We start from the raw sequence: 141,607 nt of genomic DNA, 5'->3' as shown, positions 1-141,607 counted from the left end.
AACGCGGAAGTCTTCAATTGTGGGCCGGACTGACACACACGATTCGCGCCAGGGCTGTCAAACTGGCGTGGCAACTTTCTGATCGCGGCGTTAACACGCCACAGTGGTTCGAACACTTGCCCAGTATGAAGGTAGCTATTTCTGTCGTCGTTGGTTTGTCGCATAATGCATGCTTTACTGATGTTTAAGTGCAAGACCTGGCAAGCTTCTCTAGCTCGCCCAGAATTTCTCGATACGCAACTCTGAGCTGACGTGTGAGCACGTCTGTTTGTCGTGTGGTTCCTTGTTAATGAGCCAGACCATGCAACTGAACGGTGCGAATGCAGATTTGATGCTTTCAGCGCACTTCACTCCTTTCTTCGATCAACATGAGAGAAACTGTCAGTAATGCTCGTAGAAAGACGGGGCGAGTCAGAAATGCTGCTTGGACACTTCCTAGTACCATATAAATAGTGTACTTAATCTTACCGAGAGCCAAAGCATCATTTTAGGCTGTAGTGAAGCAGACCAGAAAACACCCCTGCCCTTTTTCTTGTCCTTTCTCTTTGAAGCACTCCTTTGTTTATGTATTGAAAACCAATTTGTGCAGCGGCACACTTCATTAGTTATTTGTGTATATGGCTAATTTTTTACATTTTAACATTTATATGTTCTCATTGTAGTATGATACTAATCTTGATCAGTGCATTTTTGAAGCAGAGGTGGTTTTCTTCAGGTGGCAGTTCCTTTTCTCTACAAAAAAGGGCTTGCTGTAAACAGGATCAAACAACAAAAAAGGAAATCTGTTTTAAGTAAGGAGGAAAAAGGTTCACGTCAATTTATAAGGCTGAGACAAAGATTATGGCAGTCACTACACGTGCTGCGGTTCCCGTAGGGCTAACAAGCGATTTGCAAAAAACTGGACAACACTTCCCATGGTGCGGAAACCGAAGATGTACTCCTGCAATTAAAACACGGAATTATCGCTGCCCCTTCAAAGGTAGATAATTGAGCCATTTTGGCACTTGATCTTTAGAAAGGTTTGATCGTGTATCACACCAGGCTATTTTGTGTAACGTTGCCACTTTCACTCCGTGTCGCCGCACATACAACTATATCTATAACTTCCTTTCGAACCACACGGCTGTTATTCAGCTCGGTGACCTACAATCCGACACTATCCATTTCCCAACCATTGGGACGCCTCAAGGTGCAGTATTATCCCCACTCCTATTTAACATTGCCCTAATCCACCTTCCCAGTAAGCTCGCCGCGATCCCTCGCTTACTCCACAGCATATACGCCGATAATATTACGCTGTGGACCACCAGAGGCAGCGACTTTCAAATCGAGGAGGTTCTCTAACAGGGAGCTGACTTAGTTACCGCCGCCGCGCAAGTTGGGCTTGGATGCTCACCTGAAAAATCTGAGCTTTTAATCCACCCCGCCAAATCAACCGGCAACCCGGCCCAGACACCCACCATTGAGGTCCGCATTGATGGTAGGGATGTTCGCCAAGTGGAAGTCCTGAAAATACTTGGGCTCTGCATACAGCGCAATTTCACAAACATTAAGTACCTAGCACAGCTGAATTCTCAGGTGAAACAGACGATCGCCCTCATCCGCGGGATTGCTGCCCGCAACAAGGGGCTCAAAGAAACGGAGCGTATCCGGCTGATACAGGCATTTGGGCTCTGCCTTCTCACTTACTCCCTCCCGTATCTCTTGCCCTCGCGTACCGAACTCTCTAAAGTCAACTGCCGCATTCGAAAGACCTAAAAAACGGCGCTACAAATCCCTCAGAGCACTACCACTGCCAGGCTCGAGAAACTCGGCATTTACAATACTGCGGAGGAACTCATTGAAGCCCACCTTATCGGTCAGCTAAATAGGCTCTCATCCACCCCCACCGGTCACACTCTCCTTGTTACTCTTAACCTTAAAGCCCCTATCCTCTGTGATGACAGGCCCCCGGTACCAGCCGACATTCATGGCTCCCTCACTATCCACCCTTTACCGCGCAATATCACCCTGTTTTCAACAAGCAGCCTAGGGAACTACGAGCACAAGCACTTACAGAGAAATACCCCATCCACCCCACTACGGTTTACGTGGACGCAGCTTGCTATCGATGGCAGGATGCATACGATGTCGCAGTAGTAATCAACCATCCCAACACTCCTCCTCTTAAATCCCTAACAGACCGCACCAACTGACCGCTGAGGCGGAAGAGGCGGCAATAGATGATCGGTAAAAAGTGCAAATGCTCATGGGTGCATTGTCAGCTCCCGCGGAGTTCTGTTACTTCCGGTTCGAGAGCTCTCCTGGCCTCCCATATGCCGACGGCTTTCACGCGCGCTTGTGCTTGTTGTTTATCTGTTTCCATTGAAAAAAAAAAAAAAAAAAACGCTCATGCATCGCACATTCAATGTGTAACAACAATGAATTCTACTAGGGGCTTCTCTGAAAGGTTAGCACTCTGTGACAAATAAACAACACGCACACACGCGCGTGAAAGCCGCCGGCGTACGGGAGGCCAGGCGAGATCTCGAACCGAAAGTGGCTGGAGCAGACAACGTACCCATGAGCCTTTGCACTTTTTACCGGTCACCTATCGTGCTAGCCCTTACACATAGGCCGCCCCCTATCACTATCATCTCGGATTCGAAAACGGCCATTCGAAATTACGCCAGAGGCATGATCTCGCCCCTGGCACTCAAAATTCTCCTCAAAAATCCTCCTACCATACAAATAAAGCTGATCTGGAGACTCCGGCCCACATGGGCGTGGGGGGAAATGAGGCAGCACATAGGGCCGCTCGAGAGCATACCGTCCAAGCAGGCCCTAGCCTCGAACCCTTTCACGGAGCCCTATCAGCTTGGGACAGTCTCTTGACCTTCCAAGACATTACGGCACATTACCGCCTCTCACGCCGCCAGCTCCCCCCCGCACACCCGGATTTATCCAACAGGGAAGAACGGCTGCAAGAACTGGTGCAAACCCATATCCTCCCGTGTCGCTACCACCTGCACCGTATTTATCCTTCCGTCTACCCCTCCACCAACTGCACGGCCTGTGGAGCAGTGGAAACACTGGACCATCTTCTTTGGAACTGTCCCCACAACCCCTATCCCCTTTTAGCAGACGGTGGGCACTGGGCTGAGGCACTGGGCAGCTTCGACCTGTCTACCCAGCGGGTGGTGACGGCGAGGGCTGCTGCGGACACCGGTACGCCGGTCACCACGTCCCCTAAGGGGCCTTTAAAGGCTCAATAAAATGTTTGTCCTCCTCCTCCCATGGTGCGGTCACATGCGGTTTTGCACAGATGGCATCTGGCCCCATTTTGTCTGACTGGCAATGAAAACTGCCTGCTTCAAAATAACTAAGACATTTTTTAGCCACATTTATATTCAGGCAGAAAGTGCTGTGCAGCCATTGCATGTAATGTTGCCTAGTATGAAAAATTGTGCTCAATAGGTTTCTGAGGAAAGCTGGTTTCGAGAATTGCATTGTGCCATAGGACAAAACAAAATTAACTATAAATGAAAAACAACACAACAAAAGTCCTGAGTTTTGCCATGCATATTTTTGTGCTCCTTTTCTATCATGTTTACAACCAACATGACCATACTGTTAATTACATTGCACCTTTGGTCTCATAGGTCACCCAGAAAGGAAAACAACTGAAGTCGATTAAGTAGTGTAAGGAAAATTCACTTTATATTGTAAAACAACAACAGTATTAATGTATTCTTGAAAGCGTAAGAAACAACAGCCTCGCCTGGACCTTTTGCAAATGTAAAATAGTTTCTTCTTGTCTTCTTTTTATTTTATGGTGAAGGAATGGGGCTGCTTCTTTTCCTGCAGCTTGTTAAGTTGGCCAATTTTTATGTGATCAGGTATCTAAGCATTCAGGAGTAGACGTGTCCTGATCAGGTATATCTTGAGTCCAACTGAGTAAAGCGTATTCTGATTTTTATCATGCTAAGGGTCATATTCCGAATGCTCCCCATGAGCACAAACGAGTTGCAGTGAATGAATGAAGATAGCACGGAATTCTTTTATCAACACGTAAATGCCTAAGACTAGTTCACATACTTGAGCAAATCACAAGCACCGCATAAACTTAATGCGGTTGCCCAGCAGTTGGGCAACACGCCACTATTTAAACTAAATGCATATGCTACTCGATAGTTTCCCTCCAGCTTAGAGACTGCCTTTTCCATGTATTTTCTAGTTCATAAATATACCATAGAATGCTTGGCTGCAGCAGCTCTCATAAATTACAAAAGGACAAGAATAAGATGGGCATTGCTTCCACAGATGATCCCTTTGTATCATTCCTGACATGAAATAGCCAAGTGAATCTTTGGACCTTGGTAACAAACTGTTTCAAAGCACAGTGCAAACCGTGTTGAACAAACAGCATTGCGTCAGGTGCATAGCCTGCGACACTGTGCAGCTGAAAAAAATATCTATGTCTTTCTGCTTCATTTTCCTGTGTCTACATATGCAAAGTGCCTTTATTAACAATAAAAGCAGGGCGGTAGGAGGGGTGTAAACGTTTAAAGAGCTTACGGCAAAATAATGTGACACGCTTTTTTTAAACATTATGTATGAGCTGCCTCACGTAAGAGGCATTTCTTACAACATTCTTAGCCCTTTATGGCTTTCTCACACAGCTTAGATGTCGTGCGAAAAAGGCAACTTAGTCTAACAGCTCAAGGCGAGGTAGGTGCACCTTCTCCCGTTTGCACTCAAGAGTTTACATGAGAAGGCATTAAGTAATTGCATCATAATCGAGTAAACTGAGGTCACTTCGCACTATGAGGCACAGGGCAGTGTGGTAGACCTCTCAATCAAGGATCTTTAGCGTAAACCAAGACATTGTGTACAGAAGGTTGTTTTTTTTGGCTTTATAAATTCAATGCAGCCCCGGCAGCCAAGAATCGAACCCAAGACATTGTACATCCCTGCAGCCATAGGAAACCATGTGAGATCTGAGCAATCTGGCACTTGAGAAATCTCATTACGATGAATAAAGCTACCGTGCGATATTACTTAGTGTTTACAAAAACCAAGGATAGACAGCATAGGGGCACTAGATACATCCTTGCTTACACAAAACTCAAAAGTAAAATTAAAAAATATATATATATATGACGCGGCCATCCGAGGCACGGTATATCTATGGTGTTGACTAACACCATGTACTGTGCCCTGGCCGACGACGTAATTTATGTTCCTGCCTCCACTGGAAGCTGGAAAGCACTGTAAACAGCCCTGCGGTCAGCCATAACCCATTACACGCCCAAGACTACAGTGCAAACTTTGTCGTGACGGAAACCACGTACGGTGCTGTTTGCACGAAGGTCACGCCAGCCCACCTCATAGATTGTGCTATATCGGTAGTGCATATAACAATTTCTGGTGGGACTTCACTAGGTGGTACATATAGCATCATCCATAAATTTTCAACAGTAAAAAAATGAAGGTAGTAATTAAGCAGTGCATGAGCTATCCCTGCCTCTTCATTGTTTCACTAGCTACTGAAAGACTTGTATTTGAAAATGTCAGGCTGGAATGGATGCATAGACCAGGTTGGTTTTTTGACATTGGCATAAATAACTAAACTTGATTTTTAGTACACACGCTGCTGTCTTTATGGCTATCAACTACCATGTTACTGTAAACCCTCGCTTGAAATGTACACGGAGTGAGAACGCACTGGTGGATCTAAAGTATACCATCAAATAGAAGCCAGGAAAAGTCGGGAACCCGTTTGGTTGTGACAAGTGGCCTGCACTAGAATGGCAGTTCCCACTAGAATGGCAGGATGAGTGCTGCAGGCAGGCTAGGGGCACCGTGATTGCAGTCAGGAGATGCTGCAAGAGAAATAAATGGAACATGAGGAATGAAGCACCGTTGAGGCAGCAGTAAATAAACAATCTAGGATGACTAAAAAAAGGGCAAACGAAAGCGAAGACCACACAAGCAGTGCTCTTGCCCGCCCTGCGTTATCCGGGTCGTTCCCGCTGAATTTCCATCGGTTATTGAACGCCGATTGATGAGATGAAAACACATAACGACGTAAGCATTCCTTGGCAGGCACTCCTGACAGCAAAAGTGCTGGATGCAGCAACGAGTGCAACAGGCTAAAGTAGCGTGTTACAACGCCCTCACGAACCACACGCACACACGAAAACCTTGCCAACAGGGACCTGTCACGCTCCTAACTTCACCAACAGATCGTACTGCAAGTTCATTTTCGTTACAATATTAAGATCGGTTAGCACAAGGCACGTTGTCTAGAAAAAGCGTCGAGGAAAACAAGTGATGTTAATGACGCCACATTAAAGAGACAATGAAACGTCATGGGCGAGACGGGTTTGCAATGCGAGCGAGTTTCCGCGCCGTGCAACAAACCGTCAACAGCTCGCGACCGCCGACAGACGCGAACGAGCAGCATAAACAGCGACAATAATGCAAGACGGGGAGAACGCGCCGTTAAGAATTTCGTAAACGTCGCTAATATAACTGCCGCGAGCAGAAAGCAAGCTTTGCAGTAGGAGATATGCGAACTGATTGCAAACCCGCCAAAAAACACTCACCTGGTCGGCCGATGGTGGACAGTTGAACGCCCACAGATAACTGCAAAGCTGTAGTGCCAGAAGACGCTGGAGCTGTTGAACGACGACTGACAGGGCGACAACCATCGCCAGTTTATGAATTCTTGCGTCGACCGCATAAGTCGAACGCGACTACTTGAATACTTGAATCGCTACGGCACGTACGCCGTGTAGGCAGCACTCGGAAAAATGTAAACATACCGCGCGGGAACGCTGCGAGAAAACGTGACGTCACATCCGCCTAGCGATGCTCCTCACCCGCCCAGAAGGTTGGTTAATTCCTCTCCTGAAGGGCAGGTGGGAAGTTTGAGCTTGGCGCGATTGAAGCTGCATCATTTGAAGAGCCACAGCAGTAACGAGAACGCGACGGTGTTTGCAAACAGGACTCAGTGCATAAGGGTCGCAGTCGATTCTGAAGAATTGGAGGAAGAACCCGCGGATGAAAGCACCTGCCTCCTCGCGAAGCTCCCTGAAGTTTCCGAGAACCAGCCGAAGCAAGCTCCTCGAAAGAAGCCTCCAACGGCGCCGCGGCCGCATCGCAAGGGGCATGGGAAGGCACTCCATGCCTCCTCGCAGAGAATGGCCTTAGTGCTCTCTTCCAGCAGTGAAGAAGAGGGGGAGGAGGTCAGCAGCGTCCAGATTGTGCCCTCGATTTCGCGGAATGTCTACTTTGGCTACCGGTGTCCCAAGTCAGTCAGCGCTTTCCAGACTCTCATGGACAACGCCAGTGACGTGTTCAAGTGTAGCGCTTTTTCGTGTGGCTACAGCACCAACGTCTCGTTGAACTTTGAAAGACACCTGGCTGGTCACCGCCCAGAGGACGTTTTCTGCATGTACTGCGGTGCCAACGTTTCCCATCCTGGAGCCCTGGTGACTCACCTGGAACAGGAGCACAGTGGCCTGCGACATCAGTGCATGAAATGCCTGTACCGGGCTGGCTTTACCCCGTACTTCGAAGTTCACTTCCTGCTGGCGCACCCTGGTGAAACTGTTGCACACGTTTCTGTCTTTAACGGAAGGGGCGTTGCGGCGCCAGTCCCGCCTGAAGACAGGAAAGCTTTCAGACCTTACGAGTGTGGATTTGCGGGCTGCTCGTTCAAAGAAAAAACTCGAGAGGTATTCGCACGGCACTTGGAAGAGGAACACGCGGGTGCGGGCTTGTATCCCTGTTCTGTCTGCGACCGGAGCCACAAGTCGGTGTCGAAGCTGCTGGAACACCTTCAAGAGCACGGCCTCGCCAACCTGGAGTGCTGCTACTGCAGCTTCGGCACTTCGACCACGACTTCCATGATGTTCCATGCTTGCTACGCGCACGCCAGCCACCGTACTATGTACGTGGTTAGAAACAGCAACCTCGGAGAAAGGCTGATCACCTCATCGAACGACGTGGGCCCCCTGTCCGTCGTCTTCAGCGACGAGACCGCCCAACTGGTCTTCGAGCAGCGGTGCTGCTTCTGCCCGAGCATGGTTGTGGGGTTTGACAACCTGAAAAAGCACACAAAGGTGGTACATGGTCTTTCGCTGTCGCTGGAGGAACTCGCGGACAGGCTGTTCGGTATGTACGCCTACACAGAAGCCCTGCAGTTAGGCCGCTGTCCCTTCTGCCCCTACGTCGGGGACAAGGTTGCGGACCTACAGCACCACGTGGTCAAGCAGGAGCTGCAGATCTCCAACTTTTTCTGCTCGGCCTGCAAGAACGGCTTCGAGGACCAGCTGTCCTGGCAGCAGCACATCGACTGCGGCCAGTGCCCTGCAACGGCAATGCTGCAGCTGTGCAACAACGGCCAGCTCTTGCACTGGGTGCGCGAAAACCTGCCCTTCCGGATCCCGCGGTTCGAGTGCACCTTCTGCCTGCAGACCTTCCGGGTGGCTTCCACCTTCCACAGCCACCTGTCACGCCACTACACCTACTACCCGGTCACGTGCAAGCTCTGCAACACCTCCTGTCAGGGCATCCGTGGCCGGGAGCAGCACCTGAGAGCGAGCCACGGGGCTGGTGGTGAAGACGTGGGCGCCGGGGAAGTCGAGGCAGAAGTCGCACGTCAGGCTGCACTGTGCAGCCTCCCCGAGGCCCAGACCTGCCCACACTGCGGCTTCCGTACTGTGAGCGAGAAATACTACATGTCGCACGTTACGAGATGCGCAGTGACGGAACACCTCCCAGTGGCTGGTAATAGCTCAGACTCAGAGGAGGAAGACAAGACAAGACAAGACAAGGCCGACTTCACATACTACAACTAGAACATCGAGCTGATCCACCTCATCGGCCACACGTACGTTTCTGCTGGCCAAGCGGGCAAGATCTCGCTGCCGGGCTTTGCCCAAGTCGTGAATATACAGCCGTACGTCCATGTGCAAGACTTCAAGTTGTCCCTTCTACGCGCGGAATAACTTGCATTCCAAAGTTTACGTTTCTGTTCACTGCTGCCAGGGCTGTTGTGAGTACAGATATGTGCGTGAGCACTTTTTCTAGTCTCGGAGTAACTTAAAATTCCAAAGCTTTCTTTTTCATCAAATACAGCCAGGGACGTCGTGTACCTGTTGGTGTGTGTCAGAGACTGGTAGTTTGCCTAGGCTTGGCATGACTGATGTTCCCGAGTGTTGGTTTTTTCTCAAGTTGTTTTATTTTTCACGACTGCGAGTAATAAATTCGGAAAAGGTCTCGTATACTCAGAGCGACTCTCATGCTTTATTTTCCTGTTTTTGATTCTTAGTTTGCTCTTGAAGCAGAATTTTACTTTTGGATCAGGCCATGTTCTTTAAGCTACAGTTAGACATAAAGTGTTCAGGTTGGTGAGGCACTGCTTGCTTGCAAGCCAATGTTTTGTGCTTGACATTTGTCTTTCTGCTGTTAGAGGTTAGCAAAAATAAAATAAATACGTGCTATATTTTCGAGCGGGCAAGATCTCGCTGCTGGACTTTGCCCAAGTCGTGAATATACAGCCGTACGTCTGCGTGCGAGACTGCAAGTTGTTCTTCCCATGCTTGGAATAGCTTGGATTCCAAAGTTTCCGTTTTCGTTCACTACTGCTGGGGCTGTTGTGAATACAGAACTGTACAGCTGTGTCAGAACCTGTAAGAAGTTTTTCTAGTCTCGAATCACCTGCATTCGAAAGCGCTCTTTTTCATCCACTGAAGCCAGGGATGTCGTGTACCTGTTGGTCTAGTCAGACTCGGCTTGTATTGACTGTCACTCCGAATTTTTATTTTCTGTTTGCTACTGCTAGGGCTGTTGTGGATATAGGATTTTGTGTCTGTGTTAGAGACTGGAAGTAGTGTTTTCTAGTCTCGGCTTAACCGACATCCCCAGCGTCATTTTATTTTTCACGTACTGTACAGTCATTGTTGTGAACTGACATAATGTACATGTCAAGTTTCACATAACCATGGTTACAGTATTGGTACAAAGATCTATACACTCAGAGCAGATATCAAGCTTTCTTTTTTGTTTTTGATCCTCAGTTTGCTGTTGGAGCAGCATTTTAATTTTGACTCGGGCCGTGTTCTGTTTGTGCCTTTGATTTCGCGGAGCGTCTACGTATTCAGTATGTTAAGTTCAGAACGTTAAGTGTTGAGTATATTTAGGCACTGCTTGCTTGCAGGCCAATGTTTTATGCACAAGTTTCGTGTTCCTTCTGTTTTAGAGTTTTGAAAAAAATAAAATGAATACATGAAACGTTCCTTTGGGTGTGTTCTTTTTTTTTTCATCAATAATTCCTATCTACACGGCCAAACATCGGTGAAACAATTGCCCCAGTTTCTACGCACGAGACCGCTCTTTATTGCCACTAGTTTCAAGTTTCTATGCATTGTAGTGATTCAGAATTATAACTAATAATATCACACTTTGCCTTATAACTAATAATATCACACTTTGCGAGCACGAGGACTGCAGTTTCACATGTGTATTGGTAGTGACATTGCAATATAGTTTTAAGTGCGCTTTTCATTTCAGACACGTGATCCTCTAGGGAAAGATTGTTGTTGCAGCAACCAACTGTAACTGTCCTGATATCTGTATTGTAAAGTAAGTCATTACCTTTGGCCGCTTTTTAATACGACTGTTTTATAATTGCGCCAAAGGTAATGCTTTTTCGATGAACAGTTAGCTTATGGTGAATATTTGAAGACGTTTTGAATTCCCCGTGTATTTCAAGCTTTCATGGACTGACCCCTGTTGGGTGAGTGATATTCTGTAAAACGAAAGGAATTTTAAAAATAGTATTGCATTTGTTCCTGAAGATGCCACTATATGGAAATGACTACTTTTGTCCCGATCAGTAGTATTGATACTGACAAGCAAGAGCAGTGGTTTCGACCGAACTGCATCTCTCGCACATGTTCATCAGTTCTACTGGCGGAAATGTAATATTCATTTGCCCTTTGTGGCACCACCCAGTCTCGGTGGGGGCAGGGGGGGAGACAACCCCACTCATGCCGACGGGTCCCGTGCTTGTTTCTGGTAACTGTGTCAATACTTTAATCATTCCACGGAATATTGAGGAAACCTCAGGCATTCAGCACACAACACCGATAACTGAGGGCATGGAACAGAACCATCTGCTGTAACTTATACCCGTGCTACACGAGCGTTTCGAAGGCCTTTGAGTCGAATGTCCTTTGACTCAAATGACACCTTTGAGGTGCTACACGACGTTTTTCAAAGGCCTTTGGTTCAAATGCCATTTGAGTCAAAGGAGCACGACAACTGACCTTTGAGAGACTCAAAGGCCTTTGAAACACGAACGGTCGTACCCTCGGGCTCAGTTTCTGCAAGCCGTAATAACAAAACCAATTATTTACGAGAAAAACTTTGTGTTTGAAGTGCAAGATCTTAATAATTTTTCACTTGTTCGCTTGTTTTCGTTCTTTGCCACTCGCTCTACGATTACAAGGTGACTTGGTACTCTCAACACCGTCGGGCCGGCGGTGCGAAAAAAGACAAAAAGAAGCTGGCTGGCTTGTGCATGTTCTGTTCGCGCTTGTAGATAGTTATCAATTTGGTCTCTGATAATTGCTTTTTTGCCCATTTTAACTCTAAAATTACATTTTCGCCAAGAACGAAACATGGCAGCAGTGGCGACACCAAAACATGGCGGGCGAATGCGGAAACTTTTAACTGCCTTTGAGAATCGCAGTGTAGATCGGCGAAACTCCTTCCAGTTCGAATGGCATTTGAAATTTCGAAGGTCCTTCGACTGAAATGTCCTTCCAAACGCTCGTGTAGCACGGGTATAACTCTCAGTAGAAAGGACATGTAATTTTAAAGCGAAGCTTTTTATCTGTCCACCCCAAGGGTTCTGTCGCGACTGTTGGTGTCGACAGAAAGCTCCTGGTAGTAACAGAAAGAAGTTACTGGCACTGCGTGGAATTGAACCTGGAACGAATAGGAAAATGGAGCAAGAGCCCGTTGTCTTACCGACTGAGCTGCAAGCCCAAGCTGATACGGGGGAGACAGACTGCGCACTCACCGAGCACATCTGTGGGTTTACCCCCTGCGTTCCCGCTGAATGCCATGTGATAGCGTCGCGCGACCTCTCATGCCGCTGTGCGCTCTGCACTTGTAGCGGCCGTGTGCGTGTCTTGCACATGTGTTAGGAGTTATAAGAAATAAAGGAAGCTCACACCAACGCATGGCATCGCACTCCGTCTCTGCTGCCGATCTTGCCGCCTCCGTCGGCAGAGACGGAGGAGGAGTGAGATCATCTAACACTGGGCTTTAGCTTCCTTTAATTTTGGATGCAACTGCATCTCATTCACTCGCCTTGTCCCTCCATACGGCGTTGTTGTTGTCCGTCCACACCCCTCCCCCATTCTCCTCGCCGCGCGAGCTGCGCTCTCCGCCGCTCACCCCCTCTCCGATAGCGAACTCTCTCTCGCGAGGGGCATTGGCTTGGATTGGATTAAAGTGGATTGTGTTACGTCATAGCCGCGCCACATTGCGTCATAGCCGCGGCAGGGGGTTCACAGCACGTTTCACGCGATGGGTATGCGCGTCGCATCTGCACAGGGATCCCCGCGAGGGGAGGTGGGAGTATGGGAGTAATTTTATAAGTCACGTGACTAGTTTAGTTTGACGTCACTTCTGCGGGGCAGGAGCCACCGCGAGGGGGCTAGATCTCGTGCCCCGCGCGGGGCACGATCGCTTACCCCCACCTGTGCCCCCACTCCCTTTCCCGCTTATCACAGGTCTGCGCGCGCTTGCGGCGGCATTGAATGCTTTGGACGCTTGGGACATTTGGACCGTAACAACGTCAACAACGTCATGTTCTCTCAGCGCAGCCACTTCAAGACGCGCCTATGTCTGCACCACGACCGGCGTCGTGGTCTACACAAACTTGCAGCATATCCCGAAATGCTCAAGACCACCCTCACAGCTCGAGCGGTCTCTGCAGTTGCAGGCACTGCAAGTAGGAAAGTTTGAACTTGGCGCGCTTGAAGCTGCATCATTTGGAGAGCCACAGAAGTCATGAGAACGCCACGGTATTTGCAAACAGAACCCAGCGCGACGGGGGGTCACCAGGAAGGGAACAGCGCCAAAGCGGGCCATTCGTTGAGCTCGTCACAACAGGACAACAGCCGCCAGTCCTCGAGCAGCGGCTCGGAGTCTAGTGTCGATGGCGGCGTTATGGCATCGTCTCACTTTGCTGACAGGGAGACGGGGCACGCTGTCAGAGCCAACGTAAACGTTGGTCAGAGCTGGTACGTCCAGGACAAGTCAGGTTGCCTGCCCCCATTGTGTGGCTGCGTTTGTACAACACCACCCTGACGCTGCATTGGCACATCGCCAGGAGGCGATGGTTGGCACCACATCGCCGCGCATGACGGGATACTTGGGGATACCCTTCGTCGACCGAACCAACCGAACTACAGTGAACTAAAGCGACTAAAGTATTCTAGTTCACTGTAACCCAAGGAAGCCACACGGCAAAGATTGACGCTCAAGAAGAACGGGAGTGCGTCAAACCAGGCGAGCCGAAAAAAAAAAAACAGCTGCAAGATGTATGGGTACCGGCGTGATGACTTTGTCTGCAGTGACTCGAGCTCGACGGTCAGCTACAACGAGTACAGTTCCGGGCCGGACGAAGCCAGCTCGGACGCGACTTCGGCGAGTGCGCGCGCCCACGATTCCACCGACACTTCCGGCGACGAAACTGTGGTGCTCTCCGAAAACGAGGAAGCTGCCGTGTGCGACAGGTGCCACGAACAACTGTCCAGCAAGCTGGAGCTTGCGGTGCACCTGCGCAGGGTTCACAGGGTGCGCGTCTTTTGCTCCTACTGCGGCCTCGGATCTAGAGAGGTCCAATTACTCCGACCCCATCATCGTCGCGACCATCACAAGCGACCCTTCAAGTACCTTCATCTCAAGAACGGCAAGTTGGTACACGTCACCGAGGTCAATTTCGAAGAACGGGAGGAAGAATCTGCGGATGAAAGCAGCTGCCTCCTCGCGCAGGTCCATGAAGTTTCCGAAATGGAGCCGAGGAATGTCCCGCGAACGAAAACTCCGAAGGCGCCACAGGCTCATCGTGAGGGGCGGGAGAGGGCTCGCCATGACTCCTCCTCTTCTTTGGGCATAGCAGAAGAGGAGGGGGAGGCCAGCAGCATGCAGGTAGTGCCTTCCATTTCGCGGAACGTCTACTTTGGCTACCGGTGTCCCAAGTCAGTCAGCGCTTTCCAGACTCTAATGGACAACGCCAGTGACGTGTTCAAGTGTAGCGCTTTTTCGTGTGGCTACAGCACCAACGTCTCGTTGAACTTTGAAAGACACCTGGCTGGTCACCGCCCAGAGGACGTTTTCTGCATGTACTGCGGTGCCAACGTTTCCCATCCTGGAGCCCTGGTGACTCACCTGGAACAGGAGCACAGTGGCCTGCGACATCAGTGCCTGAAATGCCTGTACCGGGCTGGCTTTACCCCGTACTTCGAAGTTCACTTCTTGCAGGTGCACCCAGGAGAAACGGTTGCCTATGTTTCTGTCTCTAAAGGAAGGGGCGGTGCGGAGGCGGCCCCGCCCGAGGAGAGGAAGGCTTTCAGACCCTACGAGTGTGGATTTGCGGGCTGCTCGTTCAAAGAGAAGAACCGGCAGGTATTCGCACGGCACTTCGAAGAGGTGCACGCGGGCGAAAGCTCATTTCCTTGTTTCGTCTGCGACCGGAACTGCAAGTTGGTGTCGAACCTGTTGGAACACCTTCAAGAGCACGGCCTCGCCGACCTGCAATGCTGCTACTGCAGCTTCGGCACTTTGACCACGACTTCCATGATGCTGCACGCCTGCTACGCGCACGCCAGTCGCTACACCTTGTTCGCAGCGAGGAACAGGAACCTCGGCGAAAAGCTGATCACCTCATCGAACGACGTGAGCCCCCTGTCCGTTGTCTTCAGCGACGAGACCGCCCAACTGGTCTTCGAGCAGCGGTGCTGCTTCTGCCCGAGCATGGTTGTGGGGTTCAACAACCTGCAGAAGCACGCGGAGACTGTACACGGTCTTTTGCTGTCACCAGAGGAACTCGCGGACAGGCTGTTCGGTATGTACGACTACATGGAAGCCCTGAAGTTAGGCCGCTGCTCGTTCTGTCCCTACGTCGGGGGCAAGGTCGCGGACCTACAGCACCACGTGCTCAGGCAGGAGCTGCAGATCTCCAACTTCCTGTGCTCAGTCTGCAAGCACGGCTTCGAGGACCAGCTGTCCTGGCAGCAGCACATCGACTGTGGCCAGTGCCCTGCAACGGCAATGCTGCAGCTGTGCAACAACGGCCAGCTCTTGCACTGGGTGCGCGAGAACCTGCCCTTCCGAATCCAGCGCTTCGAGTGCGCCCTCTGCCCACAGACCTTCCGGGTGGCTTCCACCTTCCACAGCCATCTGTCGCGCCACTACACCTACTACCCAATCACGTGCAAGCTCTGCAACGCCACCTGTCGAGGCATCCATGGCAGGGAGCAGCACCTGAGAGCGAGTCACGGGACTGGTGGCGAAGACGTAGCCGATGGGGAAGTCGAGGCGGAAGTCGCACGCCAGGCTGCGCTGTGCAGCCTCCCTGATGTCCACACCTGCCCACACTGCGGCTTCCGTACCGTGAGCGAGAAGTACCACGCATCGCACGAGGCGAGATGCGCTTTGGAGGAACACCCCCCGGTGGCTGGTGAGGGCTCAGACTCGGGCTCAGAGGAGGAAGACAAGCCGATTTACCACTGCATGCACTGCAGCGTCAGCTTCTTCTACCTCGAGCGGCTGTTGAGGCACGGCTACATCCAGCACGGCTGTTCTTGGTTTTGCACCGTGTGCTACCAGGGCTATGAGACGCAGCTCAGTTGTCTGGAGCACTGCAAGGACCCCGGATGCAAGTGGCCTGGCACAATGTTCGTCGTACAACGGGTGAAGAAGGAGGTGCTGGGGCGGGAGTTCTTCTTCAGCGAAGTGACCGTGGACGAAAGTGCCGCCGACCTGTCCGGGTTGTTGCTGGGCGAGCGGGAAATCAAGGCCGGCTTCACGTACTACAACCGGGACATCGAGCCGATCCACCGCATCGGCTACACGTACGTTTCTGCTGGCCGAGCGGGCAAGATCTCACTGCCAGACTTTGCCCAAGTGGTGAATATACAGCCGTACGTCCGTGTGCGAGACTTCAAGTTGTCCCTTCTACGCGCGGAATAACTTGCATTCCAAAGTTTACGTTTCTGTTCACTACTGCCAGGGCTGTTGTGAATACAGATATGTGCGCCCGTGTCAGAGACTGTGAGCACTTTTTCTAGTCTCGGAGTAACTTAAAATTCCAAAGCTTTCTTTTTCATCCCATACAGCCAGGGACGTCGTGTACCTGTTGGTGTGTGTCAGAGACTGGTAGTTTGCCTAGGCTTGGCATAACTGACGTTCCCGAGTGTTGGTTTTTTTCTCAAGTTGTTTTATTTTTCACGACTGCGAGTAATAAATTCGGAAAAAGTTTCGTATACTCAGAGCGACTCTCATGCTTTCTTTTCCGGTTTTTTGATTGTTAGTTTGCTCTTGAAGCAGCATTTTAATTTTGGATCAGGCCATGTTCTTTAAGCTACAGTTAGACATAAAGTGTTCAGGTTGGTTAGGCACTGCTTGCTTGCAAGCCAATGTTTTGTGCTTAAGGTTTGTCTTCCTGCTGTTAGAGGTTTGCAAAAATAAAATAAGTACGTGTTATATTTTCAAGTGTTTTTTTTAATCAGCAATGCCTATCAAAGCGACCAAACATCGAAGAAATGTTTGCGCCAGTTTCTACGCACGAGGCCGCTCTTTATAGCCAAGAGTTTTATGTTCCTATGCATTCTAGTAAATCAGAATTGGAAACTAATCATACCACACTTTGCCAATACAACGACTACTTGTAAGTTTCACATCTGTGTTGGCAGTTGTTAATTGGCAGTGAAGTTGTAATAGTGTGCTTTCCATTTCAGACACGTAATCCTCTGGAGAAATATTGTTGTTGCAGCAAGCAGCTGTAACTTCTGAAATCTGTATTGTAAAAAAATTGCTGTGGTTTAGCTTTGGTTAAGCCTAGTTGATAGTGAAAGCTTCACTGTCCTGGCTAGGCCCATTTTCAAGGGGTGGTCAAGGTGTGGTTTCGCAATGGTATGCAGATATGTTTGCAGTGAATCCATTGTTTATTCCTCATGTTTTTTCGCCTCGCGGTGTTGCTTAAGCCTCACCGCTGTACGAGCTACCACAGCTGAATATTTGTCTTCATCGCACACAGTCTCCGCCGCACGTGGCCTCCTGGCCTTCCTTCGTGGCGCATGCTTATCGCTGCAACAACGACCTCCTCGGCTTCTTTTGCCAGGTGGCAACACGGGTCCCGTGCATGTCTCCGTTCTCTCCTCGCCTATCTCTTGGCAGAAGGGTTGCAAGCTGGGCTAGGTGGAAGGACATATTCTTGGACGAAACCAGCGCGCGAAGTTAAAGACAAAGGGAGTGGAACACAAGTTGTATCAATGTGCATTTGAGAGAGCATGAATTGTGACTAAAGGAGCCCCACCACGCATTTTTTCACATTGTAAGTGCAGCGGATGTGAACCTAATTTTTCTGCCACTGACGTTGTATTTAGTCACAGTGAACAAACGCCCCGCCAAATTATGAAACCGTTCCACAAAGCAGAAAGAGTAGACAACTGTGTCAGCCAAGCAAGCGTGTTTTCACCCTAAAGAGATTGCATATCAGCGTGGGCCTTGACTGTCACTGGTGTCTATCTTAGTTGCTTTATCGCCGTGGCTTTTGTAAACTTGTTTGACTCGTGCACAGTGTTTTTATTGCTTTGTGTCAGGTGTTAATATCTACCCTCCTTGATATTAAACTTCGTTAGACTAGTGGTTGTCCCCGCCATCGAGCCGCTGCTCCGTGTGCCAGGCACTTGTGGAAGGGGGTGTGGTTTGACCTCTAGCTCTCAAGGTCAAAACTGGTCACCCCGCGAAGACTGCCTGAGGTAGCGTAGTGTAGATTTCACTACAATAAGTTGTTACCGTTAACCACTAAAACTGCTTTATAATAGCGCCAAATGTAATGCTTCTCTGATGAACAGTTAGCTTATGGTGAATATTTCAAGACGTTTTGAATTTCTCGTGTGCTTCAAGCTTTCAAAGATGGACTCCTACGGGATGAGTGATGTCCTGTAAAATGCAATGAACCTGAAAACATTGGTTCCCTAGAGAGAAGCCACTATGAAAATGACTATACTTCAGTCCCGATCGGTAGGGTTGATACTAACTTCTTCCAGGTACCAGAGCATTGTTGCCTCTGGTAACCGTGTCAATACTTTAATCATTCCATGCCGTATTGAGGGAACCACAGGCGATCTGCATGCAACACCGATAACTAAACGGAAGCATTTGCTGTGACTGAGTGCCCCAGCATAGAGGACATGTAATTATTTCTTGATTTTGTGGTGTGCAGTTCAAGTTGTGAAATAGAGCATGCATGGGTGGTATATAGTCGGCTCTCGATAATTGTGGTGGGCGCTTCAGGCTTCGATTTTAGCGATAAGCCTCGACTAACATGGCAACCCGCTTCGTACGCTCGACTTAGTGACACAAGTCAAGATTCTGAATGAAATCAACAGGGCAGACATATTGCGGACTAATGAAAAAGCTGTTCGTGCTTTCTTGTTGAACTTGAAGTTCGGTTAATTCGAAGTTTTTTTGTGCTACCCGTGGACTTTGTATTGACAGCAGTCAACTGTACATAGGTTATATATGCAGATTCTGTTCATTCTTGGCCAATCCCCCAGTATAGGCACGCCCTCTAGATGTGTCCCGCAAGGTACTACTATGCTTGCTATGTATTGGCCAATTCTCATGCAGGAATGCGTTGTGTGTGAGTATTTGAACATGGGTCCAGGACAGGTGACCCTCTAGGTGATGCCTAAGAAGGGATCAGCCATGCCATATTTGGCCAAGCCCTGACAGGACCTGTGTCAGGAGTCTGTGGATAGTTGAGCGTACACCTCCCTCCATGAAAATTTGAAGTGTGGTTTATGAAGTCTGTCAATCACGGGCAAACGTTAAAGCAAAATGAATATGCTAGTGTTTGCAGTCTAGCACAGGGTGGTGGTAAGACCATTTTATTTTAACTGAAATGGAGCCTGTTGAGCTGTTCCTCTCTTGCTGGGGGCATATCCTACCTACAGAGTAGCTGTACGTGCACAAGTGTACTGGATGATACTTTGTGAAATGGCTAATGAACTCAAGTTCAATAAACTTCAAGGCGCGTGCTAACAGAAAATGAATATGCCGGCGTTTCAAGCGACCGGCATACGTTGTTCTGTCAGAGTGTGAAACCTCTCAATCGCCTCACAGAGGCGACGAATGCTGTGGAAGGGATAAATATTACTACCTTGCTTTTTCCAGCAAGCCGGTTACTAAGAGGTCGTCAAAACAACCTCAAGATTTTCTGTTCGGAGGTGTATCAATTTGTCGACTTGTCCTCGTGGGCCTCAAACCAAGCCCTTGCAGTGCGCTTCAGGTCAAAGATGGCTTTGGCCAGCATCACAGTGCCATGCCAGTGGTTACGAGAGCTGACGCGCTAGTACCAGCTCAACCAGTCTTTGATGTAAACACCATGGTCTGTAAACGGATGTTGCATCCACCACTTAGCTGTGTGTTGGGCGAAGCTTTCTGGTGGGAATTATGCCGTAGGATGTCACGACGATGACACACAAAAAAAGTGTATTTAAGGATGACATCGGTCAAGAAAAAGTTGGAGTCGCAAAAATACAAGACAAAACAGGCAGTGGTTAGTGCAACGTTACTTTTTTTCCGGTAACCCTCATCCTTTCTTACCCCTGCCTCCTCTTTTTCATTCGCTGCAAGCACTGCTAGCATGGCTGGCATGACCTTAGATCATGGGTCTGTTGAATCCCTTGTATCAGCTTGCACACTGGCTTTATTTTCCCTGTCGCTAGTCTCCCAGTGCCTCCGAACATGTTGCCTTTCTCCTAGAGCGAATTTTGCTCTCGAGTTTGCTGTGCACAAACAAACACACCACGAATAGATGTTTCTATGCAGTAGCAGAGGTGTCCTTCCATAGGTGCAATTGTGCAGTATGCTGGCAATGTTGTACTTCCCTGTGCTAAAGAGAAGATCCCCTCGTACACTCAGCAGTGGATGGGTTGCCATTAGAATTCTAGCAATACCAAAATACCCACGCTAGAGGCAAAACTAAGCTGTGGCAGCAAGCACCACTGTCATACTGACAGTCTCTGGGATCAAGGGTAAACTTGTATGTTAATGGCTCTTCGAATTATCATTTTGGGTTGCTCAAAACTTCTCCAGAGCAGCTCAGAATCCTCTCTTTTCCTCGTAGAATCTCTATTGCAAGAGCAAAGTAAAGCTGAAAGATGACTTCCAGAGCTATGTGCTTCACCAACGCCGTTGGCTTCACCATAACGGTCAGTACGCCGATACTAATGAAGGGTACCCCGGATTGGTATTGAATTTCCTGTCTGCACAACAGCAAACACTCTATTCGTCCTACCAGCACTGCGCCTGTTCGCAGAAATTTCGCTAGCTTCAGGGCTAGAATTTTGAAGCTAAGAAAAACTCGACGCGTTCGGATGCTTACAACGAACTCAACTTTTACGAAATGACGAGTATTAAAAGGCTGACTTTTATCTAATCGTCAAGAATTGGAAACCGCAAAAGCAACTTGCTGCCTCGCATCACAAAGAAGATTTCCACAACGCAAAAAAGTGATAAGGCTTTCTTACAGGCACCCGTTTATTGAAAGAAACGAGGGAGTAGAAGAACGGCGGACATTCTGACACCCCATGAACGCAGGACTTTCACACAGAGCACGTTTTCCCCAAGAAGAATGGCTGGAACAGTCTATCCGATGAAGTTGATGACGACCAAGTGCAGGACGATGTGGGCGAACACGAAGTCGGCGTAGGCGCGCTCGGGGCTGATGCCGAAAAACTGGGACTTGTTCTGCGGGTTCGCCTGGAGCCGAAGGCAGACGCCCAGGACGAAGGAAGCCACGCAGGTGATGAACCCGGACAGGAAGGAGTTGAACGGGAAGGTGCCCACGATGCAGCAGTACACAAACTGCACCACTCCCGTCAAGAGGACGTAGAGCAGGTACGAGTCGATGATCTTGATCTTCTTCGGCGTCGTGGCCGAGTACTCGTCGAGGAAGCGTTTGACGACGTCGAAGAATGTTGTGGATGCCATCGTCGCACCGGGCAGGAAGGTGGAAATCGGAGAAGAAGCAGTAATGCCACGGGGCAGTTTTTCGTTGCGGCGCCGGCTGATAGCTTGCGTCTTGCGTCGCTGGCGTGCGTCGATGTGGACAATAATGATAATGATGATAGTCAACACAATTAACAATTGCTTAAAAATTTTAACAACACATAAACAAGTATACGTTTATTATTAAACAAAGTTTAATAAAAATGTTGTTTATAGTTTTAAGTTTTTTTTGTCAATAACGAAACTAACGAGTTGGAATCGAGAATCAGCCTCAGATGGCGCAAACTGCGAAGATGGCGGCTACCGGGGTGCTGCCTTTCGTCCGCGGCATCGACCTAACTCGAAATGACTTTCAAGTACGGATAATTTCCCCTCTCTCGACGACTAATTTTGAAAGAATAACCATTAGCCCATTCGCCGGTACCACTTTTACCAAACTAACCGCTGTCATGCGTGATTATGGGCACTGTTTCTACCGGGAGGTGTAACCCAAGATGCTCGTAAACACTGGAGGATGGGGACCTCCGAATAATTTTGAAGTTGGCGATTTGAGGCGGCATCCGAGAATCTTGCTTCGCGGTAGCGTGGGTGCAAGGGAATCGAGACTAATGATGCGGCACGCAGCCTCAAGGTCTCGACTGATTCTCAAGAATAGTTTCGCAATCTTTCCCGTAAAAATTGGTTGGCGTTGGTAATAGCCAAGCAGCGAAATTTATTTTAAGAACGTCGGAATAAAATGTGGTTAGTGGACCCGGTACTGACAGGTCGGGGTCCTCCGCTCTGTAAGAAAGTGTGGGATCCTGTTGTCGGCAAAACTGTCGAGTACGTCGTCTTATAAAGTTGCGCATTTTTGCGGTTTGTAGCGCACGACGTTCCGGACAGAATGATAAGTGCCACTGAAGTCCAGCGCATTGCGTGTTCACTTTTATTTTGCCTGCCCAAAACATTTCTGTACAGTCCGTGGGAAGTCGGAAACTGCGTTCAGTAGAAATTATGTTAAAAAAAAAAAAAACATCTATCTACAGTAAGACCTGTCGAGTAAGACATGCTATCGACATTACCGAGAAATTTGACTTTCTCAACTTGCTAAACATCATGTCTGGCCCTAAAGTGTGCCACGCTCCACTCATAGACCATGTTTTATCAAGCTCGTGAAGTGGAAAGTTGTTAGTACTGTCAATGGGACCGGTGACCCAAAGACACCGAATACAGAAATATGCATCGGTTTGTGAGTTTCGGACGGGTTGGCTTGATCGATGCATCAAATGGGATCAAGTTGTCATCACGTTGTCCAGTTTAGGTAGCGCTGATACAAACGAAAGAAGCCCTTTCAGGGCAAAGAACAACTGTAACATTGACTGGGACTCAAACGTGACTGCGGGTTTGGAAGTGACTCAAGCCTATTGCAGGGCTGTATCACACAAAATATCCTCTTCGTAAAGAATTGTAGACGTTTACTCTGAAGCTCCTTGTCTCGAAGCACTGGTAATGGCAGCTAATTCCGGTTTTGCGTAATTTCAATAAAAATGCCTTACTTCAGCATGCATGCAACATTGAGTCGCTGTTAACGATGGATATTGCTTGACACAGTAGCTTACTGAATGATACATGTGCTTATGCTTTTTATTTACTTACACCAAATTTGTGTTTCTGAATGCATGTCTCTGATAGCCATGAATAGTCTTGCTTAGCTGGGATGGATGTATCAGTCCACAGAGCAAGATGTCATTTTCCTAAACCTACTGACAAAAGGCACAACTAATACCCGCGCCACACGTACACGAAAAATGGCATTAAGTGCTTAATGCCGTAAGTTTTAATGCCATTAATTCGCTGCTACACACAAAAATATAATGTCATTCGCTCTAATGGCATTTTTCGTTTAAGGAGTTCCGCACAACTCATTCGACTTCACGAACGCCTTACATTTGCCTACTCTCAAACGCAATGAGCACCAAATGGAACCAACAAAACTCTCAGCACCAGAGATCTACGTGGAAACGTAGCTGAAATTCAAAATAAGACGATGTTTTGTGCACTCTTGGTGGCAAAGTTCTCAAGATGAAGTTCACTAAAATAGCAGCAAAGAGCAGAAAATCGTGTTACTCGTCATTTTGAATTTTTTGGATTTGGCTGCGCTGGCAAGTGACGAAAGCTGCTGAAGCCACTTTTAGAAACGGCTCACACCATTTTTTTAGAAAACACTATTTCTCATAACATTTTCTATCACAAAAAACATTTTTGACCTTTGTGAGTTGTTTTTCTCTATGTTAAAAGCTTCCAAAATACGAGTGCATTTCTCTTTTTGGTCATTATCACCATCACGCCCAACACATTAAATCCCTTTGCGTTTTCGGGTGTAGCACGGCCCGCCCAAAAAATGTCATTCAGTATCTTAAGTCCTTATATACCTAATGTCATTTTTCGTGTACGTGTGGCACGGGTATAACGATTTCTGACGTAAACAATATCAACATTTTTGTCACACATGTCTCTTTGTCGCATCTTTGTCTTTTATTTCAGTTGCGAGCTTGGAGCGAAGATAAATACGTAAGCTTTTAATTGAGCACAAACATAGTCTCCTCCTCTCTTACTTGGGGCTTCGGTATCCGCTTGACGACTGAACCTTCACTTTCGCTGACAGCAAGCAAGTCGCACTTAACTCTTAGCCTCACAGACCTTGTAATCAAAAGTGCTTCATGTTTTTCCCTACTGCTTTAGCATCATCACGGATGTTTATAAGAATACGGCACAGACATTGTTCAAAGTTGTGAGAAAAAGCAACAACAAAGCTGTCTGTTTTCAGGCCTGAAAAGTTCCAGCCATCTATTTGCTGAGCACAAGTGAAACATTGCTGCCTGGGAAACTTTCTGCTCCACTCTTTCACTCTTTTTTATAAGATCTCTTGCAAAATGCAAATATTCAACAAAATAAATAAATAATACATATAAAAATATCTGATTGTGAACAGTGAACTCATTTCTTGGATTCACGTGAAAATTGTTTTTTTTTTTTAATCCAGACAGAAGAAGGAAGAAGACGAACCCGAGTAATGTATTAATTGAACAAAAAAAAAATCTATTCATTTCCCGTTCTCAGATATGACAGTTTTATTGGAAGTTCAACGATTGTTTTGAAAGGTTTCTAAGAATTATGTTGCTAAAAGTCTGTCTGGGTCAGTCAAAGCTGAAGCTTTTTTTGTGTAGCGCAGACTTACTATAAAAAAAAAAAAAAACGTAGCAGCCAATTGGCACTAAAAGCAGCGTGCAACTATTGCAGTATCGCAGTGTAGCTTGATACCCTAAGAAAAAGTAGCCGAAGTTAGTACGTGTTCATCCTTTTACAAGACATCACTTCTGAGCTGGTAGTCTATTACAGTGTCAATTTAAAGTAGCAGTTAATGGTTTGCTGAAAGAGCTGCACTTGTTGCATTGCAGGAAGACTACTTTCCCAAGGCAGTCGCCGAGATGACCGGCCTTCGATGGCTGCGGCTAAACAGGACCAACATAGACTGGATCCCAGATGAACTTCAGAGCCTCAAGAAACTTGTAAGCTGCTTCTTCCTTGCTATCCATGCATACTGTCGCGGGTGAACCAAACGATCTGCTGACTGGCTAGGCTGTTGTTTTCCAATGGATGGATGAGCTTGTTCATGGCACTTATGGATGCTAACGTTGACAGCAAAGTATGCATGCGGGAGAGTGGGAAATTATGAAGTGCGCGAACACTTTCTTGATATTGCTTGCCTAAGTGGCTTGACGGGTGCACATGTTTATTGCGTGTGAGAAAGGGAAGAAAAACAACTGGAGGTGTTCTCGGAGTTTGAGTTAAGTGGTGGTTGCACTCCCTCGGCTTGTGCTGCCAGTTTTGGGCGATGTTTGTGTAGCCGCTGTTGTGCCTCAGTTTGCGCCACAGACGTGGCTAATGCGTCAATAGAAAGTTGAAGTCTTGTAGTAGTTTTTGATATCACTAACCAGTGTGTTTTATCTGATTTGGGTTTGGAAGCTGAATTGCACGAGAGAAAAAGTCTGCAGAAATTCAGAGAATTGTCTACTAGGTAATGCATACCCTATTTATGCCGCTTCTTTTGAGTGTGAGTTCTTTAGAGGCAAATTTTCTGTTTTTTTTTCAAGTCCTGTCCCACCAATTATCTCCATTTACTCTATTATAACGATTACAGGGGTTACTTGCACCAAATCTAAATTTTTTGTAAATGCGGGGTCTCACATGGCTTGCCATTTTCATTCTTTTTATATTTTCTTTGTATTTTAGTTCTTCAACATTCTATTCGACCAATTACCTCCATTTACGCTACTATAATGATTACTAGTGGAACTTCCACGAAATCAGCATTATTTTATGGAAATGCAGGCGTTGCACGGTTCGCCATTTTCCATAACTTTCTAATATTTTTTTATTTTTTATTTTTTCAAAATTTCGTTCGACCAGTTATCTTCATTCACGCTATTATAATGGTAACAGGTGCAACTTCCGCGATACCTGCATTTTTGTGTAAATGCAGGACGTTACACGGTCCTGGCTGTGGGGGGAACTCGGGAAAGAATCATGCTACTTATTGAAATTGTATTTGTGCTTTGCTTGCGTCAGCATTTGCAACCATTGCGGAAAACTATTGGAAATAATTACACGCTGCTTGTCATGCACTTAGAATACATGTCTGTGCATACAATTGCACTGGGAATTTACGTTCAGCGAATATATTTTGTTATACGGCCATTGGAAAATAGCTAAAATAGTGAAACTTCTCTCGCAATAAATTTTTTACACGGCTTAATGCAGAGCAATGCGTTTTCGTGTGCGCATTGCCAGAATATGCATTTGTATTCAACCGCAGTTTCGCTGCATTTGCAGTTGCAGTTGCAGTTTACACATATTGCAGTTTACACATACACATGGGCCCTTGAATGCAGCTGTGGTGCATCCCTGCTGAAGAGGCACCTTCTATATTTTCTAAGATCAAACTTGTGAAGACCTTCTTTAGGTAATTACAGACAATTTTTGTGCCGTAATAATTAGAACACATCTAAACTGATACATAAATTGGCTGATTTTTATCGCCCCTCCAAAACTGCGCAAACACGGAAATCCTAAAGTCACTAAAAGTCACCGCCCTTTCTTCTGTTTTCCTGGTTGTGTAACTTGTATGATTGAAGTTTGCATTAAAATTGGTGCGGGGGTTATTCCATTGAGGCACTCATAAACCAGAGTGAAGTTCTCTTCATGTTTTTTTTAAAGGGAAAATGTAATGGACGTTGGGTGCCAGCTTGTTTCTTCAGGCTGTTTTCTTTTTCCACCAAGTTGTAATTCTTATTTTAATAAAGCTTATTCCTTCCTGTAGATGTTGGGTGCTAGCTTGTTTCTTCGCGCTGTTTTTTTTTCCATTCATCCTTATGTTAATAAAGCTTATTCCTTCCTTGCTTCCTTTCTTTCTTTTCTTTTACCCACCAGGCCTTGTGATTGCGCCTGTACAAGCTTGCTGAACTCTTCAGTTTGGCTCACAATTGCTCTGCACTCTAATACCCTTAGCTTTCAGGGTCCCAAAGCTTGCATTTGGCTTGTGGCGAGGCAGTTCTTCCAGACTCGCTTTAAAACTCCACAAGCCGCATCAGGGCTTCTGTTGCACTCGGCGATTTCGTTGTCCTTCGTGTCTGCCCTCAGCACTGCTGAGTGGTTGGAGTGAAAACAGTAGGGAAGGTGTGCATCTATTTTACGTTCCCCTTTAGGGTTTCACGCTAATGTATACTAGGGGGAAATTCGGCTCCAGTGTCTAGGTGAGCCGCTCTTCAGTGAACACGCTGGTATGTACCCCAGAGAACCGTTCCATCGGTACTTGGCAAGGCTCGTGAACGGGCTGAAAAGCTGTCAAAAGAACAACAATATTAATGTGAATGATTTTATTTAAAGTTGTTTTATCAATAGATAATGAAGCTCTAAAAGGTTCATTTGTCAGGGAATGTTTAGAGGTGCAATGCAAGATGAACAAAAAATGAAAAAGCGTTGCCCTTTTTTGTTGATTTCAGTTTCAAGGGTGAAAAGAAGCCATGTGGCTAGCCAGTAGGCGAGGAACGTCACTAGCTGCAATGGTGGCACCCTCTCTGGCATGCGATTGCAGCAACAGCTTTCCCTCTAGTATATTTAATTAATATGAGACTCTGTGCGTGTCCCCCCTCTCCCCCCTGCAGTGGAAGAGTGGTATTAAGGCGGACGGTGCGCGTGCTGTGTTGCTGTGCTCGCAGGAGACCCTGTCGCTGGTGCGCAACAACCTGGTGACTCTGCACGGGGAGGTGCCGGCGCTGCCCTGCCTGCGCTCGCTCAACTGCCGCCACAACCGGCTCAAGAACTCGGGCGTCCCGCCACAGATCTTCGACCTCGAGGACCTGTCCGTGGTGGTGAGTGGAGGGGGCACCCCCTTGTTCGCCACTGTTGTTGGGGGAGGAGTTCCCGAAAGCTGGGCTGCTTTCACTGTTGTATTCTCCTGCTGGGGCATGCGTTATCACTGTCATTGTTGTTTTGTAAATAACCGGGCCTTTAAAGATCTCATCCCGTGTTTCAGCACCAAAACATGGGAAAGTTTGTTTGGAGGTTGTTCCGCAGCATCACCTATTGCTGCTCCAATTCAATGCAACGTAACCTAAGCAAGCCTAAACCCAACCTGCCCTAACCTAAAGCCAATCTAAGACTACTGTATTTATTCGAATATAAGGTGAGGTTTTCGAGGTGTTTTTTTTTCTTCCAAAATCCGTAGTCTTGAAGTCATACCCTGCCTTATATTCAAAGCTCAGTGTGTGTGTATGTGTGAGAGAGAGAGAGACTCCAGACTTCACCCTCGCCTTATAACCGAATAAAAATCTGACCCAACCTAATCTGACCGAACTTGAGCAGAGTTTGTTTCAGTTTGTTTCACTCAAAACAGCCTTGTGTGATGGAAAGACCTGCAAAAAGACTCTCTCCCAAAAAGTAGGAGAAGGGTGATGCAAAAGAGATGGGGGCCATGACTGCCAGAAAGTGATGATGATTAGGATTCGGGCACGTATCCCGCGGAGGATTTAACAACAACTATTGAGGATTGAATGCTTTGCAACGGAGGACTTTCTTTGTTGCCATATCACTGATTTTGCACTGCAACTATTTCTTGCCTTGATGCTCTCTGCGCTTACAGTCATCGTTATTGCAAGTGAATTGCCTGGAAGAATCACCGTCAGCCTTTCCTGCAAAGGCTGCGCCTGGTGCTTGATTACTCAAAGGAACATTTGCTGGATGCCTGGCCCACCTTTTTTTTTCATATTTCTATCATTGAAATATGACAAAACAGCCTTAAGGCTGTCGTGTGGCTGCCCATGTTTCACTTGGGCAACGAATGCAATTTTTAGCATCCAGCAGCTGTATATGTGTGGTATCGGTACTGTGGGAGGGAGCTCACAAGTTTTTGGAAGAGGGGAGAAAAAGGCATTCTTCACGTACTTGCTTGAATGTGCCCAGAGCATGTGAGAAAGGTGCGCTTTAGTGACTAACATAATTTAGTGACTAACATAATTACGTGACGTCATATCCGTCACGGAATTGAAGCCAGTACAACGAAGCAAGTGGCCTGTAAAGGGTGCACTCCTGCACACAGGGTCTTCTTGCAAAGAAGCAACCTTTAGTACTAACAAGTACGTTATACTTAGGGTTGTTCGTTTTCGGGTTTGATATTTTAACTACGAAATTGTTTTATGCCGGGATACACCAACAGATCACTGACGTCATATCCGTCACGGAAATGACGCCAGTACAACTTTGCCGAAGCGTCCCGCCAGCAGGACAGCGCTCGCCAAGCACACCCACACGACAGCCGCCGACCTGCAAATCATGCTCAGCTGCAGATTTCGCTGCACATTTCATTTTCATGTTTTACTGATTCTTATGACAGAGGAATTAACCAGGTTTTCAACCACTGGGGGTTGGGTACCGATTCTCTGTCGTGATGGTGTGTACAAGCATGCCATCCTGAGGGTTGCCCGTATCGAACTGCCTTTTGCAGGACCTGAGCTACAATGACCTGAGGGAGATCCCCACCGACTTGGAGCATGCCCGCGGACTTCTTGTGCTCAACCTTGCATACAACAGGTGGGGAACATCATCCTCCTCCTCCTCCTCAAAGCTGGGAGCACTTGTAGCAATCCGCCTCTTTCATTGCGGTGTGCTGCCACCTAGCGTGCCTAGCGGAAGCTGAAGCGGCAGGGTTCGCCGGCGTTTCCTCCGGCTGCGTTCTCGTATGCATGGCAATCCCACATTATGGCGAGAAGCAGCCGAAATTTTTCTTCTGTGTTAGTGTTATAATGCCTTAAGATGACAGGCCCTTGGTCATCACATAATATCACGCGGCTTCTTATCACTGAATGAGGGCTGGCAGAGAAATCTCGGACAGATCCGTGTGCCGTCCGAGCAGCAGAGCGAGCAGTACTTGGAGTCGTCTGGCATGAACTGCGATCGCCAGCTAAACAAAGGGCGGCAGTTCGCACACGGCCTTTAAGCGCTGGACACATGTACGATTGGTACACGCGATTCGCACACGACTGATCGTTACGACTGTCGCCACGACTAGTCGTACGTGTGAATTTGAGACACATGGCCCGATGCGCGCATGCGATGCGTCGTCGGCATCGCTCTGCCCACTGTTTTTGCTCCATGGTCAACTACGACGATCGCTGAGCTGAATTTGTAGATTCTGCGCGTTTGTTCACAAGAAATTGATAAAGCAAGCAATCGTGAAGCGTTTTCTGCCTTCGGAAACAGTCCGCGCACACGCCGGCCGCGTCTGCCAGCTCGGCACACTCAGCGGCTCGAACCGGTGCAGACCACGGTAGCAACCGCGCTTGTCGCTGCTCTTCAGAATCAATGTGATCGCTAAAAAGAAGTTCCATATGCGAGAAAGTAGGTGTTAGTGTGGTGAAAAATTGTGCTAGGGATTGTTGTCAGGGCTTATTTTAAAAGCGGCGATCAGGTATCTGCCGCGATGCAAGCCTACGCTGACCGGTTGCCGCGGCGCGCGGTGTGCCAAGCGGCCGAGAGATGGTGATACCTGCGCGGAAGCATCAAAACAGGCTATGCAGATGTCTTGGTCACCGATCGCTCAAACGGCAGTTATAGCTTAAATAAAGTTCCACATGCGAGAAAGGGGATGATAGTGTGGTGAAAAGTTGTGTTATGGATTGTCATTCGCAGCTGCACAGATAGCGGCGATCAAATATCCGCTAGGATGCTAAGCCTAAAGTTCCCATCACCCGAGGCAACCCGAGCAACGCAAGCCGCCGTAGCCGATCGCGTGCGGCCGACGGGAAGCGATAGAAGCCGACACCGTTCCCTTTTCGGCACTCCGAGTTACAGCGGAACGCAGCACAAGTTGTGGGCATTGTTCCGCGCACAACGAGCACACACAAAAAATCAAACGATGTAAATACAACCACGACCCCTTCCCGCTTGTGCGAGAGCTTTGGGGAATGTCGTCTGCTGCCCCTGCCGGAGTGCTTAAGGACTTGGTCGCTAAGGGATTGCGCATGCGCACTGGGGTTGTGAAAGAGGCGGATTCTTACTGTAAAGATTGGTCCCTGTAAAGATTCTTCTGGCTGGTAGGTCTTGATGAGACGCTTGTTGTGAATACTTCTGACATTCAAGCCTGTTTTCTGTGGTGGTCAAAATTTTCAGTGGCAGATGTTGCTTCTTATTCTGGTAGGCGTTGCTCAACTGTGCGCTTCAATTGTGTACTTAAAATATGGGCTTGCCTGTGTTTCACTTGGATGCCTGCCTATAGGCACATTCCCACTGGCGATGCGCCTCGTCGCGCGACTAAAAGCGACGTCGCAAAGCGACGAGCCGGCCGTCGCTTTTCGGCGTTTTGCGACGGCGGAGCCGATCGCTCTCGGTCTGAATTCCCTCGTCGCGCGACGGCCCCGCAAAACCGGTAAGCCAATCATGGCCGCGGAGTAGGCTGACGTAGCCGGAAACGAAACGTTTCTTTACATCCGGTATGCAAACGCTGCGAGCGGGCGAGGACGAGCCGCCACCGCCGCTGGCTCGCTCGGCCACGCCGGCCACGCTCGGCTGGCTCGGCCAGGCGGCCAGGCGCTTGGCCTGCTTGGCCCGCATCGCTGTACCCGCCGGGTCGGGCCGGCAAGCAACTTCCCGTGTGCATCGGTTCTTTGGTCAGTGGCTTCAGCGTGCGCGTGCACTAATCAACGAATAGCGTGGAACTCATCAGTGTGGAGAAGCGTGTATGGATTGTAAATAGAGCTAGGTGGACAGCGAGACGGTAGGTTGACTTGCAGCCTCTTCGTCTATCGGCAACTGGTAAACACGCGTAGAGTTCGGAGGCGTCAGAACGTTGCGCATGTGAAAAGAAGTGACATTTGTGGGCCGTGATGCGGGTGTTGTGGCGTGAAAGCAAGCGTGTGCATTTCTTCGTGTAATAATATGTTGAAAAGAGCCTTCGTGAGTTTGTTATTTTCTGCTCCTCCCGCAACCCGCAAATGCTTTCGGCATTGCTCCAGGTTAGTAGCATGTGTTTTAGTTTGATTTCTACCTGCTTTTGTCGCGTATTCTTTGACTTCGAATGGTTGACGCACCAACGAGGTCGTATGTACAAGTCGGGAAGCAGCTGCGCTGAACGCAGTCGCATCATCGCTCATCGCAAGTGCGAACACCACCTCAACGCCTCATCGCGCGACGCGCGCCGTCGCGCAACGAGACAAATCGCCAGTGGGAATGTGCCTTATAGCGTAGGGCGAAATTCTATTCTTATATGGCTGGTTTTAATTTTATGTAAGGGAACGAATCGACCTATGGGGGGGTACCTTAATTTCTATCAGTACTGCTACAAGTGTACCAAGGGCAGATGCCATTAAAGGGGCACTGACACAAAAATTTTGCATCTTGTTTTTTTTGTTGCGATAAGTAGCTAGTGACCTACTTATAACCTGTAGAAACCTCATTTGCTTCAGCGTGCTACGGTTGTTTAATTAGAGGCATTTTCAATGCGGCCAGTCGCAGTTTCGGTTTCAGCGAGTGCCGCGAAACGATGAATTTTATGGATTTTGTGCGAACAAAGCTGACCACGTGACCGTCGGAGGGATATCACAGAGCAGAGCCGCCGTAGCACTATTGAATCCGCATCGGCGGCAGTTTCTGCGAATGCCCCCACGTACTGATCTCATGAGGCGCTTAATTAAAAAGCGACCGTGGATGTGACGCAGGCGCTGCGAGTGCAAATGCTACCGCGGCTAAAGAACGACGCGCGACGCTCGAGACGGTGGGTGGCAGGACGCACGCTGGGAGCAGCCGGCCGGTCTGCCTACAGGTCCGCCTACAGATGTGTTCGGCTTAGCACTGCGGCGGATATTCGAGTGGCGCTCTCGTAAGCGGTGCAGATGACAATTTTTAATGCAACCCGCCATCGCATCAATAACTTCTTTCTCATGTAAGCCACCATGGTCGGGACTTGGGGACAATTTCGTGCAGCGGTAACAAGCTATACTCGAGCTACCTGCGCCGGCCTGGGCCACTTCCCGGCCGTGGTCGCCGCCTACACAGTGACCGTGCGGCTAGCTCAGTGGGCTTTTCGTGCCTCCGCCGCGTTTTCGCATCCAATGGTAATAAACAGTAATAGAAACAGAGTGCCTGGAATCGCTGTAGAACTTTGGTCGCGGCCAGCTGCCCGATGAGCTGACGAAATCACGGCGCCTCCGCCGCCAACGATCGGGTCGTTCGTTCTCGAGAGCAGAAGCTCCGCCCTCTGGCCCTCCGATTGGAGCGGCGAGCCAACGAAAAACGCCGGCAGTGCGGAAGCGGCAAACACAAACTCGTGACGTGTTTGGACGTTGTTTATTTACACAATATCCTCGGGATGTCGATTGCGCGTGGTCCTCTGCTGGCTGCTCGGTTGCGTTTCGCACACTTTAAAATTGATTTTAAATATGTTCTAGGCTGTATTCGCCGCTGATATTTTGCAGATGATATATATGTGTTCCCACCAATCTATCTCCGAAGTTATCTCGCCTTCAAAATTTTGTGTCAGTGCCCCTTTAAGTGATGCATTTTAAACAGCTTAGGTTCAGACGAGATGTGGGAAGAAAACCGGTTGTGTGGCAGAGTCGGGGAAATTTTTTTTTAAACGGAACTAAACAGTCTGTGTACAGACATGCTCCACTCAACTCGACCGGCTTGTAAGAAACCTTGCAGTAAATTTTAACCCAATCGAGAAACTCCATGGTGAGTATGAGTATGATGGTTTTTTCAACAGCAAAGCTGTTCTTGGTCGCTTGGTCAATGCTTTCGTGGGACGAAATGCGGCAACACAGTCGCAGCAATGTGGAGGGTGCGTAGACTAGCGAGGAGGAGAGTAAGCACCAAGCATGCATGCAGCAAGCTAAAGGAATGCTTAAACGAGACACTTATATATAGGCAAAGCATTTCTAAGCTACTTAAATCTGGTGGCAAAGTTCATACTTGTCAACATTGTTGAGCAAAGTGAAAACACTAGGCATATTTGACGCAAGACGTCAATGCACAAGTGGTGTTTGCATTGTTCTTTTAATTAAAAATACATGGATGCTTGATTTTTGCGATAAAAAATTTAGGCAGTGAAAAAACTAGAAGTGCTTGCAGTGCCCTCCCATAGCACTGTTCCAAGTTCAACAGTGACTAAAGGTTCCAGTAGATGGTGCGAGCGGTGGAACACAGCAAAAATGAGTGGGTGCAAATGGGAATCAATCTGCTGGCTAGGAGTAGTTCTATGAAGTATAATAGCCTTGATATTAGGGAATGCCAGACAGCTTTGCTGCTAACATCAGCGTTCGTGACGTTAATTCATTGAAGCAGGGCTAATTTTTTTTAGCCTTCCTCTGAATTAGCAATCTTGCTAGGATGAATGTGTGACTTAGTGTAAACACAACATATATCCCTAACATTGGTCTGTGTGTGCTGACACTGATTGAGTTTCCGCTTCCAGTTTTTAACTTGTCCTGAGACGCGGCTCAATCTTGTGCTCTTGTGTTGTTGGCAGGATCGAGAACATCCCCCACCAACTGTTTGTCAGCCTGGTCGACTTGATTCACCTCGACCTCAGTGGGAACCAGCTAGGTGAGCCGTTCGCACGCAGTGTCTGCGCCTTTAAAATGGCGTACAATTTCATTCTGCTTCCGTGTCTCAGCTAAGTTGTTGATTGAATAGACACACCCAACTGGGTTCGTATGGTACATAGACGCCTCTCAGACATGCATCACCAATAAATGGCGAATTGCCCTACTTGCTGATTTCGCTGTAACAGGGAAATTGCCGCAGGAGTATTTCCGATAACTTATGGAAAATATTCTTAGGCAATTTTTCTTTGGGGACGTTCTCTGCGAGTAGGGAATTCGTGCGTCTAGTGTTTCTTGGCCTGGTGCTTTTCTGAGTCAGCGAATGATATCTCTCTGTGACACGCGGTCTCTTTGTGCATGTGTGTGTGTTGTGTTTGTGTGCAACTCTTCTGTGCGGGCATTGTGTTGGTATACTTTGGTCACCTTGGTTAACTTTTGCGGGCAGAAACCCTTCCGCCTCAGATGCGCCGCCTGGTGAGCCTGCAGACCCTGGTGCTCAACGACAACCCCCTGGGCCACTATCAGCTCAGGTAAGGGAGGCTGGGGGAGATGGAGGGAAAGAGAAATAGAGGGAGAGAGGGGAGGGAGTGAGTTTGGGTAGACACTTTGCATGCATCGAATTGTCACTGGGCTGTTACTGTGAGTGTTCAGCATTTGGAGTTATTGTGAGCGTTCGGAGTGCATTCGGCAGGCATTCTGAGATAATGAATGGCAGCCTACCATTGTCCCTGAAGAAGAAAGTGTACGACAGCTGCATCTTACTGGTACTCACCTACAGGGCAGAAACTTGGAGGCTCACTAACAGGGTTCAACGTAAATTGAGAACGACTCAGCGAGCAATGGAACGGAAGATAATAGGGGTAGCGTCAAGGGTCAAGAAGAGAGCAGAGTGGGTCAGGGAACAAGCGCCTGTTAAGGACTTATTAGTAGAAATTAAGAAGAAGAAATGGACGTGGGCACGGCAGAGCTGATGCCTAAAGAAGGCAAGTGTGGCAGGTGGCATCAGAAAGTTAGATGGGCAGATCAGATCAAGAAGTTTGCGGGGATAAATTGGTCGCAGTTAGCACAGGACCGGAATAATTGGAGATCTATGGGAGAGGCCTTTGCCCTGCAGTTGGCGTAGATAGGCTGACAATGATGATGATGATGATTGTGAGCATGCTTGGCAGTACACTGAGACTGGAGTACGGAAAACCATTTTCCTACTGATTTAAAAAGAAAAGCCACTACTTCTCCACACTAAAAAGAGTATACGAAGTAATAGATTTTCTATCGACTGCATAGCCTGCATTTCTTGTCTTTGAAATATGTGCGTTTGTTGCTTTTTGGCTGTTTATAAAGGGTTCTTTTTTTGGGGGGGGGGGTTCTGATAAGTCACAGAATTAGAGCCATCTTGGGTGGTTTATTTTCCATCACCCTGCTTGTGCAAATGCATCTAAATTGCAATGTTTTGAATGTAATTACCGTGTGGGCCTGGTGCTAAAGTTGTTGCTATGGAACCAGGTAAAATGATCACTCAATGATCAGTGTGCTAATGCTTTGAAGTGAGTGAAGAGTGAAGAAAGTTTTGGGTTTTACTCAGCTTCAGAACCACAGGCAGTCAAGATGTAGGTGCAGGTTTGGAGGAGCTTGGGTTTGTTTGAATACCAGTATATCTTGTGGGATGCTGCTTAGAAAAAAAACATGTTTCCCAAAGGACTTACCTGCCACTTTGAGCTGCTCGGAAGTACTTATTGGTGAGTCGGATTTTTGAAGCATTTTGATACGTCACACGATACACTCCATGGATATACGAGGATTGAAATGGGGCATATATGACATTTGTGTCATGAGCAGTGAGTTTCTTAGTGACTGTGCTATGACTTATGACTATGTTTTATGACAAAGTCACTATGTGTCCCTTGAGTATACATGGTGTTATATGAGATATATATATATATATATATATATATATATATATATATAAACACAGAAATAAGGGTTGGCAGTCGAGAAAACCTCGGAAAGCAAAGGGGAGGATGTGGTAGATCATTGAAACAGATTAAGAATTTGGAAAGAAAGAAAGAAAGTGAAGAAAAAATGCCCGCCAGGTGGGATCTGAACCCACGACCTCCAGAATACCGGTCTGGTGCGATAACCACTACGCTACCGGCGGGGCGATTTTCCCATTCACTTTCTGGGGTATTTATGTTAGGTATGTTTGTTTCCTGTGCTTGGGGGTGGTAGCCAGCGCCATTCGGACTAATCGGGGTGAAGGGGACCTTCTTTTTAACCCCCGGGTCGTGACTCGAGTGTCTACGACATGTCCAGAGTGGTCGACCAGCTTTGAACCCTCTTAAGCTCCCTTTGGCAACAAGACTGCCAGAACAGAGGCCCTCGCTATGCATGTAGCGAATCAGAATAGGAAATGAGGGGCTCGTTGAAAATAACACAGAAATAAGGGTTGGCAGTCGAGAAAACCTCGGAAAGCAAAGGGGAGGATGTGGTAGATCATTGAAACAGATTAAGAATTTGGAAAGAAAGAAAGAAAGTGAAGAAAAAATGCCCGCCAGGTGGGATCCGAACCCACGAACTCCAGAATACCGGTCTGGTGCGATAACCACTACGCTACCGGCGGGGCGATTTTCCCATTCACTTTCTGGGGTATTTATGTTAGGTATGTTTGTTTCCTGTGCTTGGGGGTGGTAGCCAGCGCCATTCGGACTAATCGGGGTGAAGGGGACCTTCTTTTTAACCCCCGGGTCGTGACTCGAGTGTCTACGACATGTCCAGAGTGGTCGACCAGCTTTGAACCCTCTTAAGCTCCCTTTGGCAACAAGACTGCCAGAACAGAGGCCCTCGCTATGCATGTAGCGAATCAGAATAGGAAATGAGGGGCTCGTTGAAAATAACACAGAAATAAGGGTTGGCAGTCGAGAAAACCTCGGAAAGCAAAGGGGAGGATGTGGTAGATCATTGAAACAGATTAAGAATTTGGAAAGAAAGAAAGAAAGTGAAGAAAAAATGCCCGCCAGGTGGGATCCGAACCCACGACCTCCAGAATACCGGTCTGGTGCGATAACCACTACGCTACCGGCGGGGCGATTTTCCCATTCACTTTCTGGGGTATTTGTGTTAGGTATGTTTGTTTCCTGTGCTTGGGGGTGGTAGCCAGCGCCATTCGGACTAATCGGGGTGAAGGGGACCTTCTTTTTAACCCCCGGGTCGTGACTCGAGTGTCTACGACATGTCCAGAGTGGTCGACCAGCTTTGAACCCTCTTAAGCTCCCTTTGGCAACAAGACTGCCAGAACAGAGGCCCTCGCTATGCATGTAGCGAATCAGAATAGGAAATGAGGGGCTCGTTGAAAATAACACAGAAATAAGGGTTGGCAGTCGAGAAAACCTCGGAAAGCAAAGGGGAGGATGTGGTAGATCATTGAAACAGATTAAGAATTTGGAAAGAAAGAAAGAAAGTGAAGAAAAAATGCCCGCCAGGTGGGATCCGAACCCACGACCTCCAGAATACCGGTCTGGTGCGATAACCACTACGCTACCGGCGGGGCGATTTTCCCATTCACTTTCTGGGGTATTTATGTTAGGTATGTTTGTTTCCTGTGCTTGGGGGTGGTAGCCAGCGCCATTCGGACTAATCGGGGTGAAGGGGACCTTCTTTTTAACCCCCGGGTCGTGACTTGGAGTTCGTGGGTTCGGATCCCACCTGGCGGGCATTTTTTCTTCACTTTCTTTCTTTCTTTCCAAATTCTTAATCTGTTTCAATGATCTACCACATCCTCCCCTTTGCTTTCCGAGGTTTTCTCGACTGCCAACCCTTATTTCTGTGTTATTTTCAACGAGCCCCTCATTTCCTATTCTGATTCGCTATATATATATATATATATATATATATATATATATATATATATATATATATATATATATATATATGACATTTATGTTTCAAGTAGGGGTGTGCGAATACCAAATAGTAACTTTCGAATCGAATATGGAGTCGAATTCGGAAAGAAAGCCGAATGTCGAATCAAATATCGAATACCAATTTTTTTTTTTTTTGCAGGCCTCAACTTTTCATAGTTTTTTGTGCAAAACCAGAAGCTACTTTGCATGTTCGGGAGACATGACGTTGTTTTTCAACCCGGAGAATGCACTTTTTAACTCGCATCAGCGGTACTCCGGGAATCCGGAGCGGGCACGATACGCATTTGGGGGCGTGGGGGGAATCGACTTGCACTGAAGTTGCTGTGCTGCAATCATAGGCGACGGCTGTACAGTGCCTCGTAACTCAGAAGCGAGCACTTTGCAGGCTTGAACAGTAAGACGCGAAAACACGGCACAACCACAATCATGTACTACGATGAGGCACTTCTTCGGAAGCACATGGGCAGCGGGAAGCGTGAATGGAAGGAAATCGGAAGGAAAGCTCACATTACAGTCGCCGTGCACATGCCCGTGCGATCCACTGTGGTCTAAAAAACAAGTAAACAGGCAGTAACCGTACACCAACCACATAAAACCAGCCACAACTGCAGTCAAAATGGCGGTGGTCTTTAGCGGAAGCTGCCCTAACACAAACATGGTCGCAGAATTCAAAATGGCAGCCAGAGTCGACGGCGACGGCACGAAAGAAAGGTCTTATCGATGAAATCACTGATTATTCAGAATAGCGCAGCAGGATAAAATTTACGGCCTCTGCAAGGCGCGCTCGTCGAAAGCGCGGTTTGGATAAAACTAGCCGAGCAGAGGTTGTAGCAGCAGTGCGTTAGCGTGCGCCGACGTCTCTCACTTTTGCAAAGCCCGGAACATTCGGAAACTCCACTCGACTATTCAAAAAGGCGAATAGTGGATATTCGATTCGCGAATCGAATTATTCGTGGAGGTACTATTCGGTTCGTATTCGAATACTTGAATATTCGCACACCCCTGGTGGCAAGTGCTCAGTTATGACTGCGACGACTTACGACTCATGACCTTACGCAGCGATCTTCAACGGCTTCTGACTGTGCTCTGCTACAGGTGCTGTCATACAGGGTATATATGACATCTATGTTAAGAACCTGAATTATGATTATGACTTAAGTTATGACTTCTCTAGTCCACTGAGTTTGTGAGGGGCGCACAGACGCGGTGGACGCACCGAAGTGTGTGTATGGGTATAAGCGACTGGAACAAACGTTTTAAACACTGTCCGACAACTCTGACACTCGAGAGTTTGCTCGAACTATTAGAGGACGCTCATTTTCTACAAGGCGAGTCAAAGGGGTATGTCGATTATTGCAGGCAGCTGCCGGCGCTTACGTCGCTGCAGGTGCTTCACATGCGCAACACGCAGCGAACGGTGATCAACACACCGGTCTCCCTGGACTCGTCAGCCGTGCTGTCTGGTGAGTTGATCGTGGATCAATCCTCCTCTGGGTAGGACTTTTACCAGTGGTTACACTCCTCTGCTGCTCTCGCAGATGTGGACTTCTCCCAGAATGGGCTGCCCCGAATACCCGACGTCCTGTACACGCTGTCGACGCTTCGGAGACTCAACTTGAGCGACAATGCCATTACGGAGGTTTCGCCCGTCATTGGAGGCAAGTGTGCCTGTGTAGAAGAGGAAGGGGGGAAGCTGAGAGTCCTAAGCTAAATGCAGGCAGGCAACATTGGTGTAGAGCCAAGTAGTTCAAGAAACTGTGCTTGATCTTATAATCTCCCGTTTTTCCGTGATTCCCTTTTTGCACCCCAGACTGCCTGCTTAGAAAAGAGCGTTTCAAGCTGCTGCTGCTGCTTGCCAAAATCAGTAGTGAGGTGGTGCCGTCATGCTGACAGACTCGAATGCTTACTGTGTCATGAATGCAATTTTGTAAATCATAGGTATCTTGCAGCAAACTTTGTAAAATGAAATGCAAAAAAAAATGATTGATTGATTATAGGGTTAACGCGCCGACACAGCGCAGGCGATGAGGCACGCCGTAGTGGATGGCTCCGGATTAATTTTGACCACCTGGGGATTTTTAACGTGTGCCGATGAAATGATGATGAAATCTCGTATACACGGGCGTTTCTGCTTTTCGCCTCCGTCAGAAAAGCGGCCGCGGCGGCCGAGAATCGAGCCCGCGAAAAAAGAAAAAAAGAAAAAAAAAGAGCTACCGACGTTTTATTTCTTCCTTGTGCACAAGAGCTGCTGCAGATATCACTGATACGTGAAATAGGTGAAGCCGGAGTGCTGAAGCTTCGCGAATGATATGCTGTGCCTGCTTGCGCAAGTTGTAGAGGGAAAAACAAATTTCGTAATGGCAAAAGTGTAGTCTAATTATGTTGGTGTTACTGTAAGCTGAAGAGCACAACCATTGTGTGGTCTTGTTAAGATTTAAGTGACGACGATAATGGTGGTGGTGACGAAAACGGTGACACTGCATTCGTATTTGATTTTGCAATCCCTCTCAATCCGAATTTCATCTTAGAAGTTAGATTCCCGACTTTAAAAGTGCGCTAGTTGGGGGAAATGTCTCGTTTGGGTGAGCTTGAGAATGGTTGTATTGCTATCGCTGGGCTGAAGCCTTTGTCATTTCACAGATGTGTGGAAGAACCTGAGGACCCTGAACCTGTCTCGGAACAAGCTCACTTCTCTTCCCGTAAGTAGAGGTGCCCCTTTTTGCTTCCGAGTTTAGCCGCATCACTAGCGATGATTAGCAGCCTATAGGGGGTTGTTTTCTGCTGGCGTGGCAAATGGAGCGTGTGGCTGTTGCCAGTGAAGGCATGAAGAGGGCGTGCAAAGCACAACACACAGGGGGATTACATGGCCCCATCAATTCCCTCTGTACAGGTGATGAGGAGACATCAATCACATGCGCTGTAGCGGTGTGTGCAACGAAAAGGTGCCACATGGATCGGCTTAGGAAGCCCGACTTTTTCGTTACGTTTTCTTTGCATCAATGGCATTAATTTTGTTCGTGTTATGTTTTGAAATTGAAGAATGCAGCTTATTGGCAGGAGCGCTCAAAGTGTGTGAATGTTCTCTGCTGCGGCATTCCTTCTCCTTGAGACAGTAACTTGTGGGCCCTGTGAGGACTTCATTGGGAATAGCAGCAGGTGCTTAGAAGGTAACGCAACGGGTTCCCTCAGGGTGCCTGTAAGGGTTTGTAACGCAAAAGGTTCCCTAACGCAATAGGTTCCCTAAGGTGTCCTTAACGCAATAGGTTCTCTCAAGGTGTCCGTAAGTGGGTCAGCTGTCACTGTGGGATGGTCACTGCTATAGGTTGCCGAGCTGCAGGTTTTCTTCTCTTTTTTTGCAGCTCATTTGTTGCCTGTAGGAGTTTGAGGAGCTGTAGCAATTAACAGCAAGGGTCACGATTGTACGCATGTGACGTTTATATAACTCACCCGTGCCGATTGCCGCCTTGTCAGGCGGCCCTGTGCAAGCTGACCACCCTGACGCGGCTGTACCTGAACGACAACCAGCTGGACTTTGACGGCATCCCGTCGGGCATCGGCAAGCTCCACAACCTCGAGGTGTTCATGGCCGCCCACAACAACCTCGAGATGATCCCCGAGGGGGTCGTGCGGTAAGCCTTGGGGGCCCTCCTTCGTTGAATGTACGCTCGGTGCAGCCAGCCGAGCTGGGGAAGAGAAACCACGAAGTAAGCTTCCTAGGGCGGCCAGGTAACGTCGCAAGCACTTGGCTTAGGCTAATTGCTAACGGCAGCGGTCGTGAGAGGAGAAACCGAGGAGCCCCGGAATAGTTTGTGGCCGCTATCCATCAAGTGCTGCTACCCTCTCCTTTGCTGTTGCAGCTAGGAAGCTTTGTAGGTCGCATTGGTTCTCATTGTGACATTATCTACCGGTTATACTGAGGGGGTACTCAATGTGGTACACACGTGGTACTCGGGTGGTACTTCACTCAATGTGACGTTATGTGGACGCTCGCCTATGCACGCCGCAATGGGCCGTTTCCCCTCCTATCAATATTCTTGCTTCGTGAGAGATGCGAGCCAGTTCTAGCGGTATTATGCTGTTTGGTTGCCTGCCTGTCTATTATCTGTCCGCCTAGCCCATTTATGTAGCCATCCATTTGCTAGTTAACTGGACTGAACCTAACCTAACCTAACACCACACAACCCAGTCCAGCTTATCCCATCCCGTCCTATCCCATAATTCCTAAGGGAAGAGAAAGGAGTTGAGGAAGGTAGGGGCAAAAAGTTGAACAGGAAACAAAGGGAATGGCAGAGGAGGAGAAGACTGCAGGCATGCACTGCTGGCAGAAAGGTCGTGTCAGGTGGGAGTGAAGGCGTTGCTAGAGTGTCGCTGAAAAATTCAAGAGAACCGTATTCTTGCGCTTATAACCTGCCCCTGTATATAATCTGCACCCCCACTTTGAGCCCGCTGGAAAAGGAAAAAAAATCGTGTGTATTGCCGGCACATTTGATACAGGAAAGGCTGCACCAAAGCTACTGCTCAAGCAACACATCACGTACTATGTAGACAGAAAAAGCATATATTTAGCAGGTAGAACACACTGACTGCAAGGCGAAAGTCACAATTCACTAATAAAATTCAGTTGTTAAAGTGCGCTCAACCTTGTTTTTTCTTCCTTGTCCTTGTGTGTTCTGCACAATCGCTGCCATGGAAGGCTTATACAGTCAAACTCCGCTACAACGAACTCCGCTACAACGAAATTCCCGCTTCAACGAAGGTTTTTTGATTCCCCGCCCGCATCCCATAGGCCCCAATGTATTAAAACTCCCTCCACAACGAACCACTTTTTTTATTGTTCTCCCGGTTCAACAAAATTTTCCCGGGACACAAGTCACTCGATCTGCAACGGACTGAACCACTCTAACTAATTTTGATAAGTTCTAACAATGTAAATTATTAGTAGCAACATTTTCTCCGAACATCCGGACATCGAGAAGCTGCCGCTTCTCGATGTCCGGATTACCGGCGCCGACGGCGCTCAAAAGCGGCGGCGGCGGCGGCGGAAAAGGAGGAAACGGCCGAAGCATGGGCAGCTCTCGAGGAAGCCGGCATTGTTCCTGAGAACGTAGCATTGAGCGACTACGTAAATGCCGACGCGGACGTGATCGTCTACGAGGAGCTGAGTGATGCCGAGATCCTCAAGAGTGCTCGCGCCGCCTCCGCCGCCACCGCCGATTCATCCGACGACGAAGAAGTCGGGCATGGTGTTCCGACAGTCCCGACGTCAGTGACCGCGTCGCACGTCATGGACTCCTTGGAAGTTTTACGTAGTTTCCTTGGCGCCCATGACGATGATGTCGCCATGGAGCTCCTCGCAGACTGTGAGCAGCGCATTCTCCCGTTGCTCGTGCGAACGCGCGAACAGTCAAAAATCAGCGATTTTTTCAAGTTTTGGAAATAAAATGCTCCCAGAGTGTCGTGCATATCCTGTGCATATCCGTGACCGCAAATTAAAATATAAACTCCGCGCTGTGATTTCACGATGCCTGCTTTTGCGCGGATCTCCACGAGTACGACGCGCATATTACAACGCTGGTCTAAGCGCCGCGAGATGCGTTGTGACCGAAAATTACGATATAAACTCCGTGCTATAAAAAGGGTGCTATTTTTGGCGGAGCGAGCTCCAAGCAAGTTGGCAACATTGGGGCGAAAAGGTAGGTGGGAGATTTCACGATGCCAGTTAGACGCCTGCCCTGTTTTATTTATTTACTGATTTTTCCGCGACAACGAAATTCTCGCTACAACGAAATTTTTCGCGATCCCCGTGAATTTCGTTGTAGCGGAGTTTGACTGTACCCCTGTCACACGGCAAATCTAATGTCATTCAAACTGAATGACATTAGCTGTAAATGACATTCGGCTCGGCCGTGCGGGTCTACACGGCGGAACAAATGTCATTTGATTGTGATAGCGGTGACGATTATAGCGAGCTTGCAAAACCGCAAAATTACATTTCAAACGCATATAGAATGTTTTCACACGTAATATTAAAAAAAAACGTAACAAAGGAATATTTTTTAAAATAAAAACAAGAAAACCACCGATTTAGGTGACATCAGTAGACATCACAAGCTGAGACAAGTCTGCAAAAAATCCGGATTAGGGTAGCGTGCGCACTGGGGACGAGATTTTCTTTTTTGTTAGTACTCGCTGGTCTTTCTTTATTAGAACAACAATACAGAAAAGACAATATAAGTTTACTGGCAGTTTTTAGAAACAGTATTCTTTGGTTTGTTACTGAATTTTCCTGTCTAGGGACGCGCTACTGCTGTCGAGGCTAATCATTCGGCCGCCAACTGAGGTGTAACTGAGGTCCGGGACCTCAGTTAGCCGGTAAATGTTATTCGCCTTGAATGTCATTCGGTATTCTCGTGTAGCGCCGAATTAATGACATTTAGAGCGAATGTCATTTGCTGTAAATGTCATTAGATCTGCCGTGTGACAGGGGTATTAGTCAGTGTGTAGGAGCGTCACAGCACAACGCGCATTGCCATGAAGCTGCACTAAAGGAAAAACCCCACGTATTATCCGCACCCGTACTTTGCCACTGAAATTTTCACATTTTTGGTGCGGCTTATACGTGCAAAAATACGGTATATCTCTCTCTCTCGTTCTCTCTCTCTTGATCAGTCAATTAGTTTTTCTTTACTTTTATGGGCTTTATGTGCCTTAACTATACCTGGGCTATGAGGTGTGCCATAGTAAACAGTTTCAGATTAGCTTTGACCACCTGGGGAACATGCATTGAAATCTCGACACTTCCACCTCTATCAGAATAAACGGCTGCTGCCACCAGGATCCAACCTGTATCCCCTGGCTCCATGTTGCAATTTCTTAGGCACTGAGCCACCGCACCGGGCACCAATCAATCAATCAATCGATCTACAGTCAAGCCCTGTTATAATGACTGCAGTCGAAACATGTGCTCGGTTAGGACAAACGAGTGCTGTGTGGCTGTTCCAGTATGGAATAAGGTAATAGCAGTATGTTCAGATAGAATGATTGTGCACGAGTCGGCAGCACTGGTACAGCGAATGCCCTACCTTGGCAGGCGTTTGAAGTCGCCACTTTTAACAGCTCTCCGCCCATGCAAGCAAAGGTTTGCTGTGCTGAAAGAAAATGTCAACAGGAAGGGACGTTGTGGGTTTCGGGTTTCCCCTGGACGCTGGGAGTCAGTGACAGGGTGTGCGCGACAGGGGAGATACGAAATACAAGAGACGTGAAAAAAAGAAAAAAAGTTTTCGACAGCTGAGCTAACACCTGCGGAGCACACATGTTTTTACCTTTTAGTCTGGCCTTGGGTAGAATGAGTGACAGGAGAGTTGTTTCGGTGTTTTTTGTTTATGGTATTTTCTAATTTGGCTAGGGGAGAAAAGAGCGTAGGAGCCAGACAGAAAAAGAAGAGGGAAAACATTTTCCAAGAATGTGTGACGTGATCCCAAAGTGCCTTGTATTCAGTTCTCGTATGACACTGCGACCTCCGATGGGCTTTTTTGGACACTGCAGCATTGTTTTCAAGTCACGGGAAGCGTGCCACTGCACTCGCTGCCACAGGGAAGTGTTGAAGCATTTCCGGAGCTTATATTGCTCTAGACATAACAATTTTTTTTTCTGTCAGCGGTTTCTGCGGAAACACACGTTGCGTGAGCAGCTCACCTATCGGTATGTTGTAGAGGCGTGCCCTTATTACTTGCGCGTGTAGGGAGGCAGGGTGTTAGTCGCGGTGGTTTGAAACCATTTGGAGCAGCCACGCCTTCCTGACTATGGAGATGTTCGGCCTCCCATCGCCTCAGCTAATGTTTGACACTCGCTTACACTAGCAGGGCGGGTCAAGATTCACAACCCAGTTTTCCCCCGCATTATCAGCTATTTTTTTCACAGGAGTAACTTTGTTTGCACCAAGAGTTTCCTTCCCGAAAGCGGTAATCAGCTGAGCTGCCTGTGTCATTCCACGGCTGCAGCTAGCGCGTCCTGTCGCCACTTGCCATGCCGCGCTTTGGAGTGTAAGAAATGCGCATTGCACTTATTACGAACTGCGGGCATAACGTCTGAGTTTGCTGTTGTAATCAAGTGTGCTATAAGTGGGCTTTGCCGTATTTATCTTTTTGTACGTCTTTCATTCTGTATTTCCCTTGCTTGTTCTTTCTTCCTTGTTTATTTATTTCCTTTCCTCCTTTCTTTCATTTTCTCTCCTCTTTCATTTTCTTCCTCATTTCTTTCCTTTCCTTTTTCTCTCCTTCTTTACTCCTGTTCTCTCTTCTTTCATTTTCTTCCTCATTTATTCCCTTTCCTTTTTCTCTCCTTCTTTACTCCTGTTCTCTCTTTCATTTTCTTCCTCATTTCTTTCCTTTCCTTTTTCTCTCCTTCTTTACTCCTTTTCTTTCTTTCCTTTTTCATTTCCTTTCTGATTTCTTTCACTTAATTCCTTATTTCTTTTCTTTCCTTCCTTCTCCCTTCCGTCTTTTGTTTCCTTCTTTCATTTCTTTCTTTTCATTCCTTCTTTAATTTTTTTATTTCTTTCCTTACCTTTCCACCTTTGTTTTTCTTTTATTTTCTTTCCCTCTTTCTTTTTCTTTTATTTGCTTTCTTATTTCTTTTCTTTACCTCTTTCTTTTTCCTTTCTTTCCTTCGCTATTTCTTTCCTTTCCTTCTTTTCTCATTTTCTTATTTATTTCCTTTCTTCCTTCCTTGCCCTCTTGCTTTGTTTCCTTTTTCTTCAAGTTGCACTTGCTTTTCGAACTATGCTGAACGGGAAACGAACCAATGCCCCGTCAGGTGCGGGCGGCTGAAGAAGCTGGTGCTGTGCCACAACCGGCTCATCACGCTGCCCGAGGCGATCCACCTGCTGACGGACCTGGAGGTGCTGGACCTGAAGGACAACCCGGACCTGGTGATGCCCCCCAAGCCCCTCGAGTGCCAGCGGGGGGCCGGCACCGAGTTCTACAACGTCGACTTCTCCCTCGGCGAGCAGCTGCGGCTGGCCGCACCCACCGCCCAGATGCCGGCGCCCAGTGAGCACGCTGTTTGCAGCGGTCCACGACGCGCTTGTCTCTACGTGGCAGTTTTTATGTGCAGAGCACTTTAGGGGCTCGCCTTGTCGTCGTAGCTCGCTCGCTGGACCCAAGTAGAGCCACATGGTGTTCCGTCCTAGCTGCTGTCGCTGCGGCGTAACCCAGAGGCTTCGAAAGCCAAGTGGTTTAAATAGCCATAACTGTTCGAACCTCATGAAGCGCTGGTGCTTCTCATACATCTATCTCCCCGCTGTTTAGCGCAAAGAAAACTGCAGGTACATTTGAGGCAAAATATACGTAACTAACCGGAAGCGCCCACGTTCGTTTAGTTAGGAATGCTTGTTGGGTTGGTTTTAATGATAGTAAGCAAAAAAAGTGGCAGTGCAACGCCGGCACGTGCGGGAAGAAAAGCAAGCACAAAAGGAACAGAACTCCTGCTGGCGCAGTTTCAGGCAGGGGGCACGTGAGCACTGCGAAGGCGGGACATTCGAAATGCGTTGTGTGGTAGCAGTGAGCGGATAACGGCACTACAGCCCATTATGGTGAATCACTGCTCTGCACTTCCGACAGCTTTCACATTGAGTGGAATGGCTTTAATTTTTGCACCTCTGGCGTTCGGCTGTCGTAACGCGTAAAAGTAGTTTAGAAATAACTACTGTTGTGCTACTTTGAACTCTTCAAGCAACGGCATCAGTCTGTTGTGTTTTGCTGAAAGGACACTAGACACAACCAGAAAGTTGGTTTCTAACGAAAGTCTGACTGTCCCATAGCCATTTTAGCGATGATTCGGCGCTGAAAGATGCCCTAATTGCGAGAAATCGCTAATCAAATGCTAATCAAATGTGGTGCAAACAGCGACTCAGCTGCTATTTGCGTCACGGTAACTGGAAACAAGTGAGGCAGCGGTGATGTATCGCGGTATAGAAGCAACCGAATGCAACGCAGTCACGTACTGAGCAGTTTGGTCAGTTCCTGTAAAATCAGTCGTGCTTTCCCCAACTTCCAAGTCTTTTGCAGCACCGATTACTAAACAAAATGTTTTTCATAGGACCCGTGATCAGTATTGACGCTTTGTTGAAAACAAAAACAAAAAATATATTGTCCTTTTGAGGCCCTGCAAATGTAGGCATCGAACCAACCGCTTGTGCGTAGCTCGCACGCTTCCTCAAAAAGTGGTACCGCTGCCAAAAAGCGGCATGGACGAGTAGCGCCATCCAGGGGCAGCCAGGAAAGATGTCACGCACGTCAGACCATTCAAGCCCTTCTGGTGCAAGTTGCGCGGTATAGCCATTGGAGGTGGCACCCGTCTTGGTGTTTTCACTAGTTGCTAGCTTATCTTAAAAAAGAAGCTACGCATAAGAGTGGTGTATTCGTGTTCACGGTGAGCTAATCTATTGATCTAGAGCAACTTGTATTTTGACTTCAGTGTCTCTTTAAGCGTCGCTGGGTAATCGCACCATGAATAGCCTACCGTATTTATTCGAAAATGGGTCGAGCACGAATATAGGTCGACCCCCTAAAAATTGAAGTTGCCGAAAAAAAAATAATATATTCGATTATAGGTCGACCCATACTTTTAAGAAAAAAACTTGAGGAAACTTTTGAAAACTCCCATTTATTTACAACGCGGTCACCTCACTGGTCGGAGCCACACACTGCGTCGTCGTCGGAACTTGCGCCGCAGTTCATTACCCACCCCCGCCCCCGACTGGCTTTGAAGGCTGAACGGCCAATCCCGCCTCGCAGCGCTAACTGTTGAGCTTTGGTCTGAATATCTTCGCAGGACACTCGGTGTCCTTTCGCACGCTCCTCTTCCACGTGCAGCCGGAGTTTTTTCTCGAGAGCATCGTGCCTCCCACCACGAAACGCACGACGCAGTCCCCTACAAGCAAAAAGTTTGTCGTCCCGCTGTTTCCGCCATCCCCTGATCAGCTTTTCATTAACGACTAACTCTCGCTGAGCGGCGCAGTTGTTCAAGTTCTCAGCAAACAGGATCACCCGCCGCTTAAAGTCCGACGTGACATCGCGAAATGCGCACGAGAAAAACGTTGTGTGCGGAAATCACAACGAAGCAAACACAAAGAAAGCGCATGAAATGGAGAACGGGAGATAGTAGAGACAGCGAGCGAAGCAGGCAACGCCGTTCCGTTCACGAGGTGGCTACGCTAGGTGGCGAAAGTCACCTTACCCCCACCTCGCGCTAGCCGCTACCGCGGCTCCGAAGACACCAAGCCAAGCCAATCTGGCTCTCTACCCAGTACGTAAGCTCGCTCGCATGCTCGCTTGTGTCCGGTTCGGCCGCAGGTAATGCTCGATAGCCGGCTGTGGGTGGTTTTCTTACGCTGATTGTTTTGTTATTTTTTCCTTTATTTTCTTGTCTGTCTTTGTTCTAGATGCTCCGCGCTGCCGCCTCAAATTGAGGAGCGCCGGGCGCGACGGAGAAACGGATCGCTCAGTGCGCTCGCCATTTTTGATCACGACTATAGGTCGAGGTTCTTCGGTCACGATTATAGGTCGACCCTCAATTTTTAAGCACATTTTCGGAAAAAAAAGGTCGACCTATATTCGAATAAATACGGTACAGCTTTAGCCGATAATTTGGCTGTTCATTCTCAGTGGTTGGATAAGCTTAGATAGGTTGATGATGATGATGATGATGACGATGACGTTGACGATTATGATTTTCAGCGGCTGGTTAGAGAACAGGAGCCCGTTGCTGTAACACTGTCACCAGGCTTGGTTGCGAGACACCAGCAGCTACTTGGCCATGACAGTTGCTCACTCTTTGCAATTGTGAGCCACTGGTAGCATGCTGCTGGTCCCAAATGAATTCCAAAACTCAAACTCATTTAAGTGAGTCGTACTTCACAGCTAGCGTGCATTGTGACACCCCCCCCCCCCAATTTGTGATAGTAAATGGGATCTTTCCGGGATCGCATGAGCTGAAAATGTTTTTTGCACGCTGACAGACGTTGTGCTCTCACAACAGGTCTTGAATTTTCATGCGCTTGCGTCTAGCAGCGCAGGGTAGTCTTTGGTTTAACACGGGTCATCAGGGCAGCTTCTGTACACCTCAAGACTGCCTCGCTCATCTTACTGGTCCATTTCAGGGTAGCCCTTTTAATTGCCTTTGGCTTCATTGTTTTGAGATGCGTCAGGAAGCAGTCAATGATTTGTCAGTGAGAGCTGTGAGAGCGATTGCTTGGGTGAGTTGGTGTAATATGATGATACAAAGCTGATATAGCTGACATGACGATATAGTATGATGATACAGAGCTCTTGCATTGTTTTTTTACTGCTGTCCGTGTTGTAAGCTTGCACTTTCCAGAAACACGATGATGATAGCTGACATGATGATATAGGATGATGATACAGAGCTCATTTTGCTGTCATTCTTTTACCGCTGTCCCTGTTGTCCAGAAGCATGATGGTTATGATGATGATGATGATGATGAATTACATTATGGGTTGGGTGTCTGGATAAGTGGCTTTCGCCCCTACATCCCGCCGTGTTCTGATGCAGCGCCCGTGAAGGACCCGATAGCGCGCAAGATGCGGCTGCGTCGGAGGCGAGAAGGAGAGGCGGACAGTGACCAGGCCAAGATCCTCAAGGGCATGACCGACGTGGCCAAGGAGAAAGACCGCCGGTCGGGGGGAGGGGGAGGAGGAGGAGGAGAGGACCGTGTCGACTCCCTCAAGTGAGTCGTCAGTCACACATACAAGTGGCTCTGAACTTAGCACCTGTTCACTACGAGAGGTGGTGTTAAGCTGTGTCTCACGGGAGCACATCTACAGCTGAACCTCGTTATAAGAGACACTGATGTAAGAGACAAATGGGTATAAGAGACACTATTGACCCACATGGTTGGCTGCCCTATCTTTCCCATTAAATCGACCTCTTTTATAACAGACATCGGATGTAGAAGATTGGTTATAAGGGACAAGTCATCCTTGAACTTTAATCAATAATCTCGCTTGTAATAGACATTTTAACTTCAGACACAGTGCCACCAGTCACTAATTGCAGTTGCTTCCATCCTGAAAGCACAGGTGGACGACAGACGCCTGCAGTCGCTATTTATTATCACTTCAGCAAACACACAGTGGTTCAGCCAGGTATGAAATGACGATGAGAAGCCCTGCCAATGGAAATGCAACTTACAGAAGTGGTTGAAGCTTACTGCCATCCATTGGATGGAGCGCGATCGCACATGCGGGTTCTCCCACTGGCATAGCTCCCAATCAAAAAGCATCGCAGATATTGAGTCCTGCAGGCATAATGAATAGCCTGAGCACAAGCGGAAGAAGCTGTGCGCTCCGCCTATTCATCAGGCTTGTGAACTCAACATGTACGATTCATCTTCCACAAACGAGGAAAGAAAAAAAAGCTTGCAGAATCGGTTGTAAAATATAGTGTAAATACAGTCATGAAGCAAACAAAGATTCAGAACTGTTTCATAAATTCTGGGGGCCAAACATAAATTAGAATGAATCTTTTGAAACATGCTGTAGCATTCTTTTGAGCTTGTTTTAGTCATAGGGTGCCCACATTGAACTAGGGTCTGATTAGTAAGTGAAAACATGGTACCCTGCTTATAAGAGACATCTCGTATAAGAGACAGAAACTGCTCCCCGGTACGTGTCTCTTATAAAGGGGTTCAACTGTACTTCGCATGGTCATGTGTACGATTGCTTGAATGGAAAGCTCAGTGCATAACCCGTCTGTTTTCTCGCACACTTTCAGCTAACGAAGTAACGAAGCTTTTGTGGTTTCAAAGCCGCTCTTCTTCAAGATTTCTCTTCTATTCTGGCTTTGTGTAATTCCAGATCCTTGCACAACAAGGCCACGGGTTCTTGGCTGTGTCACTACCAAAATAAGAAAGTGAACCGTTTACAATGCTTTCTACTATGGGAGTGACTGCTGTGGGAGTGCTGGGATGAAATTACGCCGCTCCTTCACCTGTGCAGGCCCAAACGATGGGACGAAGCGTTGGAGAAGCCACCAATCGACTACAGCGAAATTTTCGAAGAGGATGTTGGACAGATGCCCGGTAAGGAATCCCCTCACTTGCCACTTTTAAAAACTGCTTTGGTGCTGGCCTCTTCAACCCCATGTATGCAGATTGCTTGCTCTGAGCAGCTTTGAAATTGTGAAGATTTGGTCCAGAGTGCATTTCGTTGTCAGCGCAAATTGTAATTTTGTCTTCTGGCTTGTGGAAAAAGTAGGACTACATGTGTGAACGCCTGTGTGAGCTCATAAGCACAGTGTAGACCATTTATAACGTAACCGCTTATAGTGCGGGACCGGATATAATGCGAGTTTTTGTGACCACTGGTTTGCCTCCCATACAATTCAATGCATAAGCATACTGGTTAAAACATAGTTGCCGGACGCACAATACCGTTTATAGTGTGGTTTTATGGGGGTCCGCCAATCGACCGGTGCAGCTGGGGCACTGTTTTAAGGTCGCAAAAAAGAAAAGAAAGGGGGAATCGGCAATCCGATGCAGTGCATGTTCCCTGCTCTCCTGCAACTCAGACACAGAAAAAAAAACAGGCTCCCATTAGTTTGCGTGTTCTGTTTGCACTCGCGTAATGACCATGACTGCTGTTGCTCTTGGCACACCTCTCGGGATAGTGGACCCTCACGCGTGGTAACATGTTTTTATTAGAACGTTGGGTGGATAAGAAACCGCCTTTTCCCTTTTTGAACATTTGGAGAGAGAGAGCCGTAACGCTAAAGGTTTCCATCGCCTGTACGTTGTTTCAACGCCTTCGGCATCACAAGCGCAAGGTGGGGTGGTAAAAAAAAAAGAAAGAAAAAAAAGAGAAGAAATGCAGCTTGCGTTCTTACCACGTTCTCCCTCCTGCATAAAGCCCGGTGCTTAAGCTGGGCTTTTTCCCTCTCTGCTGCATCCGTTCTTCAAGGCAGTAAAAAACACAGATGTAAAAAAAAACAAAAAAACGGTGTTTTTGTTTTTAAGTGATGTTTGTTTGAGCGACGATAAACAAAAAATGATTGAAAGGCAGCTTTTGATGTGGTTGGATTCGCGCATGCTTTGTTTATAGTGAGGCTACCACTTATAGTGTATATATTTTCGTGGCTCCCGCGACATTCATTATAAACAATCTACACTGTATTGGGATTGTAGATAAGGTAGTATGCTGTGACTCTGAGCTCTGTCTTCAAAGGCGGTCAACTTTGCCGTTCTTGTTTCTTCCTTTCACAGGGATCTTCGTCTGGGAGATCGACAACTTTTTGCCAAACCCACTCGATGACTGTAAGTACTGCAGTCACCATTTGTGTTCCCAACCTTGGGTTCACTTTCTGAGTTTACTCTTTTCAGTAGAGAGGCTGGCGTAGTGGAGTAATTTTTTAAGTGTTCAACATTGGTAAAAGTGTTGCAGGGGGGGCTGTTACTTTGAATGCGTAAGTATTCATTGGCCACTTCCTCTACAAACCTGCTCATCTGTGGCATGTGATACAGTGTGCTCCATAGGTACACGCGGGCTACATTGAGTGTTCAGTGAAAATTCCTGGGGCTTCTAAGCCAAACACACTACATAAAGGTGTGTTGGCAAAAGACGAGCTTCTGAAAAGAAAGCTTTTGTTCTACCTGACCATTTCAACTTCAGAATTTCTACAGATTTTTTTTTCTGGCAGTAATGCAGTCCGGGGTGAATTAAGCTTTTGCTAATGCCTGTGGAGTGATTTTGGGGCAGTTACTGTTTAAAAAGGTTATGTTTCATCCTCGCAATTGAAGTGGAAGGATTAATACTTCCTTCTTCCATACATAGAAACCAGAGTGATGGCTAATTTAGTAGTGTTTCAAGTGGGCTGATGAATGTGGCATGATAATTAGAGTCGCGCAGAGAGAGAGAAGTGATTTGGTGGAAGAAAGGAAAGGAAAGTGCACTGGGGATATTATTGAGCTCAGTAGGGAGCTCACCTGCATACAACCCAGTGCGGTGGGGAGGGGAAGAGGGGATAAAAGACTTGGGAGGAGGTTAGGGGTGGAATAGAAAAGGCGTGAAAGAGAAAGACAGGCAGAAGAGAGAGAGAGAGAGAGAGAGAGAGAGAGAGAGAGAGAGAGAGAGAGAGAGAGAGAGAGAGAGAGAGAGAGAGAGAGAGTCGCGCAGAAGGTTACAATACATAAACACAGACGTAAAAGTAAAACGCAAACTTGCTGTGGCTTTATTTACATTTGGCGTCCGAGAGTGCACATGAGTAATGCGAGTTTTGGGTGGTTTTTGTTGCCACGCAGCTCTGGTGGGCAAGTTCCACGAGGGGGACTGCTACATTGTTCTCAAGACGTTTGTCGAGGAGACGCAGAACCTCAACTGGCACATCTACTACTGGATTGGCGCGGAGACTACGGTCAGTGCGCCGTGTCCTGTTTTCTTGAGGAGAGTGTGACGGGGTTGCCGGGATTTACGATGCAAATGTGTGAAATCCTTTCGTATACGGGCAGCGTTTATGTGAGCACAAATACCAAGTTTTGTAAAGCTCCGTGTAGGAACAAGTGAGACACAGGCTGCGTTCCAATTCGCGGACAGCTTGGTAGACAGCCTACGAAGCAGACTAACTAGACGTCTAAAGGAATAAAATTGGAACGGCGCCGCGGTCGCAAATGCACCAGCGCAGACGACAGCGTCGTAGCGGACATGTTGAGTTGCGCAAGCCGCAGGTTTCGTAACTAATATTACCGTTGTTATTACAAACGTTACATAATTTAAAAAACATAAACAAAATCATCTTCATCCTTAGTAAATTATACTAAATATTTGAATGAAGGAACAAGTGCTTTTGTTTCAACATTAATACGCAAAAAGGTGGCGCTGGCGTCACTTATTAGTTTAGACAGGAAGGTAGCCTGCATCGTTGCTGACTTCGATGCTGTCTCCTCGAAGCAGTCTTTGTTGACTGCTTCGTTCGAATTGGAACGGGGCTTAACATGGCGTGCTGTCCGCGAAGACGGCAACGAAGCTGTCTAAACGGTAAATTGGAACGCACCCATAGGCTTGAGGCTGGAAGACCAAATTAGGAAAAGCAGTAGAACTTTTGCTTATATTGTTATGTGGCAGCAGGACATATGAGGAGGCGAACCATTGGTGATGGTAAAGGGATCTATTTGTAAAAAAAGGTGAACGATCTCTTTACAATATTTGCAAGGCACCCATCCCAGAGCCTGCGCCGGCTGTGCCCTGCACACAGCTTCTTTTTCGTCGGCGATGAGTTTGCATCACCAACGACTTCGTCTTTGTCTTCTTCTCGTGACCATATGGAAGCTTTTTGAGCCGAGGTGCTAGAAATAGTTGCTTTACTTGGTGGGGTCAACAAGGATAAGCGGAGCTTATCCTTGTAATTGTGGTAATCTTGGAAATCTTAAGCATCACAGTGATGCGCCACCTTAGGTATCCAGAACAATGCATGCGATGCCCCACAAACTTGTCGTGAACCGGTATTGTGTGTTTTGTTCTGGATTCCTGAGGTGCCAGCCCACTGCAAGAACAGCCAAGATTGCACCGATGGCCCCCAGGTTTTCTTTGGACAAAAATCGTTACTATTTTGTTTTCTAAATGAGCAGGTAAAAGCTACCATTGTTCTCGGTGTCAAACAAAATATACCACCAAACGCGACATTCGTGTAAATTTTGGGCTCGAATGGGGGAACGGTTCGCTGAGGAAAAAGTTTTAAGGACGCTCATTCATCGTCATAACGCGCTGTATATTGTGGTGGTGCTGTAGCCATGCCAGTGAATGAACATGATTGAAAGAACGGAAATAGCAGTGCCTGCTAGATTTGAAGTGAGGCAAAGGTGACTATCAAGTGCTTTGCTGGTATACTTATTGCACTTTGCCGTTACTATTGGACTCAGTGTATTGCTCTTTTTACCGTGCGCAGCTGGACAAGAAGGCGTGTGCGGCCATCCACGCGGTGAACCTGCGCAACTTCCTGGGCGCCCACTGCCGGACCGTGCGCGAGGAACAGGGGGACGAGAGCCCCGAGTTCCTGCTGCTGTTCGGGGGAAGCCTCAACTACCGCAAGGGCAACAGGGCCTCCAGCGGCTTCTACAACGTCGAGGAAGTGGTCAGTGGCTGGGGGATTTTTAACAGCACCGCTGTTTACGCTTGAGCTTGGTGCGGTGGCGTTAGCAAAAAAAAAACTGCAATCCCTGTAAAGGGTGCCCCACCGCAAGTAGGGTGTTATAACAGTGAAGCCAGCTTTTGTGCCTGCTTGAGTGTGTAAGCAAGGGGCATATGTGTTTCTTGGACTACTAAAATGCAAAAGAAGTGCCACAGCTTGCACTACTGGTGCAAGGCTAGAGCAACGGCGGAGATGGGGTTGGTTTAGCTTTTTCCCCACTGGGATCTGCTGTCAGTGTGGGCGACCGACCAGAACGGCCTGGTAAAATCCGCATCACCCCTCAACACTACTTAGCCTACCTAGCAGGAAGATTGCAAAACCTGACAAAACTTAGCAAAGCCTAGCAAAACCTAGCAAAACTTAGCAATACTGGAAGAAGCTAGGTTGACCCCCCGCTCCGTTGTTTACCACGTTGACAGTGTCGTATCGGTTCCTACTAAAGGATCAACGTCATCACCACCGCCACCATACCACTACCACAACCATGTTGATGTCCTTTCACCTCACGTATTCGTGTCATGTATTCCATTCCTTGCTTCCGAATTTTTAAAATTTTATCCCTCCGTTGAGTTAATGGTCTTCCGCGACCTCTAGTCCCTTCTCTTGGTAGCCACCGGCTTCTGTCAGTTCTCCACAATACACCCGCAGCCCAAGTGCACTTCCGCTCACTGATTTGAGTTGTGATGTCTTCCACCCCAGTTAGTTCTCTGGTACGGGATACCCATCTCCTGTCACAAAAGTCATGGGGGAGGGGAGATGGACAAAGTGAGAGCTTTTGAGAGGTTGCTTTTCGTTTGCAGTTGCTTTGTCTTCAGTGACTAACAAAGAACCCGTTTGCGAAGCTTCGGGTTTCGTAGCGGCTTGCCTGCTATCAAGAATGCCGTCAGGAATGTGCGCCAAGTGTGAAACCCAGGTCTGTCTGCTGCGTGTTCAGTTTGTTGTAAGGTGGATAATTGCGTTGTCGGCGGCACTCCGTGGCTTGCACTCAAGCCTGCATATACAGTAAAATCTCAGTGATACCGCTTTTACTGGGTCGCTTGATATGTTCGTATCGCAGGAATTCGTCTGAAATTCGTATCATCAAAACGTACACAAGATAAAAAAAGAATTTATTTACAGCAGAAAAAATTTATGATACCGGTTTGCTTTTTCTTCTTAGCCAAATTGTCAAGGATCCCCTTCTGGAAGGTGTAAAAGTGCACGCACATGACCTCTGAAATGTTTTCACATGCCACCGAGTGCCTTAGAACGTTGAGTGCAAGGAACATTTCGGTCATCGTAGGCTACTCATGATGGCTGCTGCTGCAATCTTTGTTGCTGCAGTGGTCCTCGTCTTGTTCCTCACTGGTCAAAGCATCGGTCTGTGATGTGGCCAGCTGTTCAGCAATGCCCTCCACAGTACTCAATCCGCATGTCACGAGGTTGTTGTTGGCGGTGACAAAATCATCCTCATTGCAAGTGGTAACACCGAGTTCACTCCTATCTTCAGTCCTAACCGCTGGCTCTTGTGCAAGGTCTTCAAATGGCTAGCCGCATTTCGCAAAACAGTTAGCGATTGTAGTCGGCGAGATGCTATCCAACTTCAAGAGATGAAGTGTATCGCATCTAGGATGCTGATGTTGAGCTCCACGTCCTTCTGCTCCAACTTCGCTAGCAATTGACACACTAAGACACTTTTAAAAATGGTACTTGGCACATGATTTTGAATAATGCCTGCGTCCAGCGGTTTTAAGTGGCTTGTCATATTTGGAGGCATAAAAACTAGTTCGAGGTTTTGGAGGATGTCACCTTTGGGGTGGGCGGCGTACTGATCCAAGATACAAAAAAACTTTCCTGTTTTTGCTGCACATTTTGCAGTCGAGGCGAGTCAAAAACTCGGTGAACAAGGCGGATTTCATCCAGGCCTTGCGGATCGCCTTGTAAATGCCAGCCAAATGGGCAGCCACTTTGAAGCGGCGAGGCGTCTGATAGTGGCCAATGATTGTCAGCTGTATCATATCAGTGCCGTCAGAATTGCAGAAAAAAAAAGAAAAAAAAAAGAACAAGAAAAAGAAATTGTAATCCACTGCGTACTCCTTTGGCCACTTCAGCCCACTTCGCCTTTCAAACAAACGCGCCTGTGAGGGTGTAAGTTGTTGAAGAGACCGGCTTCATCCGCGTCGAACACGTCACGTGGCTCGTATCCAGCAATCAGTGAAGGTAGGGTCATTCATCCAGTCGTTCACCACGGCCTCATCCACTTTTTTCCCTTTCCACACTCATAGATACATAAATGAGTCTATGCCTCACCCTAATTAAATCGGTGAACTTAACCACCAGAGGCTTAAAAATTGCTCACGCCAAGCGAGAGTGCAATGTCTTCAGCCTTCTCGTGTAGAACCTTGCCGTCGATGTTCACCCCCACTGCCGTCACCAGCCCGAACAAAGTTAATAATACTTCCCCTAGCTGCACACGATGTGCAGTTTTTGCTTCTTTAGCATTGATGCTAAATTGCGGCACATTTTTTATTTTTTGGTCGGGCTGACTGGCAATCGTGCACACAGGGGACGGTGGCAAACCTAACTCCTTGGCAAGGTCAGCTCGTTTTCTTTTCGGACCTTTGTCCACCTTGCGCAGGCATTCTGACTTCTCTTTGAATGACAGAGACTTCCGCTTTCGTGACACGCCGACGGTAAACAGATAAAGCTTTCAAGACAGGCAGGCGCATGCAAGCTAGAGCCTGAGGGGCGCGTGACGCGTATAAAAAACAAAATAAAAAAGGAAACAGGATCGTCCCAACACGGCAAGAAGGGGAACCGGTTCTCGAGAGCTTCTTCCTGCTTTCCTTACCCACCCACCCGCACACCCACCCTATGCGCTCAAAGCATAATCCGGTCCACTTGGTCCATGGAGGTCTATGATTCAGTCACTCTGCTGGCTTGGCCACATCCGCCGCTGTTGCTCACGCATTCGTATGATCCGCAGCAGTGCTCCAATGTGTTTGGAACAGCCGATGTTTTTTCCATTGTAAACAATGCATTTCGGCCGGGGAATGCTACGAATTTGTATCACACCAAAATTCATACCAGGTGTGATCGTATCACTGACATTTTACTTATAAGCTTTGTGGTGAGTACTCTAACCTCAGTTGCAACCGTGGACAGACCAGGTAACAGATCTCTCTTTTCCATTGGCTTTCAATTTTTACCTTCTCTTACATCTTTGATGCAAGCTCTTGTACAGCTACCGCTCAACTTTCTTGATTCTGAGCTTTCAGAGCTTTTTTTTTTCTTCCCTTTTAGTATTGTGCAAGGTTTTAACATCTGCATGTGCATGTGCATCCTCATCCCCATCCTCATCCCTAAAGGAAGAGCCAGATGATAATCATGCTCTTCAGTTTGGTGTTAACGCTAGGGAAATGGATAGATGAGATTGTTTTTTGTAAGGAGTAGGATTATGATTATTTCACACTCCTCATCTTTGTCCTTTGGTCAGGGAATAACAGGATAAAATGCGGTTGTTCCTGAAACAGAATTAGTCCTGATCCTCATTCCACTTGTCTCCAACCCGCAGAGTGGAATGAAAAGCTGCTGCACCCGCAACAAAGTGCATCGTTATTTTTTTATCTGTTTATTTGATGAGTGCCCACAAACAGCATGATACTTGTCATAGTGCCTGAAAGAAACAGAGACATATGTGGTAGACAAAGAAGAGCAAAATTGAATTAATATTAGCAACGGAACAAATGCCATGTGGCTAACCCAATTTTTTTTCTTTTTTTACATTCTTTTTACCAGTTTCAAAAGAAAAAAAAATTGCAGCATTGGAACAAACACTGCATGGCTAACAACATGACACCACTACACAGAGGAACACACGCAGGCTGTACACACATTTTTTGCAGCTCAAACAAAAATAGTGTAATAGTAATACTTGTATCCGATGCCTTAAGCGTACCCGCTGGGGTGGCTTAGGGGCTAAGGCATTGTGCTGCTGAGCCCAAAGACACGGGTTCTATTCCAGATGCGACGGCTGCTTTTCCGATGGAGGCAGTGGAAAGGGAGCACATTCGTGCATAGAGATTTCGGCACGTTAAATATCCCCCGGGGGTGAGAATTAATCCAGAGCCCTCCACTACGATGTGCCTCATAGCCCATGTGTAGCTTCGCTGCATTAAACTCCATACCCTAATCTAATCAGGCGCCTCAGCTGGTCCAGTGTAACGCTTCCCCTCTATTGCGTAGCCCCATTGAGTGCCCCTCTGGTTGCAGGCATATCTGTAATGCCCTCCTGTGTTGCTGCTCTGTGGTGGTTTGTAACAAGCGTGCGCTGCCGCTCCGTGCAGGAGTACGTGGCCCACCTGTACCGCCTGCAGCCCCAGCAGCACCGGCTGCTGCACATTGAGTCGGTGGCAGTGGAGCCGGCCTCCCTGGACCCCCGCTATGTGTTCGTGCTGGACGCGGGCCGCAAGATCTTTGTCTGGAGCGGCCGCTTCTCCAAGAGCACCATGGTCTCCAAGGGAAGGTGGGTGGGCACAGGGAAGAGAGGAAGTCTGTGGGTTCCTTAGGGGCGCAGCCCCTTAGTGTCTAGAGGCTGTTGGCGTCTCCTGTTTTCGTCGTCGTCGTCATAATCGTCGTTTGTCTCATGTAGTCACAGTACTAAAACACCAAAAAACTCGTTTACGCCTTGCGCTAGAACGTACTGCATACTAAAAAAACACTGGGACACTTGTTTACGCCTCGCGTGTTCGTGCTTCAGAGACGTCGTCGAGATTCGGCAGACAATACAAGTCTTACAAGCCTTAGTAAGCTGTGCTCCTGCAGGGATGCCCCAACTCGGAATGAAGGTCTTTAATTTCGATTGATGTTGCTTCGTGGTCGCAATTGAAAAAAGGCATCCTTTTGTGTCATCAGTGGTGTTACGTAATCATTAAAGGTGTGGAAATAGGGGTTGTCATTTTTGAAGTGAATATGAAGCGAGTGATTTTGTTTGAAGGGTTGTGAACCAAAGTGAATATTCCTGAATCGAAGCAGATATGTTGCCAATTTCAATAAGGAAAACTGGAATTTGTAATTTTTGAATAGTGCTATACTTTCCTAAAAGTGGTGTTCAATTTGTAGCTGAATCAAATGTCGCATTGTTCACGTCGAGATTATTATATGCAACGTTGTCCACGTGCAAAAGCATTTTAGAGTGTGTATCCTTAACCCAAATGGGCATCTTCATCCCGTCCCCGTGCACGCAGGCTGCTGGCCGAGAAGATCAACAAGAACGAGCGCAAGAACTACTCCGAGGTCATCACATGCCCGCAGTCAGAGGAGGATGAGGACTTCTGGAAGGCCCTGGGAGGCCCTCCCGAGCCCGGATTCGAGCCGACGGAGCACGTTCCCGAGAATTTCACCCCCGCCCACCCCTGTCTGTACAGGGTGGGCCTGGGCATGGGGTACCTCGAACTTCCACAAGGTGAGCCCAAAGGTTGTCGTCATCATCATCATCAGCCTGTATAATGCCCACTGCGGGATGAAGGCCTCTCCTGCTGACTTCCAACGGCTCCTATCCCGTACTGTCCAACTCCATCCTTTGCCATTAAATTTCCTTATCTCTCCCTCCATCGAGTTATCAGTCTTCCCTATTTCTAGTCCCGCCCCTCGGTAGCCACCCTGGTCCTCCTCAATTATCAGTCCTGGATCGTCTGCGGACTGCCCAGGACGCGATCCGGCGCTCGATTTTCTTATGTGTACCTATCGGTCTTCCAGTCCAAAGGCAGTCCTCGGAGTGCCTGCGGATTGTCCAGGACTGGTAATTCCCTCAAGGAGGCCCTCTGTTACCCTGCTGGTCCATTACATATCCAGCCTACATTCACTTCTTTCTCTCGATTTAAGCTAGGACATCGTCCGCCTGAGTTAACTCCCTCTTTCCAACATGCTCGCTTCCTATCCCTGAGCGTTACTTCTGGCATTTTTCTGTCCAAGGCTCGGAAGTCCACTTTCCTGTTGTTTGTACATGCTTGCTTCGGAACTCGCAGTGTCAGTTTGGTTACTTCAGGTGAAAGCACTCACCGTGTGCACGAGCTTTGCGTGGAGCGGTCGTGACAGTAGCGGTCACTGAGCTCACTGTGGTGGCATGCGGTCGGAAAGTTACACTGGTTGGTGTGGAGGGAAGTGTAGCACAATGCGGCCATGAGCCAGCTTCCCGTCCACCGTGGCCATTTTTTCGATGATGGGGGACATATAAACAGAGAGGACCTGTGTGTCGAGGTTTCAGCACACATTCATTTCCAGGTGGCCTGAATCCATTTGTAGCCCTCGGCTACTGCGGGCGTCATAATCCAGGTGCAGCCTCGGTGCGTAAACTTGTTCGAATTTGAACGGTACAGTGCAACGCTGACTTGCTCCTGGAGGTTTAGTCACAAAACTCCTCCGCGCTGAGAAATTGAACGAGACAAAACGGCTTTGTGGGGAAAAGAAAATTTGCATGGCTTGGAGCTTACCATTTTAGGTGTGAAGAGTGATTCATTTTAATAGTGGAGCTGCTTTTAAGCTCGAGTTCCACCTGCGACTATCGTCGCTCAAAACTCGGCACAGCGAAGTGAAGGGGGAAAATGCTAGGCCAGGAAGTGGGAGGGAGGGTGGCGAGGAGGCAAGGAGCCCACGAGCATGTGTGGGGAGCGTGCGCTTCAAGGAAAAAACGCTTCCTGTGGTTGCAATCGAACCTAGGCTCCTGCCATTATGAAACTGTCATCTATCCGATTGCGCTATCATCGCATTCGGGGTCCACACCATTTCCTTCGGGTTTGGGGCACAGGCGTTGGCTTTGGACCTTGGCTTTGGCTAAGTCTGGCAGTTTGGATTTTGGGCTTTAGGACAGTGGATTGCGGACTTTGATTTGGTTCAGTTTGCACGGAGGAAGCTTAGCTTTTTAACTATCTCTCTCAACTCTTTCGTTACGTCGGAAAAACGGCCGATATTGAGTGCTTCCACAAAACTATTTCTTTCTCTTGAGCTAGTGGACACATTTAGCATTGCTATGCATGGAATTGTACCTTATAAATTGCTCTTACAAACACATACCAGCAGTTTTGTGAAAGGTACAATTACTTACAGTTTATTAGTCAAATAATCGGAAAAAAATGCACAAAAAAGTATACACGCAACGTATATAGGCGATTGTAATGAGCCTAAAAATTATTTTAGGAATTCTAAGATATACAAATTGTTCCTACATTTCTTGGCTATGATTCAATATATATATCAATGCTGTACACCAACTTTTGTATTCTTGTGGGCCCGTCAACCTAGCGGAACTTACAACTGTGCCCCTCCTCGAAGCCACTCGAGTGTAAGTCGGTCATGCATCCAAGCACACTTTTTTTGTGTTCTGACACAAAATCCTTTTCACTTTAGTGGTAAAAAACCAGAAATAAAAATCCAGCACTCTTGAGAAGTGTCGCCCATCACTCCGTAGCGGTAATCTGACACGAGTGCCAGGCTATCATGAAGGGGATAACACGACATGACGCTGCGAATTTGGCAAAATATCCCCACCGTACGTTGTCCAGACCCTACACATCAATGTGTAAAGCTGCAGTCGTCAGATAGGAGGCCTGTTTTGTGTATAAATACAGCCCAAATACAACGGACGCCGTTTTCACACAACTCACCACTATCGCAGGTTCAAATTTCACTCTTGGCGCTGTCTCTGCATGCAAAATATCAACAAAACATAGTAAAATCGAGAAATGAGTTGTCAGTAAATTGTACGCCAGATGGCGTTAGTTGTCTGCCAGGCGCCGTTTTTAGCTTTCGCGGGATGTTTGAAATCATCGGAACTCCGTGTCCGATGGCCTATGGCGCCGTAAGGAGAGAGTTAAGAAAGGGGTGTTGTTGTTTTTATTTTGATGCCAGATGCTAGAAAAGAGAGTGAAACGGCATGACAATGTGGTATTGCAGAAGTCATTCAAGCCCAGTGGAATTAGCTATAAGACCATAACAAAATGATGTTGGCTTCAGATGATGCTGAAGAGCCAGCCGTATGCCATTTTTGACTGTGTTTACACTTGCAGCACCCTTTTATTTGGTAGCTGAGAAACCAAACACTCACCCACCTAATAAAAGCCAGTGCAAGCACAGTTTTCTTTCAGCAAAAACCAGTGTAAGGATAATGCTTCTCTAGCAAGAGCAAGTGTAGTGTCAGTCTAGCAAGAGCCACTGCATCTCTAGTGTCCTCCAAGTAAGAGCCAGTGTAAGCATTGTGTCCTTCCAGTGTGGGTACAGTGTGTTCCCAGCGCGAACCCAGTGCGAACCCAGTGCTCTTCCTTATACTTTATCCAGTGGAGGTGCCCGAGGGTGTTTCTCTAGTAAGAGCAAGCGTAGTGTCAGTCTGGCAAGAGCCACTGCATCTCTAGTGTCTTCCTAGTAAGAGCCAGTGCAAGCACATGTGGGTACAGTGTGTTGTCCCGGTGCGAACCCGGTGCTCCTCCTCTCTGTTCCAGTGGAGGTGCCCGAGGGCAAGCTGACACAGTCCCTGCTGGACACCAAGCACGTGTACATCCTGGACTGCAACTCGGAGCTTTTTGTGTGGCTGGGCAAGCGGTCCACGCGGCTGGTCCGTGCGGCCGCCCTCAAGCTCTGCCAGGAGCTGCTCTGCATGATCCACCGGCCTGTGCACGCACTCCTCAACCGCTGCCAGGAAGGGTGAGCTTCCAAGGCACCAAAGCACTACAAGCGTGGTTCGTTATTAAAGAGGAGCGCTTTATCCTGGTAGCAATGATGTCGATTTTACCGGTCTTAGAGCTATTCTTTTTATTTACTAACCAATTTTAATAAAAACTGGACAGTATTGTGGAGTTTCTTGTGCGGATTGCAAATCTGCAATTGGATTTTTTGCAAATTTATTTTTTTGAGATAATGATTAATTGCCGTTATTTTGGGTCACAGTTACAAAATAACCACGCCTCATAGAATGGCAATTATCCTGTGGCTAGGCAGATAGATGACTAAAGAGTACACTGTTGGAAGAACTTTTTCGGTTTAGCTATTTTTGGTCATTTTATAACACACTGAACTTCACTCCTCCTGCGCTCTGCCAGAAATGGCTCACAGGGGGTGTCGATTGAATACAATAATAATTTTCCAAAGCCACCACTTGAAAAATTTGTTTCCAACGTTGTATTCCCCAAACATTTAGGTATCGGAAGCAAAACAAAATTCCAGTAGTACCTGCTCTGGGTGCCGAAATATCCGAGAGCGAAATGCTAGCTTCGCATGGCAAGAAAAGTGCCGTTTCATCATCAAATTCTGCGCGAACTGAGCTGTAGAGTGCACTTTAAAATGCCTTTTACAATAAAATATGGTGCCTTTTGATGAGGGAATTTGCAGGCTGACAGAAAAATGGCCGTGGATGCCGAAAATCCATTTTTCAGAAAACGATTTTTTGACCGTTTTTTGGCCCCAAAGACCTATCTGCCCCATTTAAACAAATTATCGAGATGTTGAGGCGAACAGGTGAAGCAGTGGCAGCTCCCCAGACACTTTCTGGGGATGCCTCTGTGACATCACTGAATCTTGTTTGTGCGAATGGTGGCCACTGGCCTAAGCTACCACCAAGAAGCGTGACTGGGCGATTGTAGTGGGGCCTCTAGTTGCGTATGAAAACACCACATCAATGCTGACGGGCAGTCAGTACACTGATGACTGTGTTTTAGTGCTGGCCCAAATAATGTCACTCCTGCCACTTTTGCGTCACTGGGGCTCTTTGATTGTCAGTTTCAGACTCGCTGTGGGCTCTGCAAGAAGCAGTCCAGCATTCATTTTGCACATGCATTTTTATGGTGTTAAGGTTGGACTGCCCGCAGGCTATCCACGGTGAGTCAGAAACTGATAATGCAAGAGCCCCTCTGTAGTGGGAAATTTTGTAAGTTTTTCAATACTTGTTGCGTTCCTTTGGGGAAAAAGACGTCTTTTGTGGCTGGGATGGAGCTGACTGAGTCAACAAAGGCTAGTTTTTTCAGATTGAACAAGAGGTCGTATATTCTGTCTTGATGGTCCCTTTAATGCCAGAAGGGGGTAACTATTGTACAACTTTTGAGGTGTGAGTTTTTAAAGGAATGGGAGAATTCTTCTTCTCATTACATAAGTGTTGCAAGAAGCGCGGTTCTGCGGCTCTTATGAGCATGGAGGGAGGTGAATTGACAAGCAGCATGAGTTGAATCAGGGTACTGCAGCTTAGTTTGTTCACGAATAGGTGCCCCTTGTCACATAGGCGCAAAGAGGGATGGAATGCCTCTGCCGCCTGCACGAAGAATTTTGTTTTGTCCCTAGTGAAATCTGCGCGCTGACAGCAGCATTTCACTAGCCATAGTATTGCTCAAAACCATGCAAAGGTTTTCCAACTTTTTTCTTTCATCATCACTGTCATCGTCAACCTGTTCGTGCCTAGGCATTACAAGACAGAAACAGTTGGAGGAACACGGTAAAGGCCTTTCGTCCTGTGGTAGACATGAATGGACTGATGATGGTGATGATATTTTTATGTGCAGAGTTTATTGCACAAAATCGGCCCCCCAGGCTGTATAAATTCGAGACAGGAAGGTGCAGAGGATTACCTTAGATCGTGTGTGGTTCTTCAATTAAAGCGGACAGACATCTCATGCACTTTTTTTTACTTTCTAAAATTTTCTAATTGGAATATGTGACTGGGAATTTGAAACCATGACCTGGCAGATAGCCACTGACGGCCTGTCGCATGCACCAGAGATTCAATGCATGGTGGTAAGAATTTGTGTGTTTCGTGTAGCTTTATTTGTGGCAGCAATGGAGTATAGCACGGTGCAGTGTGATCTGCAAGGTGTGCTTGCCTTTCATCTGTGGCCTTGCAAGTATTGTCACTTTGCGGTTCATACAGGCACTCCAATCGAGAACCTAGGCTCCTCTTTTGCACTACCACTTGCTTTAGGATTTTTTTACTTCAGTCTGTCGATCCTTTGGTACCACTTGTTGTGACGTTGGTCAGAAGTGGAACAGTCAGATACGAAGTGCTGCTGCAGCGTGTGTTATCCATGCTTAATGAAACCAAACTATAGCCTTTTTGAACATGCTTTTTAGACTTGGTTAGATCAAACATCATCGTCAGTTTGTGCATTCTGATGTGTTCAGATTAGTTTCTCCCGAGAGTATTCTGATGACATAGGGCTGAGGTGCCAGTGAAAGTTGTCCGACATTTTTCAAATAAGCGAAATCCTACCGTACGTGACTTTATGTAACAAAGACTGCGGGAAAAAATACTGTTGAGCCAAGAATTTGCGAAGGTTGGAAATATAATCAAGGTAAATTTGTTGGGGGATAGGATTGAGAGATCACGAAATATGTTTTTTTTATAAGTTGTTCGTAAATGTTATTGGTAGTGCCATTATGTTTGTGTGTTTTCTCTCTGAAACATGTTGCTTGTGGGAGCGCACTGGCTCTGTGTGGTTGTGATTGCCAGTCACCGTGCTCCTAAACCATGCTTAAGGTTACCAGTTTAAATTAAGGGCTGAAGAAGAGTGGGCTGTGCATCCACAGACATTGTAACATTGCTTAGTTTTTGGTGGATACTACTTGGAGGAGGTTTCAAAATAGGTATCCTTTCCCGAGAGTTTTCTTTGTGATGGTTTGTCTAGAAGCATAGTATGTGCCAACATACGAGCAAGTTTGCTATGCAGTTTCTTAGACTAGACTGTAACCTTATAGCGAACGTTTTCCTTCATCTCCCAGGACCGAGTCGATGGTGTTCAAGTCCAAGTTTGTCGGCTGGGACGACGTCATCGCGGTTGACTTCACGAGAACAGCGGAGTCGGTCGCTCGAACTGGAGCTGACCTACAGGTGGGGATGCATTTGTTGTTACCAACACCAAGCTGGGCTGTACTTTTAACAGAAAGCTCACGGATTCCAAGAAGCGTGAACAAAAAAATAAAAATAAAAAACTTTGAATATTTCGCCGCTGTTGCTTTGCACAGTCTCTCTCATTGCCCCCCTCCCCCCTGTGTTTGTGGGGCTTTTCAGCGAAGTAAATTTATTGTCCACCTTTTTTGCATTCATTCTTAAATATTATGGACAGTATTCTGTGTGCACACTTTTGGAAATGTCTTTTGTTCCATCAACCTGACTGTTGTAGTGGTTTGGTACAGTAGTAATATTTCACTGTAGCTACACCGCAAGATTTCCGCATAGTAACATAGCAGTCATTGGTGCAGAAAGCCTACCCACTAGAAATTATTCAGCAGGGTTGTGCAAGATTTAGCATGCCAAGGTGTTAATAGATATTTTTTTGTGGCTAGTTTTTTTTCTTCTTTGTCGCAATCATCTGCTTCTAAGGTTTGTGCAAATGCGAAAGTCCTCTTGTTACCTGTGGGCTAAGAAGGACTAATAGTTCTCCACCAAATCCCAGCTGCTGCAGTTTTATGCCGTAATCTTAAAACTCATCGCAAAGTGATCACCAGTACGAATTTGATATGCCAGCCTGCCGGGCTTAGCTCGATTATTACTCATTCACAGTCAAGACATGCATTGGAGCCGCCTTTCTGGCTTGGGCGCTTCAGTTACTCATTGTACCATGCTGGGAACCGCGCAACTGCTTTTTGTAAGCCTGATGAAATGATCAATATTAAGTGCAGAGCACTTAAGGGCTGCGCCTTGTCGTCGTAGCTCGCTCGCTGGACCCAAGTAGAGCCCCACGCCATTCCGTCGTAGTTGCTGTCCGGCGTAACCCAGAGGCTTCGAAAGCCAAGCGGTTTATTTAGTCATAAGCGTTCGAAACTCGTCAACCGCTGGTGCTTGTCATGCATCTCCCCGTTGTTTAGCGCATAGAAAATTGCGGGTACATTTGGGGCAAAGTGTACGTAATTAATCGGCACCGCCCGCGTTCCTGAACGCTGGTTGGGTTGGTTTTTGCAATAGTAAGCGAAAAAAAGTGGCAGTGCAATGCCGGCACATGTGGGTGAAAAAACAAGCACAAAAAGAACAGAACTCCCACTGGCGCAGTTTCAGGCAGGGGGAGCGCAAAGACGGGAAATTTGAATTGCATTGGGTGGTAGCAGTGAGCAGACAACGGCGCTACAGCCCGTTACGGTGAATGTCTGCTCTGCATTTCCGACAGATTTCACATTGAGTGGAACGGCTTTAATTTTTTATATACAAGTGTCAGCTATCAGTTTTGGGCTAATATAGTGCATCGGGTGAGTTAGTGCGGATTCACCTCCTGGTAAAACAGCACAAACACACAAGGACTATTGAAAGGAAAAGGCACACAAGCGCTGAGCACCAAATAGTTGTTTGTCAGTGTTTGTGTGTTTGCAGTGTTTTAGAAGAAGAGTTCTGGGATAGTTGCATCTTTGATGTGTGGCATAGGTGATGCTCGCTACAACAATTCCCGCCAAAGTAGCACTACTCCATGTCTTTCCACAGTGCTTTGGTGTCAGTAGCTAGCGAAGAAATGAATCAATAAACGGTGTATTCCGCATGTCCTGTGCAGAAATGGATGTCCACCCAGAAGACCAAGACGGACCTGTCTGCCCTGTTCATGCCTCGACAGCCCGCCATGTCCAAAGAGGAAGCGGTAAGTCTTGGCTTGGCTTTGCAGATTTGGCTGCGCAGCAGATCGGCTACAGCCGACCCTCTCTGACCTTGCTTCAGACCCAGCTGATGGAGGAGTGGAATGACGACCTAGAAGCCATGGAGGCGTTTGTGCTCGAGGGGAAGAAGTTTGTCAAGCTGCCAGAGGAAGAACTTGGTGAGTTGCGTCACACCGCTCCTCTCCTCAGGTGCACCTTGTAAACGCAGCTTGAGCATCACATTATAGAAGAGGCAGCGTAAGGGGAAAGCACAGGGTACTCTCATTTCTTTCATTGACTGCACAGCTCAGGGTGTGCTGTGCAGTCGGTGAAAGAAAAGGACACTGGTCAGTTGTTTGACGATTTTTGGTGTTTGTTGACGAAGCATTTCTTTCCGCACGAAACTTCAGGAAAGGCATTACTGCCACCCATCAAAGTGTCAGGGAGTGCAGCTTTGTGTTAGTTTCAGTCTTTGAGGAACAGGCACTATTGTGTCTTCCTTTCAAATCCACCAACGAAACAGTGGGCAGCTTGAAAGTCCGCAACTTAGAGTTCTGTGGCACACAGCAAGAGTGGAGGGAACAAAAGTATCATCACAACTTTTATTTTCAGGGAACTGTTTTTACACGAGGAGCACATAAGTCCTCTCACTAGAGCTTGTGAAAATAATAATTAAAAAAATGGGTCAGGTTTTACCCTTGTAAACCTGTTTATCAAGAGCGCAATGTCTTTCCGCAGCAGATCACGTTGAGCTGCCGCACTTGTACAGTGGCGGTTCAAGGTCATTGCGACGCGATGAATGACCTTGCGAGGCATGGCATAGTGTTGCTTTCGCTTTAAAAGAGAGGCTCGCCATTGCTTAGAAGGAGGGCGTTTGGAGGGAAGTCATTTGCGACCAAGTTTCTTGGGTGCCCAGGCCACTTCTACAGCGCCGATTGCTACGTGTTCCTGTGCCGCTACTGGGTGCCCGCGGAGAGCCCCGCGGAGGGCGGAGCCGCCGAGCACCCCGCAGAGAACAAGGATGGGGATGAGGAGGACGAGGAAGAGGAGGAGGAGGAGCTGGAGGACGACTACACGTGCGTGGTGTACTTCTGGCAGGGCCGGGACGCGGGCAACATGGGCTGGCTCACGTTCACCTTCAGCCTGCAGAAGAAGTTCGAGGCCCTCTTTGGGGAGAAGCTGCAGGTGCTGCGCACGCACCAGGCGAGTGGGCTTTTATTGAAGGCGATGTAGTCTCTCTCGGGCTACTCATGTGCAGAAATTTTGCTCTGTCTGTGACTCAATTCAGCCACCCGGCCAAAGTGAAACTGAAGCTGCGCAATAGTCTTATATACCCACAGCCAAATTTAAACGTCTAAGTCCGGTGGCAAGGTTCATACTTGTCAACACTGTTGAACAAGAACAGGGCATTACGCAAATATATGGCAGAACATCAATGCATAAGTGATAGCCGCAGTGTTCCTTTATTAAGAGAGAGAGAGAAAACATCTTTATAATGCTTGGTTTTTACGATAGAAAATGGAATACTGCATCACCTGCAGAAAACCGTCGTCTGCTGTTGCCCGCACTACTGTAGCTCCTGGCAGCATTTAGGAAATCAAACTGCAACAGCAACGAAAGGTTCCACTAGATAGGAAGTCACCATACTTAAAGGAGCCATGAAGAGAAAACACAAGTTTGGTTCATTCGAAAGATTGCCTTGTTAGAACCATAACGACACCACTTATAACGCAAACTTCGCTCAAATAAGCTACATAATTAGGAAAAAAGGAAATGACCATGCGACCCACCAGCTCATTTTCCGCAACAGAACCTGTGATGTCACTTGGGAATGCTCTGCGATTGGCGGAGGCCGGCAAAAGCAAACGCATGTTAGGCAGGGCTTACAGCTTGCATAGCGAGCTAAATGCCCGTGAAACATACTGCACATTCTTTTTATGACAAAGAACGGTGGAGTAAACGGTTGAAGGTCCGAACGAACTCGCAAGCATGTGCGCCAATGCGTACGAAACTGACGAAACTAGCGCCGGCCGAGCTCGACATCTCGCCGTCGCGCAGACGAATTTTCGGGTTCGAGGCTCTTCGGGGCCAACGAACCGTTCAAGCACGCACAGCCGCGACCTTGCTTCGTATCGTAATCCCTTCACAGGAGGTTGGCCGTCATATCGCCAACCAGCAAAGGTAAAAATAGAAACGAGGGGAGTAAGGAACAGCAAGAAGCGACGAGATAGTGCCAGTCGTCGCGTAAGTTTCGAATGGTGTTGGCTTGCTGCTGTCGTTACGAGCTCGTTTCCAGTTTACAACCACTGAAAACTTCAGTTTGTTCAGTTACAGCAGGGACCCTTACGTTAGCTCACTCCTGGGACATGCTGGCGCTCGTCGCCGACTTCGTAAAATCGCTGACCTTGGGGAAAAAAATGCCGTAAACACCGCGCATTGACGCTCGTATCTTTCTGGTCGAAGCAGAGAGCTCGCGCGAACGGCTTTCCATACACGACACCGGCCAACTGGCATAAGTGATACTGCTACTGAAATTGAACTATTATTAACCGTAATCAAAATACGGCACATACGTACCAGTCTGCATTCGTCCGTCGCCACGGGGCTGACGAGGCAGCGGTGCCGACGGCTGGGCATTCGTCTGTTGTGGCTATCGCGGAATGGTCGCTTTCCCGTCCACCGCGTATCCCACAACTCTTGCCGCTCGTGCACTTAGAAGCATTGAGCGTTCAAGTAGTGTGCGGTTGTTAAATGCAAGCCCGAGCTCCTCGGCGAGAGTTTTGTTCTCCGGATCAGGCGATTCCATGACTAGGGCTGCGGGTGCACTAGGTTTTACTAGTATTTTTAAAATGGCCGCCGTCTCGATCGACTCCCGCGTGTGGGTGCTATATGGAGTCGACATACTAAGTATCTGTTTCATGGACCGGCTCTATGACGCCATTGTACACGTCACGGAATGTTCAATTTTAGCGGAAGATTTAAAATTTTGGCTTAAATTGCCTTATTTCTCAGTGAATAAAGCATCATTTGCTTCCGGGAAAGCGCTTGGGGTACTATGAAACACCTAATCTTTCGAATAAAACAAACTTTTGTTTTCTCTTCATGGCTCCTTTAATTTAACTCAGTATAGCTATCCACCAATACAGCTATCCTGGTCTTCCATCCTTACAGTAGTGGAAGGGCTGTGAATTTTTTTAATGGGTAAGCACTTCTATGTAGTCTCAACGAGGAAACCGCAGTGTCCGTCTGTAATGCTTGATGCATCACATTTTCACCACATGTGGAAATGCTGTCAGTAAAAGGTTCTGGGGCCTTCGACATATCATATTCCCCTGACAAGATGTCTTGCTAGCAGTGCACTCGGGTATAGAGTAATGAAGCTGACTTCTCAGGGGCTTGGTGTATAGCGCTCCAGAGGGATATATGGGGTATGTGGAGGTATGTGAAAGGATCTAGGGCCTGCCTACTTTGATATCAGGCTGCAGAAAAAAATGTCCTTCTAATGAGGCCCGACCCTTCTCGGCGAAGGGTCATATAGCTGGTGAGCAGTGCACAGGGTCGGCGACATTGGCTCAGAACGTGCCACATCTTATCTTTGGACTTGTCATCGACGCCGTGTGCAAGGGAATCTGGAAGGGCCGCATGTTTCCGCTTATGCAGCCAGAGAGGCGACGGTTCGCCCTTGGCCCTCGAGGCGAAGAACACAAGAACACTCCAGAACACAAAAAAATACCGTGGCTGATTCCTCTGTCATAGGAATCGGTAAAAAACGAAAGTGAAATGTGCAGCGAAATCTGCAGCTGAGCATGGTTTGTGGTTCGACGGTTGTCTTGTGGGCGTGCTTGGCGAGTGACATCCTGCTGGCAGGTCGCTTCGGCAAAGGTATACTGGCATCATTTGCGTGATGGATATGACGTCAGTGAAATCTTGGTGTATCCTGGCATGAAACACTTTCGTGTTAAAATATAAAACCTGAAAATAAACAACCCTAAGTGTATTGTATTCGTTAGTACTAAAGGTTGCTTCCCCGCAAGAACACCCTGTGTGCAGGGGTGCACCCTTTACAGGCTGCTTGCTTCGTTGAACTGGCGTCACTTCCGTGACGGATATGACGTCAATGAAATCTTTGTGTATCTGGGAATAAAACACTTTCGTGTTAAAATAGCCTGCATAGAATGGTGGGGTGGCCCATCTGTGGTTACACACTCTTCCTCGGGTGTTGGCACAGCGCTGTACCAGCTGCTCCTTCTGCCTTTCTTGTGTCTGCAAAAGCGCCGAAAAGGGGAAAAAAAAAAAAAAAAAAGGACGGCAGAAGAAATAGACAAATAATTTCCATGTCGTGCATTTGCTACTGTAAACTACCGCCTTGGGCAGCCTTTCCTTTTCTCTGCACCCTTCATTGTTTTTTTTTCGCCTGCTGAAATCCATCTGGAGCTGCCTCCACTTGTAACGGTCTCTCTTACTACCTGAAAAGGCAACCGAGCTTTGCCGCAGCAGTGCCTACAGGGTCATAAAAAAAAGGGAATATAGCAGAAAACAGGCGTAGTACGTCGGCGGGATCCCGAGTCCTGACAGGCTGTCCTGTTTTTATCGCAGCGCTGTCACCCTCACCCGTAGTTGTGCTCCAAGCGGGCCAGTCTCTGCAACGTCTTTAGTTGAAAAATTTTCAGAAAGACGGCTGGTTCATGGGGTGCGCTCCCTAATGCAGGCTGCACCGTGGAAACATGCAGTTCAAATTCTAAACAAGCCAGTCTTGCGGGTAGCTTTCCGTAAAATGCTGAAACTGCTGCGTTTTGCGGAAAAGCTAGAGCCAGCGTTGTTTTCCGATTAAATACAGCGCACTGAAATGAAGTTCGCTGGGGTCGCCGCCAAAGCCCCACTGTAAAATATTGTAAAATATAAATGCTATTATTGAATTATTGTATAAAACTAACATAAGTTAAGTTTGCCCATTTTTACCAGAAATACTGACTGTAATTAAGTGCCTTCCGCAAAATGTTCGGCCTTCAGCAGTGGGCCCCCTCATCGCCTGGAAAAAATTCCAGGCCTGCTTCTAGCTATGCAGCTGTGTATAGTAATGAAGTTGACTTTAATGAGGCCCAATATTTAGCGGAGCAGCTTATGCATTTGTCTGGCAATTGCCATATGGGATTTTTGATGTTTTCTTTTTTTCCTTCATTGTCTTGTCAAGGAAAACTGTCTAGCTAATCTTGTGAATACAAAAGCCCTTCCAACAGGATGCAAAAGCTTCCTGTGTGCAGATAATTATGGATATTCTGTAAAGGAGGGCGATTGCTTGAAGTGAATTTACGTGCCAGTTTTCGAATAATTAGATTTGAGAATAGGATTCCCGGTATTAAGGTTATGTAATGTACATTGTTCGGGTCTTTTTGACGGTGCCGGTCTCAAACCACAAACACCCTGTTCTTACCTTTGCACCAGATTTTTCGGAGCACCTCTTATTTTATTTCAATTTGACAATTTTTAGTGCTTTTGATTGGTACGTCTGGACTGTGACGGACTTGTATTCACGAGTCGTTTTGCACCGTCTTGCTGCCTGCTGTAACAGTACCCTATTCTTGTTAACTAATTGGACTTGTTAATACTATAGCATCTGTTTGATTCTGTATCGTTTGTAGCAAACTATTTTTGCAGTAAAGTTGCCAAATTGAGGAGGCCATATATGCCAGTGCCACAAAAACAGCTTTACAGACTTCCAAGAAGTTTTTGGGCAGTAAAAACATCATGACTTGCAAACAGAACAGGTGGGATGGAAATCGGAAGGCGCATCACAATACGAGTTGCCCTGGAAATTTAATTTGTTGGCTCCAGGCGAGTCGTTCGACTTCTACCGGTGGTCGTAGATTGGTTCGCTGCTCATACCTCCGCACGTTCACGTTACAAAAAAGCGAAATTCGTTCCTTGAAAGGTTGCAGTCGCTACCTCAAGCGTATAAATTGTCTACCCCCCTCCCGTTCCCCTGTGCAGCAACAAGAGAACCTCAAGTTCCTGTCCCACTTCAAGCGCAAGTTCATCATTCACAAGGGAAGTCGCAAGAAGCCCGAGAACGGGGTCGAACTGTTCCACCTCCGGGCCAACGGCAGCCCCATTTGCACCCGCTGCGTTCAGGTGAGCCTGCCTCTCGCTGGTGCCGGGTGCCGTTGGCGGTCGCACAGCTTCCAAATGGCACGGAGATCATAGTGGTGGTGGGTATCGCCTGAGGGATGACGCACGGGAACATTACCTTTGGTGGGTGCCTGATTGATTTTGACGATATCTGTGGCTGCACGTTCCCTTCTCAATGTTTGCTGGTAGCCGTGAGGCCTAGATCCGATTGTTTCCATAAGAAAACTCCCCTGGAGCGTGTGAACCCTTTAAATGCAAGGGTAATTCATTCCAAAGTGTTTTATTTCCAACCCTTGGGCCCCATCGCGAGTGTAGCAAGCCAGGCACACAAAGTGAAGCTCTCTCTCTCTTTACTTTACACACACACGCACGCACACACTCACACACACTTTTTTGCTTCTGATTTGCAATTGATTTTCTAGATGGGATTGCAAGTAGCGGAGCTTTTTTCCCTTTTGCCACAATTTACTTTAACGTGCGTTCTAATCGTTGCTCTTTGCAGATTCCAGCCACCGCCAGCAACCTCAATTCAGCTTTCTGGTGAGTGTTTGCGTGTTTGCTATTGCTGCCTTTTTTGCCAGCTCTGGAGCCTTTTTCAGCCAGTTCTTTTCACTTAGCGTGTAGCAAGCGCACTGCATGGTTGATTTGTTTAAAGCCATGTTTCCATTTGTCCTGTTCATCCTGTGTTATTCATTCTCTTTTGTGGGTTGTAAAGCCAAATGTAGATGTCTAGTCTGGCTTTGTGGTTCGGAACTTTTGAAGCTTCTTGGAGACTGGAGTTCAAGGGTTTGTTCTGTTTGTGTGTCCTCCTTGCATCCCTGCAGCTACATCCTGAAGGTGCCCTTCGAGCAGGATGGCGAGGATGACGGCATGGTGTACGTCTGGATCGGCAACGAGGCCGATGAAGACGACGTCCGATTAGCGGAGGAGCTTGCACGGTCTCTGTACGGCTCGGTACGTGCGTGCGAAAGTTCTCCCCACCTCGCTGGCTTTGCCGGCTCGCCCTTGAACTGTGCCCCATTTTGGAAATTGCAGATGGAGTACTCGATAGTCACGGTTGCTGAAGGCGAAGAACCAGAGAACTTCTTCTGGGTCGGACTGGGAGGCAAGGCACCGTATGACGAGGTAAGTGTGAAGGGCATTGTTGGTGCTTGTCCGGAATTGAATTTTTTTTACGAACACTTGCGTCTGTTAGCCCAGTTTTGATGAACTCACCTTTCGAAGTTACCTTAAGGTAGGAGATGGCTTGTAACCCTGTCAGTTTTGCATTGTTCGTAAGTTGCTATCCTTATTTTTGTTATTTGTTTTACAGGTAACTTGAAAATTCCGCTTTCTTTATGCCCCTTCACTGCAACTCGTGAGCATGAGTCTGTTGCAACTAAGAGTATAAGTGGGCTTGGTTCCATACTGTGCTGCTCTGTCGTGATGTCAACCAGGTGTAGGGCCTTCTCTGAAAATCGCAACACATTCCTGTGTGGGAAGAATGGGGGGGAATAAGGCCAGTGACTTTGCAAAAAATGAAACATGCTGACAAGAGAAGAAAATGTTCATTTGAAAAAAGAATGTGTTGGGGCACGTTTAAGGGCACCCAACGTAGTTCACTGTTGAGTGCGCTCTGGTGCTGGGCCTAATTGCCACTCTTGTGGGGGCACCGTACTGTAGCTGCAGATGATAAAAAAAAAAAAAGACGACAAAGGGTGCTCTCAAAACCACTCCAGTTGTTATGTCTTCGTCCGCAAAGTATTTTTGCCCCCATTTGGGCTGTGGTTTCCATGGAGAACCGTTTGTAGCTGTTTGGCATGTACGGCATACAATCAAGGCTGCTTAGCGTGTGACAACACCAATATATGGGCTATTTAAGAAGTGTTCTGCCTAATAAAGGAGCATACATAGACAACATGGAGCGCTGTGCTGTCTATCCTATATCCTTAATCTATTTACACTGCTTCATCATGCCACTCAGGGTGTTAATCATGCTCCAGTAAGGGTGATATGATTTACACCCTGTCTACTCCCCAGTGAAGGGAGTGATTTTACCCTGTTGCACCCCCTTGTCCCCCATGCAGGAGGCGGACTTCCTGCAGCACGTGCGGCTGTTCCGGTGCTCCAACGAGAAGGGCTACTTTGCCATCTCGGAGAAGTGCGCTGATTTCTGCCAGGACGACCTGGCCGATGACGACATCATGATCCTGGACAACGGGGCCCAGGTCTTCCTCTGGGTGGGCTCGCGCTGCAGCGAGGTCGAGGTCAAGCTGGCCTACAAGAGCGCCCAGGTGAGCACCAGACGACTCCCCTTTGACGCCTTTCACCGGGGGGAGTCAGCCGTCACCCATGGTTAGAGGGGTCATGAAAACAAAGTTTGGTTCATTTCATTTATTTATAAAATAAATGAAATGAAGCATCATCTCGTCTAACATGTCTAATGTTAGACTGTCAAATGTCAAACTAATGTCATACATGTCTAATCACTGGGAGTATGCGCAAGGGAAGAAAAATATACAGAAAGGAAAAAAAAATGTAAAAAGAGGAAAAAATATACAGAATATAAGAGATATGCACCAAGTTGCCCAACAACCCTAGAAAAAGCAGTTACGACTTGTGAAGCTCGCAGTGTGGTGCCAAGTTTCATTGTGTCACTCAACGGTAGTGTTTGCCTTAATTTTAGCAGGATTTTGAGTTCTGAAACACACCCCAAAGAAACCTTTCAGTATACAAGTGTGTATACATGGATGACGTAGGCAATTGGTTTGGTATTGGGAAAACTTGAGTATAAGTTAATGAGGCATATTGGCGCGAACTACACCTTCTGCTTTGTATACTCTCGTGTTTTGTCGCCAGGGTCTGGCCGCGCGAGGCCATCTTATCTTTTTTTTTTTTTTTTTTTTTTGAAGCGAAGCGAGCGTTCACCGCTTTCTTTTTTGTGTGCCGCACAGGCAATCTCATTTTGATAGAGAGAGTACTTTTCCCTGCCATTGCTACACTAGAGTAATTGTAAATGTATTGATCTAGTTCAACTGTTCTATAAATATTTTCTGGAAAAGATAAGTTCTCGCCGAACTAACGCAGCTGTGTACGATTCACCGACACTTGCCTGTGCAAGTCACTTTGTTGACTGCTCCTTTGCCGCTTGGGCATTCCTCGAGTTCTTAGCGGAGCATGAGTTCTCTCTAATAAACTTGTGTTCCTCGAAGAAACCTGCGTTTTTATCATCATGCCAGTAGTGCACAATTTCAACAACGTCAGCACTGTCTTTTTCTTTTACAGGTGTACGTCCAAAACCTGAGGGTAAAGCAACCCGAACTTCCTCGAAAGCTTATGCTGACAGTCAAGGGGAAAGAGTCGCGACGCTTCACAAAGTGCTTCCACGGCTGGGGAGCTCACAAGACGGTCGCCGAATAGGAATGTTTTCTCACATCGGGCCACCCTGCCGGAAAAACAAAGAAACGTCGCGGTGTGCCAGCTTCCCCTGGAGTTGTGCAGCTTTGGACAACAACCCGCCCACCCCAAAACGCTCGTATGAGCTTGGTCACACGCAGAACTGAAGCCGTTCCTAATTTGAAGCGCTTTCAACAATCGACGACGTAGGTTTAATGAAATCGCGTGAAAAGAGCTTTCAGTCTGTGGGATTGAGGGAATTTTTTGGGGTGAAGTCGGTTCTGGTTACAACGCTACATTGGAAGCAAAGTAATTTGTTGTTTTTGATGGAGGTGCGAAACGAAGACACCTGTGTGTCGAGATTTCGGTTCACGTTGCAGATCCCCAGGTGGTCTAAATTAATCCGTAGCCCTCCACTACAGCATGCCTCACACCTCAGGTGTAGCTTCAAGGTGTCAAACACCCAAATTTAAAAAAAAAAATTGGGGGGGATATTAGGGGGCATGCCAGAGATCGTGGTTGGTTGATTGATAGATTGTATGGTTTAACGCGCCGACGCAACGCAGGCAATGAGGCGCGCCGTAGTGGAGGGCTCCGGGTTAATGTTGACTTTCTGGGGATCTTTAACGTGCACCGAAACCTCGTACGCATGGGCATTTTTGCTTTTCGCCTCCATCAGAAAAGCGGCCGGTAATCGATTCCGCGTCCTCGTGCTCAGCAGCACAACGCCTTAGCCACTGAGCCACCACGGCAGGTGACCGTGGTTGTTTTCAGGTGCTTTATTTATCTATCTTTGCCGAGATATAGCGTTTAGCTTAGCTACATAATGCTAATCTCCTTATGGTACATGGGGAATGATATGTATGGCTCAAGGCTTCCTAGGGTGAGGGGCTATGTGTTTTGGATATCCCAAGTCCCCTGCGAAAGTGGACATGACAGGGAAAGCAGATAGCAGGGCTGTAGTAAACAAAAAAATGTGCCGCTCAACCAAGTTTTATCTTTTGGGGGCGCTACCTTCCGCTCGTACACTAGTCTTCAGTCATAAACCTGAAAAAGCTCAAACCAATTACATCACTGTGCAGCAAACGTGGTACAACTGTTGCGAAAGGCTTGCGGGTGCTCATTTTGTTTTTAAATTTATTTATATTGATGTAACATACGTCATTCAGTGCCTTGGAGTGTGTTATGATTTGTGTGCGTGTTTGTACATTGCAGTGGTCGTCATTTTCGCGAAATAAAAGAATCAACCGAACAAGCGCACTGTCTAGTCTCTCGTCGTTTATTTCTACAGTAACAGCGGTGAATTCGTCGTCGAAAAAATCTACAACAGCAACGTTCAATGCGTCAAAAATTGCGGGTGTTGTAATAGTCGGGCAGGCCTTAAATTTGTTTTTTCGTGATGTACGACTAGAAGTGTTTTACTGGCGAGCTGGTCGAATTTCGGCTGCGACAAAGGCAGCAGTAAGACACGGCAAGGTCACGTCACTTCAGCCGTCGTCGTCGTCGTCATCAGGTACGAATATGTCGTTCTCTTCGAGGAACGCCGCCCCCTCTTTGCTGATGGTTGCGCCTATGTAGAGTCCGGGAAGCACGGTCAGAAGCACCCACACGAGTCCGAGGTTGGACTTCTCCGGCTCCGGTAGAATCGCCCCGGAGTTGTAGCATACTCGGTGGCGAATTTGTTGTCGGGCCGGCGGCAATGGCTTGTTCACCGCCGTCTCCCGCAGTCGCGGCGCCCAAGAGGTGACGAATTTTCTAACGACCGCCGCCATTGCAGTTGCTGTGGGCCTGCCTCAGCTGCGCATGCGCCATCGATGGGGGTGAATGAACTTGAATCAGTTGCGTATGTAGCGCCAAAGCTTTGAAACGGCAGTGGGTAAGCAAAACATACTGAGTAAGACAGTTTTTGTTGCAAATAAAGCAATTTCTTGACAAATAAAGCGTATAAATGCAGCAACACCAGACACTGTAGGGCTTTGCAGGTACCACAATGCATAGAGTTTCTCAAGCGTGAGAATCTTCATGCCACGAACTGCTTGCCTTTTGGCCGAGCATGTTCCAACCATGAAGAACCCTTCGCAATAAAATTGAATTATCGCGTGTTAAGGTGTAGTTTTAATATTGAATTGTTCGGAAATTGAAGTTTCTTGGCTGAATTAGTCATAGACCCTCCACAGAGCCAGCGCTGTGAGTGCAAGGAGGATTGACTCGGTGTCGCCAGTGTCGCTGCTTCACGGATGAACATCAAGTTGTTGGTTGTTCGTCTTGCAGTTTAGCATTTCGCAAGCGCCGCGCCCTCCGCGCGTTGTTTTGATGTAAGGCCGGCCGCTGTGGCGTTGTTCTGCAAGTGCCGCAGGTATGACATCGAACAGTAAATACTTCGACGGTGACTGCGTTTACCGCGTCACACGGAAGGGCCGTGTTCAGTTTGGCCTTGTGGTTGAGAACGGCGAGTATTTGAGCAGTGACAGTGACGACGATGATGAACCGAGCGAGACGCAACCGAGCCGCATGACAAGGGGCCGGATTCGGGTGGCCTGGCATCCCAAAGGACAGACAGAAATTCACCCCGAAAATGCGGTAAGCTAGGTCGCCAGTTACGTGTTTATTTTTTTCCTTTTCCTTATATCTGGCGCCACTGTCACTGTAAAGGTTTCGTGAGCACGTAACTAAACGCGTCTCATGCGCACTTCGTAATGTCATTTACCCATTCATTCGTGTAAGAAGTGTGCTTAAGGTTCGTTTCGAACGAAGCTGCAAGCATAGCTACAAGCATCGTTGTCAGTTCCTAAACCGGCATCAAAAACCCAAGATGGTATCTGGAAGGCGTCACTGCGCAGTCTCTCCGCCGAGGCGCGTCTGACGTTTATTCGCAGGTGAAGTGGTGCTGGCCTCGGAGAAAATTGCTCGGATTGTGTTCGCGGTCTGTTTCGTGTCCAGGTGAAACTTCACGATCGATTCCTCACGCCGGGCGAGGTTGTGAGGCGAGTGGTCAGTGGCCAAGACTCGCAACTCGGCTACTGCCGCAGCACCAAAATATCCGCCACCCTCCACGTTCTCGGCACCAACTACGTCATAGACAACGTGGACAGCGCAGACCTTCAACCGCTCGAAGTGAGTACTCTTCGCAGTGCGCATTGCGGTATCAATGGCGGTGGTACCAGAACTTGCAGAGGATGTCAGCTGTGGGCGCACGCGTCAGGTCTTCTTATTTTGAGCTTCTTGGCACAACCTTAGATGCAAGGTCAAACAGTGGAATGGCGTAATTTTTGTACGGGCGCATCGCGCTGAAAATGCGTCCTGTGAACTAAGTTCCGGATGTGTGCCTGGTAAAAGTCGGTGATGGAACGCTACGTCATGGTGGCGCGCGGGCATCAACCACGTGTTGATGCAATATGGAGTCGGCTGGAGATCGCCGAGGATTTTACAGTTTCCTAGAACATAAGTATTCTAGTACGTCAAATTGATTAAAGTTGAACGCACGAAGCAAGCGGGATCGGGGAAAATGCTGTCTGGGTTCTAATCACGGTGTGAGCGATTCAAGGCCCGACCGACGGCATTTCCCGCGTTCTGCCCTACCACGCGCTGCCGTGTCTTTAGGACTCAACTAGCTACGTCGGCGCTACCGGTGGTCTGTCTTATTTGGCTCTCCAGGGAAGTTCAGAACTGGTCTTGCATTAAAAATTCTGTGGGGAAAAAAAGAGAAATAAGGAGCCGCCCTGGAGCACTTCGTAGTGATGATATGCTTTCCTGTGAACAGCCGTGTAAAAAAAAAAAAAAAAATTGCTCCCTACCCCCTTCCACTTGGCAGCAGAAAAAAAAAATGTCGGGGAGAGGGGAGGTGGGGGGGGGACTAATAAATTAGTATTTCTTGTGCCTTTTTCTTACAGAAAATAGCAAGAGGAAAGAAAACCTGACTTACTGCGCACATTTTGTATTTCTATAGCCCTTCAAAGGGGTTGCAAAGACAAAATACAAGCTTGTTCAGTTTGAAAAAATAAGCCTTGGAAAACTCGCTTAACTCTATTCCAGCCACGAAAGACATCTTGTAAACCACAAAAAAATGCATTAAATATTGAAAAACATTCAAATTTTGCTCTACAGTGTTTTAATATGGTTGGTGCACTAACAGAGTTTTAAATGCCCCCCTTTCTCCCTCCCTCTCTTTCCCTTGCAGAAGTTCAGAAAAGACTCGGCCATCTCTGTTGGCGGCACCTGGACTGGCCTAATTCAAATGATCAAGAGGGAGCTGGCTCTCCGCTTCCCGGACAGATCAGTGTGAGTGTCCGGTCGGCTCACCACCGATCTGTCCCCTGGTGAAACAAAAGGAGCAGGCCTGCCTTCCACTTCCACTGGCTACGTGTGTGGCTTGACTCGGCTATGACTTTGCTCGAGCATGCTGGGATCGGGAAGCCAGTAACGGTGGTCCGTGTGTGAGCAGCGTATGAAATAGCGCGCATGGAAGCACACATCCCCATAGGTTTAAAAGGCCGCTAATCATACAGTTGCTCGCAAAGCACAGGCAGCCGTGAGGTAGCAGCAACGACATCTTGTTTCAGACTCCCTGTTTGGCAAGTTATTTTGCAGTCATCTAGTAGGGTATGCATTCAAAAGCTAGAACATTTTAACAAAGCGTTCGTTTTTGGTAGTGAATGTTACTATGACCTATACAGCTGCTGCATGAAACAGAAGCAAAGGGTGAGCATGGGGGGAACTTAAAAATCCTAGTTTTGGTGGTCATGGCAGAACAGCATGAACTTGACGGGTCAAAGAGAAGACGACACGAGTGCTGTGTTGAGCACTCCTGTTGTTGTGTTTTCTTTGTCCCCTTTGAGAACTCCTTGATTTCTCTTTTAAAACTTGCCCAGTTCTCAATAACCCATTTGCTCACGGGGCCTTTTCAAAATTTCAGGTGCATTCTCCAGGAGAATGACGCCTCCGGCCTCGAGGACGTCGTGCACCGGAGAACGCGAGTAAGTGCCGCAAACAACACTCCTCCCAGTGGTGGCATTCGTGGATGGGACATTCGTCTGAGAGTCCGCTTTTAATGCAGGCTCACTTTTGAGCTTATTAAACTTGTAAGGTTTGAGTCCCCGGGTCAGGTTGATTGAAATTGGAATGAACCAGAGGTGAGCTCTCAAACATCTTCCTTCCCAGTTGTGGGAAGTGGCTCGCGAGTCCACTCATTCAGGCTCACTTTGTCTCCGACTTTTGTGAGCCCATTCATTTGTGCTCACTTAGGCCTTTATCTGTCATCCTCCAGTGGGTGGTGATGATGATGCTGAGGCTAACTCGCGGGGGTTTTAGCCTCAGGCTGGTTGTTCATTAAGTGTTCTGTGAAAAGTCCCATCATGAGTGGGTGTGAGGACTATGACGACGTAAGCAGAAGGCTGGATGTGCCCGAACTTACGGTTTCGGGTGCCCTCTGTACAAGCATTTTTGAACATCTTCACTTGCACTTGGGAAATGTTCATGACGTGGAATGAGAAAATGCTAAGGTAAAGAATGGGCTGGGCCATCACAAGACATCAACGGCTGGGGGAACATGGTAGAGGATTTTGTTTGTCCTGCGGTGGACACAAGCAGGCTGATGATGATGACGACAAATGGGATGGTGATGAGTGCACGTGGCTCAAAGTGTACACCAATTAGTTGGTTGTCTTACGGTTGGTTGTGTTGCGAGGCAGATTTTTCAAGGCGAACGTGGGACGCGGCTTTGCACCCACCACCTGCATTTAAAAATGCACGCATGTTTATAGGTGTAAATTGTGCCAGTCTGTCCTAAATAGGCCTAACCTTTTTTTGGCTGGTCATTTAGGCCTAACAGATTAGGCCTAACACATTAGGCCTTGCGTGCTTCATTTTTTTTGTTGTTGTTGTTGTTGGTTCTCTTAGTTGTCAGAGTTGCCGAGTGGTCGCTTCTACGAGGGCCAGCAGCTGCATGGCCCCATGAGGACCTTCAACTCTGCGCGCTGGCTCTACCGCACTGCGGAGGTCATGGCCTACCCGCCAGACAAGCACGTCCAGGTCACGGTCTTGAAGGCAAGCCACTGTCGTGTTAACAACTTGACTCCCCAGCCAGACTACGATGAATATCAAACCTTTGCGTGCAAATTCTGTATGGACGATGAACTGACTGCAAATCGTATGGGCTATTTTCGGAGGCAAATGTTAACCCACCGCGGTAGCTCAGAAGTTGTGCTGCTGAGTGTAAGGATGCGGGTTCGATTCTGGCCGCAGTAGCCACATTTCGGGTGGAGCAACAAAAAAAGCAGGAACTGGGTGTGCTGAGATTTCGGCAGCCATTAAAGGTCACCAGGTGGTTGAAAGTAATCTGGAGTCGCCCACTTCACCTCGTAGCCCAGGAGCGGTATTCATGTATTTTGTCTGTTTCAAAAGTGTCCGTTTTTACCAATCCCCGATTGGCTAAAAGTGAACACCCGGATGTGATGCCATGCAAGTACGGCGGACCTATGATCCGCGGCTTCTCGGAGAAGACGATTTTTCGTCGCCTTGTTAATTCGCAGCTTTTGGTTGGTTGGTTCGTTGAAAATGTGTTTACTAGAAGAGTTGCACCAGAGAGAGAGGCAGAACTGACGTTATTGTCATCCCTTACCGAGAGATTCCTCAACACTATAGGTGGTATTAATTGAAAAGTTTAGCTGTAAATTTCTTCGCTTGGCAACACTGAAATGGCCACGGGCATGGCTGAAGCACCACGGACATGGCGCGGCCTTGTGCCACTGCGGCCGAAGAAAAAGATAACACCGGCGTGCGTCGTCTGCTCCGTTTCAACCCGATTCTCAATGGGGGTGTCAACAGAGTTGTTGTTAATCGCACTCACATTGGAGTCGAGGCATTACTTTGCGGAGCTTGGAATGTCCAACCCATATCATGCGCCTAGCACGGACAAGTACCGCCATCCCGTGGAGCCCGACGTAACCAGTGACGGCGCACTCTCATGGTTGCCTGCATGCGTGCCTTTCCAGTGAATACAGGCTATAGGCTGAGCCGACTGAAATTTCCTGCTGCCCTCACTGCGCTAAACAAACAGTTGTGCAAAAGTCAACCCTAAGCCCACCTACAACTGGAAGTACATCGCAATAAAACGGACGCAAAACGGACGTTTTTAAAATGGACAAACACGAGACAAACACCCAGGTGGGGCTTCGGCGGGCTAAGCCCCCCAAATTTTAATTTTGGAAAATTTGGACACAAACGTCACTGCTTCAATGTGGATGCAGCTTCTAAATGTGGTTATTAAAGGGAAAAATAATTGGGGGATAGTCTTCAACCGCCTTCAAAGAATACCGGTGATACAAATGCCAATGACGAGCGCGACTTAACTGTGTCACATCGCTTGTCCCTGGAGTCCAGTTCAGTAGCAGCCAGCTGTGACTGAGTGTTTCGTGCTTCTCGTCAGAAATATAGCAGCCCCAGCTATGTCTTATAGTGAGAAAGCTGCTGTAAACGCTTGTAATTGGCGTTGATGCAGATTTGTGCAATGCTTGTCTTTTATGTCCATGCTTTTTGTGGTCTCGGATGTTACATAATTCGTGCTCCAGTGGTCCTTCGTCTATGAAAGTGCCCTATGGTTTTTTGATTACTGATCGCTGTCTTGGGCACGGATTTCACCTTCTAGAAAGCGGTGTTGTCTAAATGCCTAGTTCTTAGTTGCATCAAATGGGTGCCTTTCATTCCCTCTCCAAATAAATAAAAAGTCATAGTGCAGGTCCCGCCCTTGAAATATATCTCTAGGTCTGGTGTGCTGCCGGCTCCGATACGTATAACATTGCCAAAGGCTACACCAGACTGGTACAACCATACTCGCAAGTGTGGTCTGTGGGGCACAAACTGCACTGTTTCACCGAGAAAAAAGCTGCTCTGGAGTAGTATTCGGCTGAAACTAATACAGTTTATGCCTGTTTCAACGGACCACCTTAATCAGGAAAAAATGTCCGCTGTATCCGAAGTATGCATACTTAAAAGAGGGGGGGGGAGTATATGAGCATAAAGTGGGAGCTTTGACCAGTATTGCATATACATGCTACAAACAATTTGTTCTTTCTACACGCCTGCAGTATCTCTGCACAGCGTTCACGGGGGGGGGGGAAGAATCGCTGCACACTGTTTTCGAAGATTAGCACCGGCACTTGTAAAAGGCCTGGCACATGCGGTCAAGTGCGTAGAGACTGCACGCTTAGCTGAGCAAATAAAGCGACAATCTAACTAGAAGCAATTACTAGCCAGCTATAAAAATCATTCGTGGCCAGCAGAATTAGCCAAGCACTTTTCAAATCTTCCATAACGAAGCAGGCTTACTCGAAAGTGTTCATCAAACAATTCAGATCGCTGCCCGACGTTCTCCCAAAGCAACTTCTGCATTTTTAATGATCTTAGTCTGGTCAGTGAAACAGCTGATACGAAAGAATCTGATGAAGGGAAGCTGTCCACTTATAACGATACCGTTTATAACAATATATCGGATATAACGATGAACAGCTGTGGCACTGTCAACTTTTGTATTCTTTCTATGGTAAAATAAACCGTTTATTACAATGGTCCTGTGCCACGATATCGGTTATAACGATTGAATCCGGTGATATTGTGCACCAAAAGTACAACAGTGACGACTCTAATGACGCGGTTGCGTAGCCTACTCGGGTAGTGTCTTCGTATGAGGCCCAATGCGTGGCACAGTCCCTCGGGAACTTTGTTTCCGCCAAGGACATTTACATCAGCTAGGTGAAGCACCTGTAGACGCTCTTGGAAAAGATTTGCGCTAGCTGCACACGCTGCAAAACAAAGGTGACTGTGGCTTCTTTTCCGCAAATTGGTAGTAGTACGACCTTGCTGGCATGCGAATAAAATGTTGTGAGCTCTGTTCCATCATTTTATTTTGCAACCCGCCTATAACAATTATCGGTTATAACGTTTTCCTTGGCACTTGGATATTGTTATAAGGGGACTAGACTGTATACTGCTGGAGGAAAATTTGTCGCTGCAGTCGCGTGCCGTCATAGCAATGTTCCTTGCTTATTTGGCTCAGCTAACCACGTGGCTTCTTTTCACTCTTGAAGCCAACTTCAACAAAAGGGTACCATTTTTTATCTTGTTTGCGCGCACAAAGCTTCTGAAAATCCTCCGAATAAATCTTTTGGAACGCCACCATTCTATTGGTAAAGCAGCCCTAAATAATTTTTAACCAGTACTATTGGTTTTTAGAGCCTCAGGTAACTTTTGAGCCTGTCCACGAGCCATGCCAAGGACAAGTTCCTGCCCGGCACATAACGGCACCCTCATTGAAGCACGGCTCGCCTAGCGCCAGATTTCCTTGGTATGAAACGCAGTAGTTTCCAGTGATCGGTCCATAAGAGAGGCGTTGGTCCTTCAGTAAACAAACATTAGCTGCTTGCCGACAAAGAGCAGCCTTAAGGCTATGGCGACCGCTTTTTAACGGAGGGGGAAAGCAAAAACGCCCGTGTGTACGAGACTTCGGAGCACGTTAAAGATCCCCAGGTGGTCAAAACTAATCCGGAGCCCTCCACTACGGTGCACGTCATCGCCTGCGTTGCATCGGCGCGTTAAACCCTACAATCGGTCAGTAACCATAAGGAATTGTCGTTCTTGGAATGTGACTTGGAAGGCCTGCAAGGGGAGTGTAATCCGTTGGCAAATCTCCCTCGCTCCCGTTTTTCAGGTGCAGCCCGTGGAGGCGTATGCCAGGTCCCTCTCCCCGCAAGGTGAGAGCACCGTGATCATCCACTTCTGCGATACCACACCGGGCCCACCACCGGCCCCCCGCTGGCCGCCCGGCGAGGCCCGCCAGGAACCTGAGCGGCAGCCACAGCCGGAAGCCGCAGGGGGTGGCGAGGAACTGGCGGACATGTACCCCAAGTGCGACATCATGGACAAGGGAGAGTGAGGCCTCATTTTTGCTGTGGCACAGCCGTTTATTACTCGTGGTTTGACATCTACGATGCGGAACCGATTCAAATTCAAAATGTCGGAGATTACGGCATTGAAGCTGCACCTGGGCCTACGGGGCGCGCCGTAGTGGAGGGCTTCAGGGTTAGAGGCCAACTGCGCTTCAAATTTCACCTCGGCCACAGTCACTGTGAATGTACAGTGCGTACCGCCAAACCAACTGGGACGTGACTGGTAGCCCCGTGAAATGCGTTGTTTAATTAGTTGGAAATGTTTAAAAGAAGTCCGTGTCAGGTGGCGCTGCACCCGCCGGCGGATCGTGCAAACAGCCATGGAGCGGAAGTGACATTGCAGCCGGCACATTGCGCTTTTTCCTGCGGTCGAGTTCCACTGGGTGCGGTTTTCTTTTAGGCTGCGGCGAGGGCAGGGTGTGGCACGCAAATTTTCTCCGTCCGGCCAACCGCATGCGGCCGCTTGCTCGGCGACTGGGCTGGCTGGAACGTCACTTCAGCGGCCGCAATGGCTTGGTTTGGTTTCAAAATCTCCCGATTTTTGATGGTCGTTTGCGCCACAGATACAGGCATTTCAGCTGTCATATTTTGTATCTTGCAGTACTTTTATGCAAGCTATACGGAGAAAACGTTTTCAAAAGGTTTAAATTTTAACTCCAGCCTCCTGGGTGTCGTTAGCAGGCCTCAGAACTTCGACAAACAACCCAGTTTTTTCCATTCATGTTTTCCGCGGGATCATTTTTAAAAGAATGCTTTTGCCATTTCCTTAGTAAAAGAAATGAGCAGCGGCAAAACCACGCCTCATGTCAGCATCACAAATGCTGCAAATATTGTAACAGCGCAGTCTTGGACGTTAGGCAGCTGCCTCAAGGGAAGGTACAAACCGGTTTAAACTCTACAATCAATCAAAAATGATTCCTTGCAAGTGATGCCACCAAAGTTTAATGAGCTGTAAAATTAGTTCCGAGCGGTGCATCGAAAAAAAAAAAATTCTCTCATTGCATTCTCCAGGGTTCAAAGTATAGGAAAATATAAAAATTACAGTGATATGACTAACACTGTTTTGTCTGTTGTTCCTCCAGAAATGATAATTTATCTTTAATTATCTTGGGAACTAATTGATCAACTGAAGAAATAGTGGCATATATGAAATCAGTGAAAAAAAAAAAAAAAGCAGCAAGACTGGCAAGTTTCACAGAGTTTGCTTAAAAATTAAAAGCAGCTGTTTTAAGAGCAGTGTCCCTTTTAAAGGGACACTGAAGTGAATTTGCCAAGCTCCCGTTTTTGCTTGCACTGCGTAGACTGGCTCAAATTAGCACACTTTTCATCGTTTATCCGGTTGACAAATCGGTAATTATTTTACAAAGCGCGAAAGAAGAAAAACTACCATGCGCGGTTTGCGGCGGCCGCACCAACTAAGGCTGTGACGTTGGGAGGAGGGGCGCCGTGATTGGACGATGCCCAAGGTTAGCAATCACACAAGTTTCGGTTTCGGTTCTGTAAAACATAACCAATGGCGTTGTTGGATGGGCATTCTCAATATTTCAGTAATCATCGTACCGCGCTTCTGCCATGTTGTCGGCTGTAAAATGCACAAGATAAGCCTCCCAGGACGGCTTGTAGTCGTAGCATTCACTAGCCGAGACCTACGCAGTGCATGAACGCCCTCCGTGTACCCGCAGACGCCCAAATGTCGTGCGCTTTTCCCCCATATTTGGAGCTTGCCTCCCTCATGCCTGTATCGTAAAAAGCGTGTTCGCACCAGGCCAAGGGTCTGTTCATTCTGGCATGTGCCCACTTCCTGCAAGCAGTCGGTGCTTATGGCAACAGCACGCCAACGAGAACTCGCTAGCGCGCCAGTGCCAGCCTGCGCGCGTTTTGTGAACTAGTTCGTGTAGCCATGAACGTTGCGGCCCAAAAAAAGGTGAACTCAATATAGAAAACATCGGCGGAAAACAAAAAAGTTAACTTACAAAAAAAAAAGCACGTACCCGCGGGGATTTGAACTCGTGACTCGCAAAACACTTGCGGTGACATACCCAGCGCCTCAGACAACTGAGCCACGGAGCGGGATGCGAAGGACTGGCTAATATAGAGTATTATTGTACAACCGGTTTACACTTTATTTAGTTTTGGCATTTCAAGCAGCTTAGGTGACTATTTGTTGTACTGCGCTCGTGCAGTAAGCGTTGCCCGAATTTCCACAGTAGCTTACGTCTAGCAATTGCATTTCGTAGACGGAAAAGCGTTCGCAGATGCGTAGTCGTGCTGCTGACCGCTGTGCTTGTTCGCCCAGCGCAAAAAAGTGCTTCCCGCGCCCTAGTTTTACGCTGTATGGTAAAAATATCAGTTGATTTTATTTCCTTAGTACCTATATTGACTTCGCTGACTCTTCTCCCGCCTTCAAGAGGCCTTATATTTTCCTACTGACGTACCAGTCAGCGAAGCGTCGCATGTGCGCTTGTGCAGCGCTTGTGTGAAGTGACCTTGACTTGGAGCTAGATACAGTGTACAAACAAACCAAGTAAAGAAAGGCACATTCTTCCATTCACAAACGTGTCCTGGCTTCGTTTCAACTAAGCGAACGAATTGCGACGAAGCAATTTTTTTTAACCTCCTGGACTGCGACAACCCGCCGGCGGCCGGCGGACGAAACGCTGGGCCGACTGACTCTGTTGGCCGGGGAGCCGTGCAGTAGCGCCGCAACCAATTGCCAGCTCATCCCCTCCTGACGTCACACGAAAACGCCACAGAAAATGGGCGAGCATAAAGAGAGGAGGACAGCATTTTCGAATTAGTTTTTCTACTAAATAAAATCGCGTAAACGCGTCTAGAGTGGTCGAAACATGGTCTGGGGACTCCGGACTACAATTTGCGCTAGTAATCCCGCAATGTTTACATATCACTTCAGTGTCCCTTTAATTAAGACGATTGACTCCTCCACTGCCCGTTTAGATCTAGGTGCACAGTTTTGGGCGAGTTAAGTGCCCGTCCTAACTGTGCAGGGCTTTGCAGCAGTTTCTCTCTGTGGTGAAAAGCAAACACGCCCGTGTGTACAAGATTTTGGTGCACATTAAAGATTTCCATGGGGTCAAAATTAATCCAGAGCCCTCCACTACGGCGTTCCTCATAGCCTGCGTTGCGTCGGCGCGTTGAACCCTACAATCAATCAATCAATCAGTTTCTCTCTCTCTGTCTCTCTCTCTTACCTTTGGTGGGCGCTGGGCTCACAGCGTTCAGGCAGCAGAGGTGTACGAGATCTGGGGCCTGCCTCTGGGCAGCCGCCGACTCTACGAGCTCCAGGCGGCCGACATGATTGACCTGGAGCTGTGGAGGCAGGCGTGTGCCATGGTCTACGGGCCTCCTGGCGCTGCGTCGGTGAGTCGGTCTGGGGGTCTGCTCAATTTGTGCGCGTCTTTTTCAAGTTTCAAGCGAAGCTTTCTATGCTCACTGATGGCGTTTGATGTCGCGCCAAAACGCACTGCAGGAGCCAGCTTTACACAGTGGGTTTCACAAAATGATGATGGTGGGGATGATGGTGATGGTGGTAAGCAAAGGCACATTGAGCGCCTGTAGAAAAAATTCCCGGGCCATCTTCACTAACGTCAAACCTGGGGATGGGCGAAGCACGCAGTGTGTAAATGTGTTGTCGGCGCCTTGGGGTATTTGCCCACGGAGATGAAACTGTTGGGGGTTAGAGGTATACAGCTGTGCTGTAAAAGTCTCCTGTCTTTGAAGCACGAAGCGTTGTAGCACGAGGCTTTGGAAAACGAGTGCCCCGGTGTTTTAGTACTGTGACTACATGAGACAATATACGATGACAGGAGGCGGTGACAGCCCGAGCCCCTCAGGGGCTTCGCCCCTGAAAATTAAAACAGTTCAACTCAACTTGAAAGCTGTCTCCGCTCTTTGCTAGCACCCCTAATTCTCTTCCTCTCCTTTTCTCACTCCTCTCTTGATGAATTGAATGGAGGTTTTTTTCGATGCAATTCAATTTTCTTACCTTCGAAACACGATTTAGCGGGAGGATTGAAATTTTCGCTTCAATTGTGTACAGTGGAATCTCTATGATGCGATTCTGGGTGATACGAATTTCTGGAAAGTCCTGGCCAAATGGCATTGTTTGCAATGGGAAAAATTTCAGCTGTTATGAACGGACCAACGTGGCCCGGCGGATAATATAAACGAGCCGGCGAGGCGCCCGACTACTCAGTGAGCAAGCGACAGCGACGTAGGGGCTCTATCTCCCCTCTTTGTCACTCTGTCTCCAGGAGCAGCCAGGCTGTTGTTTTCTGCTCGCGCAAACGTGGAGCGCATGCCACAGGCCCGCTGACGTTGCCGCGGAACTGGCGGAGCCACCCGCACGCTGCATGCGGCGTGGCAGGCGGCGGCAACATGGCGGCGGCTTCGGCCGTGAAGTGGTGCGGGGCACTCGAGTGACTGCTTCTAGCTGCCCTTTAAATGCCGCTCAAGGCACACACGAAGTTGCTTGTGCGGTAAAGGAGCTGATAATGTGGGCGAAAACGGTGCTATAAAACATCATCCGCTCCGCTAGTGAAAGCACCCATTAAATATCTGCCGGGGTGCTAAGCCTAAACATCTCCGGCGGAGTGAGCGCTTCGAAGCTGCCACCATGAGGCGCACGCCTCCCTATTGGCGCAAGTCATCATGCTCCTCCCACTGCCACGTGCGTCGCGTGTAATTTTCTGGTCGAGGCAGAAACTGCCGTGGGCGCGGAATTGTCGGCGTGGGCTTGAAAAGGTAGCATATGCAACACCGACGCGCATGCAGTTCATGCCTTAACTGTTGCGCTTGTGCACCGCGAGTGAGGAGACGAGTGTAAAGTTTTATGCGCTCCAGAAAGGAGTGCATGGCGACATGGGTGTTTAAAAAAAGCAGAAAAAAATCACGGATTTCTTCACATTAAAGTAAAAAAAAATAAATGAAGACTTTCTTTTGATGCTCAATTTTTTGGTCTGTGTTGGTTCATACCAATTTCGGGCGATACAAATATTTTTCGAGGTCCCGCGAGATTCGTATCATTGAGATTCTACTGTAATTTTCTCAGTGAATAAAGCATCGTTTGGGGCCGGATAAGTGTTGGGGGCACTATAAAACACCCAATTTTTCGAACGAAACAGACTTGTATTCTGTCTTCATAACCCCTTCAATGAAGCCGCGTGCATTTTGTGGGTTTTCCTGCAGCGTTCAGTGCCAGCCGGCCCTAAAGACGGAAGTAACTGTGACGACAGCCAACCAGTGGGTCCCAAAGACCTGACCCTTGTGTCAGGTGCCAGTGCCGAAGAAGGTAGGTAGAGTTGCATCGCGCACCCTACATGTCACATGACCCAGGCTGTTGTCGCTGTCGTCATTGCAATCTTCCCCCGGCTCTGTGTTTTCTGACGTAACTGTCAAAAGCAGAATGAATAGAGTGTTTCGGGCTGTTCATTCTGGGACCCCGTGTTATCCTGTCTTCATTCTAGGGTTGAGAGTTTCTAAAAGGATCAGATAGCAGGCGCTGCGATCAGATAATCAGATAGCAGGCACTGCGATCAGATAGATCGGGTACCGACGCCAGTATGAGGGGAGCTGCTGACAAGATGGCAGCTGTCTACGAATAACCAGTTCGGCAGATGTGCTTTGCTAACTTGCTGCGGTGGCTCAGTGGCTAAGGCGTTGCGCTGCTGAGCCCGAGGTCGCGGGTTCGATTCCCGGCCGCGGCGGCCGCTTTTCGGATGGAGGGGAAAAGCAAAAACGCCCTTGTGTATGAGATTTCGGTGCACGTTAAAGATCCCCAGGTGGTCAAAATTAATCCGGAGCCCTCCACTACGGCGCGCCTCGTTGCCTGTGTTGCGTCGGCACGTTAAACCTCACAATCAATCAATCAAAGATGTGCCTTGCTGTTTGGTTGCATGCTTTTCGTTATTGTTGTTGAAAAGAAAAGGTGAAGAGGGGAGGGGAAATTAGAGTTCCCCGTGCTGGTAAAAACAAGTTCAGTGACCGCCAGTGGGTTCATCTGAGTAAAAAGGTGATTGTGAAGTACTCTTCTTTTTTCCAAAAACTCAGTTTGCATTACCCAGTCAATTGTGTCATACTAGCATTTGGTTTTTCTCTTAGGGCACAGCACAGTGGCTAAATGTGCGAAAGCAAGGTAGCTGAGAGTGAGTCTTGTCCACTCCTTGTGCCTGTCATCGTACTTTTGATGCTTAGCTTTAGTCGAAATGAACTGTTGTTCAACAGATCTTTCCAGCATCCACTACTGCAGGCGAACGCATTTAACGAGAGAACATTTGAGTGTTTGCATGCATCCCGGGAACAGTCACCAACGGGCAGGTAGCGGATGGAGTAGAAGCAAAAAAAAAAGTCTTTGAAAGGGTGTGCTCCGGGTGGTGACAAATGTGCGCAGGAGGAGAGATGCCAGTGCAGCCTCTCCTCGAGTGCGGCTGCCCACTTCCCAAGCAGCTCACGTTGCATCCCGGGGACGTGGTTGTGACCGAGACGCTGGCCACCGTCACCCACGTCGAGGTCGTCTGGCAGGTGAGACTTCTTGATACAACCAAGAGAAGGGTGTAGTCGGGTATAGTCACACGGTGTAAAGGGTGTAGTCACTTTTACGGGCGCAGTTTTGTTGGGTGCCAAGGTGAAAACAAGATGTCTGTATGTGGGGGCTTGGCCAAGACAAAGTTAAAGCAGTGTGCCACGTGCAACGATTTCAGCCAGGTGGTTTGTCGGCTTGGGTCGGGTTGGCTCGTTTCAAGTCAAGCAGTCAATTTGAATCCACTCCGAAATTTGCAGCAGCAAGGTGTGGTTGTGCCTCAACTTTTTTGCTCATGGACTTGGTGACGAGCTTCTCTCTGCATTGGCCTTCATTCTCAGCTGGTAACTCCGATGGCTGGTGTCGCAGCATCTTTTCACCACTGGTTAAAGGGGTCCTGAAATACCTACCGCCGATGCATGGATGTACATGTAACCAAATAAAGAAATGTATTAGCAATCTCCTCCCGCAAAAATTTTGTGAAAGCGATGAGTATTAGCTGAGAAATCGTAAATCAAAAACCGCGCATTATCATCGCGCCACGTTTCCTCCTCCTTTCAACTTACTCTTCGCTGTTGATGCTCCCTCCCGTGATGCTGCACTCCTCAGCGGTGGCGTGCTTCCGCTATTGCGCTGCTCAGACTGCCGTCTGCTATGGGCAAGCTTTGTTGACACCTTGAATCCCGCACTCCGCTCAAGGCTGGAAAAGCGAACGAAAAACCTGGCCGCATGTGTGCGGCGGCCTGGCCTTGCCCTTTCGCGGTGTACGTTGCTGGAGTTGCTATCTGCGGCACGTGACTTTTTATCGGCGGCGAACAGTTCGCCGCTGCACGGGGAGGATCGTGCGCTCGTTCTCTTTGATGCACCGCGCACTGTTTATCCAAAAAGTGCCGTATCAGATGAGGCCCCGCTGGTGCCGGGTCTTATTTTGCGGCGGTGGTAATTCCTGCTGGCGGCATGTGAAAAAGAAATTTTAAACCGATACAGAACCTGTGTACAAAACGCTTCAATCATGTGACCAGTTCAGCTTGGGGCGACGCGTAGTGGAGAGCGGCAACGTTGGCAAAACATGCTGCGCTGTGGCTCTGAGCTTTCTAGCGCTGGAGCGAGCGCCATTTCCTTGACAATCTCAAACATCGGTTGCCTTGGCAACAAGGCACAAACCACTCTAATTGGATTGATTAAACTTTATTTAAGCCTGCAGAACGACGTTTTTACGCGCCGCGACGCGGCCTTGGCGGTCCTGGTGGCTACTCATCCGAGACGTGAGCTCGCCATTGCCAACTCGCGAGGTCAGTTACGGTTCCGTGATCCCGGTTCAGCTAGGGGCCCCACCTCGCGACATGTGGGCACTGCAGGCGTACCACTCACCCCCATTGGGAAGTGCGAGATGCGTTTGGCATTACAGGAGGCGATGGTGTGTGTGTTGTGGACGCCTTTGTTTTGCGATGAAATGCGACTTTGTGCTTCTGCGGGTGGATAGTGCTTCCCATGGTCTGGATTATCTTTCTCGGGCGACGTACGACTCAACCTCGCATGGTGTATGTGCCGTGTGCGGGGCTAAAAGCTATCTCGGCTTGTACGCCAGAGTTAAGTGACTTGCTGTTCTTCCCCGCAAACCGCGCGCAACGTGAGTGCCGAATTTACGACGGGCAGGAGGAGGCAACCCATCATCGGTCAATCGCGGTTCAAACTTGCAACGCATGTTGTGACGTTGTGTTAGTTCGAAACGCATCTCTGGATTGTTTTGAAGTTTAATAAAATGTGTGCGTCAAACCCGGGCATTCGGCTCAGGGCGTTCTCTGCGATTGCATGAAAGAAGTGCCACGGGGCTTCAACGCTTTCTTTATGGAACATACTCAGGTAAGAGAATATCTATGGCGTGTTGCATTCAATACAAACGGTTAAGCGTTTGTTTACACTATTTTCGTTTGTCGTAAAATGCCCAAGCACTCTGGCACTACGCTGGCAGTATCAGCCGGCGAGCCGACGCTGAGCAGACGACTCATCTCTTTGCCGGAAGTGCGTGAGAAAGTCGCGCAATAGCAGGATGTCTAGCTCATGACGAACATCTGGGAATCGATGACGTAGACATGTGAAGATGGCGGCGTCCAAAAACACGAAGGGAAGGGTGAGAAAAAAGCGACGAACTTTGCAACAAAAGTGTGAGCTTTCCGCTGCGCGTAAAAGAGTAATACTTGGCACAGATGACGTTGACGGCCGAATCTAACGATGGCGCTAGTTCATTTAGTGTGCTCAAAACGCCTTTCAGGGCCCCTTTAAGATGTTGTTGGCCCGTGGCAACTACGACGTGGTTTCGTTTGTCACGGCAAGCCTTAAAAATTGCCATCTAGCTCCAAAGATACGAACTGTACATCAAAGGAAGGCGTATTCCTCCTGCAAAGCGGCAGATGGCACAAAAAGTTTAACCAACGCCCAACACAAGTTCCAGAACCAGCATTCGGAAATTTCGTAAGCCGGCTCACAGGTTTTGAGGCGCTATATGTAGAAAGTCAATGATTTCATGACCAATCATAAGATGTTACGCACATCAAGGTTTGTGCAAGGCCAGCAGCTCGGCTCATGTTTGTAATGGAACGCGCGGATTGCCCGTAGCCTGATGGAGCCTGTCGGACCATTTTCTTTGTCGCAGGATGGCACTGTGGAAAGCGACGTCCGGTCCACAGATCTTTATCCTGTCCTCCACATGGATGAGAACGAGTTCTTTCCTGGAGACTTTGTTATGGAGAACACCGGTACTTTTTTAAGTCAAAGGGGATGGAGAGGGGAGGGGAGAACCATGATGCTGCTTTTGTTGTAATTGATTCTTAAGCCTTCTTCGAGAGTGTGCGAGCCTGCTCAAAGCTGAGAATAGGCCCAGTTGAGAAAAGTAACAAGTAAAGGCAATGGAAGTACGTCTTAACAAGTATTGAGCTACATTTTAATACAGCATGCATTTGGGGAAGAGCTGCACTACTATTCTTTGCGGAGATTTACAAATTTCTTTGCATGTCTGATTTTCCACTGTACTCCCCCCTTCCCTCCCCCACCACTAAAAAATAAAAATAAAACGAAGCATTCATACTAACTTGCTCAGCCTTTACCTTACCATGTACTTCATCCTATAGCTCCTTTACGAGTTTATTGCGCATACTTTAAATCAATTCATTTGGGCTACTTTTAAATGAAAAAGCGTCATTAGAAATCTACTTATGCAACAAGTGTGTAGGTTTTGTTGGCAGGCGAGCCTAAAACGGCAACACGTTCTTTTGGGATTGCGTGATTGCGCGCGTATGCAGTGGAGCTTCATACAGTCTAAGAGAGGGTTTGTTGCCGTCTAATACGCCGCCTGGTGCCTGTTCTGCTTGCAGGCGATGCTCCATCCGAGGAGTACGGGGTGGTCCAACGGGTGGACCACTGGGGGAGGACGGCTGAGGTCGCCAAGTACCGGATGTACACGGTCGACGCCGAAAACCCGCAGTAAGCCCGCTTCAAGGTGTAGCTTGGGTCAGTTTTTAAGTTCAGAGCACTTTAGGGGCTCGCCTTGGCGCCGTAGCTTGCTCGCTGGACTCTAATAGAGCCCCACGCCGTTCCGTCGTAGCGGCTGTCGTCGTGGCGTAACCCAGGGGCTTCGAAAGCCAAGCTGTTTATATAGTCATAAGCGTTCGAAACTTGTGGACCACTGGCACTTGTCATACATCTCCCCGTTGTTTAGCGCAAAGAAAACGGTAGGTACATTTGAGGCAAAATATATGTAATTAACTGGCAGTGCCCGCGGTCATTTAGTTAGGAACGCTCGCTGGGTTGGTTTTTACGATAGTGAGCGAAAAAAAGCGGCAGTGCAACCCCGGCACGTGTGGGAGGAAAAACAAGCACAAAAAAAAAACAGAACCCCTGCTGGCACAGTTTCAGGCAGGGGCTGCGACGGCGGGAAATTTGAATTGCACTGGGTGGTAGCAGTGAGCAGATAACGGCGCTGCAGCCCATTATGGCAAATCACTACTCTGCACCTCCGACAGCCTTCACATTGAGTGGAATGGAACTGGTGGAGGTGAAAAAGACACTGACATCCACGTTTACAAGATTTCAGTGCATTAAGCTCACTTGTGTACGTCCTATGCAGGACCCCTTAAAGGCCAACTGCACTCAAATTTCACCTCGGCCAAATTTGTTTTTAATGCGTAGTAAGTACCCCCAAATAAGCTGAGACACAAGTGGTAGCCCCGTGAAACGCCTCGTTAATCAGTCAGAAGTGTTTAAAAAGGCTCCGCCGCAGACCACTCTGCACCTGCCGGCGGATCGCGTAAACAGCCATGACGCGCCTGTGACGTTCCAGCCGACGGTGGCTTTTTCCTCTGGCCAGCCACGCAGCGGGAGAACCGGTCGAGCTCTGCTGCCCCGTGCGCGCGTAGAGCTTGCGCGCAGACATTCTCCCGAACTGGTGACCGTCCGGCCGCTCGCTGGACGGCTGCAACGTCACTGCAATGGCCGCGCTCTCCTCGGTTTCGGTTTCAAAATCGCCGATTTTTGCTGGCCGCTTGCGGCGTCCACGTGCGTATTTCAGCTGTTGTATTTTGCATGTTGCTTTCTTTTTAAGCACACGATACGGAAATAGGGTTTTCAAGAAGTCGAAATTTTGAGTGCAGTTGGCCTTTAAAGCCTAAGCTGTACTAAAAACTAACGCCAGCACCACCTTTTTGTGTGTAAATATGTTGATAGTATGTTAATATGTTGATACTGGCAGAATATTGCTTTTATTGCTCTTGTTTTCTCAGGCCTGAAGAGCTTGGCGTTGAAGAGGTCAGTGTGTACAACATCCGGGAACATCCAGAATTGAACTACAAGCCGACCTACTTTGTCGCCAAGGGCCCCATCCCCGATGTAATCAGCTCTCTCTCTCTCTCTCTCTCTCTCTCTCTCTCTCTCTCTCTCTCTCTCTCTCTCTCTCTCTCTCTCTCTCTCTCTCTCTCGTGTGTTTGCTTTCGAAGCAAGCACGAATCTAATAATTTTGTTGGGATAATCATTGAGCAAATAATTTGAGTAGTCGTGAAAAATTTAGTAGCTGCCGCGAATGCTGCTATGAGCAACGTTTATAGATACTTTTTCAGTTTCGGAACTGCGCCTTCCAAAGCGGGCGCGAGTTTACCCTAGGCGCTGAGAGGGCACTCCGGTCACGAGTTGCGCTGTGTCGGCGCGTGTAGTCGCGTGTCTGCTCTACGAGTTTCTTCTTTTCGCTTGCGTTTGTCTTCGCCCTGGCGGGTGAAGACCAACGGGTTTGGCTTGGCTTTGGCCTTGACATGTGCTGGCCTTTCATGTGCTGGGCTTGGTGCAATGCCGACTTGCTTAATTCGCAGTTGGCTGTACGAGATTTTACAGCCAACTTTAGCAGTGATGCTTGTGAGGAGGCTGGGCACATGCCTCGTGCGTGGGGCACGTGCCCTTTACAAAATGTACAACTGTGAGGAGGAGGACGGAATGTATACAGATCCGCATGCTAAAGAACTATTATTAAAGCAAAACAGACTAGTGAACAAAAACAAAAATTCCTAATGCTAACAATATAACCGGAAGACATGCAATTCAATACAAAACTTCCTAATTTATCCAGGATTTTGGGTTAGCTTTAACCGGCGAAACAATTTGATTCCTTCGGAACAACAAAGGGTATACACGGATGTCTTTCATAAAGAAAGCGTGCAGTTGCTGCGCATGGCTATAAGGAAATATCATTCGTGCTGCAACGAATTTGCGCGATTGGCATGGCAAGCGAAATCATGTGCCCGCTTGACAGCTGTATACTGCTACATGAAAATTCATTTAAAATGCTGTCGTTCGTATTGGTATTTTATCCCCCTCTAAAAGTCACTGGGCGTACGTACACCTCCTTGCATAATAGGCCTGTTTCAAATAAATCACGAACTGGAATAGTACGGCAACAACGTTGAGCAACTTCCGAGAACAGTTATTTCTTTTCGAGTACCCAGCCAGAGCTAGCTGGTCACAACCCGAGATGCCGGGGCGGAACGTACGTTACGGGAGGGCCGGTTTTTGCATCAAGGCGAAGGAGTCCAACAGCGAAAAAAATCACCTGACCACCAACCCTACGTAGCGTGTTACGCCACGTAGTTTTGCTTTTTTTACTTTTTTCCTGAGGGTTCTTGTATTTCTCTGCCATTTCTCTCTCTCTCTCGCGCGCGCGCGCTGCGTTTGCACAGCGTTGACGCGCACTCCGGCAAGTCGACGTTCTCATGTGGTGCTGATTATTCTTCTCCGTGCCTGTTCATGCGCACCGAGCTTTTCTTGCGCGCTGACATCCGGGTGCTCACATGCGGTTTCATTTGTTTTCCTTTTTGAGCAGGACGGCGAAAACCACTTTTCCTAGTTAAGCGCTCCGCATGTTTGCTGTGCGTGCGTGGGTGGGCGCACACATCTGGAAATTGTGTAGTCTTGGAAGCCAACTGCTACAATAAACAAAAGGCAATAATTTTTTTTTTTTTGCTCCTTGTAGTGGTTCCTTCCGAGTCCACTCCTCCATAACAGCATGTACGCGTGTTCCAGTCGGCTTAGCTCAAAGTTTCGGCGTAGTTGCGCGTCTCTACAAGTTTCTTCCTTTCGTTTGCGTTTGTTTTTTACCCCTGTGCGCGAACCTTGCCCTTTCGGTGCGTTCAGTTTGCGACGCTATTGAACAGTGCGGTTTTCATCGAGGATTTCGTTGGCTCCGTCAATACATTGTGTGTTTTTTTATAAGCCTGGCTTACCGCAATGCCAACGTGCTCCGCACATGGCTGTACGAGCAGATACAGAAGCGACACTTAGAAGCGTCACTTTTTAGCGCCTCCATCAGATCCATATTTCCTCGCGCGGTCAAAGAGCTAAGGAAAACGCGCAAGGCATGTGGACTTCATTTTCTCGAAAAGGACGTTGCGAAGAAGTATAGGTATCATTAACGTAAAGTCGCCGAGATCGACCGGGCTTACACTGAAGGAATGTGCAGTCTCCGTTAACTTTCCCAGCAACTTAATTTGTTGCGGAAGGAGATTCGGCGGCGATCTCCGAAATAGACAAAGGCAGCGTGTGCGCACAAGCTAGGCGATTACAAAAGGAGAGCACTTGCCCATGGAGCGTCAAGAGGAGTTGTACAACTATGAGGCGCCTGTTCCCCAGCAGTGCACTGATTTTGCTCAGATAGTCGAGAATAGTGCGATAATACGGCTCCCAGCCAACTTTATAATGGCCGTACTCGAAAAAGAACCGAGCCAGCGTCGGCAAATTGTTTTTTACGCGGCCGGAATGAAAGCGGGGGCGTTGTTGTGAGGCACGATACCACCTATGTTGTCCACAAAACGGAAAGCTGCTCCAACAGTCGTGTGAGGAAATATCATTCAAGATGCAATAAATTTGCGCAATTGGCATGGCAAGATAATTTGTGTGCACGCTTGACAGCCACTGCTACGCGAACGATCATTTAAAACACTGTCGTTCTTGATATTTAAGTCACCGCTTCAAATCCCCGGGCGTACGTACACGACTCCTTGCATAATACCGCCCGTTTCAAATTGATCTGGAACTGCAACGGCCGCAACAAAATGATGAAACATCGGCGAACAGTTATTTATGTTGCAGTACGCAGCCACAAGTGAGGACCGGTGATGCCGAGCGGAACGCTCCCCGCTAGCAGACGACGCTCGCTTTCGTAGCGCAACTCGCAACCGCAGCGCCGCGGTGGCGAGAGTCGCGGCCGGCCGCCTTCTCTCCATGGCCGCGGCGGGGAGATACGGAACTGAAAAAGTATCTATGAACGTTGGCTATGAGAACTCTGTTGGCCACTTTTTTTTGTGCAAAGCATTCAACAATTCGCACACCAACAGAACGTTGAAACTCAAAACTATTCCGCTATGCCACTTAACGTATAGGAAATGATGGTGCTTTTGATGCACCGAGTCCCCAGCACAATTTTAACAGTGGAGCTGTTTAGGGTTGAGTTCCAGCCAAGCCTCGTATCGCTTAAAACTGAGTGCAGCAAAGTGAAAAGAGGGAAGATGCTAGGCCAAGAAGTCTGAGGAAAAGTGCGAGGAGGCAAAGAGCCGAAGAGCAGGTGTGGGGAGTGCGCGTCACGGCGCAGATGTTTGGGGGAAGGCGTGCTTTGGGGATTGGCTGCATCCATCGATGACGCAAGCTCTGACGTGCAGGTGTTTTTGTTGAGAGAGGCGGAGTGTGCTCAGCGGCATCAGTGTCTGTAAAAGGGGCAGTGCGGCTTTAGAATAAGCCAAGTTAAAGCTAGTGATGACCACCAGACCACCAGCTTTGCTGTTTTCTCAGCGTTTGTATCTCAGCTGCGAACGTGGCTGAGTTCTTGGTGAAGCCGGTTGTTGTTTTGCAGGTGGAAGGGGCCGTTGTCCCTGTGGGTCAAGTTGTGGACATCCTGCCCCCTGGCCAGATCACCATCCGCTGGCTGGACGGCACGACGTCCCAGTGCTACCCGCAGGAGCTCGTGCCGTGCCTCCGGTCTCATTACCACCCGGACGACGACCTTGAAGACGAGTCGGACGACTAGTCAGTGGCCAAGTTGTCTAGTCATTGACTCATTGTGCCTGTGATTGCTTCCCTTACTCTTCCTTTGTGCGGGCATTCCTTAACCATTCCTTTTCTGTCCTTCGTTTTTGCTGACGTTCCCTACCATTCCCTCCCTGCCCCTACTTCATGGCTGGCATTCCTTTCCCTTACCCTGTGCTGGCATTCCCTACCCCTTTCCTTCCGTGCCCTTCCTTCGTGCTCGCATACCCTGCACCTTTTCTTCCCTTCCCTATTCTTCCTTTGGGCTGGTGTCTGAAGGCTTGGATTACTTGGATCCTTTCGGGTCAAAACATCTTCAGTGTCTAGGGGCAGGGTGCCCTCATCTGCATAGGTCGGTGAAACACAAGGGACTCACTCAAACTCAATTTTTTTCCTTTATGCTGTGCTCGCTCAAACTCAAAAAGCTTGTGTGTACTCAAAATCACTCGTACTCACTCATCGTGCTCATATGCAATCGTACTCACTTGTACTCGAACACTTAAACTCATTGGACCTCGTGAGCGCTCATACTCAATCTGTACTAATTTCGTACTCGGTCTGCATTCACTTGTACTCGTGAGTACAAGTGAGTACTTATACTTGCTTGTACTCTTATTCAATCTGTAATCACTCGCACTCATTTGTGCTCATACTCGATCTGTACTCACTTTTACTCAATTTGTACTGTACTCATACTTGCTTGTACTCGTATTCAATCTGTAATCACTCGCACTCATTTGTGCTCATACTCAATCTGTACTCACTTTTACTCAATTTGTACTGTACTCATACTTGCTTGTACTCGTATTCAATCTGTAATCACTCGCACTCATTTGTGCTCATACTCAATCTGTACTCACTTTTACTCAATTTGTACTGTACTCATACTTGCTTGTACTCGTATTCAATCTGTAATCACTCGCACTCATTTGTGCTCATACTCAATCTGTACTCACTTTTACTCAATTTGTACTGTACTCATACTTGCTTGTACTCGTATTCAATCTGTAATCACTCGCACTCATTTGTGCTCATACTCAATCTGTACTCACTTTTACTCAATTTGTACTCGCATTTACTCGTATTCAAAAGTGTTTCTACTAATGTGCTCTCGCAATCAACCACTTGGATCCATTCACTGCACTAGGTCTCAGGACTCGACTAAGCCAGAGCAGACCAGAGAGAGAGAGAGAGAGAGACATCACTTTATTGAGGCTTCCAGAGAACGCTTCCAGCCTGTACCGGTTGGTCCTCCTGGTTCCCTTTGCACCATTTTGTCTGCTAACTGAAACGGGCAAAAGCTTTTCTAATTGCCAATTCTGAAGACGGAAAAAGCAGCTTCAGCATGCATTCTGCATGCTAGCAGCCCCTTGCGCACCTCCCTTCGAACAATTTGAACAAAAAGAAGGGCAGCAAAGCCACCCATGCTTGCCCTGGCTTTCACAATGGAAACACCGTGACGAGCAGTTGACGGAGCGCCAACACCGTGGAAGAGGGAATGCAGATAGCTCGTTTTACCTTCCTTTAAGGAGTGCCACGAAATGCGTGAGACTCAGGCACGCATGTCGCGACTTGAGTGCGTGATCAAACTCGCAAGTTTGTACTCACGAGTCCAGTACTCATGCATACTACTCGCGAGTACTGTAATCATGACCACTTAATCATGATTACTGTGCTCACAAGTACATGTGCTCACGAGTGCTGCACTTACGAGCACGGTACTCGTGAGTGCATGTACTCGCGTCTCTACTTACTAGTCATCGTACTCACTTTTTTTTTCTGGGTCTGTACTCACTCATCATCGTGCTCACTTTTTTTTGGCTGGGTCTGTACTCTGTCATCATCATACTGACTCGTGAGTTTGAGTACAATAAGAGTGTGCTGAAGATGGGGCGTGCTCTCTGTCTCTTTGCAGCATGGATCTTCTGGACGAAGGGGACTTCGGGGAACCCGTGGTGGGGGGCCCCCCCGCGGGGGTGAGCAGCCGTGCCCAGCAGCTGTTTGAGCGGATGCAGGGCCAGGTGGAGGTGCTGCGCGCGAGTGTGGCCCGCCTCGAAGAGAGCATCACGCAGCACCCCGTCGTGCAGTCCAACGCGGCCACCCGCAGGCTCGCCGAGCTCTACAGGCAGAGCAAGTGGGTGCCCCTCCCTTGTTGGTCGGGGGGATCCAAGGCACCAAAGCTACACTTGGGCTATAAGTCGCACTGTAGTGGAGGGGTCCGGATTAGTTTCGACTGCCTGGGGGTCTTTAACAAACCCTCAAAATCTCGACACGTGGCCGTTTCCACTTTTGGGCTGCATCTGAAAAGCGGCCGCTGGGATCTGAAACTGGGTTGTTGGGCTCAGTGGCACAACTGTGGCTTGAGCACTGAGCCACCGCGGTGGGTCCCACTTCTTGGACTGCGTTAGGCCTAACGCTGCAGTGCCGCTGTAGTGCACCCCGCGGTGCGTTTTTGTTCCCGATTTAAGCTAAAAAGTCGTGCGAAGAAGCTGAAACAGTGCACGGGCGGGTCTAGTACTGCTGTGTGTCTTGCCTGTCTGCGACCGTCCTGCAATCTTCGTGCAGCATTTTTAATTCCTTCGAACATACCGCGAGCGTTTCTCAGAATTATAAAGGACAGTTGCCAACAAGTGCTCTCGCATTAAAAGTGGATTGCACAATGTCGGTTATTTTTGTCTGAAAGTCGAGAACAATATCAGCAGTGTGACGATAAATGTTACGTCGGTTAGTGAGTGCTTTGAGCGTTCAACACTGCAGTCGCATTGGAGACGTGGCTGGCTGCAAAGCGTCCCTTCCCTCTCGTCTTTCTGTTGCGTGCTCGCAGCCAGCTGCTGCAGTTTGTTGGGGCCAGCTGCCTGCAGTGGGGCTGGACAAGCCTGCCCAGGCAACTGCTCATGCAGTTCAGGCGCCTCTTCTCCCCCCCGGCGTCGCCGCCTCAACCCGCTGGCCAACGAGGCGCACACGACGGCGGCACCAGCGTAAGCCAGGTTTGTGTGCCTGCCGTAGCGACTCCAAACTAGGCTCGAGTACGACCTAAGAACAATAACGGAGGTTGTCGCTGCAGCTTATCACCGCGGCTTCCTCGGCGTGGTGCAAAGAGTGCGCTGCTGTGGGTGTTTTGGACGTGACGCGAGTTGCTCCCGTGGTTTTTCGGAGAACAGTCGAAGTGAGTGTTCCAAAGCAGCTGCCTGGTGTCAACTGTGAGGACAGCTCGTAGCAATATTTGAGGCTAATCTGTATGTGCAGAGAAAGCATGTAGCGGGTGCCAATGAGGAAGCCCGGAGTAAGCGCAGATGAGAGGTTTTTGCAAGTTCTTGAAACTTCTTGAAAAGTTCTTGGAAACTGCTTGAAAAGAAGTTGTTTAGATGTCAACAAGAAGTTGCTGAGATGTCTTGCAAGCATTTAATTTGCTCGTGAATTACTGCAGCGACGACACACACAGGCTGTGTGAGAAAAAGCGTGCGATGTCACGCATTAAGTGCAACCTCCTTCCAGAAAGCGCTTGCCTGTTGATTCGGCGGAGGGGTGCACCACACGAGCTATTTCCGTTCATAACTTGAACCTAGGTGTAGCGTTTTTTCTGCTCTCAATACCTGCTCCAAAATGTGCAATGTCACTTCCATCGCTGTGATCGTGTCTTGAAAAGGTGTATTATTAGTAGTCAGATTGCTGAGTAGTCACTGGGCATATTTTGTGAAATTTTTCTGATTCTGTGCTTTTCTCTGCTTCTGCCTTCCACCCGGCACCGTGACTGTTTTGGAACCAGGAGCAGCTGGACCACTGTTATGCTGCGGTATGTGCCAAAGAAGAGTGTGGTTGGTGTATGCATAGCTTGGGTCTGGCTCAACGTAGCCATATACAGGGTGGTTCAGCTAACTGAAGCCAGAGTTTAAAAATATGTCGATGCACTCCAAGATGATGCAACCAAATGCATGTTGTTCACTTTTGTATGTAGTTTCTCATGCTGTTTTTTTTTTTTTGCTTAATTAGATAATTAGTCAATTAGCCAATTTCTGAACCAGCAAAGCTAGGCAAGAAATCCCAATTAGAAAGTTGCCGAGTGGTATGCAAAACGTCCGAATAAACAGTTTCTCGCTTTCTGTCTATTAAGCGTTAGTTTTTCAGCTTGCTGAGGATGCTTGCAAAATAAGAAAAACCCACCATGTGACGTGCCGGCTTGCGCGTCTGATTGCAGTGCTCCCAAACGTTCCATGCACAAACTGCTGTAGGTGCGCCGCCTCTTGAAAGGCAACAGGGCAGCAACGTAGGCGTTTGGCTGTGCCATTTATGTCAGTGATGTGCTTTTTTCACGACAGTTTGTTGTTGCGATAAGCAGACACAGTGGTTATCACTCGTGCTGCCGGAAGCAACAGGCTCGTCATCTGCCCTGTTATATTTTTTAAGTGGCTGCGCACCTTTGATTGTTTGTACACGGAACGTTTGGGAGCACTCTGCAATCGCGACGTGCAAGCGGGCACGTCGCGTGTTTTTTTGTATGTCACTAATACTTAAAGGAGCCATGAAGACAAAATACAAGTTGGGTTCAACAGAAAGAGTGCTTAGTCCCGATAACAATGATACCAATATCATCGCAATCTTCGAACAAATAACGGAGATATTAAAGAAAACGTGTGAAGCCGTGGCGACCCCCTAGCCAATTTCCCGCAACTTTTCCATGACGTCACGGAACCTTGTTTGTGCGATTGGCGGCCGCCTAACTGACCTGTCGCGACGACACATGACTGGACGTCTGTAATGGGGCCTCTAGTTCCATTTGACCGCATCACTTTAATGCTAATGTGCAGTTAACGCACTGAAAATTATGTTTTATTGTTGGCCCGTATGACGTCATTCTTGCTCATAACACGTCACTGTGGCGCAAAATTTGAAAGTTTCTAAATACTTCTTGCTTTTTTTTCGTTAAAAAAACATCTTTTGTGGCTCTAATGGAGCTGAGTGAGATACTGAATCCTAGTTCTTTCAAATTAAACGAAGTTGTATTTTCTCTTCATGGCTCCTTTAAAGAAAGACAGAAACTGCTTATTCAAACGTTTTGCAAACCGCTCTGCAACTTTCTGCTTGCGATTTTTCGCCCAGGTTCGTTTGTTTAAGAGTTGGCTTATTAAAATTGACTAATTATCTAATTAAGCAAAATACGAAAAGTAGCGTGAGAAACTACATACAAAAGTGAGCAACATTCATTTGGTTGCGTCGGCATATTTTTAAACTCTGGCTAAAGTTAGGTGAAACATTCTGTATAACCTCATGTTGGTGCTAGTGAAGGGCCATTGCCTTGTCAGTCAATGCTGTCATCGAACTGAATAGCAGCAGGAACCACACCAAGCTTAGCATCTGCCTGTTCACCCCGAAGTGGCGGCTAAACTATAGAAAACGATGAAGAAAAGGTGAGGAGAGTCAAGCTTCACGCCCCCCGTTTGCATGCTACCACTGCCATTCACCGCAGTGAAATGGCCTCTGCTTTTTTATTTAAGACTATAGTACTTATAATCGGTACTCACCTGAGGGGCAGGAACTTGGAGGCTCTCTGAAAGGTTCAACTTAAATTGAGGACGACTCAGCGAGCAATGGAACAGAAGGTGATAGTTGTATAGTTAAGGGACAAGAAGAGAGCGGACTGGGTCAGGGAAGAAACGCGTGTTAAGGACATACTAGTAGAAATTAATAAGAAGGAATGGACGTGGGAAGGGCATGTAATGCGAAGGCAAGATAACCGTTGGTCATTAAGGGTAACAGAGTGGATCCCCAGAGAAGGCAAGCGTGGCAGGGGGCGGCAGAAAGTTAGATGGGCCGATGAGACCAAGAAGTTTGTGCCAAATGATAATAGGATGTTTCAAGCAGTAGCTTATGTAGGCAAGACCGTCTTAAACTACTAAAACCATTGACTTGGCCCACACCAGTATATTTTATGCAGTTCCAAGGAAACCTGGGGTAGGCTTGAGGCAAGTTGGCAGTACAAAACTGACAGAAGCAGTATTCTTTCAATTAGAATACGCATTGAACCTGTTTTTGCGGCAGCAAATAAAAAAATGTGTGGAAATAACGAGGAGGCGAGTTACAAGTGGTTGATCAGCTGGAGCGCGTGCGGGATAATTGGTTTAACAAAATCTGAATTGTACACGGGAGAAGTAAGGGGGGGAGGAGTCTGAGGGAGGGGGGAAAAGTGCTGCGTCGCTGGGGCAACTGGACTATTGTATTTTGACGACGTTTGCAGCGGAGCAAGCAGATCTCTCTCTCTCTCTCTCTCTCTCTCTCTCTCTCTCTCTCTCTCTCTCTCTCTCTCTCTCTCTCTCTCTCTCTCTCTCTCTCTCTCTCTCTCTCTCAACTCTTGTGTTCTGTTCTGTCTGCTAAGAACATGTGCAAGCGTGTGATTTCAAGTGGGCGTGTGTTTTCAAGTGAACTAAATCTTTCGTTGTATTCAAAGATTTAATGTTTTATAGTGCCCCCAACGCTTGCCCGACAGCAAACGATGCTCTGTTCATTGCGAAATTAAACAATGCAAGCCGAAATTTTAATTATTTTGCTAAATCGTGTGTTTCATGGCATCAGTGATGACGCACTTGGGGAACGTACTTAAAACAGACGTTAGTATGTTGACTAAGACTGCAGCGAATGGGGAAACATCGAAATTGTCACGTTGTTTACTGTCTGCCATCATAGATTGTGGGGGGATGATACCGCTCAACGACCGCTGTCAGCACTTGATCTGTTTCCGCCCGGATTTGTGCCTGGTTTACTACAAAAGTGGCGATATTGTTTATGCTAGCAGGCCGGTATCCTGGCAGACAACCACAACTCACCCGGTAGCTGTGCAGCTTCGATTGGCATAGTGCGTGCCGTACGCAACGGCGCTTCTATGTTTGCATGTCTGTGTGTAAATTTTATTGTATACCCCACCATGGTTACTGCTATAAAAAGGATGTCACTAAATTTAATTTGCGTTTGATTTTGTCGGCTTCGGCCAATCACAATCACAAGCTGCCCATAATACGTCGCGAGTTCGGCGTAAAAAAGTAGCTAGGGTGTTGCGGGCCTATTCTGTTTTCCTCATTATACAGCATATTTGAGTGAAGCTTGCGTTAAAAGCGGTGTCAGTGTTGTTCTAACTAGGTGGTCTAATCAAACTTGCATTTTCTCTTCATGTTCTCTTCATGGCCCCTTTCATGCGCACGTTGTCTGGCGTCGTGTTCAGCCTTCGTACCAATTCCGTTTTTCCTCTTCTCTTCTCCATTGCTTGCAGGAAGCGGCCACCTCCTCTTCCAGCAAGCAGGAGAGTCCTCCCTCAACGTCTTCCCCACAGCGCCTGACGCAGATGTCGCTCAGCCAGCTGCTGAACCACATAGTTCTGCAGTCACGCAACTTCCAGAGCCGCTTGTCCAGCATCCTGTCCCGGGCTTGCGGCAGTGCACGGGTGAGCCAGCACTTCTCCACTGAACCTCTGTGACCTTATTGCCCAGTATTGTAGAAATGACGAGGGCTTTTAAGTGCAGAGCACTTTAGGGGGTTCGCCTTGTCGTTGTAGCTTGCTTGCTGGGGCCCAAGTAGATCTCCACGCGGTGTTTCGTCGTCGCGGGGTAACCCAGAGGCTTCGAAAGCCAAGCGGTTTATATAGTCATAAGCGTTCCAAACTTGTGAACCGCTGCCGCTTGTCATACACCCCCCACCCTCCCCCCCGTTGTATAGCACAAAGAAAACTGCAGGTACATTTGATGCAGAATGCATGTAATTAACCGGCAGCGCCTGCGTTCATTTGTTCGATGGGTTGGTTTTTACGATAGTAAGCAAAAAAAAAAAGTGGCAGTGCAACGCTGGCACGGGCGAGAGCAAAAGCAAGCACAAAAAACAAAACTCCCACTGGCGCAGTTTCAGGCATGGGGCACGTGAGCATTGTGAAGGTGGGAAATTTGAATTTCATTGGGTGGTAGCAGTGAGCGGATAATGGCGCTACAGTCCATTATGGTGAATCACTGCTCTCCACTTCCGACAGCTTACACATTGAGTGGAACGGCTTTAAATTTCTTTAATGAAGGCTCACAGGGCAACGGGGACCAAAAAATGAAGGTGGGGCAGGTTACAGGGAGGTACTTTCATTATATATGGGACGGCATTCGAGCTGTGACAGACGGGAACTGGAAAGCTGGGATTCTTTGTGCCGAAGATCGTGGCAAAGTGCCACTAGGTGGAGAATTTTTGAGAAGTTTGGCTTGCCTCCCGAGATGTTTACACTGGTAAAAAACTGTGTGGTTCAGTGCTAATTCAATCCGCAGGCTCCGTGGAGGTCAGGTTGGGATGGGAGCGCAAATGGGGGAATAAAGAGGCCGCCGAAGTGGTATTGTGAAGGTGTAACACGGTGAGTTGGGAACACGCAGACATTGTGGAGTGCGAACTTCCGGCTGTTTGTTTATGGGAACATACCTAGCACTTTTTATGTCATCACGTCTGGCTACAGCCCACATGTGCTGTACCAGCCTCCCTGGTATCGATCACAAGTTTTCAATAATTCGTGTCAGTGTGGCATGCAGGACCGTTATTCTCCAGACCATTACCTCCCTTTCTTGAACCTATTATCTCCCTTTCTTGAACAGCAAGACAGCTGTCGCCACTGATGCTGCCACCTGGGAGAGAGTGCTGCACCTTGTGCGTGCCTCTTGTTGCCACAGGGGTGCTGTCCAGCTTGTGCTCACTCCTGCCTCTTCCCGTGCTCTGCATCTTCCCTCAGATGACCCCCGAGCAGAGGTCCATCGGCACTTCGACCCAAGAGTTGCCACGTGAGGCCGCTCCAGCCGTGGCCAGGGCTGATCCCGGGAGAATGGACGAGGAGGAGGTGACTCGGCTGTCTCTGCACCCGCTCTCCCCGTCATTCTCCCCTTCTGTCTCTCTCTCTGCTAACATGCATTGTTTGAGAAAAAAGAAAGGAAAACGTTTTCACTGCAGATGTGGTATATTGACATTGAAACGTCATTTGTTGTGTTGGAGGTGTATATGCACCCGTACTTGAAGAACACTGCCACAACTCATGTCTCCTGGCAAGGGAAGGGGGGAGCACGGCAGACCAGCCTGGGACTGTTTAGGAAATGGATATAAGTTTACGTAACATCAACTTAAAGGCAACTGTACTCAAATTTCACCTCGACCAAATTTATTTTGAATGTGTAGTAAGTGCCCCTAAATCAGCTGGGACACGGAATTGTAGCCCCGGGAAAAGCCTCATTAATCAGTCAGAAAGCTCCACTGCAGACCACGCTGCACCTGCCGGCGGATCGTGTAAACAGCCATGACACGCCTGTGATGCTCCAGCCGACGGGGGCTCTTTCCTCTGGCCAGCCACGCAGCTGGAGAACCGATCAAGCTCTGCTGCAAATGCTTAACCCATTTGCTGCCCCGTGCACGCGTAGAGCTTGCCCGCAGGCTTGCTTCCGAGTTGCTGACCGTCCGGCCACTCGCTGGACGGCTGCAACGTCATTTTCAGCTGTTGTATGTTTTCAAGAGTTCGAAATTTTGAGTGCAGTTGGCCTTTAACTGTTTTTTAGCCCGCATATCCACTAAAAGCCGGAGTGCTTATCTTTGGTGAAACGTTTCGGGTCCTCTGATTGGTGTGAAGGCAAGTTGCCCGACTTTGGGGAGATGTGCATGCCTGCCTGCATGTCACCTGATTTCTCCACCCCAAACCCCCTCTGCTTGAAAGAAAATCTCCTTTGCTCTGTGTGGGGAGGTATAGTTTCCTTCCGGAAGTGTTTGTACACTTGCGCTGGGCAGACGCTGGTGGAACCGGCATTTTGCTCAAGTGAACTGCAACAGGCGTAGGACTGTCAAACCTACCATATTTTCGCGCGTATAACCCGCCCCTGTATATAATCTGCACCCCCACTTTCAGCCCGCCGGAGAAAAAAAAAAAATCCTCGCGTATTGCCCGCACATTTGATACAGGAAAGGCTGCACCAAAGCTACTGCTCAAGCAACACGTCACATACTCTGTAGACAGAAAAAGCGTATATTTAGCAGGTAGAATACACTGACAGCAAGGCGAAAGTCACAATTCACTCGGTGTCACTGCTCTCGCCAGAGCTTTCGCTTGAGCCGCGGTCCTCACTGTTGTACACAAAGTCATCCTCACGGCACAATGCGCATGCCGTGACGCTGCACTAAAGGAAGAACCCCGCATATTATTCACACCCCTACTTTGCCACTGAAATTTTCGCATTTTTGGTGCAGGTTATACGCGTGAAAATATGGTACTTTCTTGGAGAACTAAAGTTGCCTGTTACGGTTTAGTGATTGTGGTGTTTCCGGTTGAGCCGCTAGCGGTGGTGTGCAGCACGAGTGACTTGACTTGAAGCGCATCTCCGTTTGCAGCCCGTCTCAAGCCTTGGTGGCGCAGGCTTGGAGGGTACTGGCCTCGCAGGGAATGAACCAGGCCTCAGTTGTCCCGATGTTGTTGTAAGTTCAATTCCTGAAGGTTTTGTGACCCTGTCAGGCTCAGCCCCAAACCTGGGAATGTCAGCTGATGCAGATGATGTAACACATATTGTTGCGTCTTAGTAGACGGAGGTGCAGACAGCAGGATGGTGATGTACCTATTTACTAGGCATAGTGCTACACCGAAGAGTACAGGCAGCACGGCGAGTCTCAGCGAAGATGGCTAATACCCGTGCCACACGTACACGAAAAATGACATTAAGTGCTTAATGCCTTAACTTTTAAAGGGGCACTGACACAAAATTTTGAAGGCGAGATAACTTCGGAGATAGATTGGTGGGAACACATATACATCATCTGCAAAATATCAGCGGTGAATACAGCCTAGAACATATTTAAAATCAATTTTGAAGTGTGCGAAACGCAACCGAGCGGCCAGCAGCGGACCACGCGCAAGTGTAAATAAACAACATCCAAACACGTCACGAGTTTGTGTTTGCCGCTTCCGCACTGCCGGCTCGCCGCTCCAATCGAAGGGCCGGAGGGCGGAGCTTCTGCTCTCGAGAACGAACGACCCGATCGTTGGCGGCGGAGGCGCCGTGATTTCTAACGTTGGTGATTTTGTCAGCTCATCGGGCAGCTGGCCGCGACCAAAGTTCTACAGCGATTCCAGGCACTCTGTTTCTATTACTGTTTATTACCATTGGATGCGGAAACGCGCCGGAGGCACGAAAAGCCCACTGAGCAAGCCGCACGGTCGCTGTGCAGGCGGCGGCCACGGCCGCGAAGTGGCCCACGCCGGCGCAGGTAGCTCGAGTGATAGCTTGTTACCGCTGCACGAAATTGACCCCAAGTCCCGACCATAGTGGCTTACATGAGAAAGGAGTTAATGATGCCATGGCGGGTTGCATTAAAAATTGTCATCTGCACCGCTTACGAGAGCGGCACTCGAATATCCGCCGCAGAGCTAAGCCGAACACATCTGTAGGCGGACCTGTAGGCAGACCGGCCGGCTGCTCCCAGCGCGCGTCTTGCCACCCACCGTCTCGAGCGTCGCGCGTCGCTCGTTAGCCGCGGTAGCATTTGCACTCGCAGCGCCTGCGTCACATCCACAGTCGCTTTTTAATTAGGCGCCTCACGAGATCAGTACGGGGGGGGCATTCGCAGAAACTGCCGTCGATGCGGATTCGACAGTGCTACGGCGGCTCTGCTCTGTAACTGTGATATCCCTCCGACGGTCACGTGGTCAGCTTTGTTCACACAAAATCCACAAAATCCATCGTTTCGCGGCACTCGCTGAAACCGAAACTGCGACTGGCCGCATTGAAAATGCCTCTAATTAAACAACCGTCGCACGCTGAAGCAAATGAGGTTTCTACAGGTTATAAGTAGGTCACTAGCTACTTATCGCAACAAAAAAAAACAAGATGCAAAATTTTTGTGTCAGTGCCCCTTTAATGCCATTAATTTGCTGCTACACGCAAAAATAGTCAGAAATTGTGTAAAAATGCATGCATTTTGGGAAAAAACACATTTTCGAAGTCTTGATACCTTCAAAGATCTACTCTAAAAGTTTCGCCACCAAATATGTTTGGGAAGAATCTCAAAATGGACTTTGAAAACGCAGCGGGAGCCAGCCGCAAAGTGCTGAAAATCGAGCAAAAAAACTTGCTCTTGGGCTGGGATGACAAGACTGGTATCATTGCATTCGTATTGAAGTGATGTAGCAGGTGATGCTATTTTTGTTACTCTGTCATTGTTCACCTATTTGCAAAAGTTAGTAAAAATGAGATAATTTTATGCGAATAGTTGATATCAAATGTTCACCTCTCTCATGCTTTGCAGAAGTCTCTGAAATGAATAAAAATTGCATAGCCTGGCAGAGCAGACCTTTGGCATATTGTATTCATTGAGTTTGATAAAGCGAAATTGCTCTAAACTCCCGCAAGAAATGCCTGAATAAATTTCAAAGTGTTGTATTTCTTGAACAAATGCGTCTGTGTTAAAACCAATTAAGTACCTGAAATCAGCGTGAATGACTGCTCAAAACTGCTAATTTCCATCTAGCTGGCACTAAAAATTTTAAAAGAAAATTGTCTGAAGACCCACCTTTCGGGACCCTTAACGATTCCCACGTGATGAAAATTACTCCGGTACGCTCCGCTAGGTTGCGCCGCACAGTCCATGCAGCTGGGGCGCGTTAAACCCCGCAATCAATCCTGTTCTGCCTCTGTGTCAGTGCGAGTGCTGTTGATCCTGTCATTGGCTGCCACCTGACCCCGTTCTAATTTTGCGCTCAGTTTCGGTCCGTGATGGCCCTCCCACGGGGCGTGGATACCAGGGCGCTGGTGTGGCCTGTGCCACCCGAGCTTGGGGGGACCCTCCCGCTGAACCGACACGGTGCTGGGGAGGCTGCATCGCTGGAGTTGCCCGAGACAGCGACTGGGCCCGATGACAGAGAGGAGGTATACGCGGGAACAAGTAAAGAACGGCAATAGCTCATGTGCGGTATCGCACCGCCTAAGCGACGGACCCGAATGTTAACGGGCGCGCGCGTTTTGAAAGGAGACTGCTACGAATGCGTGGTATCGTCTGCCTTTTCTCGCGTCGTTTGTTTGTCATCGCTGCAGTAGTTTATAGGCATATTAGGTCCAAAAATTTACGAAAGCGGCTCGTGCCATGTTCAAAATATTCCCAGTAACGCACTACTTGTGCTGCGCGCGGTAATCAGGCACAGCGGCAACTTCTGTTGCTGTTCTTAACTTGATAAAATGCTTTGTTGGGCGTGTTGGTTCATGTCTTCAAAAAATTAAAACGAGCGCAAAGGACGAGGATGCAGAAACACAGTAGACGGGACAAGCGCTCGTCCCGTCTACTGTGTTTCTGTATCCTCGTCCTTTGCGCTCGTTTTAATTTTTTGAAGCCGTTCTGAAGTTGTAACCGAGCATAGTGGCAGTGGCTTTGTAGATCTCGTTTCTGGTGTAGTCTGGGAACAGAGTACAGTAAAACCTCATTAATTCGGACCTCTCTCAAGGGAGTGAAAGAAATGAATTATCCGAATGTCGAATTATCGAATGAATAACAAACGCACATTTTCAATTCTTTTATTCCGTACCTTTACTTGGAGAAAAAGTCCGTAATGCCCCCCCCTCCCTTCCCTTTCTTTTACTCCCCTTTTTTTCCCCGAACAGCTGAGCGAAAAAGATTAGTTTGCGGGCATGCGACAATCCCTCTAGCTTGCGTTAGAGGGATTTTTGCATGCCCACAAGCTGCAACATTGTAGCAAAACGCCTCTAGGATGAGTTTTCTTCTTCTCCACGGCTTCTACTCCGCGGCTTCTTTTTCAGTACTACGCAACAGGCGTAGCACCGAGCAGCAGCCAGATAAGAAACCAGCTGGCGCCATCTCTCGACAACATACCACAACTCGTGGCGCAACTGTGTCTAGAGGAGGCGATGCCTTGATTACGCTGCACCAGTGTCCCCTATTGTACGTTGCGGAAGAAAAGCGGTTTTCTTCGCCCTCCGTGATCAACTTCCGCGGCGCATTGTTGCTGTCGACGGATGGCCCTCCGCAACGGCAAAAACCGGTCGCTGGTTGCTGTCACTCTAAAGTCGGGTGGAGGTGGTTGATACGGTAACAACGCGTGCTCCGAAAACTCGTTTGAGTTGCGCCGTCCTTGAATTGCCTCCAGTCCGAATTAACCGGTGTGCGTGCAATTTCGCGTCGAATTAGCGAATGTTTTTTGCCATGGGCTGTGTACATTTTTGAAGGGAGGGTGTGGGAATGACGAATTATCTGAATTTCCCAATTAACGGAGGCCGGATTAACGAGATTCTACTGTAGTAAACTGAGCTTTTTGGTCAGTTCAAGGTGTCATCTGTGTGTGGAGGTCATTTTGAAAGAGCTCGAGTGCACCTAAGGACTTCTTTTGGGTTGTGAATGGGAAAGCATTGGTGTCGGGCTTAATTTTTGAGATGCTTTGCTTTCGCCTTGCACTGCCAAAGGCTTCACCGTCTTACCGCTTGAGGTGCTTTCTTCTTTTGCTGTCAGTTGCCGCCTTAAGGGGACCTCGCCTGTTAACATTCCTATAGTACTAGCTACTTCATGACCCACAGGCTTAAAAAGCGTTGTACACAAATTCGAAAAATTTTACAAATACATAGAAATGTTCACGATGGCCTAGTTTTCTTATTTTAGGGCGCAGGCCCTTTGGCGGCCATCTCTGGGCTGAGCCGCATTGTCGGCATAACTGAGTGAACGATGGCAAGTGAAAGAAAAAGCGAATGATGAAAGAAAGCAAAGGAAGAGAGTCTCGAAATAGGGAGGGGAGGGCGGTTCGTCGTGGTGACGCGAGCCAGCACTCTCCGAAATCGTGCTGTGGGGGAGGTGGGGGCAGTATGCTGTGCCCGCACGAGGCGTTCGACGGCGTGACGCGTGGGGAAAACGTGAGGGGGTGGGCGTGTGTCTACGATGTGCGTTCGCTTAAGGCGAACTTCGCGGTCCCTTCCTGAGAGGCCTGAGACGCACTTCCCGCCACCGAGGCTGAGGCTCATCATCGCTGCCGTCGAGAAAACCCATGAGTGCGTGCTGCCTCAGCGCACTGCTGCTGCGCCCAAATATCGCGTTTGGGAGTATCGTAATCGCCATCCTTTTTTTTTTTTTTTAATATGGTATTTTTGTACGGAAATAAAGGAATAAAGCTCTCACTTGCTAGACAGCTGGCAACGTCTAGTGAAAACCAGATAAACCATAATGTACTTCTTGTTTACTTGTTTAGTGCGGAAGTGGTACATTTCTAAAATAAGCAAACTACACCAATAGGATCATTTCTATGGATTTGCAAAACTTTTTGTGTTTATACATGAAAAGCCCCTGGGTTATGAATGAATAAGCCCCATAAGATTGCAATCAGGTGAGTCCTTGCATTGCAGCACCAATCGTTCCTGCTGTTGTGCATTGGGAGAGTGACGGCGATTGTGAATTTCACTGCCTGTTCTCTGGCCTACTTGTTTCTTTGTTGTCCCTGCTTGAGCACGAGTGTCATTGAACCTCCCCTGCCTTGTTCTGTCCTGTTCAGTCTCTCCCTGTCCATATGTCAGGGTTCACGCAGGTCCTTGAAAACCTTGAAGAAAACCCTTGAATTCAGAAGTGTCAATTTCAAGGCCTGGAAAGTCCCGGAATTTTCAAACGGTCCTTGAAAGTCCTCGATTTTTCCGGAGAGAATCAATGGCCCTGTTGTTTCAGAAGAATTTAAAGTGTTTGTCGTGGATTTTAGGCATTAACAAAAGCAAAGAAACATTGTAACAGTCCAGTTTCAGTGCATTGCATGAAAATTACAAGGGTCTATTCGATTCAGCCTGCACCTCTTGAACCAGTTCACAACGGTGCAAAATGGGTTCTGCCATCGGCGGAACCAGCCCTGCACTTTTTTCGTCTGCTTCTGCACCTCCTCGGCCGGGAGTGCAGGCTAAGCCGTAAACTCGTCCTGCACCCGTCGGCACCGCCGGTGAATCGAACGGTGCGGTTCAGGTGCCGCGAGCTGCACCGCTGAAACGAACGGCGAAGTGCCACACCGCCAGAACCGGTTCACGTGGTGCAGGTGAAACGAATGGACCCCAAGTTTGTTGAATTTTTATTATTATGAGGCAACATTGGGAGCAGGCACTTCTCAATCCAATCCATGTCAGGATACCCATCTAGTCTGTGGACGTTCGCTCATTGCATGTTTGCTGTGCCTCGTACGCTGCGCATGCGTTTGCTTTTACGTGCAAACGGTGGACGTGTACATAGTTCGTCCTGCCTTGCAGCAACACTTGGGGATTTAATTTCAGCTGATACTTTTGCTGACAAAGCAGGAGATGCAGGCAACATTAACTAAGTTTTGAAATCAAACAGCCTCAGCAAAATACCAAGAAAAAAGAAAAACCTCTAAATACCAAGTGTGAAATAAAAAAGCTGGGGCACATTCATGCACCCGTTAGCGGCTATCCAAATGTGCAATAATCTGCTTAGGTATTGTGCAATAAAAAACTGTTGCATTGTGCTGAAAACGTTATAAATAATCCCAGATAAAACTGACCTTGAAAATATGCTTTTCTGGTCGTTGAAAGTCCTTGAAAACCCTTGAATTTTTGCTTTTGAAGCCTGTACGAACCCTGATGTGTCCATTCCACAGAAGTCGGACGGCGACAAGCGGCAACTGAGTTTCATGGAAAAGGTCGGACAGAGGCTGGCCGAGCTGTTGGAGGCCCAGCAGAAGGAGGAAGCTGAAAAAGCTCGCGGAAGTCCGGGTGATGACAAAGTTGACGACGTTGTGGGTGCGTAGCTCTCCTTTGCCAATGTAGCTTCGAGTAAATTTCCTCTTTTTTCATTAACCGCTGTGTCGCGCTTTGTTTCAACCATCCGCCTAGGGCGTTTTCTCCGTCGCCTAGCCACGGGACCGCCACGTTCTTTGCGTGTAACTGCTATCCCAAGAGAAGGAAGTCAGACTACTTGACCAATTTCAGGCCTTTTTTTTTTTTCTTTCTTGCCTTTCGCAGTGTTCTCTCTGATGAAAACGGCTCCAGAGACCCACAGCTACAAACACGTAGTGGTCCCACCGAACGACCTCAAGGTTTTCACCACTGTGGTCAGGAAGGAGGTGAGGCAACCGTATAGGAGTGGTCAGCGGACTTCCTCTGTGGACCGTGTTGTTCCCTTTCCACGCTTTCTGGTCTTCCCATTTTAAGTGGTATCGGATGGGAAGCGAGGAGAAATTTAGAATGCGGGAACCAACTCCGGCAGACAGTGTCTTGGCTCAAATTGAGAGAAAGAAGTAAATGTTGGCTGGATGTGTAATTGACCACCAGGGTGGTAACAGGGGGGCCACAGAGAGACTGGACTAGAAGCAAGGGAGACAGTGGAGGGAGTAATTTCCTTACCCCCTCCCTCCACTCAGTGCGGGGAGGGGGTAAGGGAGTTTGGTGGCAAGGAATGGGTATGGATGGCGCAGGATAGGAGTTCCAAGCCGATGGCAGAATCCTTAACCCTGCAGTAGAACGTGCTGTGATGGTGGTGGTGATGTTGACTTGTCGCAGTAGCTCAGTGGCTGGGGTACTGTGCTGCTGAGGCCCAAAGACGTGGGTGGGTTCAACCTCGGTTGTTGGGCCAGTTCTCGGCTGGAGGCGAAAAGTGAAAACACCCTTGCGTCGAGATTTTGGTCCTCCGCATAGATCCCCTGGTGGTCAAAATTAATCCGGAGCCCTCCGTTACGGCACGCCTCGCAGCCCATGTGTAGCTTCGGCGCGTTAAACCCTGTGATTTTTTGTGATAGTGGTGGCAACAATTATTTGGCTTTTATTCACAGATGCAGCTGCTTTCAAGCAACCTCCCTGACAGCATTGTGGTGAAGAGCTTCGAAGACCGATCGGTAAGTTCTCGAAGCGCTCGAAAGCCTCTTCTGCGGTGGAAGGCAGGATCGGGTTACTCAACATTCACCAGTTGTGAAACTCCCCCTATGCCCCATGTACCAAAAACCAGTCTGCAGTTGGCTACCCCTGTGCTGGGCACAAACAGGGGCAAGCAAGGGGAAAGTTGACTAGCCTGCCATCTGTGGGCAGAAAGTTGAAGTACTAGTTTGGCAGCAGTGTTTGCGGCTGCTGTCGTAAGTCATGAAAGAAAGACCGTGAAAACACACACAAAAAAAACGTAGCTAGTTTAATGTTTCCCAATTTAAAAAACAAGCTTTATTTAATTATGTTGCGTTTTTTAAGTTTATGTTTAGCAAAGCTCATTTTTTGTCTCCAGCTGGGTGCTGCACCAGTACATTTGCCCCTTCAGCTTTACGAAGGTGCTTGCGCCACCCGGATTCCAGTGGCGGTCCCGGGGAGAGGGGGGGGGGGGGGGAGAGGGCGATCACCCCCTCCCTCCCCCAAAGAGGTCCTCAGCTTTTTTTTTTTTTTTTTTTTTTTAAGCATTCTACTTGCGCGAGGTTAAATCCCACTTGTGCTGTGTTGCGACCGTCAGAAATGTGGGCTCGAGTCAGCCGTTGCACCGCCCACGGGGAGTCAAAAACCACTGTGTTGCTAAGTGATCTGTGCGCAAGCGGGTTACACCACATACGCGCACACGCCGGCATGGTTATCACCTCCTCCACAGAACAGGCGTAAGGATAGGAGCGGTTCTTATTCCCCCCCCCCAAAACCAATCTCTAAAGCGGATTCTAAAGTGGAGTTTCGCAACTGATGTCTGTTGAAGAACTTGGAGCCGTGGTTGGAAGGTTGTTGTCTATGGCGGTTGCAGGACCTGTACTCGGCGCTTATCCGTGGGCCGCGGGGCACGCCGTATGAGGACGGACTGTTCCTCTTTGACCTGAAGCTGCCGGCCAACTACCCGCATTCGCCCCCACTCTGCCACTACCACTCCTTCTGCCGAGAGCGGCTCAACCCCAACCTCTACGTCGACGGCAAGGTCTGCGTCAGCCTGCTGGGCACCTGGGACGGAAAGGTGAGGGCAACGTTCCGTTTTCCAGATGGACACAAGCCCCACCCTTCCCGTGCGCGTTTGTGGTGTCTACTGGTTTGCTTGGAACAACCATTCTGTTCTTTTGAACAACCTTCACGTCGTAGAAAGCTAAAAAAAAAATTAAAGCAGTTCCACTCAACGTGAAAGCTGTTAAGTGTGGAGAAGTGATGCACCAGTGTTGCCCTCTCTTGACTAGTTTCACTATCAACCTGGTGTTGATACCAAAGGTAGTCAAGAGAGAGAGAGCCACAGCCCCTGAAAAGGCCTATAAAGAAACACTGGATTGAGTATGATTAATTTGGAGGAATTATTGTTTTAATTCGTGATTTTTTTAAATTTTATACTGTGTACTTATTTGTGGCCTGACAACGGGGCGGCACAAAAGCACCCCCACCACTTTGCATGCGAGTAACGTCTGTATCTATGGCTCAGTGGGATAGACATCAGCATTGTAACGCAAGGGACTCATGTTTGGTTCTGACCTGGGTGAGCGGTTTTCTTTATGAAGCATCTGTGTGGGCGTGATGCCATGACCCCGAACGAGCTGCGACGACAAGCCAGGCCCCTGAAGTGCTGCGCACTTAAAAAAAATGGGGGTGCAAGAAGAAAGACTTAGACAGGAAGAGCGCTAGACCATAGAGTGTCAATCAGGGGTGAGACAGCTGCGCATATTGCGCACTTTTGATACAAATCTGCTTTCCTGCGCCAGGCTGCTCCAAAAGCTTGAAAATTGCAAAAATTGCGCCAAACTGCTCCAAAACAGTCTGAGAGCCAAGGATTTTAACGCTCCCGCCAGTTTCAGTGGGGAAAAATGCTTACTGACGGCATAATTTTCCAGCACTCCCAAGGTGATCCTGTTTGTAAAGATAAAAAACCCACATAAAATTGTCCCCAAGATAGTTTTTTCGAAGGTCACCATGTCGGGTTGCACATGTTATATTCTGTGTTTTTTGAAGTTTTCCCATGGAAAACAATTGTAAAGTTCTGTAGAAAAAATACGTATGTGTACTCAGGCGACAAACTACTGGTGAAAATTGATGAAAAGACGGCAATTTTCGGAGCGCCGTATCTCCAGAACGGCATTACTGGGCGCCGCCATCTTAGTGTGGTGAATATTGGAAAACATGGCTGTCGGGCGAAGCAGTTGCTCGTTGTTCAGGCAGAGTGCTCTTCGCCGATTTCTACTGTGGTTTTGGTTATGGGGGTGGCGGGGTTTTCATTTAGCCGTTTGATCTGTTGAGGAAAGTTGCGTGACTCGCAGAACGGGAGTTCATCAAAAACAACGTGGGGCCCGTGATTTCACCGTGTTTCGGCCTCGAGTGAGAGGCGCGGTGCGTGCTTAAAGTGAAATTTCGGACTCATTGCGGTGTTATAATAAAACGCTAAGTTATTGCTGCCCTTGACAGCAAGCTTGCGAGTGGCGGAAATGAGGCGATCGACACTGCAGAAGTGGCGGCGCAGGCTACATAGCCGCAAGATGTTCAAGCAGTGGCCGATAGCGGGACGGGCTATTATTGCACGCTAGTAATAATTGTTTATCTATCTGAAGTGAAATTTAACGCCAAGAGGGAGGTGGCTAAACATACCAACGTTATTCACATTGCGATCGTAGTCAATGCGGACCTTGGGGATTCAAATGGGAGGGCTGGTGGGGTGCGAAGATTGTCACCTCGCTTTGCGCAACTTTTGCCATGCCTCTACAATTGTGTGTAAAGCCGAGTCTGGGATTACAAAAATAATAATTTCAGCATTCACATGATAATGAAAATGCCTTACGATTGCTTAGTTTTTCGATTCAATGTTTCCAACGGCACTCCATGCTATCTATGCATAGAGCCTAAGAATTTATAAATGGCTTGTAAAAAGGTAGCGCAGTTAGTGCCTTGTTATACTCTAGTAGAAAAAAACTTTATTGAAAGGCTGTTTCAGTGTTATGTACGTTCAAACCCCCATTAAAAAGTGCACCACCCCCCCCTTCCCCCACCCCCCGAGTGGCCAAAATTTTATTTTAAGGCTCCTAAGGTGACGTAATAAATGTCATCATTCTGCTCCAAATCAAGGTTCTTCTGCCCCAAAATCGAGATTTCGCTGCTCCAAAAACTGCTCCCAAATCTGATTCAGCTGTCTCACCCCTGGTCAATATACCAGAGGGGAAATTAGATTTGGCATCAATGCAAATCACTATTACCTTGAGAATTATGGGAAGAATACAGTTTTCAGCTTTGCTTCGTCATTGGCTTGGCTTGCAACATTTTAACTGATGTGAAAATATGTCCAGAGGTAACAACCTGGATTTGAGCCCCTGCACTGCATTTTTTTTTTTTTTCCTAAACCTGTGATTTGTTGTTGTTTTTGTAAAGTGTTCTCTTGACTCAATTCTATGCACTTGTTTCATAATTGGGGGTTGCTTGGTATCTTTGGTGGTTGGAAGTGGCGTGTCAACCTGTCTGATTAGTGTTCCATATCCCACCACAAGTGCCTTGCTTGTGCCAGTCTCTGAGCAGAATATTGTGTTGAACAGCTTGTTGTGGGCCGTTCGCCAACCAACCGCCATTTTGTTCTGTTCCTTTGTCTCTTCCCAGGGCACAGAGGTGTGGTCGCCAAAGAGCTCCAACCTACTGCAGTTGTTCATCTCCATCCAGGGTGGGTGTGCAAGGCACTTGAAGAAGATGATGATGATGATGTTATGTGCGCACTTGCTTTGGATCTGTAGAAATCAAGCAAGGTCAGAAGAGCAGGGTTTCTTGCTGTGTGCTATTTTAGCAAAAAAAAAAAGGACGATTTGCCGTAGTAATACGGGACAGTCTTCCGTTTAGATGAAAACAAGCACAACAATGTGCACCTCTTCTTTTAAAGCGGGGCTTTCCCTCACTGACGGCGTCGAAAAGTGGAACTGCACTTCAGGAAAGCCAACTTTACAGAATGGGTTTCGCAAAACGATGATGATGATGGTAAGCACAGGCACATCAAGCGCTTCGAGAATAAAACGTTTCCCGTGGTTGGAATTGCACCCAAGTCCCTTGTGTCGCGCCGTTCTGACACGGTTGAAGCAGTTAGAATTTCGAACCTTGACTTTCACTCGGGTCGCATAGGTGAAAGCTTCGTGTTTCAACCGTCTTTCTGTTAAGAAAGGGGCTTTGATTTTTTTCTTTCTGTCGCGGAATGGGATGTGCTTGTCTTTGGCAGGTTGGGTGTCCTCCAAAATTCTAAATTCTAAAAAGGGGATAATTCTCCCAAATATTGAAAAGGGAATAATATTGGGCATACCTGGCACTGTTCCGCTTGAGAGAACACCAGTAAGGGTTGGGCGGGAGATTGGCGTAAAAGATGGCTTAGTTTTTGCAGGTGTGGAGGGAGGGAGGGGATATTAAGAGGAAAAATGACCCCCGTGAAATTGTTGAGAAATTGTTGGCACGACAAGTCACTGGCACTTCTTCGCTCATCGAGCTGTAATGATTGTGCGAGGCCCCAGTGCAGTGTGGAATGTGTCAGGCCATAGCTTCCTGTATAACCACTCCCTTAGTGCCTGCTCAGTGCCGAAAATTCCGCCGTTCACTTTGGGGGCACCCTATTCCCAGGTTCTATTGTGTTGGCGAGGGCATGGTCAACGTTTGTTTTCACACCTTGCAACATCGGATGGTTTTAAAAAGTTGTCAAGGCCCTTTACAAACGTACAACACGGTCGGTAGCATGTGGAAAATAAGCGATGAAAGCAAGCACTGACTCGTATCTCCTGTTTAAGCAAAAAAAGGTATAAAAAGTAACGTGGCAAGAAATAAAACGAGCTAGTAAGTGGGTAAGGTGACACTGGAACTTGACAGTTGTAATTGCAAAAGAGGCTGACTTTCTCGGGCTGTCTTGTTTGTTTGCAAATAATTTAACGCAAAAGTTTTTCAGCCAGAATTCAATTCAGCCAGAAATGTTATGGACGAACCCACTGGGAATTGATTGGAAAGTGATTGGTGGGGAACAGATGCGTGTAGCGATGGAAGTAGAGAGAGAAGCGAGCTAAATGCATGCTCCTCAGATACTGAGTATCGCCTTAGGCCAAAGCTTGAAGTCGTCATTCTTTGCGCAGCAGTCCGGCATTGGCGATTACTGCATCATCAATACATGCACAACATGCACGATGGCAGCATTTCGTTATACAGCAACCATAGAGAAATAAAGGGGGAAGGAGAGTGGACGCGTACCCTTCTGGGGACCTTAAAGAAGTACTAGTAGCAGAATGAGACTAAATGGACTCGTAAGTAAAAAAGGGGAAGCTAAATGGCCTGAACTTGTTTAAACACAAATTAGATTCATATGATGACTTCATTCTCATTTAACACTCATTATTTCTTAGTTACTGATTCTTATAGAGCGGGAGAAGAAGCAACTGGCTCCTATCACAGTCACAACACTTGGGAGATGTATACATGCAGTTGTGACACTTCTGTAGTGAACCCAGAAGGGCGAGTGTGCTGGTGGGAACAATCCACTGAACGCCGATTGGTAATTCTGCGACACCACGCATAAAGCTTCGGTATTTAATATTGGCTTGTGAAGCCTGAACTTGCCGTTTTGCTTCGATCTTTAATATTGGCTCATAAAGCCCGAACTTGCCATTTTGCGGACTTTTGTAGCAGAAAGATGCCTTCGCGTAGCAGACGACGCCGAGGTGCATTTCAGTTCGCCTCCGCTTGAAGCAGCAGTTCGCATTAGCTTGGCCATTAGAAAACCTGGGAACTTGAGGCCCCACAGTGAACGAGCTGCTCCAATGGGTTTCGGTTCTACAGGAGGCTATGGTCAGGCGAGTAAGGTGATGCATTTGTACGAGGCGTTTACCCGGGAACTATCTTTCTGGCCGATTTTGGTTTGTTTGTGCTTTTCGGGGTGGCTTGTACAGCACGGCAAACTTGTCTCGCGTTCCCCTTTCCACAGGGCTGATCTTGGTCGCGGAGCCCTACTACAACGAAGCCGGGTTCGAGCAGCAGCTGGGGTGCCCACAGGCGTCTGAGAACAGCCGTGTCTACAACGAGAAGGTCATACTGAAAGTGCTGCAGGTATCGTTGTTGATATATTTTTTTTTTAGCATCTTGGGAAGGGCATTTGATTGCATGCTCAGCTGTTCTAAAATTGGGAATTTTAAGTGGCCCCACTTGCTGATGCCAGGCGCTTTTTCCCCTTTGCAGTCGATGCAGGCGATACTTGTGAGCCAGCAGGAGATTTTCAAGGAAGAGATCGAGCTGCACTTTGCGAAGAATGTGGCGAGGTAAGTGAGGAACTGGAGCGCGAGCGTGCCTGAAAGGATCGATGATTTGTTCTCGCGTTAGTGGAATGTTGCAATCTGCAATACTTTCAAAGGGGACTGGCTCTGCCATCCTCCGTTGGGCACAAATGGGAGTAGTGCTTGCCACAGCTTGACCCCTCAGGAGGCATAAACTTTCCGTGTGGTGCTGTAGGGAGTGTTGCGATCACTGAAGGAGGCTGTTCCTGCGAGTTGGGGAAAGTTGAACGTAACAGGGAGCTGTAGCAGTGGTGCATTGAATCCTAATCTTGAGTCAAAAAACCTTCGCCCCAGGGGTACGCTAATTGGCTGTGCCTTGCAAGCCCCCGAATTTTGTGGAAATCCAGATTGCGGCCACGTCTTTGTCGACACGGTTCACTTGTAACTGCCCCAAGTGATGTTTTTGGGTGAGCAGCTGGCGTCTGTGTCTCACCGTTCCCAGATACGTTGCTCGACTGGAGAGCTGGATCCAGCTGTCCAATGCCTGGCGTGCAATGTCTTCCGAGCCGTCTTCCAGCTCCGAAGGGGCACTGGAAGAGTTTGCCGAGCAAGGTGTGTGGCTTTTCGAGGATTCCCAGTCTCGTAGATTTGAGTGCGCAGCGGGGCGAGTTGGATCTATTGGAATAGTATTGGAATAGATTCAATCGGATCTGACCGACAGATAGATCTGTTGAGGGATATGTGGTACAGTTGGAATCCATTCTTCAAGCAAGAAACGCAGTACAGAAAAAAAAAAAAGTGACGGTACACTAGTCGAGGTTAACTATTAGAGTGCTGCTGTGGATACGATCGGAACTGTTGAAGCGTGGTGGCAGTTGGAGTTTGATATACTGGAAACCTGTGGTGGGATCCAGTTGGAACCCATTATAGAGCTACCACTGTGGAAATTAAGCCTACTAAATGTCTACAATGAATCCAATTACAATTTTAATGGGACCTCGAAGACAAAATACATGTTTGGATCATTAAAAGGCTGTTTTGTACCAATAACAGTGATAGCAGCTTTATTGCAAACATCAAACTAATAACCGAGATATTAATTACAGCACATGAAGCAGTGGCGACTCCCCAGCAATTTCCGGCGATTTCTCCGACGTCTCTGAATTCAGTTTGTGTGACTGGTTGGCGTCTGCCTAAAACACCACCAAGAAACATGACTGGTCCGCTGGAGTGAGGTGCCTGTAACTCCGTTTGATTGTATCACTCGAGTGCTAACTAGCAGTTAGCATACTGGTATGTTTTCAAGCGAAAGCTTTCTTCGACCGATGGCGTTCTGTCAAAGAACTAGTGTATTTGCCCATAGACCAGTTGGCCGACCGAAAAGCTCAGACAAGATCTCTGGACACAGGTGCATGCTTGAAATCTGGCTTCCGTTGTGTCAAGATGGTTACTTGAAAATCGTAAAAAAAGGAACGGTTCTGGATAAGACAGTACAAGCATCAACCATGAAGGAGTACAGTAGTATACCCTTATCTCACACACCAAGTATCAGTATACATTTAGATTCTTCGTGGATGCATTTATTGTATTTATTCGAATATAAGGCGAAGTTTTTTTCCAAAATCTTTAGTTTAAAAGTCATACCCCGCGTTATGGTCGAAGCTCAGCATATGTGTGTGTGCGTCCGTGCACGCGCGGCAAATTTTTTGTACTCTCCAAACTCTGCACCCTCACCTTATAATCGTGACCGCCTTATAATCGAATAAATACGGTACTTAGTTTGTGAAAAATCATCGCATGGGTTCGTTCGTCGTTGATGTGCGAATGCTTTGGTTTTTCTCTCAACTTTCTTCAGGGAGGGATAGTAGTAGTAGTAGCACCTTTATTGGTAAGGAGGGCCAGAGGCCGGTTTAGGGAAGAGGAAGGGGGCATAGGGGAGGGGAATGCAGCGTCTTTTACAGGGACGTGGCAGCTTGCAGGGACCAGAGTCGACCCCAGCTACACTGCCCGTGCTAGGCCACTTTTGATAGCAAACAGCCCTATTTTGTGCAGTAGAGGTTTCTCCATAGTATGATAGTTTTCTGGGGTGCTTGTGGGCGCGTGGAAAGATGTAATGATGTCTGAGCGATGTTGCGAGAAGAAGGAGCAATCCCGAAGGAGATGGTTGAGGTCTGCATATGTGAGGGTATTGCAGAATGTACATTTGAGAGGCAGATTGGGTGAGAGCCATTTTCGGATTATGTGCGGGGTGTAGGCGGCATTTGCTAGGAGCTTGTTGAGAAATACCTCACCGGCTCGTGGCAGGGGAGGAATGCCGGTTAAGTACCCTTGTGGGGTGGCAGCGATGTAGCGGTTCCTCTTGTCGCGTTTATGTCGAAGTAACTGCAGGGAAGGAGGTAGCGGTGACGGAGTCGGCGTGCAGGGAACCAGCGGAGGTGTGATACTGCTCTCCTGTGCCGCAGAATGGGCGGCCTGGTTACCCGTGCAAGCTGTCTCGTGGCCGGGAACCCAATCAATCCGTACAGATACCCCGTTGCGACGGAGTAGGGCAACATAGGTCAGGATTTGTTGTGTGAGGGGGTTGAGAGAGGATTGGCGTCTGAGTTCTTGAACTACGCCGAAGGAGTCCGTGAGGATTCGAATGTGGGATGGGGGCATCTGCGAGACGTCGAAGCTTATGTGGTTGAGGGTACCGATGATGGCGTGGAGCTCAGCCTCCAACGGCGTGATGTGGACAAGGTTGAGGCTTGCTGTGCCGCTGAGATCTGGGTTCTCCGAGCAGTGCCAAGCCAGACCGACGACGTGGTCCCTGACGCTTGCATCCGTATAGATGTCAATCTCTCCGGGCAAACGGGACCGCTTGAGCTTTTCTAGGCGCTGTTTGCGCAGCATGGAGTGACCGCGCGGGACTGGTTTCGAAGGTGCATTAGGGGCGACATCCGGGAGAGTCCATGGAGCCATTGGGCTTAGAAGGTTGTGCACCTGGATGGGCCGTTGGTTGTCCCAATCTGAGAGCGCCAGTCCTTGCAGGGTAAGAGTCCGCTTGAAGTCCGCTTGCATTCGAGTTTCCTTCATTATCAGATCGATGGGAGGGAGTGGAGCAGCTTGTTCCAGTGCCGTAATTCGTGTATGCCGAGGTAAGCCGGTTATGGTTCGGAGTGTGGCTCTGTGAAGGGTGTGGAGGAATTTGAGATTAGTCTTGCTGAAGTCATATACAGGGGCACCATATGCGAGGGCACCGATGGCCACAGCACGAGCCAAAGCAACGCATGAACTTTGTTGTGCACCGCCGTACTTGTTAGAGAGGCGCTTAATAAGGTGAAGCATCGGTTTCCATTGCTTTTTTAATTTGGTTAGCCAGATCTTTGGACTGTTGTGACTGCCCAGCGGGATGCCAAGCAGCCTTATGTGACCGCAAGTGGCACGGATAGTGTTATTTGCGATGTGGAGGGCGGTTGGTTCCGTATCAGGCGAGGACTTGGTTCCGTGAACAAGGAGGAGTTCAGTTTTTTCAGGCGCCATCTCAAGCCCGAGTTGAGGCAGATGGTTCTCAAGGCTTGCGACAGCCGCCTGAAGTTCAGTAATCATACTGTCCGTGTTTTCGAAGTCATTACCTTCTGTCCATATCGTAATATCATCCGCGTAGATGGCGAAACGGGCGGATGTGTCTCGCTCGAGTTGACGAGCCATACGGGTCATCGCCAGATTAAAGAGGACTGGTCCGAGTATAGACCCTTGAGGAACTCCTCTGTCCAGAAAGTAAGTACGGGGCGACCAGCCCGGATGGGAACCGTTAAGTTTTATGGGTCTACTCTGGAGAAAGTGGCGCACCCAGTCCTGAGTTTTTTGGCTGGGATACGCTTGGGCTAATTCCTCTAGAATTGCGGTTTGACTGACTCTGTCGAAGGCCTTGCGGATGTCGACGGCTAAAACGTAGTCTGGTAGGCCACAACTCCTTGCCGAGCGGTTGATAACACGGCGTAGAAGCCACAGACAGTCGTGTGTACCGAGATGAGGGCGAAAGCCGGTTTGGGAGGGGTGAAACCAGGGTTGAGCGTATTCGAGGTAGTATTGTAGCCGGGCATGGATGAGACGTTCTATTAGTTTACACAGAGTAGGAGTAAGTGAAATTGGCCGCAAGTTTGTGATAACATTTGGGTCTTTGTTTGGTTTGGGAATGGGATGGACAAGGGTGAGTTTCAGGTAATCAGGGACCTCACTCATCTCCCATAGCTTGTTCACGTGGGCTAGTAGTCGTGTCAGGGTAAAATCGTCCATGTTCCTAATTTGTTGCCAGGTGATGCCGTCATGGCCAGGGGCAGAACGTAGTTTTCCCTGCATTATGGCGGCCCGGAGTTCTGCCAGAGTGAACGGAGAGTCTAGGTCCTCGCGTGAATGGGGGACCTGGATGACCGGTAGTGAGGCGGGCTGGGTGAGTGATGCCGTGGGGAAGAAGGTAGTAATAAGTTGGTGCTCTACTGTGGCTGGATCGTCCGTCAGTGCAAGGGTGGAGAACAGTGGTTGGGGTTTTTTCGATTTCCCGGCGAGGCCTCTGTAAATTCGCCACAGCTTGGAGAGGCCACGTTCCTTGCTAAGTGAGGAGCACAAGTCATTCCAATGATCATTCATTAATTCCTTCTGATACGAATTAATCAGTTTGTATTGATGCCTGATGCGCATCAGGTCCCGATGGCGATGGCCATTGTAACGGTAGCGGTGGGTGAGCTGCTCGATTCGCTTCCACAAATTCGATAAATGCCCGTCAATGGCAGGGGTGTCTTCATAACAAGTTACTTGTTCGGAAGCCGTGTGCGAGGCCTGTTGGACGCCAGCGATGAATGCCGAAAGATCGTGGTCCTCATGTGCATTGAGAGCTTGCCGAAAGGCACACCAGTCTGTTCGAGTGATAGTTTTCGTCATGCGGAGTCGCTTGCCGCGTAATGTAATGGATATAGGATAGTGGTCACTACCCCACGTTGTGCTGTACGTAGACCAATTACGGATGAGGCCTGCAGTGGTCCATGTCAAGTCAGGGATGGTGTCCCGTTGAGATGGATGAAGCCCCACCCTTGTTGCGCAGGCGAGGTCGTTAACAAGGTGTAGATTACATAGTTCAGCAGTTTCCTCAAGAGCCGCTCCTCTCTTATCTGTATTGGTATAGCCCCAGGTGTGGCTCTTTGCATTGAAGTCGCCTCCAATAACCATATTTGTGCAGGGAAATTGAGACTTAAGTTGGTTTATCCAATTAAAACTGACATTACGGAGGGATCCTGTAATGGGCCTGTAGTAGGCCGAGGCAACCACTATGGTTTTTCCACTAGGTAGTCGGGCATGAGTGACTACGACTTCATGCTGAGTAGACGTGAGGCCCGGCACAATGACTTGTCGGCTAGCGAGGTCTGCACGGACCAGTACGGCCGCATAGCCGGGTGTGAGGGTGGATCCATTTGAGTTACGATGCGGTTTGCAGGTAATGCAGGGGCTGGTGTAGGTCGTATAGCCGCGAACGTTAGGAGTTGTGCGAGTTTCTTGGAGCAATATAAATAGCGGTTGGATTTGCCTAATGCGTTGTAACAATGTGAGATGATTCTGCTGGTAGCTGCGGCAATTCCACTGTAGGATAGTAGGAGTAGCCATTATTGCTGAATAAGGACTTTACGCGGGGGTTCCTCTGGAGCCTCTGTTGGGGTTAGCCCTTCTGAAAAACGTTGCAGTAAGGCCGTTGTAGGGAGGGATAGCAAAGTTTTTTTTTTGTGCTGTGCCGTATTACCATATTTACTCGCGTAATCCTTGCACTTTCTTTTCGGAAAAATTTGTGGGAAGTTAGGGGGTGCAATAATTATGTGAGGAAAAAAAATTGAGGGGTAAAAACGAGCTTACATTACATAAGATTTGAATAGCTATTATATACATAACCGTGACATGTCCAAGCAGGACTTACCTTTGTAATAGAAGTACAGGGTCTCCATAGTCGTGAAGCACGCAACTTTGATTGTTGCGGCTGCTTTTCTGATGTAGGCGAAAAGCAAAAACGCCCGTGCGTTCGAGATTTCGACACACGTTAAAGATTCTCCAGGCAGTCAAAATTAATCCGAAGCCCTCCACTATGGCGTGCCTCATCGCCTGTGTAGCGTCGGCATGTTAACTCCTACAATCAATCAATCAATCATTTGTTGCAGCCAGACACCGCCCAACTTCACCATCCCACGTTTGGTAGAGGGGTAGCCCAGTGGGAATAGTCCTAGTCACAGCCAGTGCTGTTAACATCGCCGGTCGTTGCCTTGTCGTCACCTCTTGATTCCACGTTGGCTTCAGGGGCCTTGTCTCCACCCCACACCAAGTGGTCTTCATTCGCATCCAGGGCATTCGATATGCCCATCTTTTGGAAGCTCTTGATGAAGAAGTCTGCGGCGACCATTCCCCACGCCTCCATTATCCAGCTGCACAGCATCTCCAACCGACGGTCTCCTTATCTTGCCGGCCGGTGAGAGCGTGCTCGCAATCTACTGTGCGTACAGCCTTCGAACGTTATCTTTGAATGGCTTGTTCAAAGATGCGTTCGAAGACTGGAGCATGAAAGTTAGGCCACCTGAAATGACAGCCAGCTCAGTGCACAGCTCCTTTAACTTTGCGTTTCTTGTTGGTTGCCTACAGTTCTTTGTTCGGCCGTCTCCAGTAGCGCACACTCACCTCGCAGACGCCAAAGGGCCTGCTTGCGGCACGGTTGCCGCTCTCTATAGTGTATGCGATAGCTTTCAGCTTGAAAGCGGCTGTATAACTGGTGTTCCGCCCCATGGTGAAGTGGCACTGAGACCAGCACAGAGCTAAGCGAGGAAAAACTTCTCGAAATGGTGGAAAGCAAGTTCTTGACAACTGATTAGACTGACTGCTGCTGCTCGAATGCAGGGATGACCGTGGGCTGCGCAAACGCTGCCTAGTAGCATGCACGTGAGACGGGCCCGTGACAGTGTGAGTAGCGTTTGAGCGATGGAACTGGGCTGCCACGCGCCTGTTGTGCCTGGATACACTGTGCTCTTTGCCGAACGAAGTACGATTTCATGAACAGACAACCTTTGCCATTGCAATTTTGGGGGTGCGATGATTATGCGAGTGCGAGCATTACGCGAATAAATATCATACATTATTCCTTCCCCATGTATGCACGTCACTGTACTGCCGCAAAATTTGTTTTTCAATATTGCTGGTATTTTTCACCCGGTGGAAAGAGCTGGAATAAATCATAGTGAGCAACCAAAGGTTTTTTTTATTGAACAAACTTGTAGGTTGTCTTTGTGGCTCCTTTAAACCCCTTTAAGGGCCCATAAAATGAAAGAATTATGTTCCAAAATGGCCAATTTTTTAAATGATGCGATACGCTTCGAAAACGTGTTCAAAACAGAAAAAAAACATTATCGAAAATATTTTACGGCATATAATAAAGTTTTACTGGTCATTCTTCACTCCATGTAACACGCTGTTACCTGGGGCATATCAGGTGTATTCACAAATGAATTCCTGCAAATCTAGAAAGTAAAAGTTGGGTTTCAATTACCGTGCAGATAATGCACTATTCCTCAATAGTTCACTTGATGCTAGGTGATGCTGCCATCCGTGTGGTAGCGTTCAGAGCACGGCACTGCGCAGACATCCTCCTCAGGGGTCTATCCGGTACCATTCACGGGAGCTGGTCATCCTATCATCGCGGCTGTTTTTCCTCTTACCTCCCTGAGGAGTGCCACATTTTATGGACCCCTGGCCATTGTGGGTTGGCCGGCAATGAAGCGGCGCACAACGCGGCCCGAGAAGTGGTACACCGGGCCATTGCCCCCGACCCCCCTCCTACCACCCTGGATGCCCACCCCCTACTCACCTATAATGACATACTCACACACTACAAGCTCTCTCGTCGCACCTTCCCTCCACCTCACCTGTCTCTAACAAAAGCCGATGAAATCACTCTCCGTCAACTTCAAACCCGGACCTTCCCTCACAATACACATTGGCATTTGATTTTCCCCACCTCTCACTCACCACAGTGCAAGTTTTGCCCTGAAAGGGGTACACTTTATCACATCGTATGGGAATGCTCCCACACACCCAACCTCCCTCCCAATCCCCACCCCTCCCCTTCACAGTGGCCGGCGCAGCTGTCCAGCTCTGAACCCGGCTCCCAGCTTAACCTGGTAAGACGGGCCCGGACTGCCAGCCAGAGCCAGGGACTCCTGGACTAAGGAGTCTCCCCACTGGTCTGCCTCCACACACGGAGTCAGATTGGGCCTAAATAAAAGTTTATTCCTCCTCCTCCCCTTCCAAGTCGCTGTCCATAAAAACGTAAAACGTGCGGGAAACTAGCCACCTATTCCGCCATCTAGTGTGAAAACTCTCATTGAGTACGTGCGTCAATGGCAGAACCCGTGCTGCCATCTATGTCGTAAATAGAAAAGCATCGTTTGACGAGCTGGGCTCGTCAAAAGCCTCTTGTAGCATTGCAAAAGACCCGTGACGACCACAGCGCATCATAAGCAAAATACTGGCAACTGCTCATGACGAGCTGAGGTCGTCATAAGCCCTTAACGGTTTAAGGGAGCACAACAGAATAGTAGCTAGGTCTGCTGAAAGCCTCATTTATGAAAAGGCTTTCCCACATCTGCTTGCCTGCTGTGCTGATGCAGGTGGCTATGGGATGCTGCCAGACTTCCCGCTCCTTCCGGCTTCCCGAGGCTTTTGCCTGGCCGTGGGCAAGGAACTGGCCGTCTTCAGGGACTTGCTCTGGGAGCGCGGCATCGACTGTTCTGCTGCCGACGAAGGCGGCCAGAGTCGATAGGTTTGTGCTGGTTGTTCTGGCCTTTTTTTGTGTGCACGCATCTATCGAAGCAGCACGGCTAAAAAGGCCGTAAAGACTTTCTCCGTTATCTTTTGTAATGCTTTTATGAACAATGTCACTGCGTTTGATGAAAGTGGCAAAAGTCTCGTTGCAAAAGTCTTGTTGCATGCAGCAAATACTTATAACTGACAAGTGCATCTTTTCTTTTCTTTCCAGAAATTGCATGCCATTGGGAGGATGTTCTCGCAAGAGTGCCAAAGAAGGAATGGATCAGGATTGAATTAGGGTTGCAGGAGCATGCTCTTTTTATGACTCTGTTGAAGCAACATAGCATGCAGCTGCTTCTGCTAGCAAAGGTGCTGATTCGCCTGGCCATTTGAAAATGTATTCCAGTCCCCATCTAGTCACAAAGTGCCTGAAGTCATTTTCTGTGATCAATGCAGGGTCAACTCCATGTCATGTGATATTTTTTTTTTTGTAACGGTTCAATAAACTATTTTATGCGGCATTTGTTGGCTTCGGTTGACAACCTTTTTGGGTTTCAGTACTCTTGTAGGCGTTTTGGGTACAGGCCTTAAACATTCCTATAGAATAATTTATTTCCATCGTCACAGGGATGATAATGTACAGTCGGCTTTCGTAAAGCTGACTGTGGTAGGAAAACTTAGTGTGGGGCCTAATTAAACAAAGAATGCAATTAGACAAAGTGGAAGCTAATTCTTTCACGCACTCACAAGAGCTCTTAAACGTTACATGTGGGAAACGATGGTTTGCTGTAAGGTGGACATGTTGCCGCGGACAAGCAACCTCTTCCGCTACCTCAGCCAGCTGTCTCAAGCATCCCCGGCTCGATTCATTAAATTCACCAGAACACTTGATTTTTGTGGACTGTGGACATATGTGGACATCTGGACATTCTGGATCAGTGGACATTCTGTGGACATCTGGATCTGTGGACATTTCCTGGACATCTGCCCCGGTGGAGACTTAAACCTCCTGGCTACTCGGGGCAGGTCATGAGAGAACCGCCACGGTGGCTCAGTGGCAAAGGCGTTGCGCTGCTGAGCACGAGGTCGCAGGTTCGATTCCCGGCCGCGGCAGCCGCTTTTCTGATGCAGGCGAAAAGCAAAAACGCCCGTGCGTACGAGACTTCGGCGCAAGTTAAAGATCCCCAGGTGGTCAACATTAATGCGGAGCCCTCCACTATGGCGCGCCTCATCGCCTGCGCTGCGTCGGCGCATTAAACCCTACAACCAATCAATTTAGCCGTGCGGCGTGGCTCCATGCTTCAGATTTTGCGTGTGCGTCACGTGCAGAAAGACAGAGTGGTCAAGTACTGCGGGGCGCTAGTGCACTTCCCCCTAGCATACAACTTAAGAAGGAGTACAAGGGATAGGTGCCTTCCTGATCATTTAACGTATACGACACCTTTTAACGTATTTTGGGAGGGAATGTTATGTTGACGTCGGCGGGATATTGGGTTGCCGCCACGATGTGCATGCGCTATTCAATATGACATGATATTTTTAGGGACTTTTGTTTATTGAAAACCGCAGAACATCTCTTTGCACGGTCTGCTTTGCACTGCCATGCTGGCCTGCGTGCAAGGGATAGCTTGGCAGTGTCAATTTTGTTGGAAGTGGATGTACTCCGACATTCTATGGAGATCATGTTAAAACGCAAAATGCCACCACAGCATACACTCCTGATATCTGGTTTGTCACTATCCAACAAACAACTATCTGAACCAAGCGCCAGCTGTAATTGCGCTTCATTAGACATACAAAAACCTCCTACTTTTCATTAGACTGGTTCTATCGGAAGTGGCCCTGCACTAATAGCTGTGTTATGGAGACCAGGAATGACCCCAGGTCCCGTATGAAGACCGAGCAGTCAAAAATAAGTCAAACGCTAGCAACCCGAAACTTTCATCGTGTGTGCTCCACAGCAATTCACCCAGGTCGGGTTAGGCACGCGTATTTTGCGAGTCCGAATGTTGCCTCACCGAGTCTTGTTTGGAGAGGAAAAAAGTTTTGTCGAAGGGTGGGCAATTCTTCTGGTGCACGGTGAAGGTGCACCAAGCACAAGATCGTCGTCGGAGGATCACAGTAATGCCAGTAGCCACACGCACCAAGCGTCTGCAACTTGACCAAAAGCAATGAGTGCGTTCTTGTAAGTATGAATCAGTAAGAAGCAAGACCGGAGTAGAAAATACAAGTGGCCACATTCTGCTGCAAACTTTTTGCTCCTGTGCTGTTAGCAAGAACAGTGGCAGTCAGTGAATGTTTCACAAGCACCCAAAGGTGAAAGGCATTTGATTTATTTGAACACATCATTTGCCAATACCAAAAGTCACCCGTATACAAGGTGTCAGTTTGTCGAGCTTAAGCCAATTTTCTGATATGGAAGTTCTCCCGAGTGCCATGGAAATACTGCACAGCTGCTAGGGCGCTGAGGACTTGGCAATGGATTTGTCCACCGTGGCGAGCGAGAGATCAGGAAAGGGCGTATCTGATGAGCTGCTTCACCTTTGCGGCATCACTCATGGAGCCACAAAGGTTTTTAAATTGCAGTGCACCAGGCTTGAATCATAATGGCGAATTGGCAGGGTCTGACAAAAACCATCCTCTCATTGCCATAAACCACAAATGATGCACCCTCCACATAACAATGACAATGGTTGAAGCTTTCTCGTGAGGGATTCCTTGGTTGTCGCCAGAGTTTGGACTTTGACTTGCACGCAGCACAGTGGCTTTGACTTTGACCCTTCGCCATTAGACTTCCCACCAAGAATGCCTCGCGTTCAACTATCGTCGCGAGGGGTGCATGGTTTTTCTGTTTAATTTTGCACGTCCATGCACCTCTCTCCAAATACAAATTGCTTCGAACATTCTCGGAGTGGCGAAATTGGACAGACGTTGGCTTCATAATACGAGGTGCCCTGGTTTGATGTCGACCACGGGGAATGCTTTCTTTTTCACTTCACCCATGGTCATCGAAATCATCAGAGAAAGTTGTCTTACCAGCAGTGTGTTTTGGATTTACCAAGGTGCTAGCGGACATAACGATGCGAGCAAGCACTTAATGTACTAGTGGCCTGCTCTTCGAGGGCTCATGTACCAAAATGCAACTATAGATCCTTTGATCTTTCTTAGAAGTGAAGAACATAAGATTTTTTAGATCCACCAAGTGGAGGTACGTACACCCTTCGTCAAAATTTTCTGGGCCAATCCTATGCTTTCTGGACCATAAAGAATTCAAAGAATAAACTTTACCTTTAAATGTGACACAATTATTTCGTGATGGCAAGAAAGTAAGAAGGTTTTTGCCAGCTTTCCGGCACAAAACATTCCAGCCTCGCTCGGGACGTAAGCTTGTACACTGAATCTTTTTCGGTCTGTGCAATTTCGGCTTGGCCTAGAAAAATGTGAAAAAGACTGTACCTCAATGATCGAGACAGTACACCACTGTAGAATAGCATCCCCTTCTAGCATGAAGACATGGAGTGGTGCTACCACGAAAAACCCGAGGTCGGGGTAGTTACAAGGCCTCAGAAACTTCTTACCTACCGACAAAAAAAGGGTGCAGGGGTACTTCACGCTTCAAGCATGGCTGACTTCAATGCCTCCTGGGATGCTGAATGCTGAAGGTATCATTCCAGTCAGTGAACGCTTAGCACAATGTGAAGCTGTAGATGCAGAAGCAACCAGTAATAGCGCCAGTAAGTCGGAGATTTTCGTGCCTACTAGTGGCGAGAGCACACTCGAGAGTTCTACATGAAGCCGCAATAAACATGAAGGCCCAACTCCTCAGACGGAAATGCTAATCTGCCGGGCAAGGTAATTGGTAAAGCGAGTGGTCAACTGCCTGCCGTTAACAAAAGCCTTTCAGGTTGTAAGAATCGACTGTGTTGGGCCTCTGTCAATACCAAGCAAAGACTCCAAGTGCCACATTACTGCCTTCACGTGCGCTGCATCATGAA

The 141,607-nt window shown here is 48.1% G+C and overlaps 5 protein-coding genes across 8 annotated transcripts; 3 read left to right on the top strand and 2 right to left on the bottom strand.

The window, feature by feature from the left end:
• The first annotated feature begins 12,755 nt into the window (after positions 1-12,755).
• Positions 12,756-16,792, top strand: LOC144138468 (uncharacterized). The gene has a single exon (XM_077670758.1). The coding sequence runs from the start codon at positions 13,609-13,611 to the stop codon at positions 16,261-16,263; it is 2,655 nt and encodes an 884-aa protein (XP_077526884.1). The 5' UTR covers positions 12,756-13,608; the 3' UTR covers positions 16,264-16,792.
• Positions 16,793-20,823: 4,031 nt separating this feature from the next.
• On the bottom strand, positions 20,824-21,417 carry Dad1 (dolichyl-diphosphooligosaccharide--protein glycosyltransferase subunit). The gene has a single exon (XM_077670755.1). It carries the CDS (start codon positions 21,292-21,294, stop codon positions 20,950-20,952), a length of 345 nt encoding a protein of 114 aa, XP_077526881.1. The 5' UTR covers positions 21,295-21,417; the 3' UTR covers positions 20,824-20,949.
• Positions 21,418-21,571: 154 nt separating this feature from the next.
• Flii (FLII actin remodeling protein) lies at positions 21,572-80,883 on the top strand. Of its 2 annotated transcripts, XM_077670753.1 has the most exons (30): positions 21,576-21,668; positions 23,836-23,862; positions 24,750-24,860; positions 27,570-27,722; positions 29,354-29,439; positions 34,370-34,446; positions 34,891-34,975; positions 39,722-39,825; positions 39,901-40,020; positions 41,003-41,061; positions 41,834-41,991; positions 47,177-47,412; positions 50,936-51,110; positions 52,381-52,463; positions 53,643-53,693; positions 54,678-54,790; positions 56,318-56,503; positions 60,886-61,064; positions 61,786-62,003; positions 65,032-65,233; positions 68,291-68,399; positions 70,048-70,131; positions 70,209-70,305; positions 71,043-71,329; positions 76,115-76,255; positions 76,755-76,792; positions 77,077-77,206; positions 77,288-77,377; positions 78,319-78,525; positions 79,517-80,883. In XM_077670753.1, exons 1-30 carry the CDS (start codon positions 21,588-21,590, stop codon positions 79,649-79,651), a joined length of 3,822 nt encoding a protein of 1,273 aa, XP_077526879.1. In that variant the 5' UTR covers positions 21,576-21,587; the 3' UTR covers positions 79,652-80,883. The 2 variants fall into 2 exon arrangements, with proteins under 2 accessions (XP_077526880.1, XP_077526879.1); XM_077670754.1 differs by lacking the exon at positions 23,836-23,862 and having other exon boundaries at positions 21,572-21,668.
• Positions 80,884-80,885: 2 nt separating this feature from the next.
• On the bottom strand, positions 80,886-81,439 carry Emre (Essential MCU regulator). Its single transcript, XM_077670756.1, has one exon. The coding sequence runs from the start codon at positions 81,397-81,399 to the stop codon at positions 81,115-81,117; it is 285 nt and encodes a 94-aa protein (XP_077526882.1). The 5' UTR covers positions 81,400-81,439; the 3' UTR covers positions 80,886-81,114.
• A 395-nt stretch (positions 81,440-81,834) lies between these two features.
• On the top strand, positions 81,835-138,135 carry LOC144138464 ((E3-independent) E2 ubiquitin-conjugating enzyme UBE2O-like). 3 transcript variants are annotated; one of them, XM_077670751.1, is made up of 30 exons: positions 81,835-82,207; positions 82,568-82,741; positions 83,805-83,905; positions 84,540-84,600; positions 85,523-85,669; positions 89,328-89,548; positions 92,799-92,943; positions 94,771-94,873; positions 95,975-96,102; positions 98,754-98,856; positions 99,472-99,580; positions 100,876-100,981; positions 104,481-104,653; positions 106,569-106,787; positions 107,478-107,640; positions 108,420-108,446; positions 111,912-112,082; positions 113,391-113,495; positions 115,025-115,108; positions 117,388-117,552; positions 121,266-121,407; positions 121,630-121,730; positions 122,436-122,498; positions 123,371-123,574; positions 126,175-126,235; positions 128,516-128,637; positions 128,767-128,846; positions 129,304-129,413; positions 137,474-137,625; positions 137,842-138,135. In XM_077670751.1, exons 1-29 carry the CDS (start codon positions 81,986-81,988, stop codon positions 137,623-137,625), a joined length of 3,762 nt encoding a protein of 1,253 aa, XP_077526877.1. In that variant the 5' UTR covers positions 81,835-81,985; the 3' UTR covers positions 137,842-138,135. The 3 variants fall into 3 exon arrangements, with proteins under 3 accessions (XP_077526877.1, XP_077526878.1, XP_077526876.1); XM_077670752.1 differs by having other exon boundaries at positions 95,972-96,102; positions 108,426-108,446; XM_077670750.1 differs by having other exon boundaries at positions 95,972-96,102.
• Positions 138,136-141,607: the final 3,472 nt, after the last annotated feature.

Source organism: Haemaphysalis longicornis, unplaced genomic scaffold, assembly GCF_048455015.1.
Source record: "Haemaphysalis longicornis isolate Haplotype H1 unplaced genomic scaffold, Haemaphysalis longicornis Haplotype H1 scaffold_5, whole genome shotgun sequence".
Taxonomy (NCBI): Eukaryota; Metazoa; Arthropoda; class Arachnida; order Ixodida; family Ixodidae; genus Haemaphysalis; species Haemaphysalis longicornis.
Note: the sequence above shows the minus strand (reverse complement) of the source record. Positions and strands in the feature narration are given on the sequence as shown.

What these genes read in the sequence shown, in the direction of transcription:
- LOC144138468 (XM_077670758.1), top strand. Translation starts at nt 13,609, where the DNA reads ATGTATGGGTACCGGCGTGATGACTTTGTCTGCAGTGACTCGAGCTCG.
- Dad1 (XM_077670755.1), bottom strand. Translation starts at nt 21,294, where the DNA reads ATGGCATCCACAACATTCTTCGACGTCGTCAAACGCTTCCTCGACGAG.
- Flii (XM_077670753.1), top strand. Translation starts at nt 21,588, where the DNA reads ATGGCGCAAACTGCGAAGATGGCGGCTACCGGGGTGCTGCCTTTCGTC. An exon ending in CTCAACCTTGCATACAACAG is followed by an intron (nt 29,440 to 34,369) that starts GTGGGGAACATC and finishes TGTTGTTGGCAG; the next exon opens with GATCGAGAACATCCCCCACC. An exon ending in GAACTGGAGCTGACCTACAG is followed by an intron (nt 68,400 to 70,047) that starts GTGGGGATGCAT and finishes TGTCCTGTGCAG; the next exon opens with AAATGGATGTCCACCCAGAA.
- Emre (XM_077670756.1), bottom strand. Translation starts at nt 81,399, where the DNA reads ATGGCGGCGGTCGTTAGAAAATTCGTCACCTCTTGGGCGCCGCGACTG.
- LOC144138464 (XM_077670750.1), top strand. Translation starts at nt 81,986, where the DNA reads ATGACATCGAACAGTAAATACTTCGACGGTGACTGCGTTTACCGCGTC. An exon ending in AGGTGCCAGTGCCGAAGAAG is followed by an intron (nt 94,874 to 95,971) that starts GTAGGTAGAGTT and finishes AAATGTGCGCAG; the next exon opens with GAGGAGAGATGCCAGTGCAG. An exon ending in GGCCCGATGACAGAGAGGAG is followed by an intron (nt 117,553 to 121,265) that starts GTATACGCGGGA and finishes TCCATTCCACAG; the next exon opens with AAGTCGGACGGCGACAAGCG.